Source organism: Phragmites australis, chromosome 2 (assembly GCF_958298935.1).
Source record: "Phragmites australis chromosome 2, lpPhrAust1.1, whole genome shotgun sequence".
NCBI classification, from domain to species: Eukaryota; Viridiplantae; Streptophyta; class Magnoliopsida; order Poales; family Poaceae; genus Phragmites; species Phragmites australis.
Window position 1 is genome coordinate 28875817 of NC_084922.1, and position 142451 is coordinate 29018267.

Below are 142451 nucleotides of genomic sequence, written 5' to 3' on the forward strand. Positions count from 1 at the left end.
CGTCATGTTTTGTACCTCTCTAAAAAAAACCACATAAATTTTAACTCGATACTCGAGCATATAATAAATATAAGTGATAAGTCTCAACCAAAGACATAAGTGAGCGTAGGGGTGAAAACGGACGAAAACGGTCGGAAAAACCCCCTACCGTTTTCACTTTCACATTTTCTCAGCCGGACGAAAACGAAAACGGGATAGACGGGAACGGAAAAAAACGAAAATGAACTGAAAAAAAGGGGATACGACACCGGGACGGAACGGGATTTTTCCGTTCCATTTTCATCCCTAGCCGTGGCCGCGCACCCGTCGAGCCGAGGAACCGACCCACCCTCACCAAATTGATATAGCACGGCAGCGCCTTGATCTAGATCGAATCACCCATAGTCGTTGCCAGAGTTGCCATCGCCTGTGGGATGTGGTGACTGGTGAGAAATTTACTAACACAAGAAATTTGCATTTGCAATTTTGCATCAATTTAGCTATGTGTGTGGCAGTGGAATGTGGACTCCGGATAAGCAGTTATTTATTATTATTGGTAACAAGCATATAAGCAGATAAGCCTGATAATTTTGCATCAATTTTGATGTTTACTGCATGTCTGTATCCATTGCTTGTTACTTTTTAGATAAGCAGTTATTTACACAAGAAATTACTAATCACATATAAGTAGTTGTTTACTTGTTAAATTGATACTTCGTAGAATGTGCACGTGAAAATATGGCCTTTGGTAGTGTGACCTGTGGGTGACTTATCTGACATCTGAGATCAAATTTATTTGACATCTGAGATCAAATTTATCAAGTTACCTTTGTAAGTGAGTAATTGAGTTATCTCTTATTCGTGCTTCGGTCGATTGAAATTATTCGATAGTTGTTGTGCAAATTTATTGATGCAAAACTGAAAATGCTAAAAAAAATTAGGCTTTGTTTAAACATGAAGAAACAGTGATGATGCTAGTGAAAGCGGAAGTGGTGAAAATCTCATAACTCAAGCAACCATAAATATACAATAAGATGTACATATGTATGTTTCAAACTACAAGATGTATGTTTTATTATATATTTGTGAACATATTTTTCTTCTTTCAAAATTTTAGTTTTTAAATGTTACTTCATTAATTAGATCATATTTTATTAATAAAATATTGCTCTAAAAGTCCGTCCAGGCTCTCAAATCTTTGGGTCCGCTATTGATGTTTATGATTGATTTTATAATAGCTTTTGCTATTTGTTGGTTTTTTATTTGCAGCTATATAATAATAAATGATTGTGTGTATATTGCAGAGACCACCGAAATAATAAAATATCCCGTATATAAAAAATGTCACGAATCCAACATTAACGACGACAAGAGACGAACTTGAGCTACGCTGGTGTAGTAATGGCACCTCTCCCGGTTTACTCGTGCCATTCTACTATAGGCAAGTGCACTCATCCAAGTAGCTAGGAAAGGAAACCGATGAGGCGAGCTCCGCCTCCCGTTGGCAGGTGGCGCGGTCGCGCAGTGCTGCAGCGCGCGCGGTCACGCCGCGCGGCAAGCGCGAACCAAATGCCAAGTGGCCTACGCCGGGCAGTGCACCACCTGCCCGGTTGCCCGGCCGGTCCCGCGCCCGCGCGCCTGCCTGCCATCCGCTATCCTAGGCCACCGTAGCGACGCATGCACGCGCGCGCTAGACGCCACCGATCGATCACCGTCGCGCGACGCGACGCGTCCTCGACAAGAAAAAGGCTGCCCTTAACTCCAAAGGCGAGGCGCGTACGTCGAACGGTAGCTGCCTTCGCGCAGCAGCTGGTTGCCGAGAAGCAGGGTGAGGCTGCCACGAGCCCACGACACGAGCTCACGAAGTGAATGCAATGCATGCAGAAGAGGGCACTGTTGCTCAGCTGCCGCTAGCTGCTCCTCGCACCGTCGATCATCGTACACGGCGTCGGCGTGCCCACCTTTAATCTATGACCCATCATGCTTTCTCGTTCTGCCATTTATTTACACACTATCTTATAACGGATTATAAATTATTTTTATAAAAATATCTATGATATTGATATTAAGAAATAGGTCATAAATAGCTTTTCATCAGTGTCGATACGAGCATAACTGGTATCGTTGACGTATCAGTGTCGGTTCTTAAACTCCTGTGCGCGAACCACGATTAAGACGCCATGAACCGACACTAATAGTACCCTATCAGTGTCGGTCCTTAACGTCTCAATTATTACTCACGCGTGGGAGTTTAAGAATCGGTACTAATAGTCACTATCAGTGCTGGTAGGAACTAGAACCGGCACTGATGCATGTGTTATATGTATATCCAGCACTTAGCCACTCTTCTCGTTTGCTCCATTCAGCCAGACGCCGCTCCCCCTCCCCGACCGCCGCCTCCTTCCCGTCCGCAGCCTCCTCGTCGAGCGTCGGCCCGCTACCTCCTCCTCGTCGCGCACCGACCGCCGCCTCCTCGTCCTCGTCGTGCGTCGGTCCACCGCTGCCTCCTCGTCGCCTCCTCGACGTCCCTATAGTGAGCAGCAATGACAATGGAGGTGGAGGGCGTAGATCTAGGCACCGTGGAGGCGACCACTCCATCCTATCTGGCCGCCCGGGTCCGAATGACCAACCTCGTACTTCCAGCCTCCAGATCCTCAATGACGTATTCCCTTCCTACCCGGAAGGGCCACGAGCACCTAGGTTAGTTCTCAAATTCAAGTTAACAAATTGTATTTAGCAAATTATAGTTAGCAAATTATAGTTAGCAATTTTAGTTAGCCAATTTAGATCTGAAATTAGATATGTATTTTAGTTCAAAATATCTTGGCTTATTATTAGATATGTATGTCATAATATTAGATGTGTATCGCTATATCGGTGTTTTAGATGTTACCATCACTTCCCAGTGAGTAACTAGTTTGGTACTTGTTCTGCAATTGATGATTTGACATAATTGCGAGATTATCCACATGTGTCGATTGATATGGTATTGGTGTTTTTTCTTTGGGTATGTAGACGTACCTATGATTTATCCTAGGTACATCTGCATGCTCAGAGATGAAAATACCTTTACTATAAATTATAAGAAGGTTAGTTAATACTGCAGTTTGCAGTTAACAAATTCAGAAACTAACATGCCGATTTATATAGATGCTTCCTCATCTACAATGGCTACATGACATTATTACGGACCTTGGTAGCACACCACCTATGGTAACGACCACATTGGCTGATAACAATAAAATGAAGATCACTATCTCTTTAGCATTGCTTTTCCAATAGAAGGATATATCACTTTAACAGTATCAAGCTCTGAAACAGACTAAAGACTTATGGCTGAAAGACTGTTGTCAATGTGCTTCTACAATCAGTTAACCTGCAACTTGGATACATGTTTTCGGACTACAGCTATTTCAAATTGAAAGCGCTTGAACAGAATGAGGATGTGCTTACAACGACACCTAGGCTCTCGTAGTTACATGCAGCTGAAACGGTTGGTGACATGAACCTGTAGTTTGTAGCTAGGATTATTTTAATAATATTAATTTTTTCCTCTATATTGTTGCTCTTTGTCTGTAGAATTTTTACTGGAACACTCGGATGATGGATTGTAGCTTGACTTCAATCTTCTTCTTATGTAGCAGTGGGGTACACATTACTTGGTGCTCAATGCAGGAAGGTCCAGAAAGGAAAGTACCAACCACACCTTAAGTTTCAGTGTGATAATAATAGTTTCATTATTTACGGAAGTCAAATGGAACTTTCATTTGAAGCAACAGCTAGTGCGCTCATTTATTCAGTGAATCATTTTGATGTAATATTTAGAGTTAAAATTTTAGAAATATTTGTAGTTTGAATTAATGTATTAAGTGTTTATCGTGACTTAAACATTAGAATAATGGATACATGTGCATATGATGCATTTTGGATTGTGCAATTTTTTTTGGCTGCCGAATATCTATCAGTGCCAGTTCTCTATCCGACACTGATAGTCACTAACTATCAGTGTCGAGTAATCATTGTCGGTTCAAAATCTGCCACTGATGAAGATTTTGAACCGACACTAATGAGGTATTCTGCAGTAGTGTGAGCTTGTTATAGATAATTACAACTCCATCTGTAACAAAGCTACACAGAGAGATCTAAAGAAGACATACTATAATATAGCTACAAGCATATCAGTCTCTCAATACACACAAATGGATTTTTCTGAAAAACCCTATGTGCATATTAAGGGTCACACAGTTTGTGTTGATACCAGTCTGTATAAAGTGTCACTGTCACATACAGTTTTTTTAAAGCCTGTGTGACCCTTTCCTCTTGACAAATCATTTTGCTTCATTATTGCCCTCATGATATGGCATATATCACACAAATATATATATTACACAAATAAGAACATCACAAACATATATATAAGAATATCACATAGATATATACACCTAAGAACACATTATTATATATACACAGTCTCAGCAGCACACATTGTTCAGAATAGAAACCTATACACAATCCCTAATTATATCATCTCGTCTTCGAGTATAAACAAAAGTATTGTCTTCATACATCATCCCAATTGATGTCGTCTTACAGAAGGATAAGATGATTGACATTAATAATGTCGTCCTCCAAAAAGATGAGATGATTAATATCATTGACGCAATATACATTTCACCACAATCTCAGTAAAAGTATTATCATTATACATCATCTCGTTGTCATCCGGATCATGCTCTATCCTGACTATCTCAGTCATTTACCAGAACCAAACTACATTGCTTTTAAATCTCTTGCCCTTGTTAAATATGAGACGGCAATTCAAATCAGTCTTACAGTTCATAAAAATGTCTCTATTGTGACAAACCAATAGAGAAATTTTTTATCAAAAATAAAAGACAGTAAAACACGATTCACAGCATGAACTAGGTCTGTGGTGGGGCCCTTCATAGCAGCGAAGAACACATGTTCCATAGGACTGAAATCGACGCCAAACATCCGGATCGTGGAAGCAACCATAAGAACAGCCCATCCTTCAAGCGTTTGATAGCAGTTAACAAAGTCATTATATTGCAGATCTGGGATACACAAACACAACATTACACTCAGTACATAGATCAAATCAAACCATAATAAACCCTAATAAAATCGCGATGCAAACCCTACTCACCTCGATATAGAGAAGGGGATTCATAGCCTAGATCTTGATCCTCCCTCGCGAAAACAAATTATAAAAACCATTGCAGAAGTGGATCAGAAGGCAACGAGGAGAGTAAGAAATATAAATTTCTCATTGCTTTAGTGAGGAATGCGAGTGGTTTGTGTTTGTGGGATAGTAGGAAGCGAAGAGCGAGGGGTTAAATTTAAAACACTACCCAAGTCTTTAACTACCAATAGTTTTTCAGAAAATCCGCTTGTGTCTATCATACAGACACAGACGGATCTTATAAGAAACCGTATGTAATAATATCACAGACGAGTTCTTCAAAACTCCATCTGTGTCTATATGATAAAAATAGATGAATTTATTAAAAAAACGTTTGTGAGTTCTGACACACCTAAATAGCGATTATATTATAGACACATATATCTGTAAATATTTTGTTATTAACATGTCTTAATAAATCATCTATAACACTTTATCTACTTTTATTGATTATATAGTAGTAACACCAACTGACTAGGGCTGGTTAATGCGTGCGGTGACTGTCGTAGTGCATGCGTGGCCTCTGCGCGCTCCGGTGTGTGGGATGCATGCACCTGGACCAGCTAGGCTAGCCATTTGAAGATGCGAATGCGGCATTAAACTGCATGCCGGTGCACGATGATACAAGGAAATACTCCTAGTTACGAACAACGAGATCCTAATGGTCCTCATGAGCTGCTACGGTAAATTAAGGGCTTGTTTGTTTGAGCTGGAGATTGTGAAAAGCAGCTTATAGATTGTGGATTGTAAGAAGCTGGATTGTAGAAGCTGGATTGTAAAATCTGGATTGTGGATTGTTACAATCTGGTGGAAAATGGATTGCTGGATTGTTACAATCTGTGTGTTGGATTGTAACAATCCAACTTTTTCAATCAGCTGTTTGTTTCAGCTTTTGGATTGTGATCACAATCCAGCTGTTTGTTTCAACTTTTGGATTTTGATCACAATCCAGCTTTTACAATCTAAAACAAACAGGGCCTAATACTAGTGGTAGCGGATCTAAATCTTAATCTCTTCATCTTAAAATAGGTAATAGTTTAGAGTCGAATATAAATATTAAGTTGAACAACAAAATATTTATCATATCATCTTTTAATACTATTTATTATATGAAAAATAAGACTTGTATTGGAAAGAAAGTTACTTAATGAAGAGGATAAGATTAAAAAATTTAAGCTAAAGTTATTTTAAAATCATATAACGTTATGTATTTTAAACATAGTAGAAGAGGTTAAAATATCATCTATTTTAACATAAAGTGAGTGTTAGATTTATATTGTTTGGCCCACTTTTTAGGCCCATTATGGTTTCCCGGCTGTACGGCACCTGGCCTATTTATGTAACCTCTTGTGTATCGTTACATAATCATTGTGAGATTATTCCGCTATCATGGTATCGGCGATGGTCGCTCCTGTGACCTCCCTCTACTGCTTCCACACTTAACCCTAACCCTAGCATCTTTCCATCGATGCCCTTCTCCCTCCTGCGCACACCCACCTACCCATGGCCGACGGTCAGTCCTCTGCCGAGGCCATTTAGCTCTTGCGCTAGATGGAGGCCACCGAGTGCTTGCGCCAAATGGAGGAGCAGCGCTAGGAGGCAGAATGCCTCCACTAGGAGGAAGATCGTTGCGCCCTGGTGCAGGCCGAGCACATGCGCAACGAGGCCACGACCGACGCCATGATCATCACCTAGCTTCATTCACAGGCGGTCAGCGTCGTCAACATCAGGACTCTCATCCCCATTGTCCTCAACCTCTCTTCGTCGAATTACTCTAAGTGCGAGGTCTTCACCTCATCACCCTCGGCAAGTACGCGTTGACGTATCATGTGCTCTCCCATGAGGTTCAACCTCATAGTGCATCATGGCATTGTATGGGCTACACTGTCATCTCCTTGAGATCGTGATGGTCCCGAACGCCACCAGCCGCACCGTCTGGCTCGCCCTCCAGGATCAATTCATCGGCAACAAGGAGACTCATGCGTTGATTCTCAACGTGGAGTTTCACAACATCGTCCATGCGATCTGTCCATCTCCGACTACCACAAGAAGTTGAAAACTATGGCGGATCAACTCGGCGACTTGGGCGAGCATGTCTCCGATCGTACTCTCATCTTGTGCGTCTTGCACAGCCTTAACGAGAAGTACACCCACATGGCGGCCCTGCTCAAATGGCAAAAGCCATTTTCATCCTTCGTCGATGTTCACAACGATCTGCTCTTGGAGGAGATAACATTGCATGACAAGCCAGCGCCTTCATCTACTGTCCTCATCGCCTCTACTCCCTCCGTCGGGTGCAACCCCCCTCCGACAACACCTAGGGCAATGCACATGGTGGCTCACAGGGCGTGCTCTCCGACAGCTCTACCACGACATCGGGAGGCAATCTCCCCAACAACCGCCACCGTTGCAACAACTGTAACACCGGAGGCGACGGTGACAACAAGATCGACGCACAGGGTGCGATCCAGAGCGACGCACAGGGGGTTGTCTAGAGTGGTGCGCACGACATATGGTCACTGTCGTTTTTCAACCCATGGACTAGAATTTCTAGTCCAAGTGTGGCCCTCCACCGCGCCACGCCCATCCGGTGGTTTCATGCCATGTCCCCAGCACCAGCCGCACGCAAAACCCTAGGCGCTCACCATGGCGCACTCGAGCGTGCTGGGTCTTTAGGCCTACGGCGCTCCCACTGCGGCGTCGCCCCATGGGGTCCCTCCCTTCATGTCATACTAGCAACAGGTGCCCATCACCAGCAACACATACTGGGATTAGGCGGCTCTTGCTTAAGCCTTCAAAACGATGACTTTAACACCGCCACCGACGATCGAATGGGTTATGGACTCAGGTGCCACCCCAATCATATGACATCGGACGTCGATAACCTCACTGTTTCCCAGCCACCATCCCTTGCAAATCCTTCTAGCATCATCGTTGGTAATGGTTCCATTCTTCCTATCACATCTGTTGGTTCCACTCATATACCTGGTACGCATGGTCCTCTTTTTCTTCGGAACGTTCTTGTCACTCCTCAAATCATCAAAAATTTAATTTTTGTTTGTCGTTTTACCACTGATAATAACTGTTCTATTGAATTTGATTCATATGGTCTCTCTGTGAAGGATCTTCAAACCAGGAGCATGATCGCTAGGTGCAATAGTACCGGTAATCTCTACCCCCTACTGCCATCTCCTATCGCTCCACATACCTTCGTTGTTGCTGCGTCTCCCACCCTTTGGCACCGACGTCTTGGTCACCTTGGTACTGAGGCTTTATCTCGCCTAGCTAGCATATATGCTATTTTGTATAATAATAGTGCCACAGAGTCCATCTATCATGCTTGTCAACTCGGGCAGCACATTCATTTACCTTTTGCAACTTCTAGCTCTCGAGCCGTCAAGAATTTTGATTTAATACATTATGATCTTTGAACCTCACCCGTTGCTAGTGTCTCTGGTTACAAGTATTACTTGATGATTGCTCTCACTTTATGTGGACTTTTCCCTTATGTCTCAAGTCCGACACTTTCTCCACCCTTTCTCACTTTTTTGCCATTGTGAAAACGTAGTTTGGCTCCAATATCAAGTGTGTGCAATGCGATAACGACCGTGAGTTTGACAACCCCTCCGCTCGCACGTTCTTCCTCACCCACGGTGTTGTGCTCCGCATGTCGTGCCCACATACTTCTCAGCAAAACAGTAAATCCGAACGTGCCATTCGCTCCACAAATAACATCATGCGTTCCCTTATGTTCGAAGCTAGCCTTCCTTCACAGTATTAGGTCGAAGCACTCCACACAGCCACATACCTTCTCAATCATCAACCCACAAAAACCCTACAATTCTCAACACCCTACTTCGCCTTGTACGGTGTCCCACCTTCATATTCCCACCTTCGTGTCTTTGGTTGTCGCTATTATCCCAACCTTTCCTCCACCACTACGCATAAGCTTTCTCCCCACTCCACTCTGTGTGTCTTCCTTGGCTACCCTTCGGAAGATAAAGGTTACCAGTGTCTTGATTTGGAGTCCAACAAAATCATTATTTCAAGGAACGTCACATTTGATGAGGCCTCATTTCCTGTTCGCTGATTTGGCAACCTCATCGTCGCCTGCTAATCTTGAGTTTCTTTCAGACATGGACTCTACTTCATTGCCCGTAGGGCCTCGGCTTCATGCAGGTGCTCCATCCTCTGCCGGTTCTACTGCCCCTATTGGATTCATGCCTCGGGTTGCTACCAGGAGCACCGGCCTCGATAACCCAGCCAGCCTTGCCCGCGCATCGACCTGCTTCTGCCTTCAGCCAGCACCGAGTCGCATGCCGGCCTGGACACGTCTTCATCTGAGCTGCGTGTGCCACACGCTACTCCAGTGCCCGCATCGGTTGATGGTCCGGCTGCTCCAGCTTAGGTTGTTGCCAACCGGACCAGCTCTCTCCCGCCGAGCATTGTTGCCATTCCCCCCGTGGCCAACGATCACCACATGGTCACTCAGGGGAAGGCTGGGTTTCATGTTCATGTGGACCAGCTGAATCTCCACGCCATAGCATTGTCACCACTCCCGAAGATGTACCGTGGGGCACTCTTCGACCCAAATTGGTGCTCCGCAATGATAGAGGAGTTCGATACGCTGCAGGCCAATCATACTTGGGACCTCATTCCTCTGCTTGCAGGTGTCAACATTGTGACTGGTAAATGGGTGTTTCGTTACAAGCTTCATTCGGATGGGTCTCTTGATCGCTATAAGGCTTGCTGGGTTCTTCACGGCTTCACTCAATGGCCTACTATTGATTTTGATGAGACTTTCAGTCTCATGGTCAAATCTGCAACGATCCGCACTATTCTCACTTTGGTGCTCTCCCGCGATTGGCCCATTCATCAGCTTGATGTGAAGAATGTCTTCTTGCATGGTACTCTCTCTGAGACAGTTTATTGTGTTCAACCCTCTGGTTTTGTTGATCTTGCTAGACCCGATCATGTCTGCTGGCTCAACAAGTCACTATACAGTCTCAAGCAGGCTCCCCACGCATGGTATAGTCGGATTGCCTTTTTGTGGAGGCTAAGTCGGACACTTCATTATTCATCTTTCATCGCGGGGAAGAGACTGTATACCTACTGCTCTATGTGGATGATATTGTGCTGACTGCTTCCTCAGAGGGACTTCTTTGCTAGACGATCTCCGCTCTTCAGCAGGAATTCTCTATGCAGGATTTGGGTAAACTTCATCATTTTCTAGATGTTTCTGTTAGCCGCCAAATGGTGCTCTCCATTTGTCTCAGCACCATTTTATTTTGGAGATTCTGGAACGTGTTGGTATGTCATCCTGTAAGCCATGTAGCACTCCGGTTGATACGCACTCCAAGCTCTCTAGTGAAGGTACCCCCGTCGAGGATGTTACACACTACCGCAGTCTTGTTGGCGCCTTGCAGTATTTGACTTTCACTCACTCAGATATTGCTTATGCTATTTAGCAGGTGTGCTTTTTTATGCATGATCCACGGGAGCCTCATCTTGCATTGGTTAAGTGCATTCTTCGGTATCTCCAGGGAACTCTTGACTATGGATTACTTTTTCATCGGACTTCTCCTGCAGAGCTAGTTGGCTACACTGATGCCGACTGGGTTGGATGTCTCGATACGCGTAAGTCCACTTCGGGCTATAATGTTTTCCTTCGGGACAATCTCATCTCTTGGTCGTTGAAGCATCAGCACACCGTCTCTCGGTCCAGTGCAGAGGCTGAATACCGCGTTGTAGCCAACAGCGTCGCTGAAGCCACCTGATTGCGCCAGCTTCTCACTGAGTTCCATGCTCCTCTCCGGCGCACAACCCTGGTTTACTGCGACAATGTGAGTGCCTTCTACCTCTCCACCAACCCGGTTCAACATCAACAAACTAAGTACGTGGAGATTGACTTGCACTTTGTTCGTGAGCGTGTGGCTATTGGCAACGTCTGAGTTCTATATGTACGTCCTAGTTTGCGGATATCTTCACCAAGGGGTCATCAACTTTTGGCTTCACTGAGTTTCGTTTCAATCTGAACGTCTATGCCAATGACCGATCACGATGATCTGACTGCGGGGGAGTGTTAGACTTGTATTGTTTGGCCCATGTTTTAGGCCCATTAGGGTTTTCCGGCTGTACGACACTCGATCTATTTATGTAACCCCTTGTGTATTGATACATAATCATCGTGAGATTATTCCGCTATCAATGAGTAGTAACAAGGAACATGCAAGTCCTTAAGACCTTGAGAACATCCTGGCCGCGGGTGATGACAGCAAGGCAATCAAAGTCATAGGTAGATCGACTAAGCAGGCAGCAGCAGCCAGAAAAAAACACATGGCAGACCCGCTCGTTCATTCCCAGCAAGGAAATACCACCCCAGAACGTGTAATTATAGACGTATAACATATCTTGTTCATCTATTTTACTCATATCATATCAATTCATTTGTTGATTTTCTTATTTATCTGATATTCTTCTTACTTACTCTTTCAATGTGAATCCCAATATAAATAAATAGTTTTAATAAGACATATATTTACATCGGCTGGTGAAAAATTCTAGCATCTCCATATAAAAAGTGTCGGCTTGTTGTTTCCATCTTCGTTCTCACATGGAGGCGCTCGCTCGATCGATCTGAGAGAACCATGACGATTAATTAATCAGTTTTTAAAAACCAGAAGTAAGTGAAACAAGAAGACAGGATTTGCTCTTTGCGATTAGCTTCAGTACTCACTGATGGAATCGTGTAGTACTGCATCTAGCGCGATGCTCCAATGAGATTCTCTCTTCTGAAAAAACAATATAATGCTCCGACTAATTAGCTCGCTAGTCGCTGCCACAGCATCCCCTGTCACATGGTTTCTGCAATTCTGCGCCGTCGGCGTCCACGAAAAGGTTGGCGTCTCCGCTCCGTCTCCGACGCCATTGGTCTCTTCTCCGTGCCTCGCTACCATTCGCTCCTGAGCAATCTTATTGTACGTCTTAAGAAACACCAACACAATGTTCGGCTCAGATTGAAAAGGGCGAGCTGTTGTCCGGAAGACAAAAACAAATCGGGCTGGAGTTTAGTAGTGGCAACACAACCGACACAATGGAGCCAAAACAACGGTGTTAGCCGTTAGGAGTAACTAGCCTCGAATTTTTAAATGAGGCCGCACATATTTTATCGGAGTTCACAACTAGAGAGATTTGTTCGTGCTCACGGTGACTTCGTTATTGAACGTGGTTCAACGATGGTGCGCGATGTTAGGGACTTTTGTCCTATTCGAGGTTAGACATATAAATAAATACTCACACTGATCGTAAATATAGGTCGTTTTAGTCTTCCTCAATTATTCTTTAAATATAAGTTATTTTTGAACTTTTATGTATTTTTTTTATTTTTGTCTTACTTTTGTTTAATAAATGCTATCACTTTCACAGATGAATGAGTTATCTTTTTCAATGCAAAATAAATAAAAGACAACAAGTTATTTGATCTATTTTTTTAATTCTTATGCACAAGTTTAAAACGACCTATATTTGCAATCGGAGGAGTACCTAATAGATAGTTTTGAGTTATACTTAATTTATTTTTTATTTAATTTATTTAGGTGAAAGTGGATCTCTAATTTATTTTTTTAGTTTTGAATCAACCTAATAACTTAAAAAATATAAAAATTACATCCCGCTCACGCTTCGTCTGCTCTTAGCGCGGCATTCAGCGAAGTAGAACAAAAACAAAACTTGCGTGATTTCCACATTTTCTGTTTTTGCTGCAAAGGCTTGCGTGTGTCACGCCGCTCGCGTCCAGATACGCACCAAATTTTCACCGCAAAAAAATCTAAACATACATAATATTTATAGAAATAGATAATATGATGTTGTATTTATAATATAGTAAGTGTATTTGGTATATGGTGGATCGAAATTAAGTTTTCGATATATGATATGCTAAAAATATATAAGATAAATAGTATTTAGCACACGGTGTGCTGAATACATAAAACATGCTCTGTATTCGATACATGATAAACCAAATACAAGCAACAATACCATACTCAACATACTATATGCCATATGGCCTCTTATCAAGGCTCTAATTTATTTAACGCACCCGTGACATCTGTTATACATGTATATAAGCCTCCCACTTATCAAGATATCCCACCCACCAACCAATGTTGCCACCTAGCATATCAACTCATGCACTAGCGTTTTATTTTTCGTTTGGTTATGACAATTTCTCGCTAGAAGCTTAGATTTCAAACAGTTTTCACTGTAGATTACTAATATTTTTATGCACAAATTGAGATCCATAATGAATATTTTGTGATCATAAAAACCTGCTCCAGGATCGTAAAATCCTTCACACGCGTCTAATATCATGCATGTTTTTACTCTGATCGTGTGGGTTTTTATTTTTTTGAAAGGATGGTAGGATGATTGTTGATTTTTTAGAAGAAAAGAATTGATCCAGATTATAAGGGAAATCGGATCTAAAAATCTCACAACTACACGGTTTAACTAAAAATTGGCAGATAGCCGAGAGATGACAATACAACCTCAACTCAAAATAAATACCCACACCTAGCGACCTCATGTCTAGCTCGTCTACCGGTTTTCAGTAAAACTGTACAGTTATGAAATTTTCGAGCTCCATTTTCCTTATAAACTAGATCAATTCTCTTCTTCTATAGAAAAATTAACAATCCTCCTGTTGTCCTTACGAAAAAATAAAAGACCATATGATCAGAGTAAAAACATGCATGGTACTAAATGTGGGTGAAGAATTTTTCAATCTCGTGTAGGTTTTTATAATCATAAAATATTCATTATGGATCCCAATTTGTGCACAACAATGTTAGTAATTTACTAGTGAAAACCATTTAAAAATTTAAGCTTCTAGCGAGAAATTATCTCGATCAAACGAAAAATAAAATGCTACTGCATGTGTTGATATGCTAAGTGGCAACACCTAGTTGGTTGATAGGTGAGAGGCTTGCATGTATGTATGGATGATGTCACGAGTGCGCTCAATAATTCTGAGTCGTAAGCCAGGGACCGCATTTGTCCTATGATATATCGAATATGACACTATTACTCATATTTAGCATACTATATGTTGAATACAGAGCATGTTTCACGTATTCGGTATACGTGTGCTAAATTCTATATATTCTATATGTTTTTACCATACCATATGTTAAAAATTTAATTTCAGCGTACCACATGTTGAATACATTTATTATATTTATAAATATAATATCATATGATCTATTTTTATAAATACGATTTGGTATGTTATTTATTTTTAGATTTTTTCCAATTTTCGCCCTGAAGCGCTATTTTTGCTCAGGTCGTACAAGAGTTTGCTAGTAGTAGCTTTCGGTACGTTTCAAAATTGCACATTACCAGTGTATCGCTATTGATGATTTTCACATTTTCTGTGTCGAGTTACCACGTGAATCATATGCAGCCTAAGGCCCAGTTTGGAACACAGTAAAGGTGGAAAACGCAGAAATAAGGTACGCTGTACGACGGAAGTATTAGGACAGGACGTTTGGAACATAGGAATCCAAAACACAAGAACTATAGAAAAGTAGAGTTGAATTTCATTATTTAAAATATGATTTGGTTCCAACGTCACTCCTATTTTTTTTTAACAAAAATTACCTTAGCTTTTATTAAAAAATAATAATCAGGTTCACAGAACAGTAACAGAAAAAGATAAAAAAAGAGAGCTAGGCTGGTGAAGAACACCAACAAACTGTAGAACTTAAATTCTAAGCAATAACATACAAACATGCACCGAGCTAGCCTATTACATAGAGAGCATTAGAACCTCACGAAAACACCTAAACCTCCCAAACATTCGAGATAGGAGCAACAACAAAGGAGAATCCCTACAACCACTCGTAGACATGCGCACAAGCACTGTCCACCTTGAGACATCACCATTTCTGAGGAGGATGATCTATTTCTGCACAAACGATATAGCTAGCATCAGAACATCAGTGGGCTTGCTGGGGAACTTCTTCGCGATCGCCATGGAATTCCTATTCCTCTACAGAGCCCAAGAAAAACCTGCACAGAGGAAAAAACCTAGACTTTGAGAGATATTGAATTTCTCCAGGATCCATCTTGCCCATAAGTCAGCTACCGAAGTGGGAAACCCATTTCACCCGAAAGCATCTCTCAGATCACTCTAAGAAAAGCGAGCCCACACATACCCAAAGAAGATATGATTGACATCCTCAGACATATTGCACAGACAACATGTTGAACTCCCTTTCCTTCCCTTTTTCTTTAAGGAGGAGGCCACTGGGAGCATATCATGCAACATTTGCTAAAGGAACACCTTAATTCTAAGAGGGGCTTTACAGGTCCAGATCTTCCTAGTATCCTTGCTAAAAACACCCTCAAAGGTGAGGAACCTATAGAGAGACTTGGTAGTAAATCTTCTTGATTTATCCAGAGCCCAAGTCACCTCGTCCTTCTCACCATTCAACTAGACACACTGCAATTTGTACATCAGGACGCCCAATTGGAGCATATCACCAATGGTCAGACTTCTCCTAAACTGAACCTCCCACTTACCATCAACCCAGCAATCTGAAACTAGTGAATCTGGCTTAGAGCATAAGCAAAACATGTCAGGGAGCTGTATTTTTGGTGGGGTATCATCCAACCAAACATCCTTCGAGAAGAGAGTTTTGTTTCCCTTATTCACATTAAAAATAGCTCCTCATTGGAAAAGGTGTTTCACCTTATGCAAGTCCTACCAAAATTAAGAAGTACTTCTCTGTCTGGAGGTGAGGAAACTATCATTTGGCATATACTTGGCTTTGAGGAGTTCGCATCAGGTGTCTTCAGACCTCAGAGTAGATCTTCCAAATCCACTTACCAGTAGACACTCATTCATAACTGTAGTGTTTAGAATGCCAAGACCTCCAATGTCACCTCTTGTTCCTACTCTCCTCCTATCTAATAAAAATTCCTAAAATTCAAATAATTTATTCACTTTTAACATCTATTCTTATCCTACAGTATGCCCGGCTTGTTATCGGCTACGGATATAGTACCTGTTTTACTAATGAAAATAGATAAAGATATTAGAAGGTACATTAGCAGATAACCTCCTCCTTTTTTGGATCCCATCCAAAATCAAATTACAACATCGCTCCCGAGGTATTCGTTCGGTAGTGCTCCTATGACGCATCTAAATCCCTATACCTTGAGTTTGTGCTTAATATTACCATATCCAATGTTTAATTTTTTGTTGCAACACATACTTAGCTAGTTTAAACTAATTAAGCACTAAGATACAAGTCGCTACTGTACCACACATCTGTGGAGAAATGGAGGAGCAACACACGGCCACGCCTAGATCCTTGCCCGCCGCGACCACCCCCACTACCACGGCCACCGTTGCCATCACGGGGGTGAGAGTTGTCCTTGGAGGTATCGCTGTTGCGAGTAACATTGTTGGCGGAAGAGATGATGGTGTCAGACTGCGTGTGATGCTCCTGCCGTGCTTCAAAACTGAGAAGAAAGGCATATAACTCGGTCAAACTCACCGACCCATTGTACACGATGAGGGAGGCCATTAAAGGATCAAACTCCGGAACGAGACCAGTCATGATGTAGCTGATAACTTCTTCGTCAGTGAGGAGATGGGAAACAGTTGGCATACTACTTCATCTTCTGAAAGTGCTCAGTGATCGACATGTCATTCATTTTCAAAGTTGACAGTTGGCATCAGGTCTACATGATGCTAGCTTAGCTTTGCATCGAGAACATGGAATGCAGCGCCGACCAGATGATGACGGACGTAGGCTTGTCGAGCATCTGCCCAAGAATTTCCTTCATCATGGAGGAGAGGAGAGCGCCAAACACACTTTGGTCCGTTTGGAACCATTGCGCGTACACTGGATTGTCTTCTTCAACAACAACATTGTCAGAGCCCTTCACCATGTGAGATGGTGGCAGGACCAAACCATCAACATAGCCGAACAGGTTCTGGTCACACAACACTGGGACAACCTGAACTTTCCACAAGAGGAAGTTGGTGTGGAAGAGGCGCATGGTGATGAAGTTGATGAAGGAGGCGGTGGGGACGGTGGCGGTGGGTGTCATCACGAGAGTGATGGGATCGAAAAAACAACCAAAATCTAGCTCAATACCAAGTTAAGATATATGAATTGGCGTGATTGGATACCTAACTAGGTATCCTCTTCACATGTACAGAGATGGCCAAATGGGCATATCAGGCCGGCTCAGTACAGGCCTATGTAGGCACGGCCCAGCTACGACCTGGCTTGATCGGCCCAGCTACTGTAACGGGTCGTGTCATGCTGGCCCGTGTGTCGCCCCTCTGCCCACGGCATGGCCCATTAGCCACCGTGCCGTGCCGTGTCGGGCTGGCCTGGGCATGATTGCGGCAAGGCGGCACGGCACGACCTAGCGGGCACAATGGAGGCACGGCGCAGGGGCGGAACAACGAGCACGATGGAGGCACGGCCGGCGCATCAGCACGACAGCACTCCAAAAATAGAAAAAAAATAAAAAATATAGCTACAAATTTCCAAAAAATAAAATAAGTATAAAATAAATAAAAATAAGCTTTATTGATTTGTTGCCTCGTTAAACATCTTTCTGCTAGATAGAAAAAGAGTACTACAACCTATGGCTATGTTTTGAAAATTACGTGGTTTCATTAGAAACTCTAGAATTTTGCTTGTAATATTTAATATGCTTCCTCAAATATCCCATTCCATTTGTATACCTAGCACCTAATTCATGATTGTATATATTATATTTAGCAAACTTACATGTTCCCCGTTAATTTCTCTAAAGACATTTTCAAAATGTTGCCACACCCATGACCAAGTACGCGAGTTCTCGGCGTCTTGATCTATAAATGTAAATATAGAATTGATTTATTAAAGTGGGCAAGTGACTTTGGCTAGCAAGTAGAAAAAGAGAGATGAGTGGCCGATGAGAATGGGATATTGGGATCATTGGGAATTTGACATGGACAAATGACGGCTATTTATTGGCCAAGAAAATCATAAAAAATCAGAAACTAATAGGGAGACATAATTAATTCTAAAAATGAGCTTTATTGATAGGTTGCCTCATTCTAAAAATGAGCTTATTGATATGTTGCCTCATTAAAACCTTTCTAGCTAAGGAAAAAAGAGTACAATCTAACTCAGAAAATTAAAAATTACACGTTCTCATCAACATCTAGATACAACTTTTCTAATGAAGCTTGAAGCTCAGTGTTCTTTATAGTATATTGCATTCGTGCTTCAGCTTGTTCCCAGTCTTTTATATGATAAGTATTTCCACCATCTCACTTGTGAGATTTGTTCCTCTCTTTGATTATCTTTACAGTAAGACTGAGGATAACTTTAGAAGAAACTGTAGATATAGGAACCGTTAACAAATCTTATGCTGACAGCAAAAGCACTGGATAATTCATCTTGTGCTTATGTCACTATTGTAGTACGTTGTTATTTTCTTGTTCATGGCTGATAATGTTATTGTCGATGAAGATAGTTAGATCCCCTCTAGATGTTAGAATTTCAGTGCTCATAGTCATAGACGATCGTGACGAAGAGTCTGAACTTCTTGATGAAGAACCTCCACAAAATATTTTTTTCCATGTTATCATCTTCTTATTTGTTGTGGGTACTAATGAAGGTCGTTGCAGACAAACTCTGACATACTTTATTTTATATTTACTATAAATAGTGAATAACTTATAATGAATATTAGTATAATAAGTAGGATAATTATGACCAAGAGTATCACCTAGAATTATGAGAACTCTAAAAAGACATGTGATTAGCTCTAGAATCTAAAATAAAGTCAAAGGCATACAACAAAGGAATTTCTTTCTAATATTTTAAAAAATTAGATTTTATGGGAACTACACAATCTTTGAGAAGATTATTATTTTCATAGCTGTTTAAATGAGTAGCAATTTCAATAATATTATGCACTACTAAAAAGATGTTAGATAATAAACTCACAGTTACATCATAAAAAAATTCAAAAAACTCTAATATTCTTTCGGCAACATACCAATGCGCTTTCGCGAGTAAAGTTTGACCCTCATGTTGATGATATTGTGTATGAATAAACATATCAAATGTGCTCTTATAGGGTATAAGCTTTTTGAGAATCAAGAAAGTAGAGTTCCATCTTATCAGCCTATACATAACAAACTTATATGGACGCACATCTATTGCAACACAATACTACTTATATGCTGTAATTCATTGGTTAGATGAGTTCACAAAAGATATTACAGTACGAAAATCATCTAGGTATTGCGACAATCTATTCAAACCAGATTTTACTATAAGATTGATAATATGATAAGCACAATGCTGATGTAACAAGAAAGATTCAACATGTACTAAAAAATAAAGTAAGAATATCTATTGCTATAGAGTTTGTACCGGTATTATCTAAAGTGATAGAAAATATTTTATTTGTAGGAGATCAAAGTCTTCAACTATTTGAAATATTTTTTCAATAATATTTTCACCGTTATGCGTGACATCAATCAACCGGAAACATATGGTTCTTTTTTCTAATTTTTAATCATTATTAACAAAATGAGCAACCACACTAAGATAATCCTCTCTAGCTCTAACTACCCATATGTCCGAGGTCAAAGCAACTAAAAATATACATGTTCGCAATATTTCTTTAAACTTGCTACGACACGCATTATAATATTTTACTATATCTCTAATAATTTTTTATCTAGAAACATGCGTGAACCTAAGATTATGAGCTTGTTTAATGTAATCTTGCAATGAAGTGGCATATCTCTTTTCAAGCATGGTAGAGTCATACTCCCAATGATGAATAGAGCCGTCGAGGTTGTACTGTAGCACCGTCTATTTCATGGCTGCTCCACTCTTTTGCTTGCAAGGTGTGACGTGCCTCTTCAAATATCCTATTCCACCTAAGTTCTTCGCAGATATTTCATATTTACAAAAATAACACCTAGCATATCTGACATTTACCCTATCTTTCTCTCCATAGAACCTTTCACAATCTTACCAAACTTCGAAAGTACCGGCTCTTGATATTTTAGAGCCAGTGCTTACTGATGTGTGTGCACTTGTGGAGTCTGATTATAGAGGTGCTGCTACATCATCTGTATGTGACCCAACCAGAAGTTCACCATCGGATCCATCATCACCCGCAGCACTGGTATCAAAGGGGCCGTAGCCCCTTGCGAGTCTTTGGAGAAAAAATTATGATTGATGGATGTATTATGATCAAGATCACCAGCATCCATGATCAATGTCGAATGACATTGCAAAAAATTCAAATATTCAGAGTTAGAAATAATCAAATAATAAAACAAAAATGAACAACGATGCAAAAGATCACCAAGATTTCTTCAAGATAGCAGGATGACATTTTTGAAATTGCTCGATTTTTTGCAATAATTCAAACTAATTTTGCTAAATTATCGCAAATTCTCAAGAACTTTGAGATAAGAATGAGATAAGGAAACAAGAGAGTAAATGATATTGCTTGTGTGAAATGGAAGGATATGGTGATCCTCTATTTATAGGTGAAAATGATGATTTTGTAATTTTTTTTGAATTTTTAGAGCCCAAACGATCATAAATGGGCTAGAACATTCAAAACCAACTGATTATCCATTTAACCCGTTAACCTAGTGTACCCCATGTTCCTTCTTGTGCCGGTCATGCCACCCGTACCCCTGTGTGCCTTCCCGAGCCGATACGCAACGGTCTCTGGTCGACCCAGATGTGCTAACCGGGCCGTGACGTGTCGAGCTGGTCGTGCCCTCGCATGCCCGAGCGAACGAGCTGAGCCGCTTCGTGCCATACCTGCATGGCCCGATAGTGGCTAGCAAGACTATGCCGTGCGCTCGATCCAGACACGGCATATGGCCTCATATTGTACCGGATCTAGACCGTGCCTATAGTCCTATACCTCAAATCGGCTCAATAAATATGACCCATTTAAATATCTTTACACATTTATATACTTCTACATAGGGTCTGTTTGAAAGATCTTTTCCTGATCTAAATTCTTTACAAGGAGTAATTCTCTGGAGGAAGTGTGGCTGAAAGTGATTCTCTAAAATAAAATATATGGAGAAAATTGTTCTGTATACGAAGTAAATCAGAGGAAAAGGAGCTTCTAGTTTATTTCAGAGAATCACTTTCGCAGATTTCACCCAAAAAACTAAAAATTAAAAACTACTGTTTAATAGAGTCACTAATTCTAACAAAAAACTGTTAAAAGACTATGACAAACAGACCATAAAGCATATGCCGATTCTATAAGGAAATTATCTCTAATTTCTATCTTTACAACGTAGTCCATCCACCGCGGGCTCCGAAACCGAGCATATTCCGCGTGGCGTGCCGTGCGCCTCCTCCCTCGTGCTTCGTCCCTGTCGGTGGCGGAGACCCCGATGCCAGCCGACGCTCGCGATTCGTTTCCCTCTCGGCTCGCAGCCGCCCGCGCGCGACGCGTGCACCCCTCCAGTTTCATATACCCTGCACGCGTCAGTCAGTGCATGATCTCTTCGCCGGGCAGCCCTGACGCTGTCCTCGAGATGGAGGCTCTGATGATCTCTACCAATTCTGACATCGATCATCATGAATAAAGATACCACGTTGTCTCGCAAAATTGGTACTCAGGAATAAAGATACCACATCATGAATAAAGATGCCACATTGTCTCGCAAATTTGGTACTCATGAATAAAGATACCACATCGATCATCATGAGTAAGAAGTAGCAAGCCACGGCCTGAAAATTGGGTGAGATAGGAATCTTCGGCTCGAGTGTATAGATTGGTGCCACGAAATCCCGCGTCTAGGAGCCTATTTATCAGAGCTCCCATAATTAGTAAGAAAAGACAGTTTATAATACTATTAGTTTTTTAGTGATTTTTAAAATAAACTAAATACTAAGTAGAAAAATTAGATTTTACTGATTCACTACTCCGTAGAATCATTTTCTTTATAAAATTAGTTAGAGAATTATTTTTAACCACATAAAAAATCGCTTTCCAAAAATATATGGATAAGAGCTCATTCAAATTTTGGTGAGATAGGAATCTTCGGCTGGAGTGTATATATTAGTGCCACGAAATGCCCTGTTGCTGAGTCTCTTAGCCTATTTATCAGAGCTCCATAGCTCTTAAAATTGAACCGATAAGATTAATAATAGTTTACAGTTCTTAGTTTTTAAGTGATTTTTAAAAATAATCTAAATGTTAAGAGTAAAAAATAAACTTTCACTGATTTATTTCTTTAGCAAATTATTTTATTTATAAAATTTATTATAAAGAATCATTTTTAATCACGTAACAAAAAATCACTTTCTAAATATATATGGATAAACGAGCTCTACCAAATAGCCTTTTCGCTTCCCTTCCATTCCCTTCCCTCGGTTTCCACCTCCGCGCGCGTCGCGGTTGACCTGCCTGAGCTGTTTGCTATTAAAGGCCCCATCGCCATTTGCAGAATTCCCCCGTGCTCCCTCGGACGCACGGGCTGACCAACCCAACCCGCCACTGGTCGCCACCAAGAAACTAACCAACGCCAACCATCTACACCGCCGCGCGCGGCGGCGGGCAGCTGCCCAATTTACTTCGCCTTGTCTCCATAGCTCCAAGATCCAGTGTGCAGAGCATCGGCGGCGGCCACCTGAGTACGTGACATGGTGGCGAGCGTCGCTGCCGCGGGCCCGGCGACGGCGGCGGCGGCGTCGGGGCGGCGGCGCGGGGGCACGAGGGAGCCCGCGAGAATGCACGCCAGCATCCGGCGGTCGCGCTCCGAGCCGCACTTTCGCTGCTCCCGCCGCGGGGGCGCGGCCGCCAACGCCGCGCTCACCACCAGCCGCTCCATCGGCGTGTTCCCGTTCCAGTTTGGCGCCGCGCCTCTGCGACCGCCGCCGCTCCCCGACGGTGGCGGCGACGGGTCCCGCCTCCTCACCGTCGACGACGAGCCGCCGCCCGAGCCTGCGCCGGAAATTCTACCCGTCCGGAGGCCCGAGGCGCACTGGCTCGACCGACTCCTCGAGCTCCGGTCACGCTTCCACGACCCGACCAAGCGCGACGTCCTCGAGGACGATAACGACGATGACGAGGACGTCTACCATCTCGACGACGACGACGCCGGCTGCGGCGTGAGCTACGAGGATGACGAGGAGAAGGCGGAGGATGCCAACTGGGACCGGGAGTCCTTCGTCAAGCTTCTGGCGAGGGCCCCGCTCGGCGAGGCGCAGCTGTTCGCGCAGCTGGCCTTCCTCTGCAACATGGCTTACGTTATCCCCGAGATCAAGGTGAGCGCGCGAGCATACCACGAAAACTTAAAACAGATAAAATGTTAGCCGTCAGATCAGTCACCGACGGCCGAGATCTGATGATCTGGCCGCTCGCGGCTGCTCAACTGAAACCGCCGCCCAGCTACCAGGCGCTTCCACTTGGCGCTGAATTTTAATTTCCATTTCCCAAGAATTTTGTAGGGCTAGCTCGAATTAAAAATTTCTTGGTATGGAGGAATCGGCCTTAATGGTTGCCAGATTTAGGTAGGACCGCAGCAGCGACCGGGCCTTAATTCGCCTCGCACGCATCTGATTAGCTCAATATGATGCTGCGATCTGTCCATGCACACATATATTAGGTGCCCCACCAAGAACAACTTGCGCGCCTCTTATTCCTTCTAATTATTCTCGATCAATTTAGCGGCTGTGTTTGCTGTTGGCTGTTACGGTTGTGCCTTAGTCGACGTGTAGTTTTTCTGGAATTATGGAGAGAAAAATCTGCACCTAGTTTTCTGGTGTTTCTTCCCGGTAGTTGGCTCGAGAGCTCCGCAGATCGCGCGCTAGATTATTTTCATCGTTCAAAAAAGTTACGATTGTGATGTGGGGTACCATGCGATAAGGTTTTAATTTTGGATACTTCAACGTTCCGCTACCACGACATTTAGCTGATCCTGTAAAAATGCTCATTAGTTCGAGCGAATTTTTTTAGTTTTAGTCTCGTGAATGTAGCAGAGTAAGTGACAGAGATGCAATGCGAGTGGTGGTATCTGAAGAAGAAGGGTTTTCTTGTTGGGATTTCAGGTTGAGGAGCTGAGGAAGCACTACGGATTGCGGTTCGTGATGTCGTCGCTGGAGAAGAAGGCCGAGGCCGGCGCCGTAAGCGCCAAGCTGGACGCGGACTCCACCCGGCCGCGCACCGAGCCGGCGTACGAGGTAGCCTCCGGCCCGCAGCCGCGTCGGCCGATCCGGTCGCACCTGGCCTACGAGGTGGCCGCGTCGGCTGCGTCCTACGTCCACGCGCGCGCGCGCGGCCTGCTCTCGTTCGGCGGCCAGCAGCGGCCAAAGGCGGGGGACGAGGGCAGGCTGTACAACTCCGGGATGGCTGCGTACGTGGCCGCGTCGACAGTGACGGCGGTGGTGGCCGCCGAAGACGAGGCGCGGCAGGAGGCCGCGCGCGACCTGCGGTCGCCGCTGTCGTCGCCGTGCGAGTGGTTCGCGTGCGACGAGGCGGACGCGCGCACCCGGTGTTTCGTGATCCAGGGCTCCGACTCGCTGGCGTCGTGGCAGGCCAACCTCCTGTTCGAGCCTACCGAGTTCGAGGGCACGGGCGTGCTGGTGCACCGCGGCATCTACGAGGCGGCGAAGGGCATCTACGAGCAGGTGATGCCGGAGATCGAGGCGCACATGGCGGCGCACCGCAGCGGGGAGGCGCGACTGCGGTTCACGGGCCACTCGCTCGGCGGCAGTCTCGCGGTGCTGGCCAGCCTGATGCTGCTGGCGCGCGGGGTGGTGGCGCCGGAGGCGCTGCAACCCGTGGTCACGTTCGGAGCGCCCTCCGTGTTCTGCGGCGGGCACCGCGTGCTGGAGGCGCTCGGCGTCGGGGAGGGACACGTCCGGTCCGTGGTCATGCACCGCGACATCGTGCCGAGGGCCTTCTCGTGCCGCTACCCCGATCACGCGGTCGTGCTGCTCAAGCGCCTCAACGGCGTGCTCCGCATCCACCCATGCCTCAACAACCAGAAGGTGCTGTACACGCCGATGGGCGCGACGTACATCCTGCAGCCGGACAGCAGCGCGTCGCCGCGGCACCCGTTCCTGCCGGAGGGCGCGGCGCTGTTCCGGCTGGACCCGGACGACGTCGGTCGCGGCGCGGAACGCCCGCAGAGGACCCTGGTTGCCAGCGCGCTGCGCGCGTTCCTCAACTCGCCGCACCCGCTCGAGACGCTGAGCGACCTCTCAGCCTACGGCGCTGGGGGCGCCATCCTCCGGGACCACGAGTCCAGCAACTACTTCAGGGCGCTCAGCGCGCTCGCCAGGGCGCCCCCGCGGCGCCGGAAGCAGCCGGAGATCGTCTGGCAGCTGCCAGGCGTCGAGCGGCTGCAGCAGTACTGGTGGCCCGGGATCGCCGGCACAGTCATCCCGGCGCCGGTGGCGGTTGGGACCAAGGAGCTGGTCTCCGAGGCATAGAGGGATCTAAAGACGGTTTGCAACTTTGCCATTGCATTCCTTTTAGTTGCTAGATTGAACAGTGTACATTATTTGGTTCTTTCGTTTGTTCTGCACAAGGTACATAGAAAAGGTACGTTTTTTTTATCAATACGTGCAGCTAAATTTTAAAAACTTTAATCACTAGTATATACAAAACTAGTAATTTCATGTGTAAATTGTAAGCATGAAGCATCTGGTTTAGCTTTCGTGGTGGCCGGAAAGATCCGCAGGCTGCTGAATAAGACAATGGTTTTCGTCTCATGGGTTCTTGTGAGGAATGAACTCCACTTGTAAATTGTTCTTGCTTCAATGAAAAGCAAATTTCGAATCGAGAATTTGAGTTGGTGAGCATTCTGGATTGCTGGGTTCCTGTAACTTCTCCGCATCAAATAGAGCGCCACCACTCTGCTCCACACAAACAAGCCCTCGCTTTCACCGCCTCTATGGCATTCCTCCTCGGCCTCAACCGCATCAATTCTGAGAACGGAAACCAATACAAAACACGGAGACAAGCTATTCATATCTACTAGTACCATCAAATAGATATCATACTAAAATACATACAATCAAACTTTAAAAACTTTGATAATAATATATATAAAAACTATTAAAATTTAACATATAAAAATAATAGTAATAAGTTTATCATAAAAAATACTTTAATATTATCTAATTTTTATCAACCTTTACCAAAAAATAGTTATCAAAAGTAATAATTAAACGTGCTGGTTAGAGACCGTGGCGGCGATATTCTAAACAACGAATAAAAGAGAAAGAAGTAGTATGTTAGCAATATGAATACATGCCGGTGTATTGTTTCACCTCAGAACCAGCCGTTATATGTACGGTTTCCTTACAACAAATGTCAAGAAAAAGGTAAAATGAACGTGGTAAAAACATGTCAGCCTAACCAGAAACCTAGCATTCAGAATATGCAATGTTACACCTATATTTCTCTCCTAGCTAAATCAAAAGTATGAAGGACTTTGCAACCCAAATCTTGGCGCGCTCCATGGCGGTCTTCCATCACAGCAATTATCAATAAGCATGCATCAGCCTCTGCAACAATCTTCTCATCTTCTGATTTCAAGTCTGTTCGCCAAATGGTGCCGAGAAGAAAATGCAACATGTGTGTTGCGCCCCATTTTACAGGAGAGAACTGAAAGAACTCCCATGCTTTATCTCGGCGCCACTGACTGTACATGGATTTACAATTCACAGCCGGTGACTACTGTCTTGAAGCAACAAAAGAATCTTTTAAATGAGGGCAAACTCATCTTGGAAGGAAAGCTGGGGTTCTTCTTGGTACGGATGAACTACTTTCTTGATCTCATCTGCAGTGAGTGTTTCACGCTCCAGCAAGGCATTTGCTAAAGCGTGTAATTGCTTCTCATGCTGAAAACAAGTTTAGATGGATGAATCAGCATTGAGCGAAAAACAAGATCAATCTGTGTTATGTTCAAGTGATCATTCTGGGTCAGAACCCATCATGACTGAGAGCAAACCTTCTTAAGTAAACACTTGACCCGCTCATAAGCTTCTCTTAGGAGTTTCACCACCTGCAACGCCACATGATCAGAAACAAATGCAAGAAGTTGTAACTACCCTCAAGTTTCAGTACGGTTGGCAACAAGTATCCAATCTCGAGAAAATTAATTTAGAATATGCACGAGAGAATCAGATTGCTAGTTTATACTTGTGAAATACTAGAGGCCGAAGGGAAGTGTACAATTAACGCATTTACCCAAAAAAAGGAATGAGCATCCCTAAATGTTTGGGCAAATGAAATAGTAAAACCAAAAAAGATGTTGTCGCGATATTTGAGCATAAGACGTATGAAAAATCACCTCAGCATCTATCCTTGATTGCATCTCTACACTGGGCCGTTCTTTCACATGCACAGGACCAATAGCATCACTCATCCCACAGTTTGATACCTATACAGAAATAATTAGTTAAGCCACTTTACACATAACAAAAACATATTTCCCAGTAGATGAAATAATTACCATGTACTGAGCAAGCTCTGTTGCAGTAAGAAGATCATTTCTTGCCCCAGTTGTAACATTATCTTTCCCAAAGATGAGCTCTTCGGCAGCCCTCCCACCCATGCAAACATCAAGACGTGCCAGAAGTTGTTTTTTGCTAATAGAGGTCTCATCCTGTGAGGGGAGCTGTGTGACCATTCCGAGTGCAGACCCACGAGGGAGGATAGTTGCCTTGTGAATGGGATGAGCACCCTTGGTGTTTAGTGCAACAATAGCATGTCCACTTTCATGGTATGAAGTAAGCTAAGTATAACAACCAAAAAAATAATTATATACTGGAATTCACAGTTTCACCAATCTAAAGGTTAAGGACAGATGTTAGAACTACTACTTCTACTTTGCTTGCTGAAAAGGAAAAGAAAAAAGAACAAGCATGCCTTTCTTGATTCATCAGATATGAACATTGATTTCCTCTCAGTTCCCATAATAATACGATCTTTAGCAAACTCCAACTGCGCGGCAGTCAACTTGTCAGCACCTTCAACTGCAGCCTTAATTGCTGCAATGTTTACCAGGTTTGCCAGGTCTAACACAAAGAAAAAAAGAAAGGTCAGAACACTTTTTATACTCAACAAAATAATTATGACTTGGACTCAAAAAATGATAAATAAAAAAAAGTAAATACAGCTGGTAGTGAAAAGAATTATCCAATCTCTACAATCCCTAGCAGTGCTTATAAAATAAATTACTACATACTACTACCATAGATAATAAAAAAAGATAACTTCAGCGTACCAGCCCCGTTAAAGCCAGGGGTACTACGGGCAATTGCATTGACATCCACATCACTGGCCACCGGCTTGTCTTGCAAATAGAGCTCTAGAATCTCTTGGCGACCATGCACATCAGGGCTTGGGACAACAATCTAGTAAACAAACTCGACAGAATTAGTCAATCTTTGCTGGTTGCACTACAGTCAGCAGATTTTTTTGGAATGATTGATAATCCTTGCCAAGATCAGGAAAACATTTACTCAGGTGACTTACATGCCTATCAAATCTACCAGGTCTTGTGAGTGCTGGATCAAGAATCTCAGGCAAGTTTGTTGCAGCCATTACTATTATTCCCTGCAAAATAAATATCAATTGGGAGCAAGAGTTAGATAAATTCTGAATACAGTGCTCTGGTCAATTATGTTAACGATGTTACCTCATTTTGTTCAAAACCGTCCATCTCAACAAGAAGTTGATGTAATGTTTTCTTTGTATGCCCTTCCCACTGTTTTCTGGTTGAACCCACAGCATCTATTTCATCAATGAAGACAATGCATGGTGCCTGTAAAGAGAGTTTGTAAAAGCTGGGTAATGGAATATTTTCTCCCTAGAAAGGTGTAATTTTTCATTTATAACAAAAATGTAGGCTTCTATTTTGATTCATGGAAAATAAAACTGAAGAGCTCCTTCTCAGGCTAAAAAGATAGCAGATATGCTATTGCAGAGTGCAGACTCTAACTTATGTAAGGTAGACAGAGAAAGAGAGTAAATGGAAGTTTAGCAACAAATTGAAAAAATAAAGATAAATAACCTTTTTCTTAGCAGCTTGAAACAAGGACCTCACTCTCCGAGCACCAACACCAACAAACCTGAGAAGAGACGATGACGGTTAAGTTCTGCTAAAACAAGAAAAAAAGTGATAGGGAATAAAATAAATATAATGAGTACGGTGCCAAACACTTCACTTGTCATAAATGAGGAGGTTTTATTTTAGTAGCATTCAAACAGTATTATAGAATGAAATCAAATTGAAACATGTACCAAGCTATGAGGTGCTATTCTCTGACTTCAAGAAAGATAACAATTGCAATTTGTGGTTAGTATAAGACCAGATATCACCCTAGACGAGATCTTACATTTCCTCAAATTCAGAACCTGCTCGGTAAAAGAATGGTACACCGGCTTCTCCAGCAATAGCCTAAAGTACAAAGCCAGCTCCAGTAAGGAATGTTATCAAGGAAACGGTTGTAGCACAATTAGGAAAACTACAGGACAGTTGCTCTACGAAAGCTCGAAAGTGAGTACATGCTACCAAGAAAAAGAAGAGCCGAAACACGTCAAACATTAAACAACAAAAGAGCCCTCCAAACAGTTTACCTTCGCAAGCAGTGTCTTCCCAGTTCCTGGAGCTCCAGTCAAGAGTATTCCCTGCAAACAAAGGAAAAGGAAACAATTTATTGAACATCAAGATTTACAATGATTGAATCAAACATTAAAACTTAGACATGTGTATCAAAAGATTCCACAGAGCAGGGTATAACATACAATGACAAAATGTTACTTGCAGGTTGATAGTGATGATTACCTTTGGTAGCTTTCCACCAAGGCGAGTGAACTTTCCAGGGTTTTTGAGATACTCGACTACCTCCTTAAGTTCTTTCTTTGCGTCATCACAGCCTTTGACATCTTTAAATGTCTTGGTGTTCTGTAACAACATAGGAGGTCATTTGGAATGCATATTTGTTCTCCGCATTGGGGAGAATTTGTATTACAACAAATGGCCACAATGAAGACAGTATGGTACAAAAGAAAAACATTAATAGAATTTACCTAATTACTGAAAGTGGACCAACAAATTGTCCTTATCACATAAGAATAATTTATAAAATGTAATAGCATACCTTCTCTGGCATGATATCCTGATTCAATTCTTTTGGAGAATATGATGAACTAGAACCAACACCAGATGCCCCACCTCCACCTAAGCTACCAATATACTTTTGAAGCGCAGCAGCACCCATTACCCTGGAACAAAATATAACAGAGTGATCACTAAAAAAAACTTGAAGTTTTTCAAAAAAGGAGTTTGGCCCAAGCAAGTAATATATCCAAACAGTTCATCACATAAGGAATAAAAAATGGGTTCCTCTACAGAAAGTATACGAGGAGTTCTAAAAATTTATATATAACGGCATAACTTTTAATAGGAAGCACCTATGGTCACTACAAATTTGGGGTGTATGTTTTGTTTAAATTACATTGCATCATCAAACTAAAAAATTAATTCCATCATGTTGGTTACTTCAAGCTAAATGCATCTTAGTTACTTGGTCATCCAGCAGAAAAGTGCTAAGATGAACATCATGTGGCAATAGATAATAAGAATTAACAAAACACTAGCTAATAAGGATCATGAAAAATTGAACATACCACATTACTCCGACAGCGATTGTGAACAAGATAGTCGAGAAGATCTCTTGAGCAAAGCGTGTTGATCTACCTGTAGCTTTGGGGTCAACCTAATGATGCAACAAAGATCCATGACAACATAATTAACATCACAAGGTGAAACCAAACTGGCCCCTGGCACGTCACAGTGGTCATCAATAATACTAGAGTAGCATGATTTGAAGATTTAGTAAACTTACCATTACTACATGTAACGGTTGCTTTTCTGATATCCCAGGGTTCAAGAAAGGCTTGTTCTCATTCCCAGATACACGTTGCTTCAATTCTTGCAACTACTGGCATAAATGTATATTACAGCGAGTAAGGAAGTGATTACATCACACTGTAGAAGTTAACACAGAATATGAGGAACCATTATATGGAAGGAAATGATGATATTATGAAGTTCAAAGTTTTTTAAGCTTTTGCAAGATGACAGCAATGTTTTTATGTATGAGGGATCGAACAAGTTCTAATTGAAGGGTATCTCAAGCCTCAATTAATGGCATATTGAAGTTGAATAACCGAAAAACATGGATATAGATTAAACAATACAGTACCAGGATATAGACATTGTGTGGAATAGACAAATAGTAGATGGATTTAGAACTTCAGTTAAGTTAGCAAATGTCATAATGTTGGCAAGAACGAGAACCGTAAGATTTCACATAGATTTGTTATCAAATTGTATCGAAAGAATAGAATAATGTATATGAAAAGTCACCATACAATAAGAATTCCAAGAGAAACTTACCAGGGCTGGCAGACTTGCAGACCTCCCAGACTGTTCATCTGGAAGGTAATCAGCTATTGCGTTGGTGAGAATAAGCGCTCGAAGGTACTCTGCAACCCCCTTGCTATCCACAGCATGGCTTCTTTGCTCAAACCTTTTGATGACATCTTCAGGGCTGCCATTGTTTTCAATACACATCCAAAAGTGTACCATCAAATCCATGAGAACCATGTTATTCTCTAATTTCTATGTAGAAGATTGAATACAATGTACAGTGCAAACAAAAGGAAGAAAAGAAGCGACCTGTTTATCCCATTCTTAATTAATAGTCTGAAGAGTATAAAAGGATGGCAGGGAAAAGGACCTTACATAGCATATACCACTAAATAGTGATTGCACAGATACAGGGGCTCCAAAGATCAGAGAATTCAGATGATTTAGCTACTAATATCGCAACTTCCCTAAGTTATGCTTTATGCTGCCAATGATCCAACAATATGCACAATGCATCGTCAACCATTCCTCGCATTTTTCTAACTAATTGTGTTGGGCATATCAACATGGGCCATACATCTAGGGTGCAGAATCCACTCAACATCACAGAAGTTGGAATCAATATCCTCAAATTTTTCAAAATCTTCCTACTACTGAGCCCTTAGGCAACAAAACTTTCCAAACCGTCTACATCACCACGCAATCCACACATAACCAATAAATCAAAATCACAGTTTTCCCAATTCCCCAAAGCAACACGTATTTGAATTGACTAATCAGAGAAAAAGGAGCAACTATACTTCTGAAGTGCACCTGAACATGTTGAGCTCATGGAGAAGCGCGCTCTGCTTGGCGGCGTCCATGGGATTGGCGTCCGCCTCGTCGATCAGCCGCTGCAGTCGCCGGTCGGACCTCCAGAAGGGCCACCAGCTCATCCAGTCCCCGGACACCACCCAGTCGACAAATCTCCTCGCCGCGGCCACGACCGCGGCAGCGAACGCCACGGCCCAAGCCCTAGCCTTCTCCACCAGGTCCTCCAGCTCCTCCTTCCCGCCCTTCGCCGCGGGCGCCGCCGCCTCAGCTGCGGGCGGCTCGGGGGCGGCGGGCTGCGGCGCTCCGGGGGGCAATGCGCGGAGGCAGAGCAGGGCGCGGCTGTGCGGGGGCGCGCGGGGGAAGGAGGCGGAGGCGGAGGGGAGCGGCAGCCGGCGCCGCGCGGGCAGGGGCGAGGGGAGAGGGCGGAGGAGGAGGGAGGCTTGGAGCGCGCTCATGACGCCGACGGCGGGAGGCGGGGAGGCGCGAGCACGGCCGCGGGCGGTGGGAACTGCGAGGCGAGGCGACGGGACGGGGACCGTCGGCGACTGGTAGGATAGACCAGGAGGCGCTCCGGTCCAGATCGGCCAGGTCCCATTCCGGCACTGGCATTCCGGCACAAGCAAGGAACCTCCAAGCCAAAGTCAGGCAGGATGAATGGAATCAACTTTAGTGTGCCAAAGTGATCGACCATGTGTTGTAATGTAGCCCCTCTTATCACAAATATAAGTGTATTTAGGTTTATTCTAAATAAAAAAATTAATTTTGATCATAACTAGTTAAAAAATTATATAAATTAAGAATATAAGGTTGATGTTACTAGATTATCATAAAAAATATATTAAAAAATATTTAACTCTTTCTATTGAAATAATATATTTTTATAAATATTATTGGCCAAAGTACTTATATTAGAAATCGTGTCGATATCTTAATGAACTTATATTTGGGATAAGAGGGAGTACAAGTTTTTCAAAGTTTAGCTCATATGTGTCATGTTAGAGCATTGGATAGAGGATCACACATGGTTGCCATATGTGGGGTTGAGCAAAAAAAATGAGAACGTATGGGTTTAGAAGGTGATCCAAACGGTGAAAAAGAAAAGGTTTGAATGAGATGATGCATTTTTTATAGGTGGCTACAAGGAGCTTATGCCCACCTGAATTTGTGAGCACAAGGGTTTGAGTTCAGGTGCATGCTCCTCAGTAAGAGTTTCTACAAGTGAGTTAGGCTCCGCTCTTAATAGGATGATGCGTAGATATTACTATATCGGGTTTTTTACTTGTTGTTTAGGATATCAATACGTTCTTCAATATATATATTTTAATATTAATTTTTATAATTATATTTTAGTCAAATTTGTTAAATATATAATCATATGAAAGTGTTTTCATAAAGAAACCACTTATATAATCTACATGTGTCGAATTCTAGCAATTTGTATGTATTAAAGGTTAAAGTTTAACTATATTTATTCTAAAATAACATCTATTTAAGAACGGATATAGTAATTGTAAAGAAGAGATGTATCTTATATTGTATTAAGGACTACCACCAAACTAAATTCAAAGATGATTTCTATAACCAGTGGTTTATGTCACCAATTGGTCGGTGAGTATGACAAGGTTTGTTGCTTTGGTTGTCCTTGTTTGTTCCTCTTCCTTTCTTTGTTTTCCCCCTCGTATGGGCGTATCCAAAGGGTAGTGAGGTAGGCTCAAGACTACCTTAAATTTTGGCTAGAAAAACCATAACTATGTAGTTTACCCAAACCCATTACAATCGAGAATACTACTGCCAAGTTCAATCCAAGTTGCACTTTTGCATGTAAATCAGAGTGGGTGGAAAAAACACAATCATATGAGATGTGCATTCAAATCATGTTGGGCTAGAAATGGTCTCTCACAGCTACAGGACAAGAATGTTCTGTAGTTTTACTGTGAGAAAAACGTTCCTTAAGGACAACGCCACGATCGATATATTAGCATTGATCTTAAGAATTCTTCTATCTTAGGGAACGCACAAATCATGAAATGGTGATGATAGATTCTAGCTTCTTGATTAATAATGTAGTAATTGATCTGCATCTCTGCACTATGTTCTTGTTGTTACAAAGTGGACAGAAGGGGACCTATCCATTCCAGGGTTTTCATTACCGACCGGAGCTCGGTAACTGAAAATTCGTGATTACTGCGGTTATCGATCGAATTTTCAAAAAAAAAATTCGGATAAAATTCATTTGAATAAATTTGAAATTTGGGAGAAAAATCGCGATTTTACCCGTTCGGTAACCGATCGAATTTGACCGGTTACCGAGCGGTTTTTGCGATTTATCGAGCGGTTTTCTCGAATTTTCCGCATTGTCGGTAACCGCTCGGTTTTATCGGTAAACGTTCGGTTTTTTCAATTTATCGAGCGGTTTTCTCGATTTTCAGTGAAGTTCAACAAAAAAATCCAAAAATTATCTCAATCTTGTAAAATCAATAACTAATTCATGTGAGATTCAAATCAAGTGAAACAAATCTTGTTGGTTTCCTTGTAACATGATCTACATGATAAAAGTATTTATTCTCATAAAAAAGTTCAAAATTTTCTGTGAGAAAATGTATTTGTTAAATCAAGTTAAATGCATAGTTTACTCTTTGCTAATCCAAAAATCATGACTAATTTTGTTAGTCTTCTTACATGATCCTATGTGTTTTAAAAATACATGAACTCATGAATTAGTTATTGTAACATGCAGGATTGTGTAAATATGTTGCGACTAGATTAATTCATAACTGACCCATCACACCTCAAAAATTAGTGAAACCACTTTTATTAGTTTATTTATAATATTATTTACGTAGGAAAAATAATATTAGACATGAAAAAGTTAATTACAGTATTGTTTCTTAACATATTCACTTTATGCTTATGAACTTTTTAAAAATCATAGAGAAATTAATAAAACTCTAAATAAAGTGAAATCAATTTTAAAGATCCTCTTAAGATACGTTCTACGTAAGAAAAATATGTGTTTGCATGTTAAACTTTTCCTTAATATGAGTTAATAACTGAACCGCATGCTTCAATTTTTTTCATTTTTTTAAACTTTCTCCCTATAGAATATGATGGAAACGACATTATTTTTTTAAAAAAAAATTTACAGAAGGTCTTAGAATTGTGTCTAGTTTTTTAAAGATTTTTTTTTAAAAAATTTTGAAGTTTTATTTTTTTTGAATTTTTTGAATTCAAATTCGGTTACCGTTCGGTTCCTGAAACCAAGCCGGAACGAGATGGCCGGTTATCGCGATTTTTGCTCGGTAACCGTCGAATTTTTGAACCCTGGTCCATTCAATGCTACTTGTGTGGGATGCTGTTCTAATCTTAGGAACTATATCACATGGATGCTAGGGCTTTAGGCTTGATGTCAAATACTCTTGTTTTGTTCAGTTGGTACGCACTTGATGTCAAATACTCATTTTATAGTGTAGTTTTTGTAAATTCCAAATTTATTTGTTGAATTTACGATGTTAAGAATATTTAATATATTTATATTGTATTTTTAGTAAATTTTATATTTGTATATTGGATTAAAAAATTTAGAGTGTCTAAAAGGACAATGATATCGCCTGAATAGGTGATATCATTGTCTTTTCAATTTGTATCAAAGTCAAGTCTATCTTTTAAAGCTTTATCGTCTAGAGAGTAAATATATCGACTAGTTGTATTAATATAAGTGGTAATCTTTATTGATCATCTTCCTTTCAATTTTTGCTTCTAGTGACTTCTTTCTTTGTGAAAGATTTCCTTTAACTCTAAAAGATAAGAAAATGAGTTTATGCAAGCTTTCTATCTCAATGCTTGAAATATTTTCAATACTCTTGCTTGAGATAAGTTTTTGAACATGTATGCAATTCATTTTTTTTATATGCTCAAATCATAGCTTAGTTCATTCGTTGAACTTTGTAAGTGATCATTTGTTGATCATCTTGTCTTATATGTAATTTGGACATCGTTTTTTTTGCCTTTAATTGATATTTTTTATGTTTTATATGCTATTTTTGTCCAAATTATATCTTTGTTGGATCTTGAAAAGTAACGAGCATGCTTGTTTGATTTAAATGTTAATATCTATAGCATGTTGGCTTTCTTTGATCTGACATATGGAGTAAGCCTCTCTCAAGTGCTTTATTGGTTAAAAGGTGCATAAACTTTTTATTTGACTTTCATTTGAAATATATACCTTCAATCCTTCAATTGGTATCTATCAATTGGAATGAATTCAATTGTTATCATTTCTATATCATATAAATATGTACATAGTTATGAGAGAGTTTGCTATATGTGCTTGGTTTTTGCTAACCTCTTCGGATCTAATGACTTTGCGGATCAAATTGTAGTTAATGAGTTTTAGGTATAATGGAGCTGTATTGGATGTTTGAATGAATCATAATGAATGTCCTTTTAAAAGAAAGATCATTTCAAATTGAATTCATAAAGAAGGTCTTTATCTTTCAAATTGGTATTCATAAAGAAGATCCTCTTCTTCAACCTCAATTGGAATCAAAAGAAGGATCATATCAAAGTAAAGCCAAATACGAATGAATAATGATCTACTACATCAATCAAATGTCCTTCTCGGTAACTCTTTCTTATTCATACTTCCAATGTCATAGATTCTTAATATTTGATCACTAGGATTGGAACATCCGATTGGTTTCAATTGGAACATCTGATCAATAGGATCAGATATTTCAATCTGTTCAGAACAGCTATAATGAATATCACGAAATTAACTCAAAGTATGTACATACAAGTATGAATATCAATGTAATGCATAAGAGTAAGGAAACACGGAGACAAATGATTTGTTACCGAAGTTCGGATATCCACCAATATCCCACGTCTTCGTTGAGGAAGTTCGATCACACTTGAGCCGGGTCTTTTCAACCCTTTTTCTCACGAGGTTGCACACATGCACTCCTCACCTCCACTATGGCCAACTCTTCCTCCACTTCGGAGATGGTGAGTTCCGCTACCACTTTCAGGCCTTCTCACAATCTTCACTTGAGGATATCACCGATAATCCACCACCGAACCGTCTAGGAGACGGTGGTCTCCAAGAGTAACAAACTTCTGAACTCGCGTACGATCAACACCGAGTGCTCAACACATGCAACTAATGCAACAATTGTGGGCTACCAAAGTACCACACCCTTCACACCTCTCTCCCTCTATTCACTAAGTCACAAAAGTCTTGATTCTCACATAATCTTAATAGAGAGGGAAGGAGAGCACTCAAAGGTAGAACACCAAATTCAAACACCTCACACAAGCAGCACAAAGCTATCCAAGCAACCAACCCCATGAAATGAGGCTAAGGGGTATTTATATCCCACTTTAAAAAACTAGTTGTTGGGCAGATTCTCCATTGATCGGAACTTTCAATCCCTAGATCGAAACTTTCGATCTTTAAAATCCCAACAGTCGGACACTAGCCGTTACAACCTTTTCCAGCACACATCGAATGTTTCGATCTCCATATTAGAACTTCCGATCAGTTCAAAACAACAGATTTGAACTTCACAGACCAACCTAGATCTGGTGAAAACTACAAATCGGAACTTAAAAGGACAATGATGTCGCCTAGAGGGGAGGTAAATAGACGTTTTTACAAAAATTCGTCTTCTTTTACCGTTGGCCTAAACTTGCAGCGGAAAATAAACTAATAGATTTTTCACAAGTAAAAATCCTATATATGCTAGGCTAAACTAGTGCGCAATCACACTAAGTATGAAAGTTACAATCCTAGTTTGACAAAAATTATTCAATTCTAGTAAAAGATATGCAAAAACTAGCCTTTACAACATTTTTTTTATTGATTCGGAGTCTTTGGGTCAACTCAAAGTCTCCGGGTAAACTAAAAAGGCACAAATCGAGACCCTAACTCAGAACCTCGCCTGGAGTGTCCGGAACCTGGAGTATCCGGGTAAACCAAAAAGGCCATAACAGACCACTCAGCTCAGAACCTCACCCGGAGACTCCGAAACCTGAAGTATCCGGGTCAACCCAGAGTATCTGGATAAACCAAAAAGGCCCTAACATACCACTCATCTCGGAACCTCACCCGGAGACTCTGGACGACCCGGAGTATTCGGGTCAACCCGGAGTATCTGAGTATTCGGGTCAACCCGAAGTATCCGAGTTCAGCACAGCTAGCCCTTAAAAAATGGCGATAACTTTTGATCTCGAAGTCCGATTTCGACGATTTTGGACTCTATGGAAAGCTTATTCAGAAGTCTACACACTCCAACTGAATTCATGATCCAAAAACACATTTGATCAAACTAGGAAAACTCCAAAACTTAATTCAGACACTTTCACACTTTCCGCACCGGATTTATAAAAAGAACTCTCGCTTGGGTTTGGTTAGAAACTCTTGAGCACTAGGACATGACAATTAACTCTACGTTACGCCCATATTAATAGTACATCATACTTATACTCAAATTCAAATGTAAAACTCGTTTGAACCAATTTGAGCCTTTGAATACCTTCAAATACCGCTTTTTTCTTTCAAACCTTTAGGGTTTCCAACTTTCATATAATCTTCATTCCATCTCTTCTTGATTCTTTATATGATTGATGTGAATCATTCATAGCTTCACATGGCCTCACACGGTCCATTGGCGCAAAGCCTTCACTCGCTCTTCACCACCGCCTTGGTCCTTCGGCGTCAAGCTATTTGCTTGTCCTTCACCATAAATGGTTCATCGCAGCCGAGTCTTGCTTGCCCTTCACTGTCTTGTCATAGAAAACCATTTTGTATCCGACAACTTCAAAGAATTCGCTTTATCATATATGGAGTCCAGTCTTATTCTTCACTTCTTGGCATATAGAATATCTCAATTCAACTTATACATTCTTATGTAACCTAACCTCAACTCACTCTCAAGTACAAAGCACATACGTTAGTTCATAAAAACTCAATTAACAATATCATACCTTTAGTTCTTGATCTCCACAAGTAACTTAGTATTTACACTTATCGTCAATCTTCTTGCGCTTCTTCTTCTCCTCATGAGCATCACTATGCATCCCCGAGCATCACCTAGAGCTCATTCATCTTGATGTACTTTCAATCTCCTCATTCACCTAGAGCTCATGCATATTTGTTCTACATGTATCACCTATGGAACAACCTACTAATATTTCTCAATAACGTTGTTAGTCCACAGGTATTGTCATTAATTACTAAAACCACACATAAGAGCTAGATGCACTTTCAGAACTAGCAATCCAGGCATCTGACTTCTAATTAAAAACAAACTCCTAACCAAGAACCCCAACTCGGCACAATACCGAAGATTTCGATCACAATCAGAACTTCCGATCACCACATCAAAACTTCCGATTAACTCTCACACAGCTAACTGAGAACACCAAGTTCTCAACAAACCGAACATTTCTGACCCATGTCAGAACATCTGATCGACACACCGGAACTTTCGATACCTATCACTCAACAACATGAGAACACCAAGTTCTCAAAGACTGGACTGTTGACCCCAATCGGAATATCTGATCCTAATATCGGAACTTCCGATACACATAGACTTTTGCCAACAAAGGAACTCTAGGAACTTTCAAAAATACACATCCGATACTTCCATGAGTTTAATCAACAGAGATTAAACTAGATGCCATATGGCATACCACATGCCACAAAGGCCAATAATAACAAATGGTTAAACCTAAAATACCTTTTAGATACCCCGAACTTATAAAGCGAACTCTCAATATAAACACATCCAACACTTAGCACATGGTTTGAGCACTTGACACAACAATCGAGCAACACTTTCGATAGTCCATCTTGATAGTATGGCTATTGATCCTATAAACCGGTCTCCCACCAAATTCCTTGAGACCGACAAAACTAGAAAATATATTCTAGTTATACTTTTACCTTGAACAATCCCATCGAACCTGATGAAGACATCATTCAAGCTCCGACGCTTCTCATAGCTCTTTAAGGCTTGTCGTCAACTCTTCTTCTCTTAATGATGATGATCATCCTCACTTCCATTTTGATTTTCACTTGATCTTCCGAAAGCTTGATGAAGTTTACTTGATTGCTTTTTATGCACCAAGCATAGAAGATTTCTCTCTTTTCATCATCTTCATCCAGTTCATTACTTAGGTAGAATCACAAGCATCAGACACACAAGTTGTCCACTAAACTTGTCTTGATCTTACTTTTTCAACTTGGTATATTAAATATCTTAATTTAACTCATGTCTTCTTATGAAACTTAATCCCAACTCACTCTCAAGCATAAAGTACATGAGTTAGTCCATAAACTCTATTGATAATGTCATACCTTTAGTCACTTAGTTCTATAAGTGACTTAGTCTTAATGCATAACATCAATCTTTTTGAGTTTCTCATTCTTTTCATAAGCATCACTAAGAGCTTAATGACATCGATGTATTTCTTTTGATCTCATGACATTTCTGAATGAATCTATACTTCATCACTTATTCATCTCCTATAGAATAACCAACTAACAATTCTCAACATAATTATTTATCCATATGTATTATCATTAACTTACCCGAGCATCACATAAAACTCATTCATCTTGATGCATATCTCTTCTCCATATATTACTTATAAAATAACTTACTAACAATTCTCAATAACATTGTTAGTCCATATGTATTGTCATTAATTAAAAAATTATATTTAGAGCTAGATGCACTTTTAGTATCCAACGGAGCCCACTGAAAGTGTAATAAGTAATGGTTTTATTATTGCTATATGCTGCTAGTTAATCCATATGTGATGTCAAATATTTCTTCTTAAATTTATGTGTTTTTCTTACACTCAATACAAACGGTTCTTCCTATAATATTTCTATATTTTAGGATTATCTATTTTACATCTACATTTCTATCGAAATTCTGTTAGCAAATTTGTAGTAGGGTCGCCGATGATAGGTTACCGGTGCCACTCTGGTGAAGCCGAAAAAACGGCGAGACATGAGTGGCTGAGCACTGGCAGTAGGGCCAGTAGAGTCGCACCGCCGAGGAAAGCGTGGCGTGACGCGTGAGACCCACCTACAAGATGCGCCTTGAAAGCAAGACGCCTGTCGGTCTCCGGTTCTCCCCCGCACTCGGCTCAGCGGCGTCCCTGCACTGCTTTCTAGGCGCGCTTGCCCTCCACTCTCTCTCTCTCTTCCCCCTCTGCCCTCCTGACCTGCAAGCTGTCCCATCCGAGCGCACTGCACTGCAAGCCAAGATGCAAAACATCAATGTGAGCTTGCAAGCTTCCATCGATTAAAACACTAGTAAATCCTCCCTCCCCGCCTCGCCTTTGTACTCTTCTCCTTGGCTGGCGTCTCCCACCAACTAAAACGGCCTTCGCATCGCTCGCTAACAACGGTAATCTGATCTCCCGTCCCACGTAAATCCACCCGCAAAACAGCTCGTAACTAACTTTTTCGCCTCTTGTTTCCTTCCTTTTCTTGGCACCCGCTTCTTGGCACGCCCCAGGGTTGCATCTACAAGACTAGCTCCTTCTAGAAGGAGCGGGGCACGATGGAGGCTGCTATGGCGCGGCGGTGGTGGCCGCGGCTGCTGCTGGCCGTGGTAGCTGCTGTGCTGTCGGCTGCGGCCGGTGCGGTGGCGCAGGAACAGGCGACGTGCTCGGGCGCTGTGCCGGCGCCGCCGCGGCGCGGGGCGTGGGTGTCCGTGGCCAGCTTCGGCGGCGCGGGCGACGGGCGGACGCTCAACACGGCGGCGTTCGCGCGCGCCGTGGCCAGCATCGAGCGCCGCCGCGCGCCGGGCGGGGCGATGCTGTACGTGCCGCCCGGGGTGTGGCTCACGGGGCCCTTCAACCTCACCTCGCGCATGACGCTCTTCCTCGCTCGCGGCGCCGTTATCCGCGCCACCCAGGTGAGCCGGCCTGCTCCCGCCCGCCATTACTGTAGCGCTCTGCTCAAGTCATGGCCTGCTCTTCTTGGATGTTCATACAAACAGTGTTCTTTTTTGTTTAATATAACAATGGATCCGTATTCGAGGTTTCTATTTAGAGATCTCTCTAGATGAAATCGAATTCAGAATGTTCCTAGTGATTTCTTGGGGAGGAATTGGAATGCATGGATCTATTCTTGGTGATATGCCGTACTTCATGCGCTTCCACTGACTCACAGCGTCACAGTCCTAATTAATTGGTCGCTCCGTCTTATTTTAGTATTGAGCTTTTGGAATTATGGGTGATAAAGAGGTACAAAAAAGATCCAGATTTGACTGAAACATTTTGCGCTCTCTTGGAGCAGGATACATCAAGTTGGCCACTGATCGAACCGCTGCCCTCATATGGGGTAGGGCGAGAGCTGCCCGGAGGAAGATACGTAAGTTTGATCCATGGCAATGGCCTTCAAGATGTTGTTATCACAGGTTCGTACTTCGTTACCACCCACATTTCTCATAGTTAGTTGTTATGGTTGCTGTTTTATTCATATTCCCAAAACTCACCGTACTGCATTTCTTGTGCATTGTAATGTAAAGCGAGCTAGTATCTAAGAATTTTAAAATGTTCAACCTTCCACCATAATGTGTTTTGTGCACACTAATAGAATAAAATGATCTTTCACTCGGTGTGGTATGTGCACACTCACAGAATAACCTTTCTACATATGAAAATGTACAATTAAGTTCTTCACGGTGATGATAGTCTGTGACCAGAACCATGATTTGCGCAGGTGAGAATGGAACTATTGATGGTCAAGGCACTGTGTGGTGGGACATGTGGAAGAAGGGCACACTGCCCTTCACAAGGCCTCACCTGCTTGAGCTTATAAGCTCTTCTGATGTTATCTTATCCAACGTCGTCTTCCAGGATTCGCCGTTCTGGAACATTCATCCTGTTTATTGCAGGTGAGCAGAACAAGTTTGTTTGCTTACTTCAGACCAGAATCCCAAAACTCTAGTTTGGTCTTTACTAACAGAAAGAGGAAAATCACAGGATTACTTGCTAATTAAGTAGATCAGTTGCTGCACCTGCATCTGCGTTCAAGTTTTTTCGAAGGATTTTGCAGTCCAGTTGCTTAGTTCATTTGGCCAAAATGTTGCTTTGATCCTCCCTGCAGTCTATAGTAGGATTAGGGTACACGCTTGTACCATCATTTCATTTGCACCACCACGAACTGCGCAAGAATTCCAGGCTGCGCAATAATACTTCAAAAACTGTTATGAGCAACCAGTGAACCATAACCAAAGTACAGAAATTTTCAGATACTACCTAACAAGAATAGCACATTGATGTAGGTTCCTTTCCTTGCTTGTTTCAACTGTTTCTAGCATACGTGCTCGTGGTCCAAAATCTGCTTTTATTATTATCCCAGCTGAGAAATAAATGTCTAGAACAATTTTCATGTGTGTGCAGCAATGTTGTGATAAGTAATGTGACTGTACTAGCTCCACATGACTCCCCTAATACTGATGGAGTTGATCCAGGTACAGATATTTATTCTCTCCTTGTCAAAATACACATGCAGAAATGTTACTCTCTCATTGATTTAAAGCTAGAGCTGTGGTCCAAACTTTGTAGATTCCAGCAGCAACGTTTGCATTGAGGATTGCTACATTTCAACTGGCGATGATGTGATCGCCATCAAGAGTGGCTGGGATGAGTATGGGATCACTTATGGCCGCCCCAGCTCTGGCATCACCATCCGACGGATAACAGGCTCCTCCCCTTTTGCCGGCATTGCTGTCGGAAGCGAGACATCTGGTGGTGTGGAGAACGTCCTTGCAGAACACCTGAATTTCTTCAGCTCAGGGTTCGGGATCCACATCAAGACCAACACCGGCAGGGGAGGGTTCATCCGGAACGTCACCATCTCCAACGTGACCCTGGACAATGTCCGGTACGGCCTGAGGATCGCCGGTGATGTAGGAGGCCACCCTGACGACCGCTACAACCGTAGTGCTCTCCCGATTGTTGATGCCCTGACGATAAAGAATGTCCAGGGCGAGAACATCAGGGAGGCTGGCCTGATCAAGGGCATTGCCAACTCGGCCTTCTCCCGGATCTGCTTGTCGAACATCAAGCTCAGCGGTGGCACACCGGTCCGGCCATGGAAATGTGAGGCTGTCAGTGGCGGCGCCCTTGACGTGCAGCCGCCCCCGTGTACAGAATTGACTACAACGTCTGGGACGAGCTTCTGTGCAAATTCGCTCTGATGCTGGAGTTAGATGCCGCTTGCTCTTCTGTAGCCAGCTCGCTTAAGCAAATCATTTGGTTCCATCTGTGAGTAGCCGCATCAAAGATGATGAATGTTTTTGTTTCATTCTTTCTTGCAGATACCTTATGGTTATCATGAACTCAACTATTGGTTATTATCCTGTGGTTCGTTACAAAGTTTGTTTTGCAAAACTGAGTAGAATACGGTTTACTGACGGACAAATTGTTTTTAGAGTAAAGAGAGAAGGTGGAGAAGTTACCCTTCGACTATTGATCGGATAGAGTTAATCAATTGGAATGGATTATCAATGATACGTTTGCACTAGCAGACAAGGCCGTTGATTCTTTTTTGTTTTTCAGACTTTATATGGCTCAAGCGGCTGAAAACGAGTCAGAGTACAGTCGACAGTAATTTGCACTAGCTAGGTTAGGGTTTGTGAGGGGGTTAGGATTGGGGTTTGGGAGGTCTCGTACTTAGGGATGCTTGGGGCCAAAGGTTGGATTGGAGGTGAGCAGTGTGGCGAGGCAGCGCCTGCCTATAGGGAAGTTGGATTTAGCGATGCCCTTTTCGGGGGTATTTTGGTTTCGCTAGTACTATCTTTTTTGTCGTATAAATTCAGATTGAGATCGAGGAAAGAGAGTAAATTAAGTTCTTGAATCATTGATTCATGCCAATTGTCGAATCCTACTAGCTAAAAAAAGGGGTACTTATGCATGGCGGAATGGGCCAACTTGGTCTTTCATAATAAATGACTTATTAGCAAATTAATAGATTATTTCGGAATGTGATATACATCCCATATACAGGATCAAATAATAAATTCGAGCTTCCATCAAGCCACTACTATATCGATTTCTTTAGGAATCGGGAATCTTTTAACTATATTGTTTAAAGGATGGTTAGTCCAAGACGCTGAACAACATTTTTTTTGTGTGCGGAGAAACACTATTGTTACGGGGTTGTACACACGGTAGAAAAATTACGCCAATCTGTTGAGATATGATATGTTACAAGTGAATATTTGAAACAAGAAATGAATTCAAACTTTGAAAACGGATCCTTCTAATCCAATCTATCTAATATATTTTTTAGGAGCCAGAGGAATGCATCTCAGGTACACCGATTAGTAGGTATGAAAAGGTTAATGGCGGATCCTCAAGGATAAATGATTGATTTACCTATTCAACATGAGGGAAGTTCTTTAACAGAATACATAATTTCCTGCTACAGAGCTCGCAAAGGGGTTGTAGATATTGTTGTACGAATAGCGGATGCTGGATATCTTACACGTAGATTTGTTGAAGATTCAACATATTATTGTGTGTAGAAGAGATTATGGTACTATCCAAGGTATTTTTGTATGTCCTCAAAATGGGATGACAGAAAAACATTTTGTCCAAACACTAATGGGTTATATATACACACACACATGATTCATTGCCGCTTGAAATCAAGATATTGAAATTGGATTAGTCAATTGATTCATAACTGCCTCTCGAGCACAACCGTTTTGAGCACATCTTGGATCTATCAATTATGTTATGCGCGGAGTCCCACTTATGGTGGTCTGGTTGAATTGGGGGAAGCTGTAGGTATTATTGTGAGTCAATCAATTGGGGAGCCTGGGACTCAACTAATATTCACAGGGGCTATTACCGACCTTGTCGGACCCCCCTCAAATGGAAAATTCGATTTGGTTCACCCCACACGTACCTGTCATGGGTACCCTACTTTTCTAAGCTATATAGACTATCATACTTGCATGTAACTATTCAGAGTAAGGATATTCTACATAGTGTGAATATTCTATTAAAAAGCTTGATTCTAGTGCAAAATGATTAATATGTAGAATTCAAACAAGTAATTGAGGAGATTCATGCCGAAACATCCTCTTTGCATTTTAAAGAAAAGGTATAAAAGAATATTTATTCTGAACCAGATAGGGAAATGCACTAGAGTACTGATGTGTACCATATGCTTGAATATCAATATGGTAATCTTCATCGATTACCAAAAATAAGTCATTTATGGATATTGTCAGTAAGTATGTGCAGATCCAATATAACATCTTTTTCGCTCCACAAGGATCAATATTTAATGAATACTAATTACTTTTCTGTTGACGGAAGATATATCTTTGACCTCTCAATGGCTAATGCTCAAATAAACCATAGGCTGTTGGATACTTTTGGTAAAAAAGATAGAAAAATTCTTGATTATGTAACGTCATTCCATTACAATATCATCAAGAACAAGAAAAAGAGCCAATATCCTGTTTGGGGATTTCGTTGAAATACCCTTTATGGGTGTTTTGCGTGAAAATACTATTTTTTTTCTTATTTTGATGATCCACGATACATAAAAGATAAAAGGGGTTCAAGAATTGTTAAATTTAGATATAGCTTCCTAGAGAAAGAATATCGAACCTGAGAGGAAGAGCATAGGATTCGAGAGGAAGACTCAGAGGAAGAATATGAGAGCCCAAAGAACAAATATAGGACCCGAGAGGATGAATATGAACCCTAGAGGACAAATATAGGACTCTAGAGGACAAATATGAAACCCTAGAAGACGAATATGAGCCTAGAAGACGAATATAGGACTCTAGAGAAAGATTCAAAGGAAGAATACAGGAGTCCAAAAAACGAATATAAGACCCAAGAGGAAGACTCAGAAGAAGAATATGGATCTCCCATCGTTGTAGTTGAATCAGGCACCGCCATGTGGGTCCCAATGATCATGGGTTCCACTGTCAGGAGAGCCATGGCCATCACTGTGGGCGGCTATCACTTAGGTGAGCGTCCTTCTGAAAGGCCTATGTTTGTGCGAGGGCAATGCCCAAATACACTACCCAGACTAAAATGTAAAACCCCACCACCCTTTGCCAAATAAAAAAAATAGAGATCCCACCTCCCAAACTTGAAGCCGCCACCGCCGCATCAGCCCCCTAATTGTCGTCTTTGTCGCAACATCGTCCTTCTTCACACGCACCACTTCCATTGCCCGTCTTCTCATGCAGTCCCCAATGTTCTGGTTATTTACTGCAACTCTCGGCGCATGGTCTTGGGTAGGGATGCCAATGGGAATCCGCTACCCGATGGATAATTACTCCATTACAGGCCGACTATGTGGTATTTTTGTTACCCACAAGTCAGTTAAATGGGCAAAAATCTAACCCATCAAGTGAAGCGGGCTCGAGTACGTTCTCATAGTATCCGAACTCGTTTGCCCATGGATCCCCACATCCTTCCACGATGCTGTAGATCTGGCCCATGTATCCCAAACGGACCATGCAATTGGCAACCCTAACCCTATAAGTCAGTAACCCTAAATCCATAACCCTATTGCCCAACTGCCGCTTAGCCGCTCCTATCACGTGCAGTCCCGCTTGACGCGTACCCAGTGCCCCAGCCCTCAGTCAACACTCGTGCACGCCTCGCACTCGCCTCCTCACCCACCACTCCCCTCCTAGCCACAACCACTAGTTCCTGTCGCGGCCACCACCATGAGTTCCCCTCCCAGCTACCTCCACCACTGCCTTATATCCTCCTGTCCACCGCCAAATCCTGGATGCCACCACCAGATCCTAGCCACTGCCTCTTCCACTTGATCTCGGTCACCATCGCCAGATCCCGGATGCCACTGCTAGATCCCAGCCGCTGCCTCTTCCACTCGATCCCGCTCTGAGCGACTATGGTTACTCCATGGCGGCGCTCTCCAACGCCACAATGATGACAACTAGCGATGATCCTTTATTCGATCATTACTTCTTCCTCGTACAATCGTACTTGTTAACCCTTGTTGCAGCTAGCCATGTATTGACCCCCCCCCCCCCCCCCGCGATCGATGGACCCATACATTCCCGAAGGGACACTATTGCTATTTACCAGTCATCGTCGGATCCAAAGGACAAGGATGTCGGTAAAGAAGACCTGTTGGCTGCCACCATGTACAGTTAATATAACTTCAAGTCCTATACGTAACCAACTCCGTACAATTATTCGACATATATCCAACAAGCTCCACCTTGGTGAATAATCTGTCACCTCGAAGCCATTATGTGCAAACCTTCATGTACATCAGACTTGAGTTGTCACCTTTTACCGCTCAATGAGAGCTACCCGATGAGTTCTACTCAGACTTATCACCTTCCAGAGACATTGGTATCCCTGCAACTTTAGACTCCATGACTCCATCTACAGCTGGGCACTTTTCTCTTCTATCAACACAGTCTTTTTGAGCGAAATCAGATTTCTCTTTAGCCTTGACATATGGCTGACTCCCCGAAGCATGCAACTCCATTATTGATCTTGATTTGATACTACCTACTCTAACAACATGATAGCCCACGTCATCACATAAGTAGATAAAATTAGAATCACCAGACTTCATGAAGAAAACCGCTCCATGTTGAGCGTCACATGAAAAAGCCAACTGAATCTAACATCCACACTCCTGATTGACTGCATTCTTGATACCGAGAATTTTACTATTGATTTCTGAGTCACTCATAGAAATTGCCAAATTAGCATTGCTTTTTCACATGATTGTTTAGGTTACAATTTTTCGATGTCTTACACCGTAGCCACTTGCAGTCCCAAACCAATCAAATTACTCTAGTTGCAAATAGAGAACATCTCTACTTCATTCCAATTCAGCCCTTGATGTATATTCACGCCCACCGATACACACTTGAGAAACCCCGTGGTCAAAATTTGAATCGATCCGCTTCCTTATTGATTTGGAAGCATGCAAGCCCTCCTCAATGCAAACTTGCATCCTGAGCTTGCACCACATGTTGCCATGCCACAGAGAACAACCACCTTCGGCCCTAACGCTCCTATGTCGTTGTTGCCAGTGTCTTCATCTCTATCACCCGCGGTATGACTAGCCTATCACCGCCAGCTTGTCGACCCTACACCATGGTATGTTCACCCTCCAAATGAACTGTTCGCCAACCTTCACTGAATAGTCTGCCATGTGCCCATAAATTGTCTAGCCACTACTGTCGAACTCTTATCATGTGCACCATGACCAAAAACCATCAACAGCGTATGCTTATCACTGAGTACCATAACACCGGCCTGAAGTTTGGCCAACCAGTCAACTGCCTCTCCTCCTTTGCCTATTACAATATTCATCAGTGTATGTGACCTTCTGTTGCACGCCCACCCTGCTGGACCCATGCGTAGGGCACCCTAGCCTCCCACATGGACCAACACGCGGCCAAGCTAGCTTCTAGACAAATCCTACTCGATCACCATTCTTGATGTCCACACCATCGAACTAAAATAGCCGACCATGTCCTAATCCACACCGCTCTGATCGAGCATGTGCAGGATTGGTTACTTTTTCCTCGTTGATGTTTGACCAACAACCTTCGTGACTGACTCCTTGGATCGGCTCCCTGACCAAGTGCCTCGTCACTAGCCGCAACAAGCACTGCTACCACAGGTACGCGTGCCCATACACGCCACTGCATAGCAATCCGCAACAACATTGTCCCTGTTCGTGCACCTTGCACCACGCATCCGTGACTCCTTGACAACATCCGCATCTCCCATAATGACGCCATCTGGCTAGCAATCCTGGTTGCAATCGATGCTCACGTCGACTTGTCGTAGTTATATGTGCATTGCCTGTGCGCACTAGCCGTTACCATGCTCCACCTTGCGATGTGTCCTCCCGCACCGCCCGTGCATTGCACGATATCTTGTAGATGCATAATCCTCATGCCTCCACGTGATCTTCCGTGCAACATCTCTAGATCCAATCCAACCCATGGCTCTAATACCACTTGCTAGGAAATTAGCCATCAGTGAAGATATGGATCGATCTATCGACACAATGCACATCATCACAGATGACACCAGAGGCAAGATGATTGTTAACGAGGTTCAACCTAAGCCTGCATCCCCAGGGCATGACTATGGGTGCTCCTCCCCAAATAGCAACACCGGCTGCTTCCCGGGGTTCCAACAGAACCACTGCCGCCCCTTACGAACATATCGCTATGCCATCATGGTTACAAGCAGCGGCCATTCCTTCATATTTATGAGGAGGCCTGGATACACGAGCCCTACTAGGATTCCACCTAGAGTCCCACTCTTACTCCACCATATACCGCTAATACAACTTCAAGTCCTATATGTAACTAACTCAATACAATTATTCAGCACATATCCAACATGGTGAATCCTTTTCAGATCGGCTCACTGCATGCAGAGAAAAAAAACATGCCTTTCTCTCCCTCTTCCTTCAATAAAATAACTGGAACACTAAATCATCTAGATTTTGTTCCATGTTTGTTTGCTCTGTGATGTGATAGCTCATATGCCAATTATGTTGTTGTATGTTCTTTTTCTCCTACTGCAATTAACAATTTTTGGAGTCACTTGAAAGGGCAAACTATTAGCATTGTTGTTTTCATCAGGTATCACGCATGTATGAGTAGATATTTTATCTAGACCCGACGATTGCAAAATGACTATTTGTTCAGATTCTACCAGATGTTATGGAGGAAACTTCAGTACCGCTACTTGGAGGATGAATTAGTTCCATTATCAACAAAGAACTTCAAGATTTTAGATTGGTGGAGGGTGCTTGAAACACGTATCCTACTTTAAGGAGGATAGCAGGAAACTTTTTTTTTGCAATTCTTGTTACCATAGTATCTTCAGAATCTACTTTTAGCACTAGAGGGAGAGTTGTTAGTGAGCATCACAACAAGTTTACTTCTCAGTTGTTGGAGGCTCTAATGTGATCACAAAATTGGATTCAAAACAAGTACAAATGTATATCTTTTATGCAATTTATAGTTTATTATTATTGCAAACTAATATTTTATTTTTCTTTTGTAGTTGATGAGAAAAAAACAATTTGCTAGCTACTGGTCTTGTCTCCAAAATATTCAAGGGGGCCTTCATGTGAGTCATTTGAATGTTCATATTTAGTAACATTTATTTCCTTTTTTGCCACATAGTTAACTTGTTTGTCCTACCACCTAGTTAACTTGTTTGTCCTATCACCTAGTTAACTTGTTTGTGGCCTCATATTGTCATGCATGAATTTGCACTTTTAGCCTACCTAGGATGTGGGAGTGGATTTCAAGTGCTGTTTAAGTATAAAACAATACAAGTGCAATGCCTTTTGTGAAAATTTATGCATCTCCTTGGATGTAATAATTTGTATGTGATGAACTTTGGAACATGTAATAGCTAGTATCCTTTAAACTTGATGGACTGATGGTTGGTATAATGTGATATTAGTCTATTTGGTATGCTACTTGTATGTACTATTAATATATTAGTCTTATGCACTATTTATATGGTCAAATTTGCATCTCATATATATGTTTTATGTTGTTATTGTGCATTTGTGCTGCTGACTTGATATTGGATGCGGGTAACTCATCATGTACCCATTACCCGCATGGGTATGGGTATGAGTAAAAATTGTACCCGTGTGTGGGTATGAATATTGTAGAGAGCATGTTTGTTTGAGACGGGTATGAGTATGAGATAGTATTACCCGGTAGGTTTAGACACATTGCCAAGTCATGCATATGCCTTCGCCAACTTTGCTAGGGAGTTGATGGATAAGGACACCACTATGCATGACATGCGTGTGGAGAACACCTACATCAAGGAGTGGCTGGAGGAGATGAAGAGGCAAATGGAGCAAAAGGCAAGCGAAGGAAGTGACCGAGGCTCTGGAGGGTGTGATTAGCTAGCCTGGCTAGATAGAAATTAGGGTTGTGACCAAAATGTTGACAACATTTTTATGTGACTGTTGACATAGGATACATTGTAAAGTATGAGAGAAAATGGTCAATGAAGACTTAGCTACTGGAATGGAGTAAGAAGGTGAGCGACAGAAGGCAAAGACTACTTCTAAGAAAGTTAGGGAATCAAGGTGCAAAGTTGTGTACCGATAAACAAGCTGGGATTGATGAACTTCTTGAGTTATTGGACCATCCATGTAATGATGATACAAATTTTCTAGCTATGGAAGAGTCTTGTGAAGAGGGTGATGGTCCTAAAATAGTGGAGTCAAGGAGACCCGAAATATGACATATAAGGTCGCCTTTTATCAGAATTGTATATGGGAGATAGGATGGTCAAACAAAGTTAAGAACTTTCTATGGAGAATGATGTGACCCTCTCACCTCAAGATACAATCATGGTGAAAGAGCTTGTTCAGGTACCAATTCTCACATCAAAGAGTCGCTCATAACAGTTTGCCCTTGAGAATGAATTAATCTATGGGGAATTGATGATGATCCATGCTGCTCACTATGTTTCTGGTTCAATGAGGATGGGGGTCACACGCTTTTCAAGTGTAAGGTGGTGCATCAGTGTTAGCGTTGGCGTATCATTCAGATGGAGAAACAGTGAGTGGTTTTATCATAATGCAGCTTGGCTCATGATGTTGTGGCCACATCAATGAGCAAGGATAAAAGATTTGTGTTCGAATTGTTATGCTATTGTGTCTTTGCGTCTGTAAGAAATGCGGTAAATGCAGGAGAACAAGCAAGATCCGCAGTATCTGTCACCAAGCCAATCATGGTATTTAACAGTTAATTGAATTCTTTATGAAAAAACCAGAGCAACGCCATGAATCAATCCCTCGATGTAACCCACCAACTTGTGAATACCTAAAAATGAATGTTGATGGATGTTCTTTATTGAAGAAAACAAAATCAGGTGGTTGGGGTTTTGTAGTCAGTTATTTAGATGCTAAAGGCGTTGGCAAGATGCTATAACTTATCTGACCCTCTTGATGCTAAAACTAAAGCTTGTCTTCAAGCCCTGAGAATGCAGATGAGCTAGGCATGGGCAAGATTATGGTGGAAACCGACACATCGTTGTTGAAGATTAGTCTCACTATATAAGATTTGGACATATGCAGATACATGGTCTTGTTTAGAGAAGCAAAATATTCTGATATGTAATTTCCTAGATTTCAATGTACTTCAGTGTCCTTGTTGTGTGTGTAAGGGTCTAGGCCCATCTAGTATGTAAATATATATGTACCCATAGTCCTGGAATGAGAAGATGCTAGAGAGATATTTTCCTAATTCTACGTGGTATCATTGCCTTCTTTGGGAGACTGAAGGCAATCTCGAGAACCGTAGGAGAAGCGATAGCCGGTGGTGAAGCAACATGAGAAGCAATGTGAGGAACAAGATAATTAGATACAATATAATTAGATATTTGACTAATTAATTATGATATTTGAGTTGATCTACATATTAGCCTAGTACTTAAGAATAATTGCAACTTACATTGCATTATCTCTACTATAGAAACCCCCTTCACTGCCGGCTCAAAAAACCCCTTCACTGCCGATTTTGGAGTCGACAGTGGGTAACGGGCAGTGATAGTCGGGGACTATCACTGTCGGCTCCGTGGAACAGTAGTGAAAGGGGTTATCACTGTCAGCTGCAGGATTCGGCCGGCAGTGATACCCTGGATATCACTGCCGGCTGGTGGTTTCAACCTGCAGTGATTCCCAAGGCATCACTATTGGCTGAAAGCTTCAGCCGACAGTGTTGTGCCTCCCTCCTTCTATTCCAGCCCTGTCCTCCCTTTCTCTCCTCGATCTCTCTGTCTCCCTCCCACTCCCACTCAATACATGCATACAGTGAGACATATGTAATGTAAATCAATAATAAAGGTACTTCATTAATACTCCCTCCGATTGCAAATGTAGGTCATTTTAGACTTGTGCACAAGGATTAAGAAAGTAGACCAAATAATCTTGTTGCATTGGAAAAGATAACTTATTCATTTGTGAGAGTGGTAGCATTTATTAAACAAGGGCAAGATGGGAACAAAAGAGAAAAAAAATGCATAGAAGTTCGAGAATGACTTATATTTAGAGAATAGTTGAGGAGGCTAAAACGACCTACATTTGCAACCAGAGGGAGTACATAGTAATTTATGTCACACATATATATAATAGTTCTCACAGGTCACCCCACGAAAAGTCGGTCGACACATATGCAAAATAGAAATAAAAGTATTGACAATTGACACATTGATCTTACAAGTCATATCATCTTACATAGAAAAATAATGATAATTATAACCAGAACTATGATTATAACATCTTTACACGTGACATCACACTTCTTCTTATTTTCGAAGTTAGCCAATTTTAGCTCAGCTTGGATAATTTGACTGTTGTATGCCACAATAGCTTTATGTTTAGACTTGTATCATTTTTAACATGCTCCTTTGAATCCAATAACTTGTGCGTGACATTCCTACCAGCTGGAGAACACTCCACTTTGCCGACCACGATGAACAACATAGTATGTCATAGCAGCCCTAAATTTCAGAGAATATGCAAAAATGATATACTACAAACCATACTAATGCTCTCTGAACTAGTATTGCATTGGATAGTTAAACCAACTAGTATTTCAAAAGCATGGATATCATACCACATATCAAAATACAAGAGAATATTCAAAGTATTTATTACACATGATCTTGAGATAGAAAGACAACAAACCATAAAGGACAATATCTCTCATCACAGAAAATAATGGACAACATGAACATAATTTGTGTAAAAGTGCTCTCAGATATTGAGTAACAATTAGCCCTAGAACTATTAAAGTTCTGCTCCCTACTTGTTCTAGTGAATACATCATAGACATGACAATGTTTCTGAGATTTCAGCCAACAAACAGAACCTGATCTAGTTCTTCAAAATTTAAGACATTATCATAGACATGGCTACTATGCCAACAAAGTGCACAAACTCTTAACATAACAAATAAGAAAGTGCCGAGGTAGGAGAATTGAATATCAGTTTGCAAAATGACTACTCAGAGAAGCTAACATAACAATTTATCAAGTATCAATTATATTAGACAGACTTTGAACTCACAATAGCACACATCCAGGGATCAATTTAACATGTATTGCACTGGATAGCCAAACCAACATGGATTTCTCAATGTATAGGTATAGAACCGAACGTACAACAAGTAACATCCAGGTCTATGCTAGTGTACTCAGAAATCACGTCCAGTCTCAGTGCATTCTTTCATCACATAGCATAAAGAACATGTAACCTGTTGTCCAAATTAACAAAGTAGGGAGGGAGGTGATGATAAAATTTACTTTTGCTCTATCGGTCAGCGAGGTGGGCGGGCGCGGATGAAGGCGACACGAACGAGATGGGCAACGACAACATCAGGGACGAAGACGGTGACCTCTAGGATGGGGACGGCGGGGCTTCAGGGAAGGGGATGATGGCCTTTGGGATGGGGACGATAGGGCTTGAAGAATGGAGGAGTTGGGGAGGATGCGGTGGGGATGGCAGCGTCGGGGAGGAGGTGGTGGCAGGCGTTTTGGTGCGGAGGGCACAAGCCAGAATTTTTTTTCTAAGTATCAGAGGGCAGGCGTCGAGCAATTATATAGAGGAGGGCTTTCACTGTCGACTCAATATGAGCACCATCAGTGAAAGAGTACCTTCACTGCCGGCTCAATAGGACGGCCGGCAGTGAAACTATTTTCATTGCCGACCCAATAAGTCCACCGACAGTGAAAGCAGTTTCACTGCCAGTCCAATATGTTCACTGGCAGTGAAACCCCTTCCACTATTGGTACCACGGGGTGCAAAAAAATTTCTTTTAGTTTCGCGCGTGCCTAGAGAATTGAACCCATGATCTGCACCATGTAAGAACGAACAAACCACTGGGCTACTCAAGATTTTTTGATTGAGTTTGTACTATCTATATTTATTTACATTCTGTTGATCTAAAATCCTAATACATATTTATTTAAATTTAAAAGAGTATCTTCACTGCCAGCTGAATAGGACGACCAGCAGTGAAACTACTTTCACTGCTAGTTTAATAAATCCACCGAAAGTGAAAGTAGTTTCACTGCCGGCCCAATATATCCATCGGCAGTGAAACCCCTTTCACTGTTGGTATCGTGGGGTGTAAAAAATTTGTTTTAGTTTAATGCGTGCACGCAAAGTAATTGAAGCTTCCATAACAAAAATGAGGTATAATTGCATTTAAAATAAATTCATACATAGTAATTAGTACAATTTAGCTACTTTATCTTAACGATTCGTCGTTCATTATGATCACGACATACATAAGGAGGTTTGTTGGTGTCTTCCATGGGACCTATGTTTGTACTATCTATAAGGTGGGGAAGAGGAGGATATCACTGCTGGCTCATATAATCCATCGATATTGATGTAGAGATATCACTGACGGTCAGTAGATTAAGTCAGCAGTGATGAGATGTGGGTGCATCACTACCGGCTCAATCCATCAGCCGGCAGTGATGACCCTTATCACTGTCGGTTTATAAGCTACGATGGGTAATTCTTCCCGTGTGGCTAATGAACCAGTAGTGATGTCCCATCACTATCGACCCATAAGAAACTGGCAGTGATGGACCGATATATAAACTCAGTTCTGTAGTAGTGTATGAAAGTGAAAATCTACCAAGGAACCACATGTCATAGTGATATGCATGAAGCTTCTCGTGTACACACCAAACATTACTAATTATTCTAGTGCCTCACGCTAACACATTTGCATAAAACAATATATGGGACCATTTGCTAGTCAGACCTATCCAAACCAAAAAATACTACCCACATAGGAGAACAACAACACTAAGTAAAAATGATTGATATCTATCCTACGTCATCCTAAATCAGCAGCATATGTTGTTTCAATTCAATTACTGACTTAAAAGTCCCATGTATTTTATTCCAATAGCAACCACAAATACAAGAGCTGCTCTATGTTTTCATAGGTCGATAAACAATCTTGTGACACCTACATGTGGATCACCAATAGTAGCCAGCAGGTTTAATTTCTGTGGTCCATATATTACTTAAAGCAAATGTCTATCCAGTAGAGTATCTGGATCACGGCAACATGCCTTGGCTTTCGTAACGGCCAAGCCATTAACACCTATAAATAGAGCAATGCACCACCTGCTGCTGACCATACACAAAGCTCAAGCCTCTTTTCAACAATCACCCACATTTACACTCTCATATTAGTATTAGTCTAGAGCTAGCTATATTGTGCTATTAGGATATTATAGCCTACAATTAAGCTATAGTACGAGTATTCTATCAAGTTATAGTATAAGTCTTTTGCTAAATTTTTTATATCAGAGTTAAGGCACTATATTGCTAAGTCAATGAGGGAATTCTAGTTTTCTTAATAAGAGACAAGCTGCGTTAACACCCTTATTATTATTGCCTTTTTGTCAACAAGCTATGTTTTTTATATTTTATCCAAGCGATTGTCTATTATCCTTCAATGCTTTTAATGCTTTGTTACACATTATTATTCATCAATATTACAATATGAAATTATGGTTATGATACTAGTATTTCTAGAGTAGAAATACATATTGTCTAGTTAAGTTAACCATACATATTGTTGACCAATAGTTTGGTAATTTTACCATAAGAGTGGTAGTGACGTGGACAATCGATATATTTTGAGATTCACCGAGAGTGTCTAGTGAAAGATTTAGTCATGAAGTCGGATGGTTATTGAAATACATAACCCATCTCTTATTCATATGTATGGTGTGGCACTTGCATTAAAAGTATCAATTGGGACTATCCATAGGAGAGCTCTAATCTCATTGTGGTGGGTCACGATGTGATATTAGTGATTTGATAATCTCTATAGAATTAATTAAAGAAATGATAAGAAATTGATGTCAGTATGAGGCAAGCATATTTATACGTCAATGTTACTAGAGATATTATTTGCAAATACTTTGTTTCTTGCTGAGTATTTTATACTCATCCTTGCCTTTGGTGTTAAACGCATAATCTAAAGGTTATGATCAAGACATTGACAACTAAGACTATGCACATGAAACTTTTGGGTTACACCAATAGTATAGTGTTTAATAGTTTGTTTACTTTAAAACAAGTTATATATGCAAATTATCATAGTTTGTTATAAATAAAACTTCGCTAGTTACTTTGTAAACCACTAACTATATATGTGTAAGCTTTATTTTTTTGCTTTAACATGATTAAGGTTTTTAATCTACAATTATGTTGCGACTGTCGCATGGACCTGTGTTCAAGGCGTGACAAGCGGGAGCACGATCCATGGTGAAATGGAGCGATGCTCCATCGAGGTCTTGAGGTGCGTGTGCGTGAAGGTCGACGGCGGAACTCGGAGATGAGCGAGGCTGGATCTTAGCATGAGTGAGGAGGCGACGAGGAAGGCTTGAGAGAGTGAAAGGAGGCTGGCAACGTTGTGTTAGTAGGGCTGTGAGTTTGTCTACTACTGCAAGTGGAGATGGTGCGGTATGAGCTGAAGGCAGCAACAAGTTGTGCTGCTACTTGAACTGGGACCTCGTGAAGTAGCTGTAGCTATAGTAGGAAGCAGAGGAATTGAAGATTTGAGCCTCTATTTTTGGTGGGTCAAAGGAATTAAAGTTTGGAACTCTAGGAGCAAAGGCTTGATATAAGAGGAGTTGGTCTATTGTGGTCTAGTCTTGTTGATTGTGACTATAGACTATTTGCAATTGAGCAACTGAATCATGGGGGAAAATCAAGGGATTGGACAAGTTCTTGGCAAATGGGTGGAGCTGCTCACTGCGAGAAAGGATGAGACCTCATCCTCAAGCAGACAAATTGTGCTACAGATGCCTAATGACATCAAATTGGAGGTAATCAAGAATTACTTAGGCTGGTCTAGAAGAGTTTTGCTGCTCCTAAAGGCAAAAAGGTTGAAAGTGAAAGTGCATCTAGACCCCCCTAAGTGGGTTTTAGCTTATTGATAATAAAATGATTAAGGATCTAATATGTTTATCTAAGTCATGAACAGGTCTAAGTCTAAATTGAGAAGACATTAAATGCTTGCTGTTGCTGGTGAACTCTAGACTCTTTGAACATTCTAAAAGCATTCAAAGTCCCTCCAACCACCTCTAGTGCTAAGCTTTGCAAAATTTAGTGAGTTTGAGTTTGGAGTGAGATTAAGCCACTTGAGCATTGAGTTCTTCCTCGAGCATTCGCTGTGATCTTTACTCTTGAAGCTTTGTGCTTCTAGACGGCAAGGCGTCGCCCGTAGAGCACCTAATCTTTGTGGAGTGCCATGGGAAGTTTGTAATCGACTTCAAATTGAGTAAGGAAATTCTAGCTTGATCTTTGTGGTCGCTAGAAGAGGATAGGGATGGAAAAGACCCAGCTCTTTGTGAGCTCCTCAACAGAGACGTAGGCACTTCTTTGTGAGGTGGCCGAACTCCGGGATAATCTCTCGCGTTCTTATTTGTGCAATTTACTTAATCGTGTGAATTTGTGAATTTACATATAAGTTACCTTAGTGATCATCTTGCTAGTATTAACTGTTGTTTAGCTCTGTGATAACTAGTAGACATAGCTACACCTTTATATTCTAGCTGCTCGCTTTAATTCATAGTTGTTCTTGATTTTCTGTATAGACTGGATACTCCAGACCAGACCGGAGTATTCGACCTTCACAAGAGTATCCGACAGTTTTAATCCGCTGTTTTATTTTTAATTTTCAGAAAAGCCTATTCACCCCCCCCCCTCTAGGCACTTTCAGAAAGGCTTTGCTATAGGAGAATCATCTAATCCAGGAGACAAGTGGAGTCCTGAATGGATGACATGGAATGCTACTAATTCTTTGGTGGTTGCACAGATGTTGAGTTCTATGGCTCCGACCATTGCCAGAATTGTTGATATAATTATGAGTGTAGCAGAAATATGGAAAGCTTTGGAAAAGTTGTATTCAGGGGTAGAAATGTGATGTTGATAGTTGAAACAGAAGACCGCCTCCATGACCTCAAACAGGGGGGCAGCTTGTTATGGATTATATTGTTGATTTGAAGCGTTTGTGGGTTGATGCAGATCACTATGATCCTATTGAGTTGCCACACTTTGATTGTGTGGCTTAGGTGAAGAAGTGGATAGAAAAGAAAAGAGTCCTTTAGTTTCTGAGGGGTCTAATTAAATTCGGAGTTTGAGGGAAGGCGTACCACTATATTTCATTAATCTACTCTTCCTAACCTAGATGAGGCAATAGCTGCTATAACGCAGGAGGAGTCGAGACTAAAGTTGATGAAGGAAAATGCTTCACTTCTAGCTCGTCCTGCTTTTGCAGCAACAAGGATTAAAGAGACTATGGAGTGTTTCAATTGTGGTTATAGGGGGCACTTGATTCGTGATTTTCCTAAACTACTCAGGTTGAACCGTGAATGAGGAAGATGTGGTGGCAGAAGTATTACAAGAGGTGGTAGAAGCTGTGGAGTAAGAAGTGTCTACAAAGCCAATGCATCAGCCACAAAAGATGAACTTTCTAAGTTAGCTGGGGCTTCATCAGTGGAATTTGAAGAACTAATACAGTTGAATTAAAAGATAGAAAGCTTTGAAGATAAAGATCAAGAGGCTCACAGTGGTGACTTCATCAACTTTGCCTATATGGATGAAGGTAATTATGTCCATGCATCCACACTCACACAAATATCACAATTAAATTGAATTTTAGACTTAGGGGCTTCAAGGCATGTCACATGCATATCAAGTGACTTTATGTCATATACACAATACCCCCCCCCCCCACATGTAAAGAAACTATACAAATAGCTGATGGCGCACCACAACCCATTATAGGTGTCGGTACGGTACAATACAATCCATCTATTAAACTATCATCAGTGCATGTGCCAGCATTTTCTCGTCAATCTTGGGTTATACTTGATCGGGAAAATTCTTTAATTAGGGACAAATGAATAGGGAGAAGTCTTTGGAGTGCAACCAGGCATAGTGGGTTGCGGTACATGAACCATGAAGAAGTAAATGATGCATTATGTATTGTACTAGCAGTAATGGTGGGAGAGAAGGAAGCTATCGTGATGCTTTTGCATTGTAGATTGTGGCATCTTTTTTTGATGAAATATGCAAAGCTTTTCTTGATGTAATGTGTGGGGTGGATAAGAACAAACTATTTTGTGTTGCATGTGGGTTTGCAAAATACATGGAGACATCTTGTGTAGGGGCATCAGGAGTGTGTCTCCTTTTGTGCTAATACATTCAAATGTTTGGACATGTCCAGTGATTTCTATCAGCTGAATGAAATACTCTGTTACCTTTATTTATTGTTTTTCTTGGATGACATGTATATATCTTATGAAGCATAAGTATGAGGTAGTGAAATACTTCCAAGATTTTTATACCCTTGTGAAGAGCCAATTCAAAACTCATGTCCAAATGATAATAACAAATAACGGGACTGAGTATGTGAACAAGGAATCTGGTGCGTTTCTATCAGCAAATAATATATTTCACCAAACTTCATGTCCGAGCACACCTCCACAGAATGGTGTGGTCGAAAGAAAAAATCATCATATTTTGGAGGTTGCTCGCTCACTAATGTTTACCATGAATGTGCCCAAGATTTTATAGCTACATACCTCATTAATCATACTCCATTGAGAGTACTTGGAATGAAGACCCATGTGAGATGCTGCTAGGTGAGAATAAGTTTGTGGTTCCACCTAAAGTTTTTGGATGCACATGCTTTGTGAGGGATCATAGACTCTCAGTAGGAAAGCTAGATCCACGTGCCATAAAGTGCATCTTTGTGGGGCTTCTTCACAGTAGAAGGGATACAAGTGCTGGTGTCCTAGTGAGCAATGCTTATTTGTAAGCATGGATGTAACTTTCAGGGAGTCGGTGCTATATTGTGGAGAGAAGACTGACCTAAGTTTAATGTTTAAATCTGACTTAGCAATTACAGATGTGATTAGTCGAGAGGTGAGAACAATGATGCGATTAATAGTTCAATTGAGCAATTACCGAGGAGAATGGAGGTTGTGATTAGTGGCACAACTCAATCAAAAATGTAGGTGGTGACTGGTGGCTGGACTCCAACTCCTTGTCACGAGAATAGCTCTATAGGTGAGGAGCAACGAGACAAAGAAACCTTGAAAGTGTATACAAGAAGGAAGTTAACAAGTTACAAAATTCTCTCTAAATTAGGCTAACTATGGGTTAAGAGATTAGGTACTTAGATGTATATATACTAGTATACATGTACATCATGTCTATAAGATGCTTAGGTGATTAGAAGTGCTCTAGAATCAATTCTAAATTGGTCTCTACTTTAAGTTGATTTATATGCACTAGTTGAGATTTTTGATTCTTATGTGGAGGGTTGAACTTGAATGTCTCTCAAAATCAAATTCAAATTCAAACCTACTATTAGATTCTGTTCAGCTCGAATCCTATTCAAATTCAAATTCTTGGATTCAAATCATCTTCCAAAAAGTCTCGAGATCCAAATATCAAATATTCTGAATATAGTTGATCTGAATTCAAAATCAAATCGAAATTAAAATACCTCAAATTGAATTTAAACTTACTATTTTCCCAATTATTCTTTTTCCCTCTCACGGGCCGAATTCCTCCCTCTTCTCTCTTTCGGCCCAGCCCCTTCCCTCTTCTTTTTCCTCGCGCAGCCCAGCCGGCAGCCCATTCGGCCGTCTCCTTTTCTTCCTCTCGCACGCGCCGCGTCCGGCCCACAGCGACGCCGAGCGGCCCAGTTCTCTCGCCCACCCCCGCTGGCAGCCCAGCCGCACGTTCGCGCGCGCCAGCAGGCGCCTGCGCCCTGCCCGCGTTGGCCATCCACATGTCGCCGATCCGACAGCTCAGTCCCTCCGCCCTCCTCCTTCCTTCTCCCTTCCAGCGCGACGACGACTTCGTCGCCGTCATCCTCCGGGGAAATATCCCCCGCGCGAGCCGACCAACCCCCCCCCCCCCCCGCTTCCTCGCTCTCTCTCCTTCTCGCCCCTCTCTCCTCCCATACCCTGCGCGCGCGACTTTTGCAACTGCCCATACTTGGCCGGCGCAGAGCACGCCCATGCTCCGAGGAAAAAGGTGGGCGCCGCTGCCACCTCGCTGCCGACATCCTCATGACGCCAGCACGCGTGCACTGCCTCCCTGTGCTCCCTCACTGTCTATAAATAGCACGACCGGTCCTTCTCTCGCTCTTCTTCTGCATTCGCCGCACCATCACTCTGCCGCCACCGCCATTTCCGTCGCTGCCACCTCGCCATCACCCATTCACCGTCAATGTGTTGCTAAGAGGTACTGGGGGACACTCACCGTCTCTGTGCTGCTGCCCATTTACCGGAAGCCCAATGGGAGCTCGTCCGCACTGATAGCCGAGCAGCGCCGCCATCACCTCTTCGACGAATCGCCGGCCGCCGACCTGCTTCTCATCGTCCTTGAGCTCGGTGAGCCTCTCAGTCCCCTACCACCCCAATAGATAGCATATAGGCGTCTCCCGAGCCCCCTTTTTGCTCATCACCGTGCGCCGCCTTCAGTATGACTTTCGTCGCCGCGTTTAGCTCGCCGCCGGCGTGTTAGAACCCCGTTCCTATCGCCACGCGTCGTACCATGATGTCTAGAAGCCGTAGGGCCTTTCTTCGAAGTGGATTGGCACCTCCCAGTGAGGGGGAGTGCTGCCCGACTCTTACTGTGCCGCTGCCCTTACTTCGGCCGTGATCTGGCACTGCTTCCATCGCTGGCCGCCGTCGGCAAGCCTTCCTTCGCGTTCCCCGTAGCGTGTAGAAGCCTGGCGTCAACAAGTCGTCGTGAAGTTATGGTGGAAATCCGGTGCCGGCGACCCTTCCAGCGACGCCCCACCAAAATTTCTCGCCGTCAGCCAAACTCCCCCCCTTACTCTTCTGCGTGCTCGCGCGCGCGCGAAGTTGGACCATCACTCGTGCGAGGGAAAGCAGCCACGGGCTGTGGCTCCGTCTGGTTCGGCCCAGCTGCCGTCCTCGCCAACCTGGCCACCAGATGGGCCGCTTGGTAGGCCGGCCTGCCTCCGCGGCCCGTTAGCCAGGCAGCCCAAATCCGAACAGGCCAACATTGTGCAACCCGGCCTGTACCAAACCTGGCCCAGGCCCATCCAGGCCTGAATCCAGCCCATCCAAGCCCATTCGGCCCAAAATCATACTGTGCATGTGGGCCCCACCTGTGAACAGTATCATTTATTAATTTCTAGATTTAAATTTTGATTAAATCTTCCGAGGGCCGTAACTTCTCCATCCTGACTCCGATTTTGGCGATTCTTCCGCCGAAATTCATCTAAAATCGAGATCTACTCATCAGTCATGTTGTGGTGTCCATTAGGACTCATCTGGCTTTTTATTTGGTGTTTAATTGATTCTTCTTTAATGTCACCGTTATTTATCGTAGACGCGATTTCAGGACAACCTGCGTTCTACGAGTGCTGCGCCGGAAGTATCCGGAGTGAGGAGGATCCCGATTACAATCAAGACTTCGAAGAAAATTCTGAAGAAGGCAAGTCCTATTTCCTTGATCATATTGAACCTATGTTTTTGAATAATATACATGATCAACTAAAACCGGACTTATTATCGCATGTGCTATATATTGCATTTTCTTTCAAACCACTTGTAGTAGTTGATCCTATCAACACTGTCATGCCATACATGTCATCATCCAGAATACATATCACCCTAGGAATACCTGTTGTTACATATATTAACAATAGATGACGCCTTGATATCTAGCATGCTTAGGATGGAATACGTCTCCTCGGAGACGTCGCTTTTAAAAATACTTCTCTGAAGAGACAAATTTACTATTATCAATGATAACTCATATGCCATGCCTCCTTGATGGTTGTGAATTCCATGATGATCGTGAAATCCTTGATGTCATGTGGGACGTGGAAGGTGATGTGTAAAAATGGTGAAAACTATTTTGGCGCGGGCAGGTAGAGTAGTCCTCCGGGGAGGATGCTCTTAGGGGCTTAAGTTACATGATGGTATTCATTGCCCATGAAGATTCCTAGCCTGGCCGCTTAAGGACCGAGTCATTTCGCCGACATGCCTTAGCGACCCCGTGCAACCATACGTCCTGAATGGGCAGGACTTGACTTTTCCTCCACCAGATTGAGTTGGGCATAATACCAGGAGGCTAAGAGCAATGAGCAACCAAGGGTCTATCTGTCCCGCTGTTTGGAGGTTTCAGGGACCGGCTTAGGCTTAAAAAGGGAGGCTGATCTTCAGAACATGCAGCTCTGGAACTTGGCGTGTCTCATGGAAAAGTCTGGCAGGAAAGGTGTTTAGAGAATCTCGGTATGATTCGCTCCTCTGCTTACAACGGTTGGAGGCTGAGTATATCGTATGGGTAAAGCTATACAACCTCTGCAGAGTGTAAATCTATTCGAATAGCCGTGTCCACGGTCATGGACATGCGAAGGCAGAACCTTTTTGACTAGACTTCAGGTGCATGCGTTTTGAGTGAGTGTGGAGACTAGATGTCCGTATGATGAGGTTCCTGGCTCAATCTGCCAGAAGCTGTGTGATACTAGAGGTACACCAGAAATGATAAAAAGGGATTGTGGAGCGAGGTGTAGCCCCTCCCAGGACCGAGAAACCCCAGACAAAGCCCATCACTGGTTTTGAAATATTAAAATATCTAGAAGTCAATCATAGTCGATACAATTGATAATCTACATAAAAATGCTTTACGCATAAATCTAAACCAGAGCCTATCCATTATGCATCTATCAACCCCCTTGAAGTAGTATAGGGCTTGCTGAGTACCTTCCGTACTCACTCTTGCTATCATTCAGATGAAGAACTCAATGCTGACTCCGCCGGAGGTGAAGCCGGGGATGAAGAATGGTCTCTGAGGTCGCGTTCGCTCCCTCGCTGCTTGTGGCTTGGGTTTTTGCTTCCGTTGTGTATTCTGCTGGCAGCTAGGCCAAGAGTGTAATATTCAATATGGTTTGTAAGTCTTTTGTACCCAGAATCTTGTTATTTACATATGAATTTTGACTGTGATATTACAACTGTTATACTGTGCGTATCAGCTACTTAATCGAGAGACTGATACAGGAGGCACAGGAGACCCCGGTAATGAGGGGTCTTACAGGCTCCAACAATGACTCCATCATTAACCCCTGAACAAGGTTTACCAGCCCCAACGGAGATTGTTTATGTGTTGTCAACCTCTGAAGTTGAGGTTGAAAATGACTCCTTAGATGATCTTCCCATTGCATTATGGAAAGGTGCATGTTCTAAGGCCAGAGTGCCTCCACCAAGGTATGGGTTTGAGAATGATATTAGAAATTATATTTTTTATGCATCCCTATCACCTGCATATAGAGCATTTGTTGTATCATTATAGTCTATGGAAATTCCTAAAGGCTAGAAAGAGGCAGAACAGGACCCTAAGTGGAATGAGGCCATGTTGGAGGAGCTAAGAGCTCTTGAAAGAACAAAACTTGAGAACTTGTAAAATTATGGCTGAGAAAAAAGCTATCAGTTACAAATGGGTCTTCACTGTGAAGCAAAACCCAGGATGCACGGTGGAAAGGTACAAAACAAAACTTGTTGCAAGGGAATATAGTAAGAAATATGGCATTGACTATGATGATACATTCGCATCGGTGGCAAAGATGAGCACGGTAATATCTTTGATCTCTTGCGCGGCTAACTTTGGTTGGCCCTTGCATCAATTGGATGCTAAGAATGTTTTCTTGCACGGATATCTTCATATTCCACCCTGTTTTTTAATCCTGAAATAGTTGGGAAGGTATGTAGATTGAAGAAGCCCTTGTATGGGCTCAAACAGTCTCCACAAGCATGGTTTGACTGATTCAAACATGCGTTGTGTAGGATGGGATATAAACAGTGCAACAGGGGCTATACTGTGTTCTATCGACATTTGGGGCTTAAGATAATAGTTTTGTCTATGTATGTGGATGATATCATCATCACATGTGATGATGAAATTGAGATTAAGCGTCTGAAAGAAAACCTGAGTAAGGAATTTGAGATGAAGGATCTTGGTCCACTCAGGTACTTTCTTGGCATTGAGATTGCTCAATCTCCAAAAGGTATTGTTCTCTCGTAGAGAAAGTATGCACTGGACTTACTTAGTGAGCCTAGTATGCTTGGGTGTTGACCTGCATCAACACCTATTGATTGGGAGGACCCGTCCAAATTGTATTCGAATTAATCAAATTGGGGATCATATAATAAGATAAGAGGTAGTGCACATCCATCTCTCTACATGTTACATGCTAATCCGCATCTCACCACAATAGTCGCAGTCACAAAACAATTAAAAGGAATTCAATCCCGTCAGTCTCGATATGTGTGTTTTGATAATTCCCAAAAGAGCAGCAGAATAACATCTAAAGAAAACAAAGACCGGTGGAGGCATTTGCCTACAAGACAATCGACCGGGGTTAGTAGTAGTATAATAACTACTCATCACCACACTGCTCTCGGTGGGGCATAAGTAGTCGGCTTCTAAACTTATTCTGCAAAACAATCAACAAAGCACGATGAGTACAAAGGTACTCACAAGTCTTACTCGTATGTGTATATATATTTTTGACTCCAAGGATAATGCATTTGGATGAATTAGTAAGGAATATGTCACAAGGTTAAATTGAATTATGCGAAAGACAATTCAACATACAACTTAACATATGAGCAGCTATATAACTTAACACTTAAGCTATCCTATCATGACCATAAGACCATAGAATATAATTATCTCAACATAACACATAACCGAACAATCTCATCTCGTTCCACATAACCTCCATGACACCAATACCAAATGAGACTCTACAGTGAAGTCTAATGAACATTAAGCTTGCTCATAACCGAGAGCGTGATAATTCGAATTGATTTTACACCCCGCAAGAGAGTACATCTTTACCCACATGATATGCATCGATGCTTGCCTTGGTGCTCAGCTTCACAAACAAGATCAACTACAATTTTGCCTCAAACAAACCCGTTACTCTCTGGTTCATCGATCGCTAAAAGAGGGAAAGTGCATCACAATAAGCATGATGAAATGCCATAAAACATGTTTTGTGATGCATGATCATGAACAAGATACAACGCGACATGTCATGAAAACATTTTTCCTAGTTAGAACATATCATAAGAAGACTAGCAAAATCAGTTTCATTAATTTTGGACTTGTAATGAATTAATGAAGCTTTAACATGATTAATTTATCTTAGAAACTTCATTAATTATTTCATTATTGTATGTATTTTTAATAGGCAGTGGAAATTATTATGAAACCAAAAAAATTGGTTTCACAATTTTTGGAGCTATAAAGAATTTATTATGAATTTTACAACTTTTAGCAAATACTAAACTACACTAAAACGATTCTGTTTGAGTTGACCGCGATCAGGCCACCAATATGGGTGGTCAGACTACTGGGGAAGGGTGGTCAGACCCTGAGAAGTGTGTCAGTTTGATACCCGACAGTTAGACCGGCCCGAGGGGCGGTCTGACTCTTGGAACAGCGGTTAGACCACTATAAGACATAGTCAGACCACTGTGCTCGGCCGGTGGCACTTGGCGAGCTATCCAATAATGATTCTGGCAACTCCTTTGGCCAAGGCCGGCACCTAAACACTCTATGTAACTAGGGGGGATCTATTTTAGGTGGTTTGAGCGATATGCCTGGGGCCAAAAGCTTGAGCCCCATGGATCGACGTCTATGGCTAGATGTAGCTCGGTCCTATGGCTATGAGAGTGGAGGAACTCAGGGAAAATGAGAGGAAGGGGGTTGGGGAGTTTCACCTTGGTATGAGGAAGCTTTCTTGAGAGTTGGTCGGCTCTGGGGAAGCTCCAATGTGGATGACTGGGCTTGCTTTGGCGAGGGGATGCTTGGGGATGAGCTCAGGGATGATGTGGGGAACTCGTGGGTGACCTTGTCCTTCAATCTTCGGCTTTCGTTGAGCCTTAGGTGGAGGAATAGTGAGGGAGCTCTCCTTGCTCTCTCTCATGGGTGAGGGAAGAAAATGAACAAGTGAGGGAGTGAGAGGTGGTCGATGGGTCTTAAGTGGCCATTCTGAGCCTTGGGAGTCAAACTGTGGGGAGGCTTGGTCAGACCGCAGGCTGGGTACACATGTAGAAAGTTCTCTTTCTTTTCCCTCTTTCTTCCAATTCCTTTCCCATTATTTCCTAAATGGTTTTGGGCTATCTAAACTATTTCAAAATGATTCACACTCAGAAGTATATGGTGGGAACTCGCATTGATTAACGACGTAACATTTCCAAAATATTTTTGAACACTTAAAACGAAACCAAAAGCATATAACATGATGTCATGATGCATATGTGTGCTTAATGACTAAGTTATGGTTTTGGGGTGTGACATTGATCCAAACCACAAGTTATGCGCTGAAGTAGGCAATCCAGTGAACATGGAGAGCTACAAAAGGCTTGTTGGTCGGCTCATTTATTTGTGTCATACAAGGTTGGATATTTCCTATGATGTGAATGTTGTAAGTAAGTATATGCATGATCCCAAAAGTGGACATCTGGATACGGTTACCAGATCATAAGATAATAAAAGAGTAGTCCTGAAAATAAACTTTTGTTCAAGAGCTATTGTTATCTAAATATGAAAGACTATTGTGATGTTAACTGTGCAAGTTGTCTTGATGATGGGAGATCCACTCAGGTTATTGCATTTTAGTTGGAGGAAATTTGGTGTCATGGAGGAGCAAGAAGCAATCAATTGTATCTCAGTCAACTAGGAAAACAGAGTATAGAGCAATGTCTCTTGTGGTGAGTGAGATATTATAGGTAAAGAAATCTCCTATCCACATTAAATGTGCTAAGAAAAGGTCCTTTGAGAGTCTATTGTGATAACAAATCAACTATTAATATTGCTAATAATTTAGTTCAACATAATAGAACGAAGTATATGGAGATATATCTTTTCTTTATTAAAGAGAAGTTAGATGATGATATACTAGAATTAAGCTATATAAACTCAGGTAGTTAGGTGACATATTGTTTAACTAATGGTTTAGAAATAAAAAAGTGTAATGTAGCATATCGTAAGATGAGAATGATAGATATATATCAGCCATCTTAAGTAATACTGGGCTATGCGTGTATGTGTGTAAGGCCTAGCCCATTTAGTATGTGTGTGTATATATAGAGGGAGAGAGAGAGCGCCCTGGAAAGAGAAGATTCCTAATTCTACAGTTATCGAGTATGGAACAAGTTTGCCGATTGTTTGGCAGTCGGGGGCCACTATGCCGTGGCACAAATCTGTGCCCTCGATGTAATGCTGTTGATGTTCAGCGATTTGTCTGCACCTTGCTGTAAATTTAATTGTAGTCTTTTGGTTTCCAAAAAAAGTTGATAACACCAAATTGCAATGTGACCAATTACGAATTTAGACTCATAGGACTGAACATGTTCCATACAAATTCAAAAGGATACCAGAATGTCTTGTTCATACGTAAAACTATACCAGCTCATCCAAATTTTCAGAACAATGATTCTTGTTCTGATCAGATCAAATGACCACCAGATTATACCAAAGTGACGTTCACACCATATTGACTTGAAGGTCCCAAAGTGATATGTACTTTTAGCTGGCACCAGACGTACTTGGTAGCTGAACAGGTATTTGCAACGAAAGCTGGGATTAGAAAGCCTCGAAGAACAAAAGGCTCATAAACATGCAGTATGCTGTTTCAACAGTTGCAACGCGCGTTCCCAGGGATCAAATCTTGGAGAGGCAGGCAGAAGGTCCCAGAGAAAAAGAACATAATTGAGAATTTCTGCAGCGAGGAAAGATTGATACAATGCCCATCACAAAACATTTACCACAATAATTCCAGATTGGACACTTGTTTTCGCCATATTACGAAACATTTACCAACAAGTACACTGTCAACTCAGAACAGTATCGGTATTCGCCTCACAAAAATGGCAACAGAGAAGGATTGACATCCATCCATCTATGATCTGACATTGCAAAGACAAAGTAGCTAACGATTATACGGATGAACCCGTGGAGCAAATGGAAGCTGCTGCCCTCCCTGCTCAGAAAAAGGCATCATCTGGGGCTCAATACCCGGAGGAAACTGCTGGTTGCCGAACATCGGGAACTGTGGCATCCCTTGCCCCTGACCTTGTGGAAACGGCAGGCTTCCGTAACCTGGAGCTTGCATCATCTGAGGACCTGGCGGTAGCTGCTGACCTCCAAGGCCAGGGAACGACATTGCCTGTGGCCCATGTGTGTTTGGAGCCGGATGGCTTCCATTGCCAAGATACATGAATTGAGGTGAAGCTGGAGGTAGCTGATAGTTTACATGGCGAGACATCTGTTGACTTCCTTGGCCTGAAGGTTGGACCATTGGAGCTTGAGCTGAACCCTGAGTAAACTGTGGGACTCCATAGCCCGGGAACTGTAGAGGAACACCAGGAGGGCCTTGTTGGATTGCCTGGCTAGGGTACCGTGGAGGTCCACCCGATGGAACAACAGCAGTTTGCGACTGTGGCACACTGGAAGGGTGAGAAGGTGGAGTAACTGATGGTTCTCCAGGTGTTGCTGAAATAGGCACCCCTGGTGGCATTACTGCGTTGGTGGCTGCGGAAGGAGCATCGCTGAGTGGTGGTGGTATGACAGCACCAACATTTGGTATCGGCTGAGGACCAAGAATGGAAGGTTGATCAGTGCTTGGAGTGATGTTCCCTCTGGTATAATCTCTACCTCGCTCGTTGTTAATCTGAAAAAAAAAAGTTAAAGCAATCAATGAATGAGCTTTAACATCACTAGTTTCAACATTAGCTCATTTAGTCATGCTTGGTTCATCTAAATCTTCCATTTTTTGTATTTATTTCTAGCACCACAAGGCACCAACTATATCAAATTTGGTTATAGTGAGGAAGTGGTAATGATTACCTTAACATTAAGCTCAGTATGGCGTGAAAATGTGAGGTGAAGCTTGCAATATCCACCTTCATATATGCTGTGCCCTTCCAATGCTGCCTTTGCTGCAACCGCAGTTTGAATGTCTACAAGAAAAGCATAAAGGATTTGAGAGACACATTGCGCAAGAATAGATAAATTTCATGTAGCAATAAGTTAATATCTACCTGGATACTGGATCAATGCTTGAAAGCCATTCTTCTCAAAAATAGCAATTTTCTGTACAAATCCAAAAGCAGAAAATACCTGCCAATGACAAGATACCAAAAAGTTGGTGCAAACTACACACATGTAATAATTCAGCATGATTGTTGAATATATTACCTCGTGAAGCACATCTATTGTAACGACATACTGCATGTTCTCAATGGATGCAAGCAGAATATTGCTCTCTGCTTCCTGCTTTTTACCATCCTGGGCATAACATATAAAATTATGAACCAACAACTATATTAGCATAAGTACAAAGCAGAAGTATGCATGCATAAAGGTCAGAAGTGTTACCGGTCCAGAGCCATCTATACCAGAATCCAGAAAAGGAAGGTAAGGGTTAGTGTAGTCCCTAAAGGAAACATCACCAAAGGATAGTTAATAGTTGTGTGATCGCTAAAATATTACAAAACGACCAAATTGAAGAAAATATTTGACACACAAAAATGTATTTGGCCCATGGTATGAAAGAAATCGATGGGTAGAACTTAGCGAATTTATCCATGAAGCAACAAGCACAATGAAAATAGTTCATCTCGTCAAACAAAGCAACCCTTACCTACTCCTGTGACTCTGATACTTGACATTTAGAATACTGTGTGCTGAATAGCTTATTCTTAAAGTGCAGGCCCCATCCAATTCCGGAAGCAAATAGCTACAATACAAGAACAAGTAATTATGCATTAGTCTTGAGAAAAAAAACAACAGAAAAATTAATAGTTGATTATACCTAGGAATGCATCTACCATCCAGATTAGCTTTTGCGGATGTTGCGGTTTCAGCATCAGAAAACTGAATCAATGCCTACAGCAGATAAACAGGCATAACTTCAGATAAAATAAGCTCAGCCAGGGCACAAAGAAAGAAGAGAAATCGTAATACTGTTCTGATATAGATAAGATAGGATCAGGGGCTGATGAGAGATGAGACATGTTACAAACAAGTAAAAACAAAACTGTCACCTGATAACCAGATGCCTTCTCAAAGGTAGCGATCTTGTGAACAAATCCAAAAGCAGAAAATACCTGGGCACACAAACTTCCAGTGTTAAGACGCAGGTAAAATGGTATAGTAAAATCGAATGCATGCATTAATACAACTGGAAAGTAAGATGAGCTTGAATGGGAAGTTACAGACAAAGACTAATTGACATCTGAACGCCAAGCACAATTAATTTTTTTAATACAAAAAATGCAGAGAAGTGTACACCTACAAGATAGATTTGACATAATCAATAACAATGAATCAATGGTACTATCAGATCAGTTGCGTAGGATGGGTACCTATTAGCTGATGAGGATAATGCAAATGAACTTACCGTCTTTCTTGGATATTATGATCAGTAAAGCCTTTACTATGTAACAGAGTCAACACTTTTCTAGCTTTTGGATAGATGACCTAGATAAGTTCAGAAAGAAGCACGCCTAGAAAGCGTACATGTGTGACTAGAAAAAGGAGCTAAATCCAAGGCATAATGCTTCTACCCCCTGAAAGACCAAAATTTAGCTACAATAGTTTCAATGGCAAGTGAGTAAACTGTTCAAACATTCTTTATGAACAGCTCATCTATACATTTGATCCTTGAAGGTAGCGTTAACAGCACATTTACACAAGTGTGTCAATCGATTGCAACAAAAATTATTTATTAATATTCTTTAGGTGAGGAGAATTAGGTGTGTGCAAGTTTGGTAGTTTTGGCAAGAGAACTTATTATCAAAGAAAATTTCTTAAGCCACTTCATCAAATGCTTATTTTTTCCTGTAGTTTTGGGAAGAAAATAACATGAGAATATATTTGAGCTGGCTGCTTGTGGTCTGTCATAAACATGTAAAACTACATCATTTCCTATTTACAAGCCGGTTTCAACCTGTTTCGTTTAACAATCCTGTAACCATGACAAAAAGAATGGCATATTTGTGCCCATCAAGATTATTTTCTTCAATTAATGAAAAAAAAAAGAATTTTTCTTTGACTACTTTTAATTTATAACAGAACCACAAAAACCTGCGTCTTCATCACGTTCCCAATCGCTTCCAGAGATGCTTGTGACAAGTCTAAACATCATGCTTTCTATTGAAGTAGTACACACCGTGGCCAAGGACATGGAACATCATACGAAAAAAGTATCATGTGGGCTAATGAGGCTGACAAAAAAAAATCCAGCAATCCAGAGAGGAACTTATGGTTGTATAATTATGCAAGCTATTGAGCTGAAACAATCTCCATTGAGCAAAATAGATAATCAAGATTTTCGTCACTACCTAGAACAAAACCAACCCTAGTGAACTAAACCGATGGATGGAGGTAGATGTGACTATGTGACACATCCTAAGAGGGATACTTGGGTGAGGGGGGGGGGGAGGAGAGGTGAGGGAAGGGGAAAGGGAAGGGGAGGGGAGGGGAGGGGAGTGGAGTGGAGGGGAGAAGTAGGGCAGCGATGAGTAAGGGAGAGGAAACAAACACACACATGTGTTCCAGATGCAGTAGCCTGCCATGATACTCCGTGACAACGGCTTGCTAATCCATTCAGATCATGCAAAAGAATGTGCTAGAAGTTACTAAGACAGTCCTGGTAAATCAAAATATTCCTGCAGATAACATCAGTAGAACTAAACATAAATCCCGATGCAATCGTTAACATCCTTACCAAGTGTAGAACATCAATGCTGACAGAATCTGGTGCAACACCCTCCATCCCCACTAGCAAAACGTTGCCTGCAGCTTCCCCACTACTCTTGCTGTTGACAATCTCCTGTCTATTGGAGTACTGAAGGTACACATTTTTCCCTCTTACCTGCGCTGGCTCTGCTGACGATGCATAATATGATACCATGGCAATCGCCTGATTTTGGTCAGCCTGCAAAAGAATATAAAAAAAATAAAATAACGTCCAGTCACTCTCCATCGGGCCAGTACTACACTACTACTCCATCATTCTCATATCATGAGACATCTTAGATTTCACTTTTGTTTAATCAATCACCCTCCTTAGTGACAAATTTTTCGACACAATTTTTACCCGTCAAATTTCACTTAACTGCAAAAAACATGTCCGCAGCAATGGGTTTTTTTTCCTTGCAGCAAGGTATCATAATCTAGAGGACTATAATATTAAACAGAAGGGGCACAGCAATCACTAACTTCAGAGAAAAGCCGAGTGAATTAATTCCAATGACAAAAGCCTGCAACACAGCTATAGCAATCCATGGATGGTGAGGGTGAGTGTAGCTTGCAGATCCAGGTCGTCGATTTAAAAAACACGAGCAGGGAAAAAGAGTTTCTCCTCCAAACAACTAATTGGAAGGTTAAAGTGTGTTTGTAAATCGCAACTCTTGGTTAAAGTTCTGTACTTATGGTCCAGCAAGACGAGGAGGTGAACTAATTACGGCCAACTCCGAACTCCATCAGATAATCTTACAACTATTAGCGTGCACCAGACAGACAAGAGGACGAGGCATGTAAGGTACTCACGAATTCGATGAATGCCTGGTTGCGGTTGGCGCCGACGTTGCACTTGGTGTTGACGACCTTGCCGAAGGGGGTCCCCAGCTCGACCAGCTCCTCAGGGGTGCAATCCCACGGCAGGTTCCGCACGTGGATCACCTTGGACGGCGGCTGCGCGTACCGGAACTGCGGCTGCCCACCGGAAGAAGCCATCGCTCCCTCCCGAATCCTCTCCTCCGGACCTACCGCGCTAGGAAGCTTTGAGATAAAAAAAAATAACACTCGTAACTTGGAGGAGCACCTAGACAAGGGAACTGACCTTGCGAGTGACGACCGGCGGCGGCGGCGGCGGCGGCGGCGAGAGGCCGGAGCAGAGGAGGACGAGTTGGATTCGGGAACGTATCGGTGGTCGCCTGGTCGGTGCGCTCAATCTATCGAGGGCTTAAAGCAGCCTAGGTTTCGTATCGCCCTCTTCGGGAGGCCCATTAATAACTCGTTAATGGGCTTGGGGCGACCAGCTGCAATCTTGAGGCGGCGATCCCATCCAACCAACGGCGCAAACCGCATCGAGGCCAGGGCCCACCTTAAACCACTCCACTAGTCCACTTCCTCGTCTCGTCGCACACCGATGGAAAATTGCCGCCGCGGAGGCGAGATCGCCGGAGGAGACCCAGCGACACGTCGCCGCCGCCGTCCCATGCAAGGACGCCGCCTTCCGCCTCCTCCTCCTCACCCTTGCGCCTCACCCTCCTCGCCCCTCTCCTCGTTCTAGTCCTCCTCCTCTCCGCCCTTCGCTTCTCCGGTCGCCTCTCCTGGTCCCCTCCCCTCCCTCGGACGCAGCACACGACTCCCCTCTCTGTCTATGAGCGCGGCCTCGTCAAGCGCGACATTTCCTCCCGCGAGATCCTCGCTGTAAGGACCTCCTCCTGCCCCTATTACTCCATCCGGTGGTTCTAGCTGAACACCTTCTCCTTGCTAGAGCGTTAGTCGCCACTGACATGGTCTTTTTTCTTCCTTTTTTGGACTGCGTGGTGTTGGCATATACCGTATGCAGGAGCACGCTAGGGTTTCAGAGAACCGGTCGCGCCTTCACTTCCCAACCCCGTCCTCGCCTATGTGACCTCCTGGTGCGTCATTTCTGCAATTAGGTTCATGTTTGCTCTACTATATTTGTTTCCATGGGTGCATTCCTGTACCATTGCACGCACAAATTATGATGGTTTAGTACTCCCCACCTCCCTCCACCCCTGTTTCAAAGGCGCAGCACATGAATGTGTAACCCGTGTAGCTTGTATAACACGTCTTTGTAGTGAGTTGTTTTCTGGCTATAGAGTGAACTTAGTTTTAAGAGCAGGAGAACTAGGCTTCTGGTATTCGACAGAGAGCTCAAACTGATTTATGTGGATGGTAGGGCATTGGATTTGATGAGCTATTAACAGGTGTAATTTAAAATTAGTTTAACAATGAAGCGCCTTAGATGGATAATTGGCTTTTACATGTGTTTCTTTACGTTGGCCGTGGATAGCGATTTGCCTAAGAAAATAAATACGAGAATTGCATAAATTTGATTTTTATCGACATTTGTCATGTATTTGTATACTATGCAATCAGCTGCCATGCTGGTTTCATTAACGCGGGAGCTTGTAATGCAGGAACTCCAAAGGTTATGACATGGCAAAGTTGTTCAGCGGAAATCTTACTCACATATCACCTGTGTGGTACGATTTGAAGAGGTCCGTGGCTTCCTTCCCACAGTGCAATTTCCAAGCGTCCTGTTCTGTCAAGCTGTTTGTCTAATGTGTACTTTCTTCAGTGATGGGAACAGGCTAATTCTGGAAGGAGAGCACAATTTTGATGCGGCATGGGTCTCTGAACTTCAAAGCAACGGGTCTCTGGTAAACCATCTAGTCATCTTCCTCCTATCTTCCTTTATATGGGCTTTAGTATGCTATTCTGTACTGTGTTGGACTGTTAGTCAAGTTCGCATAGTCTCCAATGTGATTTGATCTCTAAATTTATTCTCTCCAGGCTGTGCATATGTGTGTATATATATCTATAATGTGTTCCCAGTGACAGGGGGTGGGAAGGCGAGCCCCTGAACCTGGATGCAAACCCCAGGGAGGGTGCAATGGCGGGATTTATTACCATCTCAAGAAAATCCCAGAAAACTTGGGATTTGTTCCTAATAGTATGAAAAAGTATATAAAATAAATACTAAAAAAAGTGGTTGTTTTGGCCAGATAGGCTTAGCGCACCAGTGGAGGTGGGGTTGAAAATGGTAGGATAACAATGTTTCTTACTGTCTGCATAGTACATACAATAGGGTGGAAATGAATGCTTTTTGCAGTATGGTTTTTGGTAGCTTATCTCATTCTTGTTTTCCAGGTAGTACCTATAGTTGTCTTAGAAGCATGTCCTGCTGTTGTTCTATTAGAAAAGAAGAAAAAAGCAAAAGCCATTGACCTAATAGTGAGTGAATGCATGTAAATTACTGTACCATTTCATTTTTTGATGTAGCTATGCTTTTTTTTAAGTACAAGTCAGACAAAACAGGCACTCACGCCCACACACACTCACGTGGGTGCGTCCTAGCACACATCTATACAAGATTGGAGGTATAACCTCACGTAGTGTGGGCACGCACTTTGATATCCAGTTTGACATCCGGCTGTCAGTTAATAGGGATAAGGGCTATGACAGCATTGTGCTGGAATCCAGGTCCAGATGGGCTGTTTATGTTGGTGATATGTCCTAAAGGCAATCGAGTTTGCGGATTGGATCTGCTAATGGGCTTTAATGTTGATTAAAGGTCTATTAGGGTTTAAAGTTATAATGGGCTTTAATGTTGATTAAAGGCCCATTAGCATGCTCTATATAAGAATAGGCAGGGGCCAGGACGTATTGAGTTTTTCCTAAAAACAGATCTTGCCACCAAAAACCTTGGCCACCTCCTATTCCCGAACTCCCTTCGAAACCCTAGCCGGGCGCGCGGTACTAGCACACCGGTGCACGGCGATTCCATCCTTGTACGTGTGGATACCGTAGAGGCGCTGCTACTATTGCGGTGCTGATCTGCTCGGGAGTACTCGGGACGTGCTCGGGGGTACTCGGGACGTGCTCGGGGTACTCTGGACGTGCTCGGGTCGTGCTCGGGTCGTGCTCGGGGGTACTCAGGACGTGCTCGGGGGTACTCGGGTCCTGCTCGGGGGTTACTCGGGACGTGCTCGGAGGTACTCGGGTTGTGCTCGGGAGTACTCGGGACGTACTCGCGAGTACTCGGAAGGTGCTCGGGACGTGCTCGGGATGAGGTTGATGATCGACTACTTGACGCGCACGACGTTGGATTGGTCTGCTCCAACTCTTCTTCCGCTGCACTGCTCGTCAAGTGGTAACGATTCATGATCTCCTACTCGCATGGCTTCCTGGTTGAATGCGGTAGAGAATTATTTTGTGCTAGCGTAGCCTACCCGTTACCCAACAGTGGTATCAGAGCCATCCTGCGTAGTTTTCGATCTGGATCAGTCACATATAGAAGATATGTGATAGAAATAGATTAGATCTATTGTTTTTCTGATCAGTTCATATGATGGATTGATCAATGCACGGTTGGTTAGGTGAATTAGAGATCGGATGAGATGCCAGTCGATGAAACCACATAGCCAAAAAGATTAGCTCGATCTCCCACCTGGTTTTGCGTGCGACTTGCCCCTACCGGCTGGAATCACCATCGGGGCTAACTGCGTGCATCGCGACATGGTCGGGAGAACAGCAGATCGAGGTCGTGTGTGCTGTCATCGTTTCTGGAAAAACCTCACGCGATGATCAATGGGATTGATCTAATGGAAATTGAGGTATCATGAATGACTCGGAATTGGCTCGATACAATCGATCCGATGAGATTTTCATAGCGATTTCATAGATGCGATCTATGTATTTCCGAGAGGTTTTCAGGGCGCTGCCCTGAAACCCGCGGGGGGGGGGGGGGGGGCGGCTCCCCCCGTCGCGTACACGCATAGATTGTTGTAATAATATGATCCCATCACGACATTAGAATTCGATTCTATGCTTAACTCGTTTTTGCAGAGAATGTTGTGACTGGTATGTTCTTGTGATATGTGATGCATGTGTGTAATTTTTTATGGCCTGCGTGTCATGGTTAATTGCAGTCCAAGGCTGTCATGTTATTGTATAACAGCCTGCGTGTCGACTTGTGATGCTTCTTCTTATGTAATTTATCTAGTGCTATTAGGTGTAATAGACTAGAGCAAGATCATGGAGATTTGAAGCATGATGACCCGGAGGACAGGAACCGTGGCGATGGAGATCACTATGTGAAGGGGCCATACTATGTCACAGTTAATATGATTGCCTGTGATGTTTTTATGTTCCTGTCATACTATTCTTTCATGTTTTATATGTGGTGGATATGATTTTCATGATAGAGTAGTTTCCCTCAGAAAAATCAAGAGTAATTGATGCCCTTCCAATAGCTGCACCTACAAAGGTTTTGATCATTGTGTGGTAGGTTTGCCAAAGCAGGGTGCCATCATTTATTTTAACCAGTTAGAGTGGATGTCGGACATTCACACGCATAGTATTGGTTTACTTGATAAAGCTATCAAAACGGTTTTGGACTTTGGGGCATGGTGTTGGGCGCCGGGGCATTCGATGCCACCTAACAAATAAGAGTCACATAGGGATGTGATTAGCAAGACGTTGCTTACCTATGTCACTAAGTTTCTAGTAGTGATGTCAAAGCTCACTAGAACTTAGTTGAATATGGATCTTGATCCTCTATATGTTGTTAGAGGGAAAACACATATAATGGAGTATCTTTTGTTAAATTGTTTAATAGAAGATTCACATAGGCATAGTGCTGAACCTGCATTTTCTGTTGTAGATTATGGCACCGGCCGCTAGTAACACTTCCAGTTTTAATTTGCGATCGATTCTTGAAAAAGAGAAGCTTTCTGGAACAAACTTTATTGATTGGTATAGAAATCTGAGAATTGTTCTCAAACAAGAGAAAAGGGAATATGTTCTAAAGGTCCCCTATCCTGATGAACCAGCTGATAATGCTCCTGCCGCGGATCGGAGGGCTTATGAGAAGCACACCAACGATTCACTGGATGTTAGCTGCCTCATGCTTACCTGTATGTCCTCTGAGCTTCAGAAGCAATATGAGAACAGGGATGCCCATGATATGATTGTGGGACTCCGAGGCATGTTTGAGAACCAAGCTCGGGCCGAGAGGTACAACACCTCAAAGTCCTTGTTTGCGTGCAGGTTAACAGAAGGCAGTCCAGTCAGTCCTCATGTGATCAAAATGATTGGTTACATTGAGAGCCTGAAAAAACTTGGTTTTCCCCTTAGCCCTAAGTTGGCTACGGATGTAATTCTCCAGTCGCTCCCTGCGAGCTTCGAGCCGTTCATTTTGAACTTTCATATGAACAGTATGGAGAAAAGCATGGCTGAATTGCATGGGATGCTAAAAACTGCTAAGGAAAGCATTAAGAAGAGCTCTAGTCATGTGATGATGGTTCAAAAGGATAGCAAGAAGAGAAAGCACAAGGGCAAGGCTAAAACTTCAGATGAGATCTCGAGTTCTAAGCCTAAACCTGTTGGAAAGCCCAAGGCTAGCCCTGCCGTTTCTGACACTTGCCACCACTGCCATAAGACTGGTCATTGACGGAGGAACTGCAAATTGTACTTGGAAGAACTCAAAAGGAAGAAGGGAAATAAGACTTCCTCTTCAGGTATAAATGTTATTGAAATTAATCTTGCTACTCGTCCTGATGATTCATGGGTATTTGATATCGGATCAATAATTCATACTTGCAAATCGTTGCAGGGACTGAAAAGGACTAGGAAGTGTGCAAGAGGCGAATTGGATGCTCGCGTCGGCAATGGTGCAAAAGTTGCTGCGTTGGCCGTTAGTGTTTACTCCTTATCGCTACCCTCAGGATTAGTTTTGAAATTAAATAATTGTTATTATATTCCTGCCTTCGGCAAAAACATTATCTCTTCTTCATGTTTGGAAGAAAATGGTTATGAATTCATAATAAAGAACAAGTGTTGTTCGATATTTTTGAATGGTATGCTCTATGGCAATTGTTCATTAGTAAATGGATTATATATATTGGATCTTGAGGATATAACTATTTATAACATTGATTAAAAAAAGCCTCGGCTTGATGATTTGAATCCCACTTTTGTTTGGCATTGTCGATTAGGTCATATGAATGAGAAGCGTATGCAAAAACTCCATAAAGATGGTCTTCTACATTCATTTGATTTCGAATCATTTGATACATGCGAGTCTTGTTTACTTGGCAAGATGACTAAGACGTCTTTCACTGGTCGAAGTGAGAGGACAAATGAATTATTGGCCCTAATACATACAGATGTATGTGGACCGATGAGTTCTACAGCTAGAAGTGGTTTTCAGTATTTCATTACTTTCACCGATGACTTTAGTAGATATGGTTACATCTACCTAATGAGACACAAGTCTGAATCCTTTGAAAAGTTCAAGAAATTCCAGAATGAAGTACAAAATCATATAGGCAAGACAATTAAATTTCTGCGATCAGATCGTGGAGGTGAATATTTGAGCCATGAATTTGGTGATCATCTAAGACAATGTGGAATCGTTCCACAATTGACTCCACCGGGTACGCCACAATGGAATGGGGTGTCCGAACGGAGGAACCGAACTTTGTTAGATATGATCCGGTCGATGATGAGCCAATTTGATCTTCCATTGTCCTTCTGGGGATACGCTCTAGAAACTGCTACTTTCACGTTAAACAGGGTTCCATCTAAGGCTGTAGAGAGGACACCATATGAGATATGGACCGGGAAGCGTCTCGGATTGTCTTTCCTTAAGATATGGGGTTGTGAGGCTTATGTAAAACGTTTGTCATCTGATAAGCTCACTCCCAAATCTGATAAATGCTTCCTTGTGGGGTATCCTAGGGAAACCAAAGGATATTATTTCTATAACCGGGAAGAAGGCAAAGTGTTTGTCGCCCGGAATGGTGTCTGTTTTGAGAAAGAGTTTCTCGCGAAGAGAGTTAGTGGGAGCACGGTGCAACTCGAAGAAATTCGGGAACCACTTGAAAGTGTTTCAGCTCCTATTGAACCACAACTCGGTATGCAAGATGTTGCAAAACCTGTTGTCGAGACATCAGCCCCACGTCGGTCGGAAAGGTTCAGTCGTGCACCCGAGCGGTTTATGTTCCTAACCACGGAGCAGCGCGTTGGACAATGATGAACCTAAAACTTACTCGGAAGCAATGGTGGAACCAGACTCTGAAAAATAGCTTGGAGCTATGAGATCCGAGTTAGAATCCATGCGAGAAAACCAAGTTTGGAACTTGGTCGATCCACCTGATGGTGTGAAAACTATCGAGTGTAAATGGGTTTTTAAGAAAAAGATAGACGTTGATGGAAATGTTCACATCTATAAGGCACGATTGGTAGCGAAAGGTTTCAGGCAAATTCAAGGTGTTGATTATGATGAAACGTTTTCGCCCGTCGCAATGCTAAAGTCTATTTGGATTCTCCTAGCAATTGCTGCATATTTCGACTATGAGATATGGCAAATGGATGTCAAAACGGCTTTCCTTAATGGAAACCTAAGTGAGGATGTGTACATGACACAGCCTGAAGGTTTTGTCAATCTGAAAAATGCTGGGAAGATTTGCAAGCTGCAAAAGTCCATCTATGGACTAAAGCAAGCTTCTCGGAGTTGGAATCTTCGTTTCGATGAAGTGATCAAAGGGTTTGGTTTCATCAAGAATGAAGAAGAGCCTTGTGTTTACAAAAGGACTAGTGGGAGCGCACTTGTGTTTCTGGTTTTATATGTGGATGACATATTATTGATCGGAAATAATATTCCAATGCTCGATGCTGTCAAATCTTCATTGCAAAAGAGTTTTTCAATGAAAGATTTAGGAGAGGCAGCATACATATTGGGCATAAAGATCTATAGAGATAGGTCGAGAAGGCTAATCGGATTAAGCCAGAGCACGTACATTGACAAGGTATTGAATCGGTTCAATATGCAGGATTCCAAGAAAGGTTTCTTGCCAATGTCACATGGCATCACTCTCAGCAAGAATCAATGTCCTTTGACATCTGATGAGCTCGAGAGGATGAGTGCGATCCCGTATGCTTCTGCTATCGGGTCCATCATGTATGCTATATTTTGTACACGTCCAGATATCTCCTATGCTCTAAGTGTTACGAGCAGATATCAATCGAACCCAGGTGAATGTCACTGGGCTATAGTAAAGAGTATCCTCAAGTATATGAGAAGAACTAAGGATATGTTTCTAGTCTATGGAGGTGAGGAGGAGCTCGTTGTAAATGGTTACACCGATGCTAGCTTTCAAACCGACAAGGACGATTCGAGATCGCAGTCTGGTTTTGTGTTTTGCCTTAATGGAGGTGCGGTGAGTTGGAAGAGTTCCAAGCAAGAAACGGTTGCTGATTCCACAATGGAGGCCGAGTATATCGTAGCTTCGGAAGCTGCAAATTAGGCTATTTTGATCAGAAAATTTGTTTCTGAGTTGGGTGTGGCAGTCCAATGGACCTCTATTGTGACAATAGTGGTGCCATTGCACAAGTCAAGGAGCCTAGGTCGCACCAGAAGTCCAAGCACATACTTCGGCGCTATCACCTCATTCGAGAGATTATTGATAGAGGTGATGTAAAGATATGCAAGGTGCACACGGATTCGAATATTGCTGATCCGTTGACGAAGCCTCTCCCACAGCCTAAGCATGAGACACACTTGAGCTCTATGGGTATTAGATACTTGCGGGATAGACTCTAGTGCGTGTGAGAGAATGTGTTCTGTCTATGCTAATGTACTTTTGGATAATTGTTGTCTGGTTCCATGAATAATTATCATTTACATTGATCAGCAAGTATGTGACTTATTTGTGAAACTCTTTGTTTTTATGATGTTATTCTAAATAGTCCTTAATCTCATATCATTGTGTGGGGCAATAATGATTTATAGATTATCACATTTTACTGAATGATGATCATGTTTCACGGATCATAGATATGGAGATATCAAATCAGTAATGTGGACACATGTTAGAGAACATGATGTTGGATAGACCCACCCTGAGATACTGCTGGGATTGTTATTTTTAATGTGCCATCAGTTGTTATCTCAAATGGTGTACCTACAGAATCCTTTGACCTGAGATCATTATTGATTCCAGAATGTGTAGTAACACACTTAGGGGCTTCCAAACGCTATTCCGTAACTGGATAGTTATAAAGGTTGCTTTCGGGTATGTTATGAAACATGTTGTGGGATGTGAGTGATCAAGATGGAATTTACCCCTCCTAAATAACGGGAGAGATATCTCTGGGCCCCTCGAGGTAGTTGGATTGTAAAGTGCATAGCCATGCCAATGTGATTAAAGAGTTAATCATGGTGAATCCACTACTTGATCGAGTGAATGGTCGAGCTATCACAAGGGTGGCACGAATCTCGCCTTGAGCTGGACTGGTATCGTGTGGTAAAGGGATTGGTGCATGAGTATATCAAGGTTCAGTCGATATGATCTTTGTGTGCATTCGGGAGTCAATATGTCCTGCTAGGTACCGCTATTGACTTGCAATTCGGAAAAGGGTTTCCGAATAGCGGCCGCTTACACATGAACCTAACGGGTCACACACTTAAGGGGATGGAATATAAAACTTGTACTGACTCTAGTGCAAGTGGGAGATTGTTGGTGATATGCCCTAGAGGCAATCGAGTTTGCGGATTGGATCTGCTAATGAGCTTTAATGTTGATTAAAGGTCCATTAGGGTTTAGAGTCATAATGGGCTTTAATGTTGATTAAAGGCCCATTAGCGTGCTTTATATAAGAATAGGCAGGGGCCAAGGCGCATTGAGTTTTTCCTAAAAACAGATCTTGCCACCAAAAACCCTAGCCGCCTCCTATTCCCGAACTCCCTTCGAAACCCTAGCAGGGCGCGCGGTGCTAGCACACCGGCGCACGGCGATTCCATCCTTGTACGTGTGGATACCGTAGAGGCGCTGCTACTATTGCGGTGCTGATCTGCTCGGGAGTACTCGGGACGTGCTCGGGGGTACTCGGGACGTGCTCGGGGTACTCGGGACGTGCTCGGGGGTGCTCGGGTCGTGCTCGGGGGTACTCGGGACGTGCTCGGGGGTACTTGGGTCCTGCTCGGGGGTTACTCGGGACGTGCTCGGAGGTACTCGGGTTGTGCTCGGGAGTACTCGGGACGTACTCGCGAGTACTCGGAAGGTGCTCGGGACGAGGTTGACGATCGACTACTTGACGCGCACGACGTTGGATTGGTCTGCTCCAACTCTTCTTCCGCTGCACTGCTCGTCAAGTGGTAATGATTCATGATCCTCTACTCGCATGGCTTCCTGGTTGAATGCGGTAGAGAAAATTTATTTTGTGCTAGCGTAGCCTACCCGTTACCCAACAGTTTATGGCGTGTTGAATGATCTAGAACTACGTTACATGGTACTTAACTTACCTTTATGCAGAAGTATTATTCTCATGGTTGTTACGGCGGCGTGGCGAGGCGCGGCGACCTACCATCTTCACAACTTTACAGAGACATGGTGCGTGACGTGGCAATGCCATACACACCGTGGCGAATACACACATTATAGTCTAGGATATTAGCAAATGGCAATGTAAATGTAACTCAACAATTATAGTTTAGGATATTAGAAAATGTAAATGTAGCACAAAAGACAAATAGGAATGTAAATATAGCAGAAAAGACATAGAACACTCTGATCTTTCAAAGTTTCAAATCTCTCATCTCTCAAAAGTCATCCAATGCAAACTCATCGAGATCGTTAGAACCATCCACGTTCTCCACACCATCTTCAGTAGCATCCATTGGTTTGTCACCAAAATCATCAACATCAACATCATCCACAATGATGTCTTCTTCCTCTCCCTCCTCCTCGTCGTCTTCAACCACTTTTGATATATGTCTTGCACGACGAGCGTAGGTCCTAGGAAGGTTACGACCTCGAAACTCATGTGATGCGTCAATTGCTTCGTCAACTTGGTCCCATGTGAGGTCCGAACCACTAGTACCTTGAGGTTAGGCCATTGGATCAACCCATTCATTTTCCTAATCAAAGTCTTCCATAACCAAAGGGTCATAGCTTTTACCCGTTTCCTCATGGCGTTTTCGGAACCTACTAGTCATTTTCCGATTGTAGGCAACATAAACCAAATCATTCAATCTTTTATGCTCTAGCCGGTTTCTCTTCTTAGTATGAATCTACAAGCAACCTTAAAAGCAAGCAAAGTTAATAAAAATATATTATTAATTTTGCTAATAATAGGGGGACGACGGACTTCCAGGAGGGGGAGGCGGCTGGCTCGGGCGATGGGGACAGCGGACTTCCAACCGGGGATGGTGGCCGAAGATGGGCAGGATCTGAGGGCGGTCGACGGATACGGCGAGTGTGGGGACGACGGCCGGATCTGAGGGCGGTGCATTGGCGAGGAGCCGTCACGGCAGCGGCGGGGGGATTGACGAGGACCGTTGGACCAGTCGCTAGTGGGTAAAGGTGAGGCGCTCCTCTGTGACCTACTCGATCTCTCCTCCCCTTCTAATCCCCTCCGCCCAACCGGTACGGTGTCCACCACACGACGACATATCAGCGCCACGGCGACGCCATGCCTATATGGCGGACGCCATAGACGCCGACACCGTGGCGAGAACCAAACCACCGCCACGCCGCCATATCGTCGTTATGGCTACGATATGGCGACGCCATGACAACCATGATTATTCTAATAAATGAATTTGCATGGTTTTGTCTGAACTACCAGATATGACAGCCCGTGCACTCGTGGAGTCTTGTCACTTATATGATTTGCATTCTTATCATAATCAAATTACCTTTTGAATTAATTATAGTTGATTTCACCAATAACCTCTCAAGCACATAGCTGATGATTTTTGGTGAATCTTATATCACAAAGAGCAACACTTGGTAGGTGATTGTGTTGGATTCTTTGATGCATGCCCAACAATATTGTAGCTCCAAACTAATACAGAAAAACAGAGGACAAATATACCAATTTTGTTTAGATGTCCATGACAGATCTTAACAGACATCATACCTTTTGTTATTACAAGACAGTATTTGGCATTTGGAGAAAGAAAGATTAAAATAACCGAGACATTACACTAGTTGCATCTCTTTTGGCAAGCAAGCAAATTTTTACTACATTATGCAATATTCTTCGACGTCCAGTGGTAACTTTCGTGCTTTGGCTAACAAACCACACAAATGATCATGGTTTTTGTATCCCATGGTTAGTGTTATGATCATTCAAATTTATTAGAACAGTGCATTGGCAGTTGAGGGTCACACAAAGATGGTTAACAATAATAGGTGAAGATCCTTCAGAGGTTCGGAGCATTGACACATTATTAGTTGTTGCTAGCACTATTTTTAGCTTATGTAAGAAGCACTAGAAATTACATATTCAACCTCATACGAGGTGTATTCAACTAGCTTTTTCAGGTATTTTACTTGGTTACACCTCATGATCCATTTACGACATTCCACAGGCACTTCAACTTGTTAAGCAGCTGGGGGAGGCTTTGCATTCAATCAGTTCAGAACCAAGTAACCGCCATTTGGAACTAATTTATGTTATCCCAGCCCCGAGAATGCAAGAGCTCAATAATCAAGACTTCAGATCAGAAGAACTGCAGTTGGCTGACTCATTAGATGGTTTCTCCCTTATGACATACGATTTCTCAGGGCCTCAAAGTCCTGGTCCCAGTGCACCTCTGAAATGGGTACAGCATTCTTTAACAACACTTCTTGCAGCCAAGGGGTCTTCTTGAAGCCATTCTTGGATGATATTCCTTGGCATCAATTTTTACGGGAATGATTTTCTACTTTCTAGAGGTACATATAACTCATTTTTTTGCCCTTTTGCTGTTGACATGATCTTATAACCTTTTGTGTAGCCATGGGCAACAGAAGTTCACCCATGTTTCTTCTGTATGCTGCATAACGTTGTCTTTGGTGAAGTTCAACATGATCATGTTGATGTACCATCGGAAGCATGTGGCACATTTCCTAAGTGCAATATAACCTTCGGGTTTATCTTTGACCTGCACTTGAGAAGATCTGTTTTTTTTTCCTGGACAATTGCATTCATCTTGAAGCAGATTTATATGTCACCGAATTCAACCGGGATGAAATTTTGAGAAGAAATCGGCATAGAAGCGACTTTGATCTTCGACGACCGAGGCTATTGGACTTTACTTGTCATTTTTAATGGTTAGGTGCTAACCCGCATTCTGGCTAATTTCCTTGTGGAGAAGTTGGCCTCTTCCGTTTCCCATTATGGGTCTACTGCATAATGTACATAATATATGTATATATTAATGTACGTCAGAAATATCTTAACATATGGATAATTTCTTGTCAAGATGAATATTCTCTAATGCCGGAGGATATCCCTTTCATCTATTTACTATATAACATCATTTCCCTAATTCTTCTAGTTTCTTTAATAGGTGCAATTACTATGGCTCGACAATAAGAAATACTTAGAATGAGTCAAAATTCTTAGAATTTCAAATCTAAAATAAATAACTAAAGAATCACAATTTTGATTTAAATTCAAACATCCTTTTCGTAAATCCAAACAACCTTTTTGTAGGCGTTCTCGAATTGGCCCCGGGAGCATAATGCATATGAGGATCCATAAAGAACCATATGGTTTTCCGAAAAAACCCTGGGTACATTACCCCTTTTTTCTATAGTATAAGAAAAATTAATCGAATGAAATTCATGGATTTACCACGACCTCGGTTGTGACCCCATAGATAAAAATGCAAAATTTCTATCATGGTCAAGATTCCGTTCCGAATTATTACCTCTTTTCTTTCATTATTATGAAATTCCATTGTACCGACAGTATCCGCTTGACCTTTTCTAAGCGGGGACAGAATGAAACGACCATAATAAAGACGCTTTTCCTTTTGCTTGGCTTCGGGGGTCTAACGGTTTACCTTTTCGCCTTCTCTTGGTTCGTCCCATGGATCCTCTTATATCACCTCTTCCTTCTCAACTGCTGCCACATGCCCCTTCTTCCCCTTCAGAGACATCAAATAACATTCCCTCGCCATTTTATGGTGACCGGACTCTACTTCCACTCCTGCTTCCATTGGGATAAATTTCATCATCAGATGAGGCCAAGCCACTCTTCCTCTGGGTTTTCTTTCCGCACTATTATGGATAGTCAAATAATAGGAAAAATTAGATTCAATTGTCAACCAGTCCTATCGAAAATAGGATTGACTATGGATTCGAGCCATAGCACATGGTTTCATAAAATATGTACGATTTTCCCGATCTAAATCGAGCAGGTTTCCATGAAGAAGATCTTGTTCAGCATGTTCTATTCGATACTGGTAGGAGAAGAACCCGACTCAGTATTCTTAAAAAAAGAGGGGAAGCAGAACCAAGTCAAGTTGGGCTGTTGAACAGAATCCAACCACACTAGAATGGTTGGTACAAAGCCCTCCAGCCTTTCATACTTTTGGAGAACTTCCTGCTATCAAAGAAACAACAAACAAAAAAGAAAAAGAATAGATTTCATATTTATGAATTAAAGTTAGTTTCCTTCGTACTTCTAGTCATCAAGGCTGGGTTCTATTTTGATGAGAAACTCCCCTGTGAAAGTTTCCTGACAAAGGTTGAGATGGCTGTGACTCCTTCCGGACCTTCTCTAGAGCTCTTCAATCCTTCCTCACTTCCACTGATTTCTTTCGGGAAGGTTCTATAAGGGAAGAAGAATCAGAGCTGTGACCTGGTAACCTTGATTTCTTTCAGAACGTGGACATCCTGGACTTGAACCAGAGACATCGCCCCTACGATCCAACCAATTGGGAGAGAATCAATAGACTCCTTTTCGGGAGCGATTCATCCTTCCCGCTAAAATTGATTATTGCTGCTATCCAATTCGAACTATCTATGGAGTATTAGGTGTAAAAATTTGGATATTCGTAGAAGAATAATAACTAACCTTGTACCAACCATCCGCAACCCTTAAGTTCTGTTAAATACCCACCTAATCCCCATTTGGCCCTTGACCCACTAACATGTGCGAACTGGCATCCAGCATTGCACATTCTTGTGGACTATGTTCACGGGAATGCTAGTAGATGGTTTTGTTTCCCTCCAACATAGTCACCTCATGGTCGCCATCCCCAACACAGAGCCACCTCCATCGCTTGTTCCCATGCTCAGCAATGGTAATGCCTTCGGAGAGAAACAAATCCGTCTGCTAGCCGTCCTGTGGACATAGTTGGACCAAGCCATTATTTATTTATTTATTTATTTTTATTTTTTGGGGGGGGGGGGGGGGTTGATATTTTTCGTTTTACATTTTAATTTTGGGGAGAGAAGTGAAGAACCTGCTATTTCTTATTAAATTTTCTACACAGACAGCTGCGGTGGTGCTATCACTGCTGGAAGAGATTTTGTTCGTTTAATTGAGAAGTACAAGCCATCTTTGCAGTGGGATGAAAAAAGCTTAGAGCATTTCTTCATCTATTCAGATGAAGGTGTGAGACATGCTGTATTTTACCCAACATTGATGTCTCTTTCTGTTCGTTTGGATGGAGCACAAAGTTGGGGAACAGGTCTTTCAATTTGGGAGATCCGACAAGGTTTGGACTACTTTGTTTATGTTCTATAGGAATGTTTCATTGTGCCTGTGTTGTTTTTCGAGGTGTGTCAATTAAACAACTACTGCTGTGAAATATGAAATCCATCTGTATGGCCTTTTGGTACCATATGAGCTTTTGGGGTTTGTTCTTTTCAGCACTGGTACTATCATCTGAAAACAGATCACATTCTCCGTGAGAAACTGCCATATTGAAGTGTTTCCCTCGTTGAGTACACACAGGTGAAGTTGTACAAATCAACTGTATTAATCTTCTTTTATGACGTGCTATAATGCTATACATCTTTCACAACGTGATGGGTATTTCCTGGTATTTTTTGTACATTTCTTACTTTGCTATTGCAAAATTGACGTCATGCCATAGCAAGATGTAATTACAAAATGAACACAGTTAGCTCTACCAATTTCACTTGATAGTGCCAAATCCACATCATTGCTTGAGTAAGCTCGTGGCATTATCTGGCTTTCCTCAATTTTGCATGCTTAAGATTATTTATCGGCTCAATTTGTATGACATTAATAGGTATATTATAGATCAATATGAAGTAATGGCCTCATTTTCATTTTTTCTGGTGTTTTCTAGACCAGAACATCTCCACTTCTTCTGCTGTCCTTCCAGGGATTCGTCCTGCTATAAGTTCCCACCTACATAATTCCAATGAGAAACACAATTAAGGGAATGGCAGGCACTGCTTTTATATGATTATATCTATTTTCCCTTGTAACACACATTTATATAGGGTACCTGTTCTTGACAAGCATGTGCATTCTGAAAACGATATCTTCCTCTGCTTCTGTGAAGTCAACAAAATGCTGTGCAGTGCTATTAACTTCTGCAATAATTATGAAATGACATATTTGATCAAGAAAGTAACCAAAAGAATGTAGTAGCAAACCATGCCGAAATATATTACAGGAGCCAATCATATGATCGCTAACTGAATTTGCAATTTTCTTTGGAGCAATTTTATCTGTATGCCAGAAGGGGCTAAAACTGAACTCTACATCTTCATTAGTTTGGTCTGGTAGTAAAGTAACTAGTTATCCTGTAAGGAGACTTGAAAGAATGGAATATCTTCAAGATCTATGGATAGAAGCACATAAAAATTAGCAATCAACATGTTAGAAACATGATTTATGCTTTTAGTCTCTTTTTACTTTTATTACTATTTCTATATTTACTATTACTAGTACCTTTTTATTTTTTATTTTTCTTATCATCCTTTTTTGTTGGATCTTATGGGTTTTGTCTCTAGCCTACTCCAACTTATATAGGACTAAAAGGCTTTGTTATTGCTGCTACTGCTGCCACCGTCCTTCAAGTTTTGTGGTAATTATAAGGCATCCACTGTAATGGTCAGTGTGCACCTTCTACTTTCGGATTTTTTTCTCTCCATGGAAATAAAGCATGAAGATGTAGAGTATGTTGTTAAAAGATCACGTAAGATTAACAAAACAGTATACCCATTTCCGACCTCTTCTTTAGTTGCCACTTCATGAATATAATGATGGTAAGTAGGGATGCAAGTTTTGTATTTTTTAGGTCATTAGGTCGACCCAAAATTAAAAAAGAAAAAAGAACTCACTCCCATCCAATTAAGTTAAGGAAAAATAAAGTAAGTGATAATCCAAAACTACCCATTTGGTAGCCTCATGGAAGTCTGAAGTCTGAACTGTAGATTTTGGTTACCATTAGGGATGCAAGTGAGGAAAGCTAAAACGAAACAAAACGAAGCAAGAAAATGGTGAACCTTTTGCCTCTTGACGATTGTTGCTTTTGGACTTGTTTTCCATGCTTCCGCTGCTGTTATCCATTAGAGGGGGAACTTGCAATGGTGGGGCTAGATTTTGCAGCGGTTCGGACCCTTGTTATGAACTCTATTTTCTCTGAGGCCCTGGCCAGGATAAACTTATGGGCAAGTTCAGGTTTTAAAGAGATGGAATTGGTAGTTGCCGTTCTGATACAGCTGTACTGATTGCGACTAACGCCAATACACCATAGGCTGTTCACTTATCCCTTTCTCAAATAATTTGGCAGAGGGATTCTATCATGTAATGCCTTGACAATGTGTATGGTAAAGAACATGTTCAAAGAAAGGGAAAAAAAGCAACTTACTGATTTGAGCTCCTTCATTTTCTATGAAGTGGCATGGAGCCTACAGTATAAAATGTTAATACATTAAATATTAGACCTTGTTTTTATCCCGATCTCTTCCATTTTTTGTTCTCCTGTATCTGGATAGTTTTTTTTTCGCCTCATGATTTGCCTTTAATCTTTAGGCCCAGAATTGTTAGTTATGGCTGCCAGTTGTCTTTTATTTCTTTTGCACCATCCATGAGAAATATTTATGTTCATTCATAAGTACATAACCTTGTTTTGTGGACTGCTACCGTAACTACCGTACGAAGTGTCACCTTATTCTTGTGGTGTTGTATTATTTCCACTTTCTTCTTGTGCCATACTCTTTTGTTCTGCCCATATATTTTCGCATGCTACTTTAAAGGCACAAAAGCTGCTTCTGATGAAATTAAATTATACGCACACCAGGCAGGGTGGACAGGTTACCCCGCCTTGCATTTGAAACACCTAGCCAACTAGGATACTAGGTCGTTAGGTTCCCTTATTAGTTCATATATATAAGATTCCAAGGCACGTTTTCTTGTACGATTTAAATTGTGGAACAAATTAATATAGTTTCAGTATTACTACGGGTATCCGATGTGGGGAACGAATGTGCCATTCAAGAGTAGCTACTACATCGAAATTATCTTGCAACAGCAATGTAGCATGGTGTAGCTACCGACAGAGTTATCCAAGAGTAGCCTGGCCATAATGGTACCAGCACATCAGTGTCTTTTTGAAAGGACACGCTGAAGACTTGGAACCAGTTGTTACATGATACATATCCAACAGGAGCATGAACTTGTCGCTGACCTCGACCCCACAATAGCTTATGCTCAAAGCTGCGTAGCTTCCAATAAGAATATGATTACCTTCCTTTTTTGAACTTGAAAGGCGGTCCCTCAAGCGTTACAATCACCCATCACATAAGTAGTAAAAAAAAAAACTGTTGCATCACACCAGATGTCATAAAAGCAGTTGCATCGTCCTTGGGGGACCATGTTTTGATAGGGCTAAACCAACAACAAATGAATAGTCCACGGACGATAAGTGAAAGAAACGCTGCAGAATCCTGCAACAAGGCAGCAACACCTAGCGTCTTGTTTGCACAAGGGGAACAAAAATGTTCTATGAAACCCCTAGTTATGTGATCCACTGCAGTCAAGAACAGCTTGCTCATGCCAAACTCCATCCAAGTTAGCCTGCCATAGCTTCACCATGCCATCGCCTCCAGTCGATGCTAGTGTCATACCGCCCATGTCCCATTCCAGCTGCCATACCTAATCAGATTCAAAAAGTGTAACATTACAAGTGTACCGATTAATCACAAAAGTGTAGTTTGACTTGGTGCATATCCTACAAGGACTGTAAGTGAAATGAATCCATAAATACTGGAGCTCAAGTTATGGCTTATTTATAACTTGGTATGCTGTATTCCTTAATACTTAAACGTTTCAATTATGGAACTTCAGGGATCAGGAACTACCGAATCCTTCAGAAAGCCCACAATATTACAGAAGAGAACTAATGTGAAGAAAACGGGTAAGCCTGAATCCGATACCTCACCACCGTGGCCAGAAAGTACCGCAACATTCTCTGCTGAAAGACCGCTATCAGAGTCAGGGTTCGAACCTATGTGCCATATTGCAATTCCTTTGCAGGTACCAACCGCGACGATTTCATATGGTCTGGGATAGAGTACATCAAAGGAATTAGCAGCATAGTGGTATGGTAAAAAGAAAACCAACTACTATGAAGACATATATTAATAAAACATCTGGATACCATGCTTGACTAGAGCACTCAAACTCAGTTGTGATCATTATTCGTGACAACCACAATTGCCATACTTTTCAAGACCAGAAACCATCAAGTAGCCTAAGGTCTGAGGTATGCCTGAGTATTCATATTCAGTCTACCACTCCTACTCCGCTAGTTATCCTCTTCTCCTGCTGTCATTTACCAGCTCAACAGTTCAAGACTTCACAACCTATCTTTAGCTTGTCTCCCTAACTGCCAAAGTAATATCAAGGAGCAGAGGACAATGTTTGGAAGACCTCACTGAATGGAGCAAGTCTAAGGCAGAACGAAATATCATAAGCATAACGGCGACTGGGGGGGAAATGGTTGGTCACAAATAACATGCAAGGTATTGATCTTCTATGTAGTCATGTAGTGTAGGATTCAGATGTCAAATTTTACCTGTCTATTCCTGTCCACAGTTTGTTACAAAGTAATATTGCAGTACAAAACAATGAAAACCACAAGTGGTTACACAGCAAACCCAACCGCAGATCCGTAATTTCCATCTTAAGAAAAGAGTTAATGGGCATAGCAGTTATGCTAATATCAGAAGTGTAAAGAAAAACATTCGGAAAGCAATAGGTCGGCAGCATAAAGGCATGCAATGCTTGCTCATAGAGATAACCTGCCAATGTTAGGAGCCCATGCTACAGCACACACTCTATCTCCCTTATCCTCGGACGAACCAAGCTCAACAAGTGGAAGCCAACGCTGATGAGCTTCTTCAAACTCCCAAATCTGTTCATTTTCATTATATTAGAATATCACTAGAGATACAAACCAGTTCATCAACTAAGGAAAGAAAAGAGAGATAATCTGGGATGCATTAACCGCAAAGCCAGAGCTAAATCATGCAAGGTATCGGGACTTCTATGGACTATATCCGCAGTAATCCTCCCAATTACAGTTCTTTTTTATTTTCCTCCAAATGTGAAATCAGTACAAGAGATGATACTGTTAGTTCTTATTTACAAGTACAAAAGCCAAAAGGTGATTTTGAGCATATGAAAAAAGCTTTAATAAAGGAATGAGCTCTAGCCAAGAGACTAACTATTTTTTGTTTTATCTATTTTATGTGAGCATATGTTTCACTGAAGACTCCCATCAGTTACTGACCAACTATGACAGAAATTTAAAATGTCATGCTGCTGGGATGTAGAATAAGTGCTACAGGCAATACGAAATATCAAACCAAAGGGGAAAATGGTTAATTAAATTCCACAAACCTTACAAGAGTTGAAATGAGGAGAATCTGAATTGAAGCCAATAGCAAAACTAGCCTGTTGACTTCCATCTCTTCTTGGATTCCATGCTATTGATGCAGAAATGCATGCTGGCTTTCCATATCTGGAAACTGGATCGGTAATGTTCTGGAACTCTGCCTGCAAGAACACAACATCAGATGCTAACTATAGAACATTGAATCATGCAGCACAAAGTAAGTACCAAATAAAGGCATTATCCAGACATCAAAAGGGACTGAAAGAAAACGATTTAGAACATTGATAATGAAAGAGCTAGATGGACCTGAAGCTGCCACTTGTCTAATTCCAGTGAATCCAAGAGCTCGTAGACCTTCACTTGGCCATCTGAGTATGCAGTAACCTATGCAGACAAACAAGAGTTACTACAGCAAAATTATGCAAAAGATTCACGGAAAAAATTCAAGCCTGCAGTATACAAAAATATGTTACACTTAAGATAGCCTGCTTTAATATATTGAATATGCTTTGCTTGCTTGCTAGCTGCTGTTTGATGGTTTCTAGTTGATTTTACAAGAGTGTGATCTGGTTGCTTGCTTGCTGCTCTAGATGTCTGCGTAGTCGTCAATATATATGCTCCATACTGAATTTTATTCTGATTTGGGAGGTGTAAAAAGAGTATTTTATGTAACCATCTACTGTAAGTCTGTTCGAGTTTCAACAATAGAAATCGAGACTATGCACAATTCCTTTAAATACTAAAGCAATGCAAAAGGTTTTGGTATTCTATTCGAACCGTAAAATCAGATGCTAGAAGTTAGAACACACCATTTTCAGACTTGCCAGATGCAATCCAAACTGTACATTTAGTATGTGACAATTGCCCCCCTCAAAGACTTTACACTTCCTCCAGACTGGAAGTTGATCATCTGTCAGTAGAAGATTTCTTAGTAAGGTTTTTGCCTTCCATTGATAAAGAGATGAACGAAAATGCAAGATGGCAACAAATGAGATGAATGTACAGCACAATAACAAGTTTTTACCCCAAAAAAGGAGCTAAGACAAGTAAGCCATATATTTATAATCAGGAAATCGATAATGAAGCAGAATCAAGAAAATAACCCCGGCATGCATGAAGTCATGGAGTTAAGACAATTGAGCATAAAGATTGTTTGAATGATTAATGTTGGAACAAACATTGAGAGAGTATTAAACAAAACTGATTTTGGTTTCAGTTCTCAAGATTGCATTAATTGAATACGTTATTTAACACAAATTAAGTTTAATGTTCCCTCTTTGAGACTAGCTTTCTTACAAACACATCTGTAAGTGGAGTATGGCAAAATTAAAACCAGTATTTTTGAACTTTATGAAAACATGACTTTGATATAGTGATTAAAAGACAAAAAAGAAAACAATGTTTTTAGTGGTTGCAGTTGAAATATGTTACAATTAAGTTACATCTTTTAAAAACTCGATATTCAAGCAGTAGTTGTAGTAGTTTGAAGATCAGTTATGGCATTCCATGCTATCCTTGTAAAATAATTTTGTTGTGGTTCTAGCAGAGAAGTTGCTAATTAGTTTATATATCCAAAAACATAATGGTAAAAGTGTTTTTAAAATTTCTGTAATACCAGAGGAAACCTGAAATATGAATGCAACAATAGTTCCTTGATCACCCATGTATAATTTAATGGTCAAACTGAAAACAGGAGCTAAATAGGTGGATTAGCGAGGTAAGTAAATCAATAATTGCGGAGTGATTCCCAAATCTTTTGGAATCAATGCACACAAGGTACTGTTTAATACTTTGATACGCAGAAGACTAATAGCAGCACAAAGCTCCCCATCATGAAAGTACAAGGTAAATGCATACCTAAAAAGGAACAAAAGGAACCAACCTTCAGCAACCTCCTCCCACAAAGACAGTGTCCCATCAGCACAAACACAAGCTATAGCGTCCCCATACTCAGGAGGAAGCCAGACAACATTCACAACGCCGTGCTCGTGGGCCTGACCCAATACCAAGCATGTTACACGCCAAGACAGAATAATAAAAACAACTGAGTTTAACACAAAGAACACCAAAGGAACGTATCATGGATAACTCAGTGCTAGACTAGTCATGTGTTTGTTCCGAAGCCCACAGTGTTGGATATCCAGCATAATTTGCAGAATAAGCACCGACTCACTCTCAGAGATCTAGTCTTACACAAACATATCCACTAGACAGCATGTACTGCTATTTGGGGGCATAAATACAAAAGCACTACAATCCCCTACTGATTTATCCCGTGCTTGATTGAAAGCGAACAAATTTCCAAACCCAGATAGAAAACATTTGGTGATCTAAACTACACGGCGCACCCATGATGCAGTCATATCATCCTATGCAAGCAGAACGTAATACTAGGCAGAAAAAAGCTCTGAACTTGCACTAGGCTGCAAAAAGCTCTGAGCTAGCACCGAAGCCTGATGATTCGTAGCCCATTGCCGAACCACCAGGGCGGCGGAAGCTACATCTGAGACGGGGGCATGCCGCCGCCATGTGGGGCTTATGGTTTTTGGGCAGAGGCGGAGGAGGGAAGTGGACCTGACCTGCCACTTGGAGGAAGGGGACGGGTGGGAATCGTATACGGAGACGGAGCCGTCGACGGCGCCGGCGGCAAGGCGGCGACCGCAGTGGTTCCAGCCGCAGCACGCCGCGCCGGGGCCCAGCTCCGCCACCTGCCGCTCCGCCATTCCTCGCTTCAGAGCTCTCTGGTGACGTCCGGCGGCGGCGCGTCCGCTCGGACCTCGAAGGGTTGTTCGGGCAGTGATGCCGGCGGCCCAGATGGATGTTTCGTAAGAGGTCTATAGGCCGGCTGACCGACACCTGATAGCCCATTAGGTCCATAGAGCAACTTTTTTATTTATTCATTCATTTTGTTTTTTCTATTTCACGTATATATAAGTTAGGAGTAAATAAATTGCACTCTCCACCGGATAAGTAGCTAGCTTTGTCATTGCATCGTCATTTTTGTTGCACTTAACACTACCCTTGCATCTCTCAAGTTTCAGTTAACCCCAAGCCAAACGTCTTGTCTTTTTTATACACGTTCAACAATCCAATATACTTTGATTCAACAATCCGCTAAACCTAATTCGACTAGTACAAAGACCTATGTCAACATTTTTATAAGCTATGCTCAAGGAGTTGTAAGACCTGTTTCAACAATTGCATAAGATAACACATGTTCAGCATTTTATATGTGGTTTTTTGTTGAAACAATGTATTTCAATTGCCAAAACAGTACATTCGAATTCTTGAAGTTTTCAGATCTACTCATCTTGTCACTTGTACGTGTGAAATATAAATGTTTTTTTTTGTCTTGGTAGTCAAATTACGTGAGTACACCATTACAATATCTTATTCCTCCGAATGAGGCATTGACACAACAGAGTAATTGGGTGTCAATTCTTATAATTTCCTGCTATGACACTTAGCAAGCGCATCTGGAATTTCCGAAGTAACAATCTTTCTATACTGAACATGCCGTCACATTTGATTCTTCTGAAATGTTTCTGAAAACCTGACCGTCTATTTCATATGTCCATTAGCACTGTCTTCAATGCTTGTAGATACACAGTCCAGTTAAAAATATTTGATGTTTTGGTTATCGTACGGTCTTTCATACGTAATTTTAACCACTATTTTAACTAGAATATATTTATAAATTTAATAAGTTTATGATATTATAAAAGTAGTTTTAAAAATAAATCTATACATAATTTTCATGTAATAAAACTAAATATCAAGAGTTATTGGTATTCAAAGTTTGACTAGACCTTACCATAAATATCGTGTATTTATGATGGGGGTAATTTGGGTTCAGAAATGATGGCTTCTTTAGCACTACAGTTGTAGTGGGTCCAGTTGTCATTTTTGTGTGGGCCGAAGTATTCCGTTGGGCTGACAGTGAAGTAGATCAGTCGGTCGTAGCCCTGTGAAGGTTAGGGTAGAATGTGGCAGTATCATTGTGTAATACCAAATATTCAAAATGAAAAAGAAGAGTATGTTTACCAAAGTAAATCAAATAGTTGACTTTTAAATCCATTGCTTATATAAACCATCAGAAACCACACCTAGATCTCGTTGAGATGAACCTATTTTGCTATTTAAACATCCGTTTCGGACACCCTGTGACCTGGAGCAAGCCTAATAAACCTATACCATTGATTGATTTTAAAAAATAAGGGGATAAAGTCGTGGATGGATTGGTCTCCACCCCGATCCATCCAGACTCCTCTCAAGTCGAGCCGCTCGTCGCCTCTTTGCTAACTGTCGCCACCCCAGTCGCCTCCCCACCGGCATGCCACCGCCAGTAGCCATCGCTGCTGCGCCGCGCCTCCCTGCTACGCCGCGCCGCCTCCCTCGGCTGTGCACGTTGCCGCTACTGTGTAGCCGCTCCGTTGCTCAAGCTGCTGCGCAGAGCCGCTGCCCTAACCGGCTGCCACCACCTGTTGTGCAGCCACGATGTCGCCCTGCTGCGTAGCCACCCGTTGCTTAGCTACGCGTCGCCCCATCGCCACCACGTCGTCGCATCGCCGCCCTAGCTGCACAGCTGTGCCGGCCACCTGATGCGCTCTCACCGGCCGCCATGCCATCTCTCTCTCCCAGCCCCTCTCTCTGTGCTAACTGAGAGACAGAGGCTGAAAGGGTAGGAACCAGGAAGAGGAGGATAGAAAAAGAAAGAAAAGAAAGGAAAGAAAAGAAGAGGAAAAGGAAAGATGAAGGAGGAGGAGGAGGAAGGAGAAAGAGAGAAAAAGGGAGGAGTTAGAATTCTCCTAATTTCGTCAAATTTCTCGTCAATCCTTTGAAGGTGATTCCTAAGTAATCCCTAGGTGTTTGTGGTTGAATTGAATCAATCAATTTTCGTCGGATATATGATGGGTAATCCGATTTTTTCTTACAATAGTCGTCGTTGCGATGAAGATGTGACACCGAAGTGATATGTCTTTTCTTTTAATTAAACAAGGTCTAATTAGTAAGAGAGGTCTAATTTGACCTTGAGGTGGAGGTGTCACATCAATTCATGCTATATGAGTATTTCTGTTCAGCATGTTTTGAAGTAATAACATGTATGCGATGTTTTCGGTCGTAGGAAGAACGCTTTTATACTACATGTGTTTTCGATGTGTTTTAGTACTAAAAATGTACTTGTACATGTGGTAGTACTTCTGAGCATGTCTAAGCGAGATTCTTTCGTTGCCCTTGGTAAAAGGCAAATAACGTAGGGGGTGTATTTCAGTGCTATATTTATATTCATATCTTACTCCCTTTGCAAATGAATAAAAGTATTTGGTGTTTTCTAATTTATTCAAATCATGGATGATATTACATTTTGATGAATTAAATCCATGTCATTTCATTGATTTTGATTATATCGTTGGTGTCATGAATTAGTAGTGGGTGTTACTCGTCATAAAGAGTTATTAAAAGAAAATTAAGAATTAACATCAATTCACATGCATACATATGCACTTATGTATTTCATATGGTGATAAAGGCCAATCACTGCCATCGTGCTTGACTCATACCAGTACATGGAGTTGCATGAGGGGCTGGCATCGTCCAACACCAAACTCTCAAATGGAGCTGCATCATGGCATTCATACATTTATATAATATCTGAATGATACAGAATCATAGAGAGCTTAATGCCATGATATATGAGAGACTGTGTTGGAGATTGTTGTTGTTGTTATTTTGTTGATGAATATTGAGTCATGTGGAACAATACTCTTTAAATTCATATGTTTTTGGTCTTTCTTTGTGAGAAAGACGGTTGCTTCTAAATTACTCTTTAATTAGGTGAAATATGTTTATATACATAGTTATTACTTGCTGAGCTTCTCTCACCCTACAGGTATGTTTAAGCTGTTGACGTACATTTTGGGTATGGAATTTGGTAGCTACACGCACCACTTCATCACAATGTTAATAACCCAACTCGTGTTTTGAAAATTCTATTTTTGGTAATATGTCGTTTGTGCTGTAATAAGTTTTGCGCTTGAAGAAGTAATCTTGTATATGTTGTAGAGAGACGTCTGTTATGGTTGCGTCGTGAGGATCTATATGTCGTTTATATCTTATATGTTTTGCAAGTGGTTGTGTTGTCAGTTATACCGTAACTACAGAGGAGATGCTGCCAAAAATTTGAATATTTAGTTAATATATGCTTAGTTGTAAAGTAGAGCGTTATACATTGGAAGAGAGATAGAATCGGCCGGGAGCATATTGTAATTGTTGATTGCGTGAAATGCTCCCTAAAATAGGAAATCGGTGAGTGAGATCGAGACCTGATATCCCGGATCAAACCTCCACCGTTCGATCTACCATATGTTGTCACTAAGGTCAACTACTACCTCCTTGAACTCACTGTGGTAGTAATTTTTCATGGCCATTTTGAAGCACTTTTTGTTGAGTGGTAGCACAGTGCCACGTGAAGAGGACTCATGGACATTCTGAAAAAATATTCACAAGACAGCATCGATCTAAAATCCTTCGATCATGCCCCGATGTTTCAAACCGCCCAGGATCTAATCCCGAGGGTAAACACAACTGGGAATAAACCCACCTGGAGTTCTTGCAAATCAGGCAACGGTGAAAAAAAATCATTTATGAAAGTTTCAGTTTTTTGGCGAGTATCGAGAATTTTCATGAAAATTTGATGCACTCTGCATTAAGTGAGACCATATGTTTCCTTTTTCTTTTTAGGGAAAATGAGACCAATATGTTCTCCGCTCTCTTAGCCTAAAGAACTGTTAGAAAATCTAGAGTTTTACAATTAATTGTGGACCCATTTCGATCTCTTGAAAGATTTAATTTTATCTTTTAAGGATTTTATCACTATATATACGGAGCAGAACCTTTTATTATAGAGAATATAGATCAATAAAGAAGAGAAAACTTTTCCCCTACATTGACTACACCGGTAAAAGTAGTTCTTGAATACATTATCAACACGAAGCTTACCGAAAACCAATCTAGCGGAACAGATCTGCCTGTGATTGAACTACACTACATCGAATCCATCATGCACCACACGATCTACCAGCATCAATCCCTACGGTACATGTATGCTGAACAAACAGATCTTTTTATGAAATTGATTTGTTTGCTAGATCACGTTTTGCTTGCTATAGCGTGTACCATGCCGGTCTGCCCATATACGCCGATGCCGCTCGTTGTTTGGCGTTGCTGATCCCTACCGCGCTCACACACCATGAACAGTACCATGTAGATGGTGGGGCCCGTAGCCGCCACCATGCCGCTAGCCGGAATCGACAACCGTGCTTCGCATAGAACGCGGTGGTTTGAAGACCACTGCCACAGATCAGAGAAAAAAAAAAGAAGGGGTATGGCCACACCGCTAGTATGGAAGCTGGCGGCCTTCTCGCTTCGTCGTGTTGCTGGGCCACCGGCGCCACCACCTCTACGCTACCTGAAGCGGCGCCATGACGTGCCGCTCCGGCCGCCTGCAGCGCACCACACCGCCAGCAAGCGGCCAGGCCGCTGCTCGCCGTTCGCCTGCCCCGCACTGGCCACATCGCCAATATGCCTATGCTGCTGGCCGGAGCCCATGCCACGTGTCGCAGCTTGCACCATCACGCCCCCCGCTCGAAGCCGCATGCGCTGCAATGCATCGCCACCCGCATGGGATGGGCCTAGCAGCCGCTATCGCCGCACGCAACCACTCGGCTAGCACGTCACCTTCTTTGACCGGTCCGCCGCAGCCCCTGTAGCGCCGCCCTGCCACTCGCAAGCGACCGGGCTGCCACTCGCTGTGCGCCCAACCTTGCCAAGCGGCGCCGCCACCCGATGCCAAGCCGCCGAGCCACCCGCTGCCGTCCTTAGGCTGCGCCGAAAGCGCATCCACGCCGGAGCACCGGCCGATGGGCATCGCCGAAAGCGTAGGACGCCATGCACCAGCCGATGGACATCGCACCGCCTCTGGCAGCCGAGCCTCCCAGGTGGGCCGCCAGTCTGGATGGCGGCTAGGGTTTCTAAAGCCTAGCCGCCCCATGTATGTGAGGCGCACGGGCTGAATGGGCTGGGTCGGCCCAATAAAGGAAGAAAAACCGGTGGAAATAAAAGGGAAAAGAAAAAAAATCTAAAATTTTATGTTTAGCCCTCCGAATTTTCTATTAATTGAGCGCAACCTCTGTATTTTCTGCATTTAGGCCCATGGTTGTTTTGAAAATTATCTATAGGCTATATTTTTTGCATAGAAGTACCTCCAGAATTTAAATTTTGCATCTGTTTTAGCAGTTATGTAGTATTTATTTCTACGCTATTATTACTGTTTAAATTGCCCGTTATGTGTTTAAATTCAGTGATATTCATATAATAGCATAGAAAATATCAGAAAATTTACAGTAATCCTATTTAGCAACACGATGCAACCTTACTAGTAGTAATGCTTGCGTCATTTAAATATGGAGATGGCTGGCATCACGAACAAGGAGTTCGCTGAGATGAGTACATATGCCTGCAACTATCTCACTTGGGCGTTGGATGCCCGGATTGTATTAGGAGCGAAAAAAGCTCCACGCTGCCATTGGCCTAGGAACAAGTAGTGAAATGATTCACACGAAGGATGAGAATAACCAGGCACTTCATTTTCTCCGCCGCCATCTCTCTCCTACTTTGAAGGATGAGTACATGACAATGATCAACGCTAAGGCACTATGGGACGCATTGCATGAGCATTTTGAGCGTCTTAAGTACACCATCAAGCCTCTTGTAGAGCAAGAATGAGTTTGATTCCGTTTCTATGACTATAAGGATGTCAGAGAGTACAACTCCATGCTGCATTGCATTTGCACACTCCTATGTCTCTGTGGGAAAGAAATCACCAAAGATGAGAAAATTAAGAAGACTCTCTCCACTTTTCACCCGAATACGACAGAATCCACACGCAATCGCTGTCAAACAAAATACAAGAAGTATTTTGAATTAATTGACGTGTTGTAGATTCAAGAAGTCCATGACGAAGTCATAAACAAGAACTTCTTATCCTAGTCACAAGGGAAGAGCAGTGGCCTAGAATTCAATCACAGCTCTTTCAAAGCACGCAAGAACTGCAATAAGAAGTGGTGGAAGGGAAGAAGGAAAGTGGTAGCAGACAAGGTCAAGCTTAGTGATGATAATGGCAAGACAATGAAAAAAGTCAAGTCATATGGTGAGCAAAACCAGAATTTGCGAAGGCACCAAAGCATGCTATGGAATCATACCAGAAGAAGTAGAAGAAGCAGTTAGAAGCACACCTCACCATTGCAGTAGGGATGGAGGTAGACAAAGTAGCCACAATTGAAAGGGTAGCATCTCACATGAAAGTTGATGATGCACCCACACTGGGAGTAAAAGACCTCCCAATAAAGGATGCAAATGTCTCTACTTTGCCTTCTTCCACTGCCATAGAAGATGCCATGAAGAATGAAGCGGAAAAGAAAGCCATTGAAGAAGAAGTGACCGGATATTTCGCAGACTCTATCTAGAATTAGAGTAATTAGCTATTTATTTTGTTGCTAAATTTAGAATGATTGAATGAATAAATGAAAGCTCTAAAAGAGCAAGCTTAGCTGCAAGCAATATTTTTCGGTATTTAATAGAATATATGTGGCGCCTGCATGGATGAAGTGTGTATTGTGGATAGTGGAACCACAAACACCTTCTTAAGAGAAAATGTGTATTTTCAGTCTATTAGAAATAACTCTGAAAATGTGATGACTGTCACTGATAGTAATAATTACATAGTAGGTTCTGGAAGAATTATAGTCATACTACCTATAGAAACTACTTTGCACATCGAAGAAGCATTGTTATACATTAAATCTACAAGAAATCTCTAAGTTTTAAAGATATTCGTGTTAACGGTTTTTATGAAGAAACTGGTGAAGAAGATGGTAGGGAGCACCTATTCATCACTAAGCGTGGTAGTAAAGTGAGAATACTAGAAAACTTTCCTCTATGAACAGTGGCTTGTACTACACTCGCATTAGAGCATCTGAAGTGTTCACTACCTTGAAGACTGTGTTTTGCAGTGCAGAATTATTCTCTCTATGATATGATAGATTTGATTACCCTAGTATTATAATGATGAGGAACACAATTACTAACTCACAAAGTCATGACATAAATATAAAGAATTTTCTAAATTACGAAGATTTTGTATGTCCTGCATGTGCTACCGGGAAATGAATAAGAAGACCGTCTATCTTGAAGGTACAAGATGAAACCCCTATATTTCTGGACCGAATCCAGGGGTATTTGTGGTCCTATTTAACTGCTATCTGACCCGTTTCGGTACCTTATGATATTGATAGACACATCCTTGAAGTAGCCGTATGTATGTCTATTATCTACCCGCAACCACATCTTTTGCAAAGTTGATCTCGCAGATAATATAAATCAGGAATATTTTTCCTGACCATCGAGTGAAATCCATTAGAATGTTTAACGCTGAAGAATTTACTTCTAAAATGTTTGATGATTATTGCACTGGTATAGGAATTAAAGTTGAATATTTTATACCACATGTCCACACTCGGAATGGACTAGCCAAAGCACTAATAAAAAAGAATAAAATTCATCGCTAGACCTTTTTTGCAGCATTGTGGCGGTGGTATTAGGACATAAATCATACATCTAAATTTGCGTAAATAGGAAAATTTCCAAATTACTCTTTGGACTAGTTGCATAGGTGAATGAATGTTATAAAAGAATGATCTATAATTAATGAGAGCTATCGCATGTAAGACTATATGTCCCTAATATGTAGTAGGCAAATTACAATATTGTAAAAATAAATTTAGATGTACACCTGTAACAGTGATTTTTTAAAAAAAATAATAATTTATCACTGAAAAGATTAACCCTTTATCCGGCCCACACCGTGCTGCCACGCTTGTTGATAGGCTGAAACGAAGTAAGGCCTCGGAAAGTCACAGACAGCCCAGAGTGCATAAAAAAAACCCCTAAAAAAAAGAAAAAGAAAAAGAAGAAAACATCCGCAAAGACATGGACTAGGCTACTAGAAAAGAAAGCCGTAGGGGGTCGAGGGCTCGAGGCTGCCCTCGAGGCTGCCGGCAGCCGCAAAGCCCTCTGGCCGGCTGTTGGCACGCCGTCACCGCCGATACGCAGTCTGAGGCCCGTGCTCGTCGTCCATACTTCTCGCCGGAGGTTGGTCTGCAAAGAACCCTAACTTTTTTATTTGAGGTGCGATGCCTTACGCCCTTACCACCAGCCATTCCCTGTTGCATGCCGCATTAGCGATTTGGGTAGTTAAACAAACTCGATGATGCTAATCACACCTCGTGGGCTGTAGCTGGCATGCTGCGTTTATGTAGACCAAGCCAGCATGACCCGCCCAGCAAGGATTGGGTGCTGATTATAGGATTAAACAAGTGCAGGGTAACATGGCCACTTCAATAATCAAACAATTAGGCATTGAGATCCACAAGCATTTGAGAAATTTAGACCCACTAACTAACAATCAGCTAGTGGTTGGCCAGAACATTATTGCTGCAGTAGTTCCTTTCTTGAGAAAAACTCTTATGTAGTAAGTATAGTTAGTATTTGTGGTCAGATTCATGCATTTTGGTTGCCCCATAGTTATTTGGACATCATCAAAATACCACTGAAATCAGAAGCATGTATAATTGTATAAATGGTTGAACAAGAATGGTTGGCTGGATCAAAATTGCTATCTTCAATTGCACTATTTTTTCTGTACATTTACATCTATTGAACATGTATGAGGATTGGTAAATCCTTTAAAAGGTGGAGGCCAATCACAGGATGTTAGAGAGTGAATTCACTTGAGGTGAATCTATGAGCTAAGAGTGTTTAGGAGGGAAACTCTGCTCTGGATCATTCTCCTGAACAGAATTTCTGCTCCATTCTCAAGATCTCCAATGTTGCACTCTAATTCCTGCAACTGGTCCTCCTTGCAAACAATTACTCTTCTCTTTTGGAATGCCTTAGAGACAAGAGACCTCTTAGGGGTCACTACTTGTTTTGATAGGAGGCACAATGTTGATTCGAGAAGAGAGACGACGATCATCCTAGCCTTGAGCAATAGCCTGGCCAGCTTGCACTCATCCTTGTCAAAAGTAGTCTTCTTGTTAATCTTGTTAATTAGTTTTTGCACCTTCTTGACCAAGCCAATGTAAGACTTGATCTTTGCCCGAGTGCTTGCATTGTCTCCTCTTCTGAGACCCACTTGCAGATCTTGGATGATGGTCTTCAACTCAGCAAAGTTCTCTTGCATGGCGTTGCAGAGATCAATTAGCTCGAGAGAACTTTCCATCTCCCTATCCAGCATTTGCCTTTGCTGGATGGAGCAAACTTGGTTGCTGGGCAAGTGCATGATCTCCTCAATGTGGCTGTAGACATCTCCAAGCCTCCTCAAACCATCACACATTGCATCAATGGTTGCAGAGGGTGAAGAGATGCTTGCCTCTAGGCTGTGAAGCTCATCTTCGACGTCAATCTCATTGGAGTACCTCTTTGATGGCAAGCTTACTGATCTAAGATGGCGAGCCATGTTTGTATTGGAGTATGTGAGGTTGAGGTGATGGAGAAGAAAGAAGAAACTTTGGTTTGATGTGTCCACCCCTTCTGCAAGGCTTATTTATACAACAGAAGCATCCAAGAAAGCATCTTTTGGGAGGTAGACAGGACGAATCATGCCATTTCATCTCCCAGATGTTGTCTGTTGATGTTTTGAGACAATGCTGCAGAATCGCAACACTATCAAGGTTTTTCATGTGATAACTTGTTTCTTTATAACACCAGGTATCTCACAAATGAGTTTCACAATCTGTCATGTTCCACTTATTGGTAGCAATAAGAATCTGCAATGGTTCCTAGCATCGTGGCGTATCTTGAAGTTAGTGCAAGTTCAGCTGTTTAACAGGTTGTCAACTGGGCATTATTCACGGCATGTGTATTGGTCTGATTCTTGTTAGTTACCAACATAAGTATGTGCTTTCTTTGGTAGCAATAATGCTAATTAAAAGGCTATATAACTTGTGGTGTGGAGTTGGCATGTTTCAGCTGCATATAGCAAGATCCATTTCACAAGGATCGTGCACCTGAGGCACATGCAAGTAACATGAGCTTTGTAAAATAACCACTGCCATGAGGCCAACCGATCAGCTTCTGGAGACATCACTTCTTTAGCATCAATAATGCAAAGTTTTCTGACAGCAAAAAAGAAAAAAAAAACTTGGACTGGAATGCCCCTAATTTCAGATCATTGATCTGTTGCTAGTAAACGATGCCATGCTCCTAGCACACAGTTTTTTACTGACGAAGTGATTTAACCAAAACATAATATCATAGGCATGCATAAATTTTGAAATTCACAACATGAATTGGCATGGAGAAAGTTTTTTTCTCTTTTTTGATTCAGTGAACTTTCTATACATATCCACAAGTATACATATCGCAAAATTGTCGTGTTGATTGACTAATCCTTTAAAAGGTGGATGCCAATCACAGGAGACTATAGCTTAAGGTATCTACGAGCTAAGAATGTTTAGGAGGGAAACTCTGCTCTGGATCATTCTCCTGAATAGAAGTTCCGCTCCATTCTCAAGATCTCCAGTGATGCACTCTAATTCCTGCAACTTCTCCTCACAAAGCACTACTCTTTTCTTTTGGAATGCCTTAGAGACTAGAGATCTCTTTGGCATCACTACTTCCTTGGATAGGAGGCACAATGCTGATTCGAGAAGAGAGACGGTGATCATCCTGGCCTTGAGCAATAGCTTGGCCAGCTTGCACTCCTTGTCAAAAGTAGCCTTCTTGCTAATCTTCTTGAATTGTTTTTGTGCCTTCTTGACCAAGCTGATGTAAGACTTGATCTTGGCCTGAGTGCTTGCATCTCCTCCTCTTCTGTGATCCACTTGCAGATCTTGGAGGATGATCTTCAACTCAGCAAAGTTCTCTTGCATGGCGTTGCAGAGATCAATTAGCTCGAGAGAACTTTCCATCTCCCTATCCAGCATTTGCCTCAGCTGGATGGAGCAAACTTGGTTGCTGGGCAAGTGCATGATCTCCTCAATGTGGCTGTAGACTATTCCAAGCCTCCTCAAACCATCGCACATTGCTTCGATGGTTGCAGAGGGTGAGATGCTTGCCTCTAGGCTGTTCAGCTCATCTTTGATTTCAATCTCATTGGATTGCCTCTTAGACGGAAAGCTTACTGATCTTAGATGGCGAGCCATGTTTGCATTGGAGTATGTGAGGTTGAGGTGATGGAGAAGAAATAAGAAATTTGGTTTGATGTGTCTGCTCCTTCTGCAAGGCTTATTTATATACCAGAAGCAACTGTCCTAGCATCTTTTGAATTGTAGACAGGAAGAATCATGCCATTTCATCTCCCAGATGGTCTGCTGAGGTTTCCAGACAATGCTGCAGAATTGCCACACTGTCATGGTTCTTCACGTGATATGTGTTCTTTTAGACCACCAGACATCTCAAAAATGGGTTTAACACTCTGTTATGTTCCAATTATTGATAGCAACAAGAATCTGCATTGGTTCATATCATCGTGATAGATCTTGAATTTAGTGCAGGTTCAGTTGTTTAACAGGTTGTTAAATGAGCATTATTTGCGGCATCTGTATTGGTCTGATTCTTGTTTGCCACTAACATAAGTAGGTGCTTTCCTCGGTTTGTGGTAATGCTAATCACAAGGTTTTAGATTGTGGTTTGGAGCTGGCATGTTTCCGCTGCATAGAGCAAGATCCATTTCACAAGGATCATGCACTTGAGGCACATGCAAGTAACATGGCATTTGCAAATTAACTACTGCCATTAGGTGTAACCGATCCTTATCTAGAGATATAATTCTTTAGTACCAATAATGTAACTTTTTAACAGCACCCAAAGAATGGGCTGAAATGCCCCCAGTTCCGGGTTATTGTTCTTGCTCATAAGCGATGAAATGCTACAAGCATTCATTTCTTTTAAGCTGTGAGTTACCAAGTTACTTTGTCAGGATATAATACCATAGGCATGCATAAATGGTGACCACAGCATGAAATTGGCGTTAAGGACTTTGTACTTTTGATTCAGTGAACTTTTTATACATATCCACAACTATACATTGCAAAATTGTTGTAGTGATTGACTAATCCTTTAAAATGTGGATGCCAATCACAGGGCATTAGGGCTCAGGGTATCTGTGAACTAAGAGTATTCAGAAGAGAAACTCTGATCCGGATCAGTCTCCTGAACAGAAGTTCTGCCCCGCTCTCAACATCTCTGATACTGCACTCTAATGCTTGCAATTGCTCCTCTTCGCACACTACTTTTCCCTTCTGGAATGCTCTGGAGACAAGAGACCACTTGGGCATCTCAATTTGCTTTGACAAGAGGCACAATGTGAATTCAAGCAGCGAGGTGGTGATCAATCTTGCTTCCGCCAGTAGCTTCACCACTCGGCAATCCTTCTCAACAAAAGTAGTCCTTTTGCAGTCCTTCTTGAAATGTTTCTGCGCCTTCTTGGTTAACCGGATGTATGCCTTGAGTTGAGCAGTAGCATCATCTCCTCTTTTGAGAACCAAGAGTAGTTCTTGGACACTCATCTTCAAGTCAATGAAACTTTCTTGCATGGTGTTGCAGAGGTCAAGCAAGACGAGCGACTGTCCAAGCTCTTCCTCCACTGCCTTCCTTTGCAGGGTCTGGCAAAGGCTGACTTGGTTGCTTGGTGTGCACATCATCTCTTCGATGCTGCTGTAAATGTCTCCAAGGCTCCTGAAACCATTGCACATTGTGTCGATGGTTGTCGATGGTGAAGAGATGGTTGTCTTTAGGCTCTGCAGCTGCTGCTCAACTTCGGCTCTGTTTGAGCGAGGACTGGAAGGCAAACTTGCAGATCTCAGATGGCAAGACATGGCTTGGGATCGAAGCTTTGATGCTGTTTTCTTCTGAGTGTAAAATTAGAATGGAAAGGACAGAGTAGGCAAGACAAGCTGCAGGTTGTTGTTGCTCAACCTTTTGCTTTTCTCTATTTATAACGGAGAGGTATAAGCAATGGCATGAATAGAGGAAACGGCAGAAAGAATCTTGGCCACCACCCTCCATATGCTGTTCATTGTTGTATGGAGTGACATGAACATAGCCACAGAAGCCTAGACAAGTTGTTGCTCTCCTGTTTTCTCTCACTGCAACAAACGATTAATGAGTGGGCTTATTTGACTGTCATGTCTCAATTCTTGGCGACAATTCACTCTGCACGAGGGTTTAGTTTGATTTCAGATCTGTATGCACAATCATGAAGGATGAAGGGAAAGAATCTGTAGTTTTGGTGTTGATGAGATGAGAGGAATAATTAGTCTGGTCGTCTTCTGATGCTTCAACAGAGAGGTAGAAACAATGTCATGAACGGAGCAAACGACAGAAAGAAATTGCTGTATTGAGTGATATGTTGAAACACAATCACCGACGTCCAGACAAGTTGTCGCTCTGCTGATTTGTATCACTGCAACAAATGTTAATCAGTGAGCTTATTTGCCTGTCATGTCTCAATTATCGGTGACAATTCACTCTGCACGAGGGTTTCGTTTGATTTTCGGTTCTGGTGTTGATGAGATGATAGGAATAATTAGTCTGGTTGTCTTCTGATGCTTCAACATTTAGTATGTGTTCCACGCCTCCACCGTTTGTGCGGCATCATTGGCTTGTTTCAGCTAGCCACAGCAACAGCAAGGACAGCCGTGTAAGGTAGTGTTTGGTTGGATAGCGTGGTGGGATGGGATGATTCTATTTATATATTTAAGGATAGGATAATTTTATTTATATATAGATGCTTGTTTGGTAGGTGGAACGGAACGAGTTTATTTTAGTACCTTGGGCCCACTGTCAGTGTCACGTGGTAGGTGGAACGGAACGAGTTCATTTTAGTACCTTGGGCCCACTGTCAGTGTCACGTTTAAAGTGGGACGGTTGTGTTTAATTATTTTTTTGGAACAGCTCCGTCCCGAATCTTTGAAGAATATTATCTGATTCTGAACCATTCCATCTCACTGCTCTCCATCCAAACACTACCGAAGTTCACGAGTCTTGACTCAACCAACAGTATAGTTCGTCTCTAACATTATGTTTCAGCTGGCTATGTTGAGATAATCAACCTAGTCAAACTAATTATTATATATACTAAGCATATTGCAGAAATGAGATAATAAGAATTAGTTTAAGCTCTAATAACTACCTTCTAGGATACAACAGTGGCATATGAATGCAGATGGTACCTGGCGTGATATTTGAGAAGGTAAGACTGTGTAGGTATGGAAGGAACTGTAGGAAACAAACAATCACTGTTAAGACAACAAAAGTCATTGTAGTTTCAGTTTGGATAAGTTCTGATTATGCATACTACATACATACAGCTTGGCGTCTGTTCAAATGGTGCACTGGGTCAGTAAAAGTTACCACGACGCACATTGTATGTTGACCATTTAGCAGAAAAGTGAAGGAATACCTGCAGGTTATGAACAATTTACTGTCATTTCAGTTGCATATGTTGTTTTACATTTGGAGCTGTATGCATATCATGTCCAGGAGTTCATGGTGATTGACAGGTCCTTCAGAAGTTGGATGCCAAATGCGGTTCATCATCTTGTTTTCGACCGGTTCTGGTTGCTGTGTAACACTTTCTATTCTTCTACTTAATTCAAAGATGTGCAACTCTTCTGCGTATTCGAGAAGAAAAAAAATATGTTGCATCAGTGTATAATATACGAGTTCAAAGTGTTCAGAACTCAGAAAAGAAACCCTGCATTGGATCAATCCTCTGAACAGATTTTCTGGACTGAACCAGGCCTACAATGCCAGCTCTAATGTCTGCAACTGCACATCCTTAGCAACCATGAACCAATGGACAGCAAGAATCTTGACGATTGTTAAGAGCTGTCCTGCAATTGAGCCACCCATCTCCGGGACAAGCATGCCCTGTTTCTTTTTTTTTCCTCCTCTCTCTGTACTGCAAATCTGCCAGAGCCATGAAACCATGCCTAAGCCAGCTTCTAAATTATGAGCCTGTCGTGTCTGTATTATTGGTGGCGAAGTTATTGCACGAGGACTCGGTGTATTTGCGATCCGACGTTTCAGGTGACGGTTTGGCGGGGGACAGCGAAGCGCCTACAGGGTCGCGAGGACGAAAGGAGACGTGTGCTCAAATCGATTTCTGGGATAAGATTATGAACGGAGATGAATTTATTTTTGGGTGAACTGGAGCTCACCGCGGATGGGGACGTCGGCCGAAGCTCGGCAGCGGCTGCACGAGCTCGGAGTGGACGAGGGGAGGAGAAAGAGAAGGAGAAGGATGGGGGGCGGCGGCGACGGATTCAGCTAAGTAAGGAACGGCGGGCGCACAGGCATACATCGATGCGAGGCTGCGTGGCTTGGGCGAGCAAGGAGACGTGCTCGTGGCGATGCGGCGGTAGAAGGCGGCAGCAGCAGCGCGGTAAGGGCTCTTCCAATACTCCAACATAACTAGTTTTTTAATATTAATTAGGTGTCTACATAAGCCTTTTTAATATTATAATTAGATGTAGCAAGCTATTTAAAGAAGAGAAAGATGAAACTTATTTTTTTATAGAAAAACTAGCTCTTTGAGCGATCCTAAATAATTATGAGATAATAAATTATTTTAAAAGACCTCAAGAAATAAGCAACACACATATGTACATTAAAGGTTTATTTTTTAACTATAATTTTTTACTCTCTATCTTCTTTGATATATCACCTAAGAAACAAAGTATTAGGAGCGACCTAACAGCAAGCAGACAGACGACCAGGACAGGAGGTAGAGCTGGATTGGGCTGGACGCAGCCCAGCAAAGGAAAGGCCTGGTTAGATGGAGAGTAGACCGGCAGCTAGGATGGAAGGATGGGGTTGTGGCCAATTCTAGTAAATTTCAGTTTATAACACTCAATCCGCACATCCCGCACCGTATGACACCCGGTCCATAGCACCTTTCAGTATATAACACCCATGTCGCTAATTGTTTCGTTCTATAACACTTTTCCTTTTCCCTGTATTTTTGTTTCTTTTCGTTTTCTTTTCCTAATTCTGAGATGAACTTGTGGTTTCTATAGAATTTATGGCTTTCTATCTGAAAAATAATTCGAGGTAAAGCAAACAAATAGAAGATCACATTAAGAATGGAGAAACCAAAAACTCAAACAATTATTTTTTGTAAAAAATGTCACATAAAAACCGGGTGTTACATCATGTGCAGTACATAATTTTGATCAGTTGATGATTTTAAGATCATGCGGTGTCTTATTTGCATAAGGTAGAGTTCAGATGAAGATCCATTCCTAACCGGGTCACGGCTGCGGCGAGCACTTAGGGTTGCATATGGGCAGTTGGCTCTGCACCCGTCCCTCATATTCTAACACAATGCTTTTGGCTGTTCATTCATGCAATAGTAGCACATCCAATGGGGATGACACACCCTCGGTATGAGTCAACAGTCATAGCATTATTGTTTGTGTTGGCAAGGTCATTTGGGTTAGCTCTTTGTACAACTTGCTGCAATGTTGTGTGCTCACATCATATAATATGCATATATGTCATGCAATAAGATTGTGATGTACACTTACATTGTGCACGCGATGCAAAGTACACAACAAACAAGAGCATGCACAAGTCGAGATATTTAATGAATTTAGAAATATATAGAGTAAATATGAAGAACATAAAGATTACATGCTTAAGGACATTGCCATACATGTTTGGTCAGTGTTTCCAGTCACTTAGACAGGAATTATAATGGACATGGGTGCATGTGCCCCCACCTGAGTAGGAGATAATGGACGGGTGCATATGCGCTCACCTTGCACATGCATTTTTTTTTTTAGAATTTTTCTATGTGCCCAAGTGTGCAAGTAATTAGGAAATAATGGACAGGTGCATCTTCCCCACAGAAACTGTGTAAGGTGATAGAACATGTCTGTTCTCCGAGCAATTCAAATTGTTACCTCTTACTCTCTCTCGCTGCCCTATAAAATTGAGAAGGATTCAGTTACTGCAATTGAGAAACAAGTTACTTATAATACCTAAAAGTGGTCCTAAATATAATATGGCCAAACCTTTCTTTATCCTTCTTTTCCAGATCAACCGGTGTAACCACAAATTTCTCTGATTCAAAAGGAAATGAAACATGTAGTATAAAGATTCTTTTCCATTATAGGTAGGCAATTTGCCGCCCAGATATGTCTTCACATGCAACTTGATAAGCTCATTAAGAACTTCCCTATTTGTTTGTCTTGACTTTGACTCAGGTTTAATAGCAAACTAAATGCTATTAAATGCAATGTGAAGTTAAATAACCTTTTGTTTAATTAACTAAACCATACTTTCATGGATTAATTGAGTATACAAGTAAACATTAGTAATCTGGTACCCTATGTTATATGAACAATGGAGCACAACTTATTCATCATCCTAGATTTAGTAAGCAACACATCATTAGAAATTCCTTATCCTAGAGCGAGGAAACAATACATATCCTTTGAATATATAGAAGTACATATTTCCCATAATAACCTTGTAACATTGACAATATTCTACATTGAGTAAGCAATGCTTGTTAATTTTCTTATAACATATTGTAACTGTTTGTAGTAAGGTAAATACTTTGGAGAATGGCATATTTGGGATTTTGTGGTAACATAGAAAATATGAGGGAAAAGAGTAATCTAGTGCATGAAATTCACATTGGAAATTATGAGATGATGTGGTGCTCTTTAAGGCTATTTTTATATCTTTATAAGAAGTAATATAATATAAGTGCTTTAAGAAATTATATAATGACAATGCTTTCTAACAGATATATGGAGATCACAAACACCAGATTGCTGCAACACCTACCCTTCATACTAGATTGTTACGACAGAGATGTATTAGGCACCAGGATGTAAAGCTAAGGAAAGACACAGTAGGCTATTTTTACATGGAAGAACATCAACAGCCTTAACAAATCTTTAGAATCTAACTTTTGTAATCGTGCTCTGTATGGTCAATTATTGTGAAAACCGAAGACTTTGGCCGGGCTTTATTAATTAGAAAGCTTAAACTGGAACATAAATAATTTCATACTGGGTCACCAATTTTACAATGAACGGTGAGAAACAATCCATCAAAAACAACCTACATCCTCCACAACCCTCAACAGCTCAATGCCTCAACCTAACAAACACAATATAATAGAAAAACATCTCAAAAGACAGTCATCCTCAGCCATCGCCCTCGTCAGACATAGCGCCATCCCGACCTTGTCCTCTAGCATCACCGCGTTCATCCTCTGCTCCGCAAGCAATGACCACTCCAGTGGTGGAACCACCAATATAGCAAGATATGGCAAGCACCATAGCTAGATTTTGCCATCAGTGTAACACCATGGGGACCACCATAAGTTTAGAGTGCTACTAAAACCGACCTACAAGACCGTTGAACCCTAAAAAAAATCGGCAACACATCCTTGAATATAGGGTATCCTCGGAGTGACTACTCCACTGAACCTTGAGGAACTTAATTGATTTGTGTCGTGTCTTCCATTCGGCTTCATCAAGGATGTGGATTGGATACTCGCAATAAGAAAGATCTGGTTGCAATTCTTGATTTGCCACCTCAATGACTTTGGTTAGGACTCGAAGGTATTTCTTCAATTGCGAGACATGGAAGACATCATGCACGACATAAAGGGATGGAGGTAGCTCCAACTGATAAGCCACCTCGCCACGCCTAGCAACAATCCGAAAAAGGCCAACATAACGGGACGCTAACTTCCTCTTTATCCGAAAACACTACGTTCCTATGAAAGGAGAGACCTTAAGATAGACAAAATCTCCAATCTTGAACTCCAGCTCATGCCGACGACGATCAGCATAGCTCTTCTGACGAGACTGAACTGTGAGTAGATGCTGGCGAATAGTTAAGGCATGTTCTTCTGCCTCTTTGACCAAATCCGGGTGTAGAAAACCTCTTTCACCGGACTCGGACTAATTCAATGGCGTTCGGCATCTTCGGCTGTAGAGAGCTTCGAACAGCGACATTTCAATACTTGCTTGATAACTGTTGTTGTAGGAGAATTCTGCAAATGGCAAGCAAATTTCTCACTTCTTGCCATACGTGAGAACATAAGCCCGTAACATATCTTCTAAGATCTAGTTCACCCTCTCGGTCTGGCCATCGATCTGAAGGTGGTATGTGGTGCTGTGGAAGAGCTCGATTCCTATTGCCTCATGAAGACACCTCCAAAAATGAGAAGTGAACTGAGTGCCTCGATCAGAGATGATTTTCTTCAAAAATCCATGGAGGCCAACAATCCTAGTGGGTATAACTTTGCATACTGCTTGACTGAGTATGTGGTCTTGACGGGTAAGAAATGAGCGGACTTTGTCAATCGGTCCACAATGACCCAAATTGAGTCATACCCGTTAGACGTTTTAGGCAATCCAGTGATGAAATCTATTCTGATTTCTTCCCACTTCTGGGAGGGAATAGGTAAAGGCTAGAGCGTACCAGTCGGCTTGAGATGTTTGACCTTCACTTTCCGGCAAACATTACATTCAGCAACATATCGGGCGATTTCACGCTTCATGTGAGTCCACTAGAATCTGGACTTGAGGTCCTGGTACATCTTAGTACTCCCGTGATGGATGGATAGCAAAGAATCATGAGCCTCATCTAGAATCTTCTTTTTCAATTCTGGAATTTTTGGGACCACTAGTCTCTTCTCGAACTACAAGACACCTTCATTGCTCAGGGTGAAGCATTTGGCTTGCCCCTCTTTGATCTTGTTACGGTCCTTTTCTATGCCTTTGTCTTTCTTCTAAGCTTCCTTGATTTCATCCAGGAAGGTGGACTTGATCTCCAAATTTGCAAGAAATCCCTCTAAACCTATCTCAAGTCTGAGCCTTCTAAGGTCATCACAAAGCATGGTGACTCTAGGCTGGAGTGAGAGACAATTGCATCGAGCCTTCCGGCTTAGTGCATCGGCAACAACATTTGCCTTACCGGGATGATAATGGACCTCTAACTCATAAATTTGATTATCTCAAGCCACCTTCTTTACCTCATGTTCAGATCATTCTAAGTGAAAATGTATTTGAGGCTCTTGTGATTTGTATAGATACGGCAACAATTACCCAATAGATAATGACGCCAAATTTTCAGAGCGTGCACAACTACAGCAAGTTCTAAGTCATGAGTGGGATAATTTTCTTCATGCCGCTTCAGTTGACATGAAGCATATGCAACCACTTGACCTTCTTGCATGAGAACACATCCGAGGCCTATGTGGGATGCATCATAATAGACATCGAATCCCTTGTTCACTTCAGGCTGAGCCAGAACAGGAGCAGTCATGAGCAATTCCTTCAAGGTCTGAAAAGCTGATTCACATTCGTTAGTCCACTTGAACGTGTTCCCCTACTTTAATAGCTCACTCATGGGCTTGGCGATCTTGGAGAAATTCTTGATAAACCGACAATAATAACCCGCGAGTCCGAGAAAACTTCGGATATCAGTGACACTCTTGGACTGAGCCCAATTGACAACTTCTTGTCCTTTGCTTAGGTCGACAGCGACACTGTTCTCCGATAATACATGACCTAGAAAGACGACTTCATTGAGCCAGAACTCACACTTACTGAGCTTAGCATAGAGACGATGGTCTCGAAGCCGGCCAAGAACAACTTGGAGATGATTTTCATGCTCCTCTTCGGTCTTGGAGTAGATAAGAATATCATCGATGAAAACCACAACCAACTTGTTAAGTTCCTCCATGAAGATTGTGTTCATCAAATACATGAAGAATGCCGGTGCATTTGTCAAGCCGAAAGACATGACGGTGAACTCATAAAGCTCGTAACGGGTCGAGAAAGCCGTCTTTGGAATATCCTCCGGTCGGATCTTGATTTGGTGGTAACCCAGCCTCAAGTCAATCTTAGAGAAAACCCGGGCACCGATCAATTGATCAAACAAAATATCAATCTGAGGGAGTGGATACTTGTTCTTGCTCATGACAACATTGTGCGTACGATAGTCCACACACATCCATAGAGTGCCATCTTTCTTCTTCACAAAGAGTGCCGGACATCCCTAGGGTGAGGAGCTTAGACGAATGAAACCCTTTGCAAGCAGCTCTGAATTTGCTTCTTCGATTCCGCGAACTCATTCGGCGACATCCGATAAGACCTCTTTGAAATTGGGGCCGTACCGGGCAATAACTCAATGGAGAACTCCACGGGTCGGTCGGGTGGCATTCCTGGTAATTTTTCTAGGAAGACATCATAAAATTCACAGACGACTGGAATATCTAGGAGATCAGTGGCTGTGACAACCTTTAGAGCATATAGGTGGATACCTCCCTCTCCAAGGTGAAGAGAAACCCGATCACCCTTAGGACTTTTGAGAGAAACGACTCTCTTGGCACAATCAAGCCAAGCACTATTTTTAGTTAGCCAATTCATTCCTATTATAACGTCTACTCCTCTAGTGTCAAGGAGGATCATATTTGCAAAAAAAATTGAACTCCCTCAATAAGAATCTTGGCCTTCGGAACAACTCGGTTGGTCTTTAACTTAGTCCCGGGTCCATCAATGATATAGGCAGAAGGCAAGGTCTCGGCGGCCAACTTATGGCTCAAAACATAACTATCCCTAATGAAACAATGAGATGCCCCCGAATAAAAGAGAACAATTGCCCTATGAGAATTTACAAGTAGCGTACCAACGAGCATGTTGTTGTCCTCTCGAGCACCCGCGGTGGTGGTGTGACGCACTTGAGCACGCTTGGGGAGTGTGTAGCCTTGGAAGCTTGTGAAGCGGGTTGAGCGGGTGATGGCCTTGGAGTAGTTACCACGGCTCACGACTTCGGGTAAGGGCACTCCCGTGTATAGTGACCGACACGGCCACAATTGTATCATGGACTACCGGGGCCACCTACCACACTTGCTTGAGAGAGGTTGTCCTTGCGGAGCGGAGAAGGATGAGCGTTGCACCACCCATTTCGGTCGTGGAGCAGTCGAGACCGACATGTGAGATGGAGGAGTCTGACTCTCCGTACGCACATGTTGAGTACTCCCACCCATGGAAGGCGACGGGACCCTCTTGCGCTTCTTCTCCTCTTGGTGGTTCTTCAGCTTGAACTTCACCATGTGAGAGGTGCTCGCTAGCTTGTTAAAGTCGGCGAACTCATACACCGACAAGCGGTCTTGCATCTTCGAGTTGAGACCATTAATAAAGAGGTATTGATTCCGCTCGTCGGTGTTGACCTCATTGTGAGCATATTGTGCCAAGTGATTGCACACTTGCACGTACTCTATCACCGATCTACCCCCTAGCTTGAGGTCCATGAACTCCCGCCTCTTGATCTCCATAAGGCCCTTAGGAATATAAAAATCGTGAATGGCTGACGGAACTCCGCCAAAGACACCCGCTGATTAGCGGGGTGCATAGCCAAATAGTTAGACCATCATGCACCCGCTGCGCCCTGGAGCTGATGGGTGGCGAAGAGCGTCTTCTCATGGTCTTCACACTGGAGGAGAGCGAGCTTCTGCTCGATGGTGCGAAGCCAATGATCCGCATCGAGCGGGTCCTTAGCACGTGTGAATATGGGCGGCTGAGTCCGAAGGAAGTCGGCGAAGTCATCACAGTGTTTGGCCCCACCTCCTCCTTGAGGAGTCATGTTACTCACCAGAGCTTCAACGAGAGCAGTTTGAGCTTGGCAGTTTTGCTCTATCTGCATAAGCACATCTGCCATACTCAGCGCTGGAGGCGGCGGAGGATTGTTCTCATTTGAACCCTCGGGAAGATCACCTAGGTTCTAATGGGTTCTCATCGTGTTGATGGAAAAGGCGCAAAAGGTCAAACTCTGACATAGCTAACTAGCATGAGTTGGACCCAAACAAGTGATGCGTTACATTTTAAGTTCTGTCAGGTTCGGACTTTTGCGGAGGATCTGCAAAAATGTGTGGAGTGTCCGCAGTTTGACAGAATTTCAGGTTAGATCCTTTACAAGAAAAATGCATGTTCAAAGGTATAGTGTGAAATGAACAATATAACATGGGAGTATGCTCGATCCTTATCTCCACGTTTCTTTTAGAAATGCATCTCTCCCCAAACAATCATCACAATACAAACATCACCTTTCGCTTGAGACAAAACAAGTTTTCGTGCGAATGGTGCTTGTGCGACTCGCCGCACAAGCGATATTTCATACGCAGTTGCCCACATATTCACTCCCCATACCTTCAACTTTTGGGACACATCGGGCCTAACTCGCACCGATTGAGCCCCCGACATTTGCTGCTCTCGGGATGCATCAATGCAACATAATTAATAGATGCATCACAATGATAAAAACCACACCATGCATAAACAAACAATTCAAGTGCATCACTCAAGCATATATTACACTTAGAGGCATAGTATAGTAAGTTCATACATATTAATCATAAGGAGGCATAAAAGAAAATTTAGTGGGTTGCTTAGTGGGTTTGACACACTTACTAAACAACGCTCTAACCAATTTTAGGCTACTTCATTAAACCAAGCTCTGATACTATGCTGTGAGGAACCATCCAAATAGTATTCTAATTAATCATTAAGTCGATCATTTACTTAATCACGACTTCAATGATTAACCGGAATACTATCCCAGTAGTGCCGGTACGTGTTGTGTCCAAGATCAAAACGCATGCCTTACTAACATAAGCAATCACAACCAAACTTAATAAAGAGAGAGTAATTAAATTATATTACAAGTTCTTAAGCATTTACAAGTTTAACAATTTACAACAACAGAGATCCAGGAGAATACTAAAACTGATAAACTCTTAGCCAAAAGAGAAACTACGCAGCGAAAACAAAAGCTATAGACCACAAAAGGTGGGTGAAACTATATGCCCTCAGGCTTCACCTCAAAAGCGTGACCACCGAGTAGTTGCCTACTCATACCCGCCACCCTCAACAGGCGTGAAGTAGCCAAAGATCAACTCCTCCTCGACGGTAACACCTAAAAAGCAGTGTGAGTACGAAGGTACTTGTAAGACTTAATACATAATAGGCACTTATAAATAGCCCGACTCCAAAGATCATGTATTTGGATATTAGCAAGAAAAGGCCACATGGTTAGGTAAATTTTATATGCGAAAGCAAATTTGACATAAACATGTGTGAGCATCAATACTAGACCAAAGTAACAAACTAGCCCATAAAAATCAACTAAACATAATGTAAAAGGAACCATAGGAATAAAATCTGTAAAGCATCATCTCAACCCATCAACCACCTCAATCCACATTCATAACTCTACGACTGCTGCAAATGGACAGAAACATGCTCATAACCGAGAGCATGGTATTTTGAAATATTTTTACACCCTGCAGGGGGTACTCCTTTAAATACACGACTTGAGGAACATATGGCTTGCATGATCACACAGGTCCATACAAGGGGGTACTCATGATGTCAACCTTTTCCAATAAGCCCCGACGTTTGATCATGCGCTGATAGGTGCGGGGTAATCCATACTACTCTCGGAGCAAACTGAATACCCCAACCGACCTCATGCCCGACACCATAGAGCCGCATGCGAAAAAGCCACAGCTACAAAGGTAATCGGCTTATCGCTCCCATATACGACATGTAGTAAGCACGGAAAGTGCTAAAGCCAACTGCAACAACGATCGGTGCTTAAACGATGCAAGCAGTCTACGGTGTCTGGGTTCCTCTCCCAACCTATCCAGAGGAACTCCACATCCAGGCAGGAGAAAACCCCCTAACGCTACCCACATCTCGACTCATCCTCACCACTTATCCAACCAACACCATCAACCCATTATTATGATCATAGTGTAAGTAATTAGGCCTATACTCACGAACGATGAAATATTTCACCACTTGACTTCTACCGAAGAACCTAAGCATGGCTAAGCAATTCGGTTAGCCTTTGAATTAGACATCATCAAGTTAAAGTCCAGCTACAAGAATATGGAATTCCAATACTCAAGACGGGAAAAGTAATGCATCAATATAGGTTCTACCCATACCAAACCCAACAACAAATCGAACTTATGCATAACATACATAAAGCATATTTATCAATTTGTATCATACAAGATCCAAATTATTGGGAGAAGTATGCTTAGATGCTTGCCTTGCTGCTCGGGTGACCGCCTAATGCTACTTGCACAACACTTGCAGAATTCCAGTAGATCGGCGTCACCTTCAACCACAGTCGCGACACGCTCCAGTTCTTCATTCACTAAAGAAGAACATGGGCAATGATGAGTATGAATGAAATGCACAATGTATGCTACAATATGCATAACAACAAGCTAAAGGTGTAAGACATACGGAGGAATAACAAAACTTACGATCTAAACAACGTCGGAAAAATAACAGGAGGCCGAAGCCTCCGGGTTGAACTCAGAGACTCTGCATTCCGGAACCTCCAGGATATCCTCCAGACTGGGGTCTCGGTTAGCCATTTTTTGATTAATCCGGAACCTCCAGGTGAGTCCAGATACTCTGGGTCGGGCCAAACACTCCGGGTGAGGCTCCAAGTGGGGCTCTCTGCTAACTCCAAAATGAACCTACCCGGATTCTCCGGGTTTTGGCTGAGTTGAGTTCTAAAGTATTTTTCCTCGGTTGATTCCACTTGCATGTTAGATTTATGCCACACAAACTTGTATATGCACTATACAAAGGGTTCTAGAGTCAAATTACACACTAACTCTGCATGAATTTTGAATACAATTCGATGGGGTTTTCACTAGGCTACCTGGACTATCCGGGTTGATCCGGAGTATCCGGGTTGTCTAGAGAGGTTTCTTTGAGGAAGAAAACTTGGCCAATTTGATTTGCGAATCTCTCCAAGCCAAAGGGAAACATGTTTGGGATAGTTCATAGACTCCAGAACTCACTCACCAACCTAGCAACACGATTCCTAACTCAAATCTCACCCAAATGCTTATGTTATCTCCAAAGCTCAAGAATTCAAGAACTCACAACTTTAGCTCCAAACTCAAAATCGACCAACCAAATTATACATTCTTACCATGAGAAGCCTAAGGGACTTACCCACGGTGCTTGTGGAGGTTGCTGGCCATCGGGGGATGGAGGAAACACTCGGAAAGAGGAAGAACGTTGGTGCCTCTTGTTCTTCAACCAAGAACACCAAAACAAGTCAAAACTAGCTTGAATCTTCCGGGAAAATGAAAATGAATTGGATGGATGGGTAGCTTATGAGCTCGTGATCGCGTGAGTACAACATGCATACCTCAAATCCTTCTCTTGAGGTTGGATTTTGGGGAGAGGGAGATAGTGCTTGAGAGAGGGAGGGAACTCTTAGCTCCTTGGGCCGGTTGGGAGCACGGGAGTGAGAGAGAGAGAGAGAGGGGATGGGTGGGGCAGCTGTTGCCCATGAGGGAGAGAGAGGGTGGTTGGCCCACTCTGGTGGGGCCCACGGGTTAGAGAAACAAGACATTTTCAATGCGATTTCTGTTCTTTTATGTCCCGAATTACCTTCTCTCATCTGATTAACTTTAAACGAATTGCACTAACGTTCCAAAGTGAATTGACCTGTTGAAGATTAGTTCCTAATAATATGTCCATAAATTTACTGGGTACCTTCGAGGGTAGGGATTAATCACGAAGCGAGACAAAACGATGCATACAGGTTCGGGCCTCCGATTGGAGTAATATCCTACGTCCTGTGGGGGTATTGCTACCTTGTATTGATGATCTCGAGTACAAGCAAGGTGGCTAAGACTATTATAAGGAGTTGATTGGATCTAATCTGTCCTAGGGCTAAAGTCGTTGAGTAACTCCTCTGTTATTGTCTTTCGTGTTGCTCGTAGTTCTTTTTTCGTTGTTCTCTCCTCTTAGCCTTTCCACCTTATATAGGGGTGAGGTACTGACTCCTATCCAGTCGTAGTCGATAGAGAGTTATCTTCTTTGATGTCCAAGTAGATATATTTGTTTTGAATACAAGTTGTATCGGTTTAGGTAACCAATCTAAACCTTCTTGGCATGTACTTCCTTGATTCTGGGTGTATCAGGTATCGCTGATTCGGTTCCGTGATATCTGGAGTTTCCGAATATGCGTCGTATATACCTTGTCTGTATATGATGTACTCCTTAGGCGCATATACCCCATAGTTAGATATTCGACATACCCCAAAATTAATCATGACCCTAATGATGCATAATTAGACTTAATTATGTGATTACGGTTTCGGGACGTGACAAGTGGGGCGTGGTGAGGTTGAGCCACTCGAAAACCCTAGCCGCAGCTTTCCACACGATATCCCAAAACCCTAGCCGCGCATGAGGTGCTAGCACATCGGCGCTCGACGTTTCTGCCCGATACGTGTGGATACCATAGAGGCACTGTTGCTATTGTGGCACTGATCTTCTCAACGAGTTGATCGTGACGTGTTCAGGACTGGTCGCCAGCCTTGACGCACTGGTCGATAGACCTGCTTGTCTGGTCGCGGAGCACAACGCGACCACTCAGATCTGGTCGGATAGCGCGACATGACCACTCAGAACTGGTTGAGGCTGCGATAGACATGATCAGGAGCTGGTCGAGGAACTGGTCGAGGAGCATGACCACCTACTCAGAGTTGGTTGAGCGTGACCACCTGCGCAGGGCTAGTCGCGGATTTGATTGAGAAGCCGTTCAAGGAGTTTGACGCGCACAACATTGGATCGGCCTACTCCAACTCTTCTTTCATTGCACTGTGCGTCGAGTGGTAATGATATGTGATCTCCTACTAGAATGGTTTTCTCGGTGATTGCGGTAGAAATTTTTTGTTTTAGGCTAGCGCAGCCTACCCGTTCCCCAACAGCAGATTCTTCGGTATTTGAAGGGCACCATGTATTATGGTCTTGTGTATACCAAAGGAGGAGAAATGAAGGAGATCACCGGCTACACGGACAATGATCTGGCTAGTGACATGGATGACAGGAAGAGTATTGAAGGTATGACCTTCTATATCAATGATAGTCTGGTGTCATGGAACTCGCAGAAGCATAAAACGATGGCTTTATCTTCGTGCGAGGCTGAATTTATGGCGGCAATGGCAGCGGCATGCCAATCTCTGTGGCTTAGAAGTCTGTTGGGGGAGCTAATAGGAGAAGAGTCCAAAGTAGTGAAATTGTTTGTTGATAACAAATCAGCAAATGTTTTGATGAAGAATCATGTTTTTCATTGCCGCAGCAAACACATTGACACCAAGTTTCATTTCATCCGTGAGTACATTGAAGGAGGCCAGATTGTGGTTGAGTTCATCTGCATGGAGGAGCAGCGAGCTGACGCTCTAATGAAGGCATTGCCAACGGTGAAGCTGGCGGTCATGCGACATCTTTTAGAAGTTCATGATCTTGGCCCATGTCAGGAGGAGTATGCTGGACTAAATCCTAGCGTGTGCGTTAGGGACTCGTTTCACGCGGTGCAGAAGTAAGGAGTGCGTATATGGTTCGTATACAGCTGGGGTGTCGGTTTGGACTTCGTAATTTGTGGTGTGTACGGGTCTAGTTCAAGTCAGAGTCTGAATCATAGGATGGCACGATTCATTTTAGGATTTGAAGTTAGCAGTTGCTATAAATATAAGTTATACTCTCTAGCGTCTGAGGGCATCACCATTGTTTGCCCAACCAAACGCCAGGTAAGGCTTTCGCCCGAGGCACTCAACCCACACTCAACGCCACAGCCAATACGAACATGTGTCACCCCATAGCCGCCCCACGCCACGAAGCTCCGCACAGGCTGGATTGGAGAGGAAAGAAATCTGACAAAGGGAGGAGTTGCCATGGCACAAGGGGATTGGGGGCAACCATGCCACACCCGCCATACCGCGCTGTCCACACCGCACCGCACCACGCCGACCGCTATAGCACAAGACTCAGCCGGCAAGCACAACGGCACGCACAATGAAGGATTTTCACTGTGACGCCTCCAGGAAGGAAACGATGACAATGACGTCATCATCGTCGATCCAGGAACTAGGCTAGGTTTTCACCCAAAAAATCAAACTAGGTGAGAAGGGGAGGCACTTCGACAAACGTCTTCAAGGAGAGGAACGGCGCCCGAGGGCATCGTTGTCATCGACACTAGCAAAAGCCGCGCAAGGCTTTCGCCCCGACCTACACCGATCCACCTACTATGAAGGCATCTAGACCTTAACCGCCCTGCCCCCGCAACGACTGCCATCCTCACGGGCGCGCCCTGCCTGGAGGCCTCTCGAATGTGAAGGGTCTCCCCATAGGTCGGATTAGGGGGGATAGATAGATCTAACAAAGGGAGGAGACTGCATGCCAGACGGTCGAGGACGACCACACTGCAAGGAGATCGACAACCACAACAGCATGTGCAAAATCTTGGAGAAGAGCAACACAGCCGGCAGAAGGTAGACGCAGTATAATGGGGAGCCTGAAACAGACTACATCTCGGAGGAGCACATGGTGCTGAGGACTTGTAGCCCTTGCGAGCAAAACAGCACCAACTCGGAGGAGCACACAGCGTAGAGGACCGGTAGGAACACCTCACAGTGGTGGCGTAGCACTCAGCCCGATAGCGACGTGGCGTGCAACCCGACGGAGGTGGCGAGCGCCTCAGTGGCAGTGACGAGAAGTCCTACATAGGACAGGCCACCCACATGTGCCGAAGCGTGGAACTCGACGGAGGGGCACAGATCCATGCGCACCCATCTCAGATCCAGTCAGAGACAAGTAGCGAGCAAGTCGACACTGACGGCGGCGCACAACCGAAGGACCGGCCACCCACACGAGCCCAAACATAGAACCTGACCGATGGGCACAGATCCGACCACGTGCACACAGACCGCCTAGATCCTAGGTGCGAGCACAACCTGGCCACGTGCACACGAGTCCACGCGCTCACACAAACTGGATCCCAGTGGAGACGAGCAGAACCGGCTGCCACCAAGCTGGCCGACCTCGTGCGTAGCCCAGGAGCCAGCAAAAGCGTTGAAAGAAACGCTAGAGAGGAGGAAGCGCAAAGGAGGAGAGGGAGGGGAAGTGAGACACAACAACTGTCGCTTGGCACCGCCACCACCGGCTGGCGACGGTGGTTGTGCCGTGAAGCCTGACGGGGTGCGGGCGTCGTGCCGCTTTGTCGCCCCCGAGTCGCTACAGAGACAATTGTCGAATATGTCAGGAAGATGTGGGTGCTAGGAGATGAGATGGCTGCTGCTGAACGTCCCTTGGATGACGAAGAGATGGTCTCGTTCATCCTTACCAGTCTCAACGTCGACTACAATCCAATCGTGTTAGCTATCGTGGCGCGAGTTGAACTAGTCTCTGTAAGTGAACTATATGCTCAACTTCTAAGTTTTGAAACACGGATAGATCTCCTCCAAGGAACTTCATAGTCTTAATCATCCATCAATGCTGCTTCTCGCAGTTAACGTGGTGGTCTTGGTCGCGATTAAGGATGTGGCCGCGGCAATGGTTCCAGGTACAACAACAATAACATCAGCAACAACAATGATGGCAGCACCACTCGTTAACCCAAGTGTCAATTGTGTCGTAAGAATAGGCACACCGCCATGAATTGTTAGAATCGCTTTGATCCTGATTTCGTTCCAGATGAAAGAAGTGCAGGTGCTACAACAAACTCCTATGGAGTAGATGCAAACTGGTACACAGATACGGACGCCACTGACCACATTACTAGCAAGCTGGGCAAGCTAGTAATTCATGACAAGTACACTAGCAAGGATTAGATCAAAACAGTAAGCGATGAATGCATCAATATTAATCATATTGGTCATGCTATTGTTTAAACCCCTGGCCATCATCTCCAGCTAAAAAATATTCTTCATGCTCCTCAAGCCACCAAGAATCTTGTATATGTTCACCGTCTTGCTGGTAATAACCGACCCTTCTTAGAATTTTATCCTGATTTTTTCTTGATTAAAGATCAGTTGTCGAAGAAGGCCCTCCTTCAAGGCAAATGCGAGGGTGGCATGTACCATCTCACCACAAAACCAACCAAACAGGTGCTAGGTGTCATCAAGCCTTCAAAAAATAGATTGCACGGTTGTCTAGGACATCCATCGCTTTCAATCGTTCAGTGAGTCATTAGTGAGAATAACCTCCCTTGCTCAAGTGAGAGTAATGTTGAGTCAGTCTGTGATGCTTGTTAGCAAGCTAAGAGTCATCAATTACTATACTCTAAATTATCTAGTGTGTCTAGTGTTCCTTTAGAACTTGTGTTTTCAGATAGATGTATGGGGTCTTGCATTGATTCGGTTGGAAAGAAAAATTATTATATTAGCTTTATTGATTATTATAATAAGTTCACTTGGATATATTTGCTTAAGCATAAATCTGAAGTCTTTCAAAAATTTCATGAGTTCCAAAATTTAGTTGAGAGACTGTTTAGAAGAAAAATTATTTCCATACACACATATTGGGGTGAAGAATATGAGAAGCTTAATTCTTTCTTTCAGAAGGTTGGGATTACTCATCTTGTTTCATGTCCCCATGCTCATTAGCAAAATAGGGCTGCTGAACATAAACATCATCATATTGTACAGGTTGATCTCTCTCTTCTTGCTCATGTGTCAATGCCCATTAAATCATGTGATGAAGCTTTTCTTACTGCCACCTATCTAATCAATAGCACACCGAGCAAAATCATCCACTACTCCACACCTTTAGAATGTCTATTCCACCAAAAACCCGATTATTCATCTCTTCCTATCTTTAAGTGTGCGTGTTGGTCGAATCTTACCCCTACAATCCTCGAAAACTTTAGTTTCGATCAAATTTCCCATAATGTTATTTTTGATGAAGGCATTTTTTTCATTTGCACAACTTCAACCAAATGCCGGTGCTCGTTTGAGATATGAAATCCTTCTCCTTCCCTCAGAATCATCACAATCTTCTGTCGTTAGGGGTAAACAATGAACTAATTATTATTCATGTGAACAGTAACGTGTGCATTGATGTTTCGTGTCCAAACAGTACTGATGCTTGTGAGTCTCCAGGTTCTGCTCCAGAATTGCCGTCGTCCTTTGTGCACGCTCAGCCTCGGCTTCAGCGACGAGAAAATCTCCCTGACGCGACGCATGCTCCGGGATCCCTGGCTCGGTCTGACGGCGAGCTGTCTGGCGAGCAGACCTGCCGGTACATGCCACAGCAGACCCGCCGGTACATGCACTGGCGCCGCCTGCCGCTTCGACCGACGGAGGCAACGATGGCCAGGATAGCCACGCCAGCGACAATGATGGACAGGACGCCCAGTCTTCGACAGCGACAACCCCGCAGCAACATCCGTGTCCTTCTGAGGGCAATTCTAACAAAAACATCTATAATACCTTATCTATATTCTTAAATAGATTACTATTTATAAAGATTCTTCCTCCATATTACTCTATTACTCTAACAGCATATCCATATTTCATCTTCTATATTCTCTCTCCTATTTTTTAATATTATTCTATAACTAACAATATTTAAAAAAACACTATGCAACTTAGGGTTGTCAATAAGTTTATAAATTAGTACATTAGTTTATATAAATATTAATGAATTTTACCTAATTTCTGGGAATTAAATTTGTGCCCTAAAAATTCAAGAAAAGTACAAAAATAGTCAAATTTGGAGATTTTTCATTTAAAATTTGTAAGATATTTTTAGTGGGAACTAGTTAAAATGGATTCTTTGTTATTTATTCTATTAGTACAAAAAAAATTGTGATTTTAGGAGCTCTACAAAATCACTTTTTGAATTTATGAAAGAGGAGAGAGAAATAACTTTTTGAAGCAAAAGCTAGCTGTTGGCTCTCTCGTCTCTCTACAGCAGGATGGCGTGGGGGGAGATGCACGCCACATCTGGCGTGTCCGAAGATGTGAATGGCGTGCTCTGCAAAAGAGCTAGCTGGATGAAGAGTCTGTTGGAGGTTGTTTTTTGGAGAAAATAGATGAAGGATGGGATGTAGGGTGTGATAGAAGGGCTCTTGGAGATGCTCTAAGGCATCTCTTATAGCTTCTTTCTCTTATAGCTCAGAGAGCAAATGTAGGATTTGTATGGCGCTTTCATCTAAAGCACCGGTGGTAATTGGGATTGGGTTTCGCTGTTTATAATTTTTTATATCTTATAGAAAATTGAGAGGTTAAGTGACTTATAAGTATTAGTTTTTAAAATAATAGATAAAGAGGTAGTACTTACTCATCTCTTTTCTGTGAGGTATGAAGAATTGTGCTAGTCATAACATTTAGAAATGTACTCTCTTAGCTAAGAGATAGTAACTATTTTAAACCATTCGAGATACCCTAACAATGATGTTGATCCAAGTGACAGCGGTCAGACTCTAGTGCACCGGCCTCAAACACGCCATCAGCACAGGGTATTAAGGATGGCAGTGGGTCGGGTCGGGTCAGGCTCCGCAGGTTTTAGATTTCCATATTTTATTTTCCACCGGTGGTGCCCCACAGGTCCTGAAATCCTAAGGTCCATTACCGGTCTTACTCCGCGTCTCCACCACACGCACGACCACACGCGGCACACCCACACAACAGAGCAAACCTAGACGGAGGTGGCGGTGGCTCCAGCTCCTACGATGACGGCGGCCAACCACTCCTATGCAGCTCGGCGACGCCTCCCCCTCCCTTGCTCCCCCTTGACTGTGGCCCGCCCCTAACCCCCTCACTGCTGCTAGGACTACTGTCGTAATCTACTGTAGTCTATAGATCTCACGGCCAACGGCTAGGCGGCCTGTTGCAGTGCTGCTTGGTGGAGCACTAGTGGCCTGCTCCTCCCTGTAGCCGGCAAGGAGATCTACGCGAGGCTCCCAAGCCTGTGCCTTTCGATGAGTGACGGCACAAGGTGATTGTTCTTTCTTCTCCCTTTGCTTGTACGTGATTTTTGTTACGGGAGTTAAGATTTTATGAGCGGTTTCTGTGTTTAATTGGAGGATTGGAATCCTTATTCCTCGAATCCGTCTTCATTCTCTCTGCTCGTGACTGGGGCATGGAATGGTTCTTCAAAAAAGGGGATTTTCTCCATCTTTGGCTTCAAATGATATAAACTATTGTCCCTTGTTGCCCTGTGTAGGGGTCAATTGATTATTTGTCACCGTTAAAAATGGGCTTCGCTTATTTGCCACTCTGATCCATAGTCATAGGCTCTGACAGTCTTATATGTCATTGACTTGGGTGACATTATAATCAAAGGGGTTAAAGTTTTGGGTGGCAAATTATCAATTTTTCCGGTAAGAAGCTTGCTATCTTTAGGGCTCAATACTAAGAGTATTTTTTTTTATGGTAGAAAAGGAACAGGTTTCTTAAAGTTGTATTTGCTTGTAATTGTATAAATTTTGGCCAGACAAGAGCAAATGTAGGATTTGTATGGTGCTTTCCTCTAAAGCACCAGTGATAACTGAGATTGATGACAGAACATACTAGCAACACATGCCAACTTCAGAATCAAGGTGAATATGGCTGGCATTTACTAATATTTTGTTCGTTCAGTTTGTGTTAGTGTTCTGAATGGTGTGAATATGACATGAGCTGCGATGGAATGAACAGAAGAAATACTATCTAATGGTGTGATTGACATGTTCCTTGTTTCTTCATTAAACGCATAATTGCTTACCATGTCCCAAATAGTAGATCGAGATGAAATTATAAAGCTGCCACCCCTTCACTGTCTGGTCGGGTCTCGGGTCCCCGCCGAGGGCGGGGGTGGGTAGTTTTACACACAGTTTGATTGTTGGGTCCAGGTTGGGTTTCATGTTTCGGGTTTCGGGTCAGGTGTGTTCTTCCTCCACCCAGTCCTGACCCAACCTGTTGCCACCCCTATGGGGTACACAAACCAAAGGTCTACATGGATGGTACAATTTGGGTTATTAACGACAACCGATGAGCCTCAAGATTTACAAGAGGCTTTTCATAATAGCAACTAGAAACAAGCAATGGACAGTGAGTATGAGGCTCTTATTAAAAATAAAATTTGGCATTTAGTTCCGCTAGAATAGGGAAGAAATGTTATTGACTGCAAGTGGGTGTATAAAATAAAACGGAAATTGGATGGTTCGATAGATATATACAGAGCCAGACTAGTTGCTAAGGAGTTTAAGTATATATGGAATTGATTATGAGGATACTTTCAGTCCTATAGTCAAGGCTGCTACCATTAGACTTGTGTTATCTATTGCTATATCCAAGGGATGGAACCTTCGCTAACTTGATGTACAAACATGTTTTTTCATGGTGTTCTGGAGGAGGATGTGTACATGATACAACTACCTGGCTATGAAGAAAAATCCAACCAGCATTATGTATGCAAGTTGGACAAAGCGATATATGGTTTAAAACACGCATCCAAAGCCAGGTAGTTGTCTCGTGTACACTCATGGCTCAGTGTCAAGTTGCAAGAGCTTGGTTTCTATCATTTTAAGGCTAACACTTCTCTGTTCTTTTGCTCGAAAGGTGGTCTCACCGTATTTGTTCTCATATATGTCGATGATATTATTGTTACAAGTTCTTCACAGGGAGCTAACGTTGCTTTGCTTCAATCTTAAGGCAGAGTTTGCTCTCAAAGACTTGGTGATCTTTATTATTTTCTGGGAATAGAAGTGAGAAAGGTATGTGAAGGTATTCTGTTGACGCAAGATAAATATACTTCAAACTTATTAAAATGTGTAGGGATGATGAATTGTAAACCAATTACTACACCACTCTCTACTTCAGAGAGATTGTTAGCACATGTGGGTGAGGTGTTAGGATCTAAGGATGCTACACGTTATAAGAGTATTGTTAGTGCTTTACAGTATTTGACCCTTACACGATCAGATATTGTGTTTCCTGTTAATAAGGTTTGTCAGTATTTGCACTCCCCTACTACACAACACTAGACAGCGGTCAAGAGAATCTTGAAATATTTGAGTTATACTCTGGGTATAAGATTGAAGATTGGAAGATCAAATTCCATATTTGTCAGTGCTTTCTCCGATGCAGATAAGGCAGGATGTTCTGATGATAGAATGTCTACTTGAGGTTTGTTGTGTTTTTAGGATCAAATCTTATATCCTAGAGTGCAAGGAAGCAAGCAACAGTGTCAAGATCAAATACAGAAGCTGAGTACAAGGCGTTAGTTAATGCAACAATAGAAGTTATGTGGGTGCAGACATTACTTGAAGAACTAGGCATTTCTTGTCCTCAAGCTGCAAAGGTTGTTGTGTGATAATATTGGTGAGACATATCTTTCAGTAAATTTAGTTTTCCATACAAGAACTAAGTATTGAAGTTGATTATCATTTTGACAGAGAGCGTGTTGCTCAGAAATTGTTAGATATTCAGTTTGTGCAAATCAAGTTACAGATGGTTTTACTAAACCACTATTAGCACGAAGTCTAGAAGAATTCAAACGCAATCTAAACATGGATAAGTTATGATTGAGGGGATGTTAGAGATAGGGACTATCGTTGTTGTTATGGAGCCTAAAGAGAAAGATTCTGTCAGCACATAGAGATAGACATGTATTCAAATATGAGACCGAATCTATCACGTGTAATCTATCTTTTCTGTACTCCCTGATCATCCAGCCTATATATGAACATGCATACACGTGACCTCCTTTGTGAGGTGAATACGCTTCTGCATAGGTTAGCCAAAAAGTGATTATAAATTTCAGACGTGAAAAACTAGATCTGGAAATTCTATCCACCTTTTGGGAATATAAATGGATTCAAATGGAAAAGTGTTTAACTACAAAGTTGTAGTCTCGTCGATAGGTATAATTTTCATATAAAGATCATCTTCATCCAAGATTATATAAAAAAATTATAAATTTTTCTTTGAATATCGTATGCAGAACACAGACCTGTCAGCAGCACCTAAGCCTACTGCCACGTAGTATGTTAGCACGCGCGGTGCCGACAGATCCCTAGTCGGCACTCTGCGTGCCGATAGATACCTATTCTTGTAATTTTATGATTTTGACTATTATTTTTAAAATTTTCCAATTAATTAAAATTATTTAAAAAAGGTCGTGAATTGACCCAGTTTAAATAGTTTAGAGGAGTAAAATGAGCCGAAATTTTGTTAAGAGGGCCAAGTCGAAGAAAGTGAATTGTTCAGTGGTAAAATAGACTTTTTCAAAAAAAAAACATAAACTTTGGAGCCAACCCGTTTTTTTTTTTTTTGGTCAGGCTGGGCGCCTCCAGGAGTGAAGGTAATATTATCTTACAACGAACAACATAGAAGTCCAAACTTTTATTTGGCTTGACCGTTTCTTTTCTTACATCATGCTATCCATGCATGCAGGACCCTCTCCTAACCCCTGCCTTAAACGGCATCAGATAGTAGTACTACATTCCTAATTACTCTGACGTGACAACTGCAGGGATATATTGATTATTGCCATCGATCAGCTCAGCCATCACATCGATCGATCGATCGATCCACCGTTGTTTGGCGTGTTCTGCTCCCCGCGCGGGGGTTTTCGCGTACGTACTTATGATTCGCCTAGCTATAATCCTATAGCCGTATACACTAACCACAGCAACAATACCACACCTAGCTACCTAGATGCGACAACTATATATGCACGTACGTACGTGTGTACCACTCAAGATACGTTCAAAGTTCAGTCGACAACGCTATTGCTGAAGAGCTTGAACTGTCCGGCGTCGAGCACGAGCTTGCGGGTGGAGGCGAAGGCGCCGATGGCCCCGACGCCGGCGAACACGACCATGACGGCCGTGTTGACGATGAAGACCGGGGACCTCTTCGGTGGCGCTAGCGCCATGTTGTACATGAGGACGGGGAGCACGAAGTCGAGAGGGATGAACCCCACGGCGCCGACCACGCCCACGATGTCGCCGAAGAAGGGCAGCATGGCCGCCATGAGCGCGCAGAAGGCCAGGTACAGCGTCCGCAGCAGCAGCCGCGGGACAAGGTTCCGGCGCGAGAACCGACCCCGCGCAGCGTCGGCCGAGCTCTTCTCCATTATCTCGTACGCCACCTGGGAGTAGACGAGGCCGATGGCGAGGAGCTGTAGGAGCACGAAGAGGACGGCGACGCCGAGCAGCCACGTCGGGGCGAGGGACGGTCCGGAGTCCGGCATGAGGCTCTTGAGGACGTTTGACTGGACGTGGCTGCCGAAGGCCCAATACCCAGTGATCGACGAGAGGAAGAACGTGAAGACGATGACGGAGTAGCACAGCACCAGCGCCTTCATCATCTTCCCCGCCGCCGGTGGCGCCAACGTCGCCTGCAGAAACGAGTTCAAATTTGTTGGGCTGGCAGTACGATTTCCTTTATGGCCTCTTGATGCAAGCTCGATGCACAATGAGACCAGCCCGGTATGTAAGTTTACCATAGCCCATTATCATGCTGTTTGGAACTTGAGTACTCTCCGTTTCCAGACAAAGTGGTGTTGGGCAATGCAGATATGGATATATCTTGGTTAATTCGATTTTCTCACAAGACAAAGAATTGATCATGTCAATGTAGCTTAGTGTATATTTGCTCCGAAGTTGCAGTGTTAAATACCTGGATTTCAGGCAGTATGCCATTGCCGAAAACTGAGGCAAGGATGGAAATGGATAGGAAAGCGTTGAATGTCTGCTCGGACTTGGACGTGCTTAGCGAGTAGTCCTTGGCAGGAACGTTTATAGAAAAGCCTGCCAAGAATGAGAACATAGTTAAACACAAGTACAACGAAGTACTAAACAGACTCTAGGAATGCTAATGATCTCCATAGAGTACAGCTTTTACCCACTTGAGAACAAAACCTAAAAGTAGAAGGAAAAAAAATCTGAAACACATGGGCGAAGCCAATTCTAATTTTGGGACTTCTAACCATTATTCTAAATTCTCAATTCTGATAATACACAAGTTATAACCATGAGTAATCTTAATTCTCAATTCTGAGCCAAAAGAATCCTAGAAGGCAGTACAGTTGTAGTATGCTGGTTTACTTTTGCAGTTTGCACTGTTGCTGGTTGTCGAGTTCGCGCCCCAAATTGGAACCACATATGTGAGTTTGTATCAATTCATGCCTTTTGTGAACCAGAATAATTCATATTCCCATGCACTTGGACAATAATATTCTGATTTCTTGTGATGGAGACATGTGACCTAAGAAAGACGAATGCACGGAGATATTTCAAAAGGGTTAATCTGTTTATTAGTTAAGAAAAACCTGAGCTACGAACTCCCAAATAAATAAAAATTAGAGATATCTGTGACAAAACTTTAAAAATGTGAAGTACAGCTAACAAACACTAAGCTACAATTAATAATTCATATTAGACCTGAGCCTTCTTAATTATGTGTTCTCCAAAAACCATCCTTAATTCTCAATTCAAATCACACAACGCATTCCCGTGTGAGACTATTGATATTTTAGATATTCCTGTCAGTGATGATTGTAAACGCTGCGTTTTTCCGGGAACCGGCATCTTCTAACCAACATTGTTGTGTTTCGCAAGTGAGATTATGCAAATGACGGCAAATGACGCATCAAAGCATAACTGAATAGCTGGGCTGAAAATAGCATCTTCCCAGAATATTTGTTTCCTCTGCAGTAGACAGTGGAACAACTAAATCACGCCGAAAGTACTCCAGGTGGAGTTCAGGCATCTAACTCCCCAAATATGCCAGCCTAAGTGTTTTAGCCTTTTAGGTATCTAATTCCTCCACGGGACCATATAGTTCTCTATAAGTTACTCATAATAGATAGTAGGGTTAGGGAAGGAAAGCCACCCCCTCGCGTCACCCATCTGGTGACTCGCCCACTGCCAAACACCTCTAGAACGTGGATCGATTCCACGGCGGCCCACTGACAAACACCTCATAGAAACCATGGTGGCTGCCAGCAACAGCTCCGAAGTCGACGGCTCCCTTTTCTCCCTCCTTTCCCTTTTCCTTTCCCTCCTCTCGTCTTGGTTCAGGCGGCGGCGGCCGTGCGGTGGCGCGGCGGTGTCCGATGCTGCGCGCGTGGGGCCCGCTTCAACGGCCAGATCTGCTCCTCCCCATCGGGATCCGTGAAGATCCGACTGGATCCGCTCTCCTCCGTCAGTTCTTGCCTCGTGGCGTCTCCGTCACCGCATGCACCTCATCCCTGTGCGGCTTAGGCTGGGTGAGGTGCCGGTGACTCTGATGCCGGTCCTACTCCTCCAACTTGAAGTCCCGAGGTTGGAGTCGCGACGTGAGGCCTCCAATGTCCTTTGTTTGCAGACGGATGAGGCATCAGCGACAAGCTAGTGTTTGAGGCGACGTCGGTGGCGTGCGCGGCACGGGCGCGGGTGTCCCCCTTCCCTTCCCAGATCTGCGAGGTCACAGTCTCCGCGCTACTTAGATCTACGGCACCGGGGCTTGGGGTTCCTGGTTGCGTGTGGCTATTTTTGCCTTAGTCCTCGTCGTGGTTTCTATGACGGCACCACGTGCTACTGTTGCTGCTGCCTCGGTGCCTGCCATGTTGTTGTTGCTGCCTTGACGCTATGTGCTACTGCTTGTTGCCTGTCGTGCGGCCTCGGCGCCGCGTGCTACTGCTATCGTCATGGTGGTGGTGCCAGCTGTGGGGTTCGTGCCCACCATGCTCGATGGGTGTGTCACCCCTGCTGGACAGCTGAGGTCACCAGTACCATGCTCGGTGGTGGTGGCCAGCCACGATGGCGGCGTTTTGCTCTCGCACCGTTGCTACTTTCTGGTGTCGTTGAGCTCCTCATGTTGCCGATCTCTCTCTCTCTCTCTCTCTCTCTCTCTCTCTCTCTCTCTCTCTCTCTCTCTCTCTCTCCTGATTTGGCATGTGGGGAGCCCACTGGCTACTGGTGGTGGGCGGTGCATGCACGAGGTGCCGGTCGTCACTTCTTTGGCAGTTGTGGCGTGTCTTCTATGCAGATGCTTAGGAGTGGGGAGTCGTGAGCAAAAGCTCAATCCGGCTTTTGGCTGGTGTCAATGTCGATGATGCCCGCAAGTGCCATTTCCTCCCTAGAGGTGATATTGTAGTGTCTCTCTTGCCCTATTGGCTTCTCTGGGTGAAAACCTTGCTTGGGTTTTCGGTCGGACGACGGCAGCGTTGACGTCACTGCCTTCCTGAAGGCATCGGCTCCGGAAGCCCTCCTGCACTCGTAGCGGCACCTGGGTTGGGTCTTCTGTTCGGGGTGTATCGAGCCGTCAGTGCCTCCAGCTACTTTTATAGGTTGGCACCTTCACCTCCGTTCGGCGCGACCGCATTTCAAGTTTATGTGGCGTTCCCAATATCAGTTGTTGCCAGATGCGCACTCCTCCAAAACGATGCGCCCGCTGCCTGACTGGCGGTTTGGTTTGACGTGGGAGTAGGGCTCCGCCAACCAAGCTGCTGCTGACGTGGTAGCAGGGCTTCGCCGGCTTGTTACTCAAGATGTTGGTTTTGGTGCACGAGTTGAGTTATGTTGGGCGCGAGTGCGTGTTGTTTGTGTCATGTGTTGTGGGCGTCGTTGTTCGGTGGCTTCTTATGTAGGTTTCACCCCTATGTCCTCACTTCTCGGCAGCTCTTCTTTCAGTTTGGTGCCTCACGACAGAGTTTTGGTCCAATGCGCGCTCCTCCGAAGCAACGTGATGCCGTCTTGTGTGTCATAGAGGTGTGGCGTGGGAGCAGGGCTCCGTCAACCGAGTTATGTGAGTGATAGTTGTTTTGTTTGGTTAGTACGTGAGTTGAGTTAGGTTGGTCTTGTCTGTTGTCGAGTTGTACTGAGTTGGGTGAGCGTCGTCTGCGGAGTTTCTGGTTGTATTGTCGTCGAGATTTTCGAGATTGATTTCCCTTATAAACTAACAAATTATTTTCTTCTATAAAAAAATCAGCAATTCTCTTGCTATCCTTCTAAAAAAGATAATAGATAGTAGGGTTATGTACACAGGGAGTCAAGGAGAGTTCAGGGAATATACCAGCACGAATGCAAGCAGCAGATACAAGGATGGTGTAGCCCAAGCTCAGGAGTAGCGAAACGAAGTTGATGTGCCGCAGCGAGTGGAATGATGGTAGCTGGGAGAGGAAGGCCAGCACGACAGCCACGATGATGATGAAGTGGTACAGTTTTAGGGGACCATTGGGAGCAAGGCTCGTGTACATAATCTGCTTCGACACCATGAAAGATTAGAAAAAACAACCGATGATGTGAGCAGACAACTGAAAACAGCTTATGATTTATTTTCTTGGCATAGAGTAAGGACTACTTATGCAATTTTACTGATTTTTTTTAGTCAGTCAAATTTACTTACTGTAAATGGCTGTTCCAATATTTTTACAAAATATAACTGGTGTGAATCAACTAGTGAACTCCTTTATGCCACAAAAAATAACTC

At 42.6% G+C, this 142451-nt stretch overlaps 9 protein-coding genes, 2 non-coding genes and 3 pseudogenes across 14 annotated transcripts in view; 5 read left to right on the forward strand and 9 right to left on the reverse strand.

Moving 5' to 3' along the window:
- Positions 1-16700: 16700 nt before the first annotated feature.
- Positions 16701-16839, reverse strand: LOC133910360 (small nucleolar RNA Z247). Its single transcript, XR_009908529.1, has one exon. It is a non-coding gene; the product is annotated as a small nucleolar RNA Z247 (small nucleolar RNA).
- A 5778-nt stretch (positions 16840-22617) lies between these two features.
- LOC133907604 (phospholipase A1 PLIP1, chloroplastic-like) lies at positions 22618-26054 on the forward strand. The gene is made up of 2 exons (XM_062349680.1): positions 22618-23529; positions 24313-26054. Exons 1-2 carry the CDS (start codon positions 22906-22908, stop codon positions 25696-25698), a joined length of 2010 nt encoding a protein of 669 aa, XP_062205664.1. The 5' UTR covers positions 22618-22905; the 3' UTR covers positions 25699-26054.
- A 415-nt stretch (positions 26055-26469) lies between these two features.
- On the reverse strand, positions 26470-33114 carry LOC133907635 (ATP-dependent zinc metalloprotease FTSH 9, chloroplastic/mitochondrial-like). Its single transcript, XM_062349706.1, has 17 exons — positions 32469-33114; positions 31683-31836; positions 31129-31221; positions 30911-30999; positions 30382-30505; positions 30066-30185; positions 29858-29908; positions 29617-29678; positions 29292-29349; positions 28917-29042; positions 28754-28834; positions 28503-28632; positions 28145-28293; positions 27729-28010; positions 27567-27656; positions 27225-27278; positions 26470-27114 (listed from the first exon to the last, which is right to left on the reverse strand). The coding sequence occupies exons 1-17, from the start codon at positions 32921-32923 to the stop codon at positions 26977-26979; spliced, it is 2256 nt and encodes a 751-aa protein (XP_062205690.1). The 5' UTR covers positions 32924-33114; the 3' UTR covers positions 26470-26976.
- Positions 33115-41614: 8500 nt separating this feature from the next.
- Positions 41615-44891, forward strand: LOC133907644 (probable polygalacturonase). The gene is made up of 6 exons (XM_062349719.1): positions 41615-41893; positions 42005-42406; positions 42790-42910; positions 43216-43390; positions 43899-43969; positions 44064-44891. The coding sequence occupies exons 2-6, from the start codon at positions 42050-42052 to the stop codon at positions 44696-44698; spliced, it is 1359 nt and encodes a 452-aa protein (XP_062205703.1). The 5' UTR covers positions 41615-41893; positions 42005-42049; the 3' UTR covers positions 44699-44891.
- A 522-nt stretch (positions 44892-45413) lies between these two features.
- LOC133904943 (DNA-directed RNA polymerase subunit beta''-like) lies at positions 45414-48387 on the forward strand (annotated as a pseudogene).
- Positions 48388-71349: 22962 nt separating this feature from the next.
- On the reverse strand, positions 71350-76625 carry LOC133907666 (polypyrimidine tract-binding protein homolog 1-like). The gene is made up of 11 exons (XM_062349737.1): positions 76487-76625; positions 76195-76409; positions 75371-75580; positions 73686-73748; positions 73454-73527; positions 73283-73378; positions 73018-73075; positions 72838-72927; positions 72681-72759; positions 72487-72599; positions 71350-72310 (listed from the first exon to the last, which is right to left on the reverse strand). The coding sequence occupies exons 2-11, from the start codon at positions 76378-76380 to the stop codon at positions 71570-71572; spliced, it is 1710 nt and encodes a 569-aa protein (XP_062205721.1). The 5' UTR covers positions 76381-76409; positions 76487-76625; the 3' UTR covers positions 71350-71569.
- Positions 76626-76743: 118 nt separating this feature from the next.
- On the forward strand, positions 76744-92131 carry LOC133907675 (uncharacterized). Of its 4 annotated transcripts, none has more exons than XR_009908003.1 (5): positions 76744-77079; positions 77820-77900; positions 77981-78062; positions 88784-89129; positions 91682-92131. XR_009908003.1 is itself a non-coding variant. In XM_062349749.1 (5 exons), the coding sequence occupies exons 1-5, from the start codon at positions 77030-77032 to the stop codon at positions 89432-89434; spliced, it is 690 nt and encodes a 229-aa protein (XP_062205733.1). In that variant the 5' UTR covers positions 76744-77029; the 3' UTR covers positions 89435-89902. The 4 variants fall into 4 exon arrangements, 2 of the variants coding, with proteins under 2 accessions (XP_062205733.1, XP_062205746.1); XR_009908004.1 differs by lacking the exon at positions 91682-92131 and adding an exon at positions 89256-89899; XM_062349749.1 differs by lacking the exon at positions 91682-92131 and adding an exon at positions 89192-89902 and having other exon boundaries at positions 88784-89017.
- Positions 92132-92212: 81 nt separating this feature from the next.
- On the reverse strand, positions 92213-93849 carry LOC133907697 (MYB-like transcription factor ETC3). The gene is made up of 3 exons (XM_062349769.1): positions 93675-93849; positions 92669-92756; positions 92213-92568 (listed from the first exon to the last, which is right to left on the reverse strand). Exons 1-3 carry the CDS (start codon positions 93736-93738, stop codon positions 92484-92486), a joined length of 237 nt encoding a protein of 78 aa, XP_062205753.1. The 5' UTR covers positions 93739-93849; the 3' UTR covers positions 92213-92483.
- Positions 93850-94875: 1026 nt separating this feature from the next.
- LOC133907706 (protein SEH1) lies at positions 94876-99863 on the reverse strand. Its single transcript, XM_062349780.1, has 8 exons — positions 99649-99863; positions 98952-99063; positions 97879-97979; positions 97376-97453; positions 97075-97230; positions 96474-96586; positions 95607-95733; positions 94876-95325 (listed from the first exon to the last, which is right to left on the reverse strand). Exons 1-8 carry the CDS (start codon positions 99790-99792, stop codon positions 95185-95187), a joined length of 972 nt encoding a protein of 323 aa, XP_062205764.1. The 5' UTR covers positions 99793-99863; the 3' UTR covers positions 94876-95184.
- An 8847-nt stretch (positions 99864-108710) lies between these two features.
- On the reverse strand, positions 108711-109667 carry LOC133907723 (uncharacterized; annotated as a pseudogene).
- Positions 109668-110442: 775 nt separating this feature from the next.
- On the reverse strand, positions 110443-111367 carry LOC133909981 (uncharacterized; annotated as a pseudogene).
- Positions 111368-112271: 904 nt separating this feature from the next.
- On the reverse strand, positions 112272-113077 carry LOC133907715 (uncharacterized). Its single transcript, XM_062349793.1, has one exon. The coding sequence runs from the start codon at positions 113002-113004 to the stop codon at positions 112282-112284; it is 723 nt and encodes a 240-aa protein (XP_062205777.1). The 5' UTR covers positions 113005-113077; the 3' UTR covers positions 112272-112281.
- A 17275-nt stretch (positions 113078-130352) lies between these two features.
- Positions 130353-130491, forward strand: LOC133910345 (small nucleolar RNA Z247). Its single transcript, XR_009908515.1, has one exon. It is a non-coding gene; the product is annotated as a small nucleolar RNA Z247 (small nucleolar RNA).
- Positions 130492-137360: 6869 nt separating this feature from the next.
- Positions 137361-142451, reverse strand: part of LOC133907733 (probable GABA transporter 2) — a 7202-nt gene continuing 2111 nt past the window's right edge. Inside the window, exons 4-6 of the mRNA XM_062349814.1 lie at positions 142035-142221; positions 138657-138787; positions 137361-138375 (exon numbers count right to left, since the gene is read on the reverse strand). Of these exons, the coding sequence (XP_062205798.1) occupies positions 137749-138375; positions 138657-138787; positions 142035-142221 (945 nt within the window). The 3' untranslated portion in view covers positions 137361-137748. The remainder of the gene's footprint in view (positions 138376-138656; positions 138788-142034; positions 142222-142451) is intronic.

Bases quoted from the DNA above. Each gene is read 5' to 3' on its own strand.
- LOC133907604 (XM_062349680.1), top strand. From the start codon at position 22,906: ATGGTGGCGAGCGTCGCTGCCGCGGGCCCGGCGACGGCGGCGGCGGCG. The intron at 23,530-24,312 runs GTGAGCGCGCGA...TTGGGATTTCAG, and splicing joins ACGTTATCCCCGAGATCAAG to GTTGAGGAGCTGAGGAAGCA.
- LOC133907635 (XM_062349706.1), bottom strand. From the start codon at position 32,923: ATGAGCGCGCTCCAAGCCTCCCTCCTCCTCCGCCCTCTCCCCTCGCCC. The intron at 31,222-31,682 runs GTAAGTTTCTCT...TTATGCCAGTAG, and splicing joins CTGCAAGTCTGCCAGCCCTG to TTGCAAGAATTGAAGCAACG. The intron at 27,115-27,224 runs GTTTGCTCTCAG...ACTTGTTTTCAG, and splicing joins TCAAGTGTTTACTTAAGAAG to CATGAGAAGCAATTACACGC.
- LOC133907644 (XM_062349719.1), top strand. From the start codon at position 42,050: ATGGAGGCTGCTATGGCGCGGCGGTGGTGGCCGCGGCTGCTGCTGGCC. The intron at 42,407-42,789 runs GTGAGCCGGCCT...CTCTTGGAGCAG, and splicing joins CCGTTATCCGCGCCACCCAG to GATACATCAAGTTGGCCACT. The intron at 43,391-43,898 runs GTGAGCAGAACA...ATGTGTGTGCAG, and splicing joins ATTCATCCTGTTTATTGCAG to CAATGTTGTGATAAGTAATG.
- LOC133907666 (XM_062349737.1), bottom strand. From the start codon at position 76,380: ATGGCTTCTTCCGGTGGGCAGCCGCAGTTCCGGTACGCGCAGCCGCCG. The intron at 75,581-76,194 runs GTGAGTACCTTA...ATTCTTTTGCAG, and splicing joins ACCAGGCATTCATCGAATTC to GCTGACCAAAATCAGGCGAT. The intron at 72,928-73,017 runs GTAACACTTCTG...TGTTATGCCCAG, and splicing joins GTATAGATGGCTCTGGACCG to GATGGTAAAAAGCAGGAAGC.
- LOC133907675 (XM_062349749.1), top strand. From the start codon at position 77,030: ATGAGCGCGGCCTCGTCAAGCGCGACATTTCCTCCCGCGAGATCCTCG. The intron at 77,901-77,980 runs GTCCGTGGCTTC...TACTTTCTTCAG, and splicing joins GTGTGGTACGATTTGAAGAG to TGATGGGAACAGGCTAATTC. The intron at 89,018-89,191 runs GTACAGCATTCT...CCTTTTGTGTAG, and splicing joins CCAGTGCACCTCTGAAATGG to CCATGGGCAACAGAAGTTCA.
- LOC133907697 (XM_062349769.1), bottom strand. From the start codon at position 93,738: ATGGATAACAGCAGCGGAAGCATGGAAAACAAGTCCAAAAGCAACAAT. The intron at 92,757-93,674 runs GTTCACCATTTT...TAATTATTGCAG, and splicing joins CAATCGTCAAGAGGCAAAAG to AAGTTAATAGCACTGCACAG. The intron at 92,569-92,668 runs GTACCCTATATA...GGAATTATGTAG, and splicing joins CACATGCTTGTCAAGAACAG to GTGGGAACTTATAGCAGGAC.
- LOC133907706 (XM_062349780.1), bottom strand. From the start codon at position 99,792: ATGGCGGAGCGGCAGGTGGCGGAGCTGGGCCCCGGCGCGGCGTGCTGC. The intron at 97,454-97,878 runs GTGTGTTCTAAC...TTGTCTGCATAG, and splicing joins ATCTGGCAAGTCTGAAAATG to GTTACTGCATACTCAGATGG. The intron at 97,231-97,375 runs GTCCATCTAGCT...GTGTTCTTGCAG, and splicing joins TAGACAAGTGGCAGCTTCAG to GCAGAGTTCCAGAACATTAC.
- LOC133907715 (XM_062349793.1), bottom strand. From the start codon at position 113,004: ATGTCTTGCCATCTGAGATCTGCAAGTTTGCCTTCCAGTCCTCGCTCA.